The 107,769-nt window shown below is 35.1% G+C and overlaps 9 protein-coding genes, 1 long non-coding RNA gene and 2 other non-coding genes across 23 annotated transcripts; 8 read left to right on the top strand and 4 right to left on the bottom strand.

Moving 5' to 3' along the window:
* The first annotated feature begins 9,236 nt into the window (after positions 1-9,236).
* On the top strand, positions 9,237-27,352 carry Liprin-alpha (PTPRF interacting protein alpha). 4 transcript variants are annotated; one of them, XM_089853065.1, is made up of 19 exons: positions 9,237-9,359; positions 9,482-9,646; positions 10,321-10,395; positions 11,237-11,701; positions 11,779-11,895; positions 11,957-12,034; positions 12,103-12,389; positions 12,456-12,702; positions 12,999-13,201; positions 14,192-14,387; positions 15,810-15,940; positions 16,008-16,156; positions 16,252-16,432; positions 16,511-16,604; positions 16,670-16,870; positions 17,120-17,393; positions 17,476-17,651; positions 18,186-18,254; positions 21,948-27,352. In XM_089853065.1, exons 2-19 carry the CDS (start codon positions 9,536-9,538, stop codon positions 22,014-22,016), a joined length of 3,123 nt encoding a protein of 1,040 aa, XP_089709191.1. In that variant the 5' UTR covers positions 9,237-9,359; positions 9,482-9,535; the 3' UTR covers positions 22,017-27,352. The 4 variants fall into 4 exon arrangements, with proteins under 4 accessions (XP_089709191.1, XP_089709190.1, XP_089709189.1 ...); XM_089853064.1 differs by having other exon boundaries at positions 12,978-13,201; positions 16,008-16,147; XM_089853063.1 differs by having other exon boundaries at positions 12,978-13,201.
* A 111-nt stretch (positions 27,353-27,463) lies between these two features.
* Nab2 (Nuclear polyadenosine RNA-binding 2) lies at positions 27,464-31,283 on the top strand. 3 transcript variants are annotated; one of them, XM_089853075.1, is made up of 12 exons: positions 27,464-27,654; positions 27,805-27,847; positions 27,920-28,034; positions 28,105-28,523; positions 28,825-29,289; positions 29,378-29,762; positions 29,835-30,127; positions 30,191-30,341; positions 30,433-30,596; positions 30,678-30,769; positions 30,832-30,969; positions 31,068-31,283. In XM_089853075.1, the coding sequence occupies exons 1-11, from the start codon at positions 27,610-27,612 to the stop codon at positions 30,955-30,957; spliced, it is 2,298 nt and encodes a 765-aa protein (XP_089709201.1). In that variant the 5' UTR covers positions 27,464-27,609; the 3' UTR covers positions 30,958-30,969; positions 31,068-31,283. The 3 variants fall into 3 exon arrangements, with proteins under 3 accessions (XP_089709201.1, XP_089709202.1, XP_089709200.1); XM_089853076.1 differs by having other exon boundaries at positions 29,369-29,762; positions 30,230-30,341; XM_089853074.1 differs by having other exon boundaries at positions 29,369-29,762.
* A 552-nt stretch (positions 31,284-31,835) lies between these two features.
* LOC149623821 (sphingosine-1-phosphate phosphatase 2-like) lies at positions 31,836-34,112 on the bottom strand. The gene is made up of 4 exons (XM_089853077.1): positions 33,622-34,112; positions 33,346-33,559; positions 33,178-33,267; positions 31,836-32,706 (listed from the first exon to the last, which is right to left on the bottom strand). The coding sequence occupies exons 1-4, from the start codon at positions 34,110-34,112 to the stop codon at positions 32,137-32,139; spliced, it is 1,365 nt and encodes a 454-aa protein (XP_089709203.1). The 3' UTR covers positions 31,836-32,136.
* A 2,494-nt stretch (positions 34,113-36,606) lies between these two features.
* fsd (transmembrane protein fates-shifted) lies at positions 36,607-38,764 on the top strand. The gene is made up of 5 exons (XM_089853078.1): positions 36,607-36,938; positions 37,024-37,093; positions 37,168-37,251; positions 37,318-37,594; positions 37,662-38,764. The coding sequence occupies exons 2-5, from the start codon at positions 37,036-37,038 to the stop codon at positions 38,386-38,388; spliced, it is 1,146 nt and encodes a 381-aa protein (XP_089709204.1). The 5' UTR covers positions 36,607-36,938; positions 37,024-37,035; the 3' UTR covers positions 38,389-38,764.
* Positions 38,765-38,933: 169 nt separating this feature from the next.
* Positions 38,934-73,668, top strand: LOC149623818 (uncharacterized). Of its 6 annotated transcripts, none has more exons than XM_089853072.1 (10): positions 38,934-39,069; positions 69,298-69,418; positions 69,472-69,560; positions 69,621-69,717; positions 69,787-69,917; positions 70,479-70,703; positions 70,768-70,934; positions 71,315-71,411; positions 71,479-71,619; positions 71,690-73,668. In XM_089853072.1, exons 2-10 carry the CDS (start codon positions 69,308-69,310, stop codon positions 73,377-73,379), a joined length of 2,748 nt encoding a protein of 915 aa, XP_089709198.1. In that variant the 5' UTR covers positions 38,934-39,069; positions 69,298-69,307; the 3' UTR covers positions 73,380-73,668. The 6 variants fall into 6 exon arrangements, with proteins under 6 accessions (XP_089709198.1, XP_089709196.1, XP_089709193.1 ...); XM_089853070.1 differs by having other exon boundaries at positions 38,946-39,069; positions 69,253-69,418; XM_089853067.1 differs by lacking the exon at positions 38,934-39,069 and adding an exon at positions 41,001-41,029.
* On the top strand, positions 67,508-68,828 carry LOC149623819 (uncharacterized). Of its 2 annotated transcripts, XM_089853079.1 has the most exons (2): positions 67,508-67,883; positions 67,977-68,828. In XM_089853079.1, exons 1-2 carry the CDS (start codon positions 67,541-67,543, stop codon positions 68,270-68,272), a joined length of 639 nt encoding a protein of 212 aa, XP_089709205.1. In that variant the 5' UTR covers positions 67,508-67,540; the 3' UTR covers positions 68,273-68,828. The 2 variants fall into 2 exon arrangements, with proteins under 2 accessions (XP_089709205.1, XP_089709206.1); XM_089853080.1 differs by having other exon boundaries at positions 67,792-68,828.
* Positions 73,611-76,984, bottom strand: PolH (DNA polymerase eta). Its single transcript, XM_089853073.1, has 6 exons — positions 76,381-76,984; positions 76,176-76,310; positions 75,649-76,113; positions 75,456-75,575; positions 75,202-75,391; positions 73,611-75,139 (listed from the first exon to the last, which is right to left on the bottom strand). The coding sequence occupies exons 1-6, from the start codon at positions 76,515-76,517 to the stop codon at positions 73,760-73,762; spliced, it is 2,427 nt and encodes an 808-aa protein (XP_089709199.1). The 5' UTR covers positions 76,518-76,984; the 3' UTR covers positions 73,611-73,759.
* A 332-nt stretch (positions 76,985-77,316) lies between these two features.
* LOC149623816 (uncharacterized) lies at positions 77,317-79,258 on the top strand. Its single transcript, XM_089853062.1, has 6 exons — positions 77,317-77,500; positions 77,600-78,070; positions 78,172-78,602; positions 78,680-78,906; positions 78,967-79,066; positions 79,147-79,258. The coding sequence occupies exons 1-6, from the start codon at positions 77,389-77,391 to the stop codon at positions 79,207-79,209; spliced, it is 1,404 nt and encodes a 467-aa protein (XP_089709188.1). The 5' UTR covers positions 77,317-77,388; the 3' UTR covers positions 79,210-79,258.
* Positions 79,259-80,887: 1,629 nt separating this feature from the next.
* On the bottom strand, positions 80,888-103,652 carry LOC149623815 (uncharacterized). Its single transcript, XM_089853061.1, has 2 exons — positions 103,267-103,652; positions 80,888-82,081 (listed from the first exon to the last, which is right to left on the bottom strand). The coding sequence occupies exons 1-2, from the start codon at positions 103,415-103,417 to the stop codon at positions 81,813-81,815; spliced, it is 420 nt and encodes a 139-aa protein (XP_089709187.1). The 5' UTR covers positions 103,418-103,652; the 3' UTR covers positions 80,888-81,812.
* Positions 103,653-105,589: 1,937 nt separating this feature from the next.
* Positions 105,590-105,661, top strand: TRNAE-UUC (transfer RNA glutamic acid (anticodon UUC)). The gene has a single exon. It is a non-coding gene; the product is annotated as a tRNA-Glu (tRNA).
* A 999-nt stretch (positions 105,662-106,660) lies between these two features.
* On the bottom strand, positions 106,661-107,264 carry LOC149623812 (uncharacterized). Its single transcript, XR_016374784.1, has 2 exons — positions 107,131-107,264; positions 106,661-106,934 (listed from the first exon to the last, which is right to left on the bottom strand). It is a non-coding gene; the product is annotated as an uncharacterized LOC149623812 (long non-coding RNA).
* TRNAI-UAU (transfer RNA isoleucine (anticodon UAU)) lies at positions 106,792-106,883 on the top strand. The gene is given in 2 exon segments: positions 106,792-106,829; positions 106,848-106,883. It is a non-coding gene; the product is annotated as a tRNA-Ile (tRNA).
* Positions 107,265-107,769: the final 505 nt, after the last annotated feature.

Here is a 107,769-nt window from a genome sequence, read left to right as displayed (position 1 = left end):
CTTCGTTCGCCGGGGAATATGTTAAAATTAACTTGCATGAGCCGTGTAGTGATTTGGAGGTTGCGTTATAAGATACACATTGAAACTATATAAAGTGTACTACTATTTAAATTCATGAATATTTAAAGGGATTATCAGAATCAGATAAGCTGGATAAATATTTACGCTTTCCTGTCGATGGTTATACCAAGAAGTGATATCTAGTATACTAGGGAGAAGGTATAAATTCGCCACATTTCTAGCTTTTTCTCCAGACCAAACGTAGGTCCGGAGTTAATCCCAGCCTCTAAAATTACAACCACCATCTCATTGGTTCTTGAAAACTGCCGTCAGCGCGACGCGAATGACGAAAATGACGTATTTTCCGACTGAGGAGAGGCGAAATAGCCCGGCCTCCTTTTACGTCCCCCCTTGTATTTTGAAAGGGGGCCTGGAACTATGGCGTTCGAGTACTTGGGCATCTTATACCTTCTCCCTAGTAAACTAGATATCACTTCTTGGTTATACTGAATCTAAATAATTATGCATTAAAGTTATAGTATAGCAAATGGCTCAATGTTAATAATGTTTTAGTGCAACATGGTTCGTAAGATGGAAAACCTGAGAGTCTCGGGAAATATATTATTAATTAAATATAAGCGTAGTAAATAAATATTTAAATACTCGGGAATATATTTAAAATGATTTTGTAAAATTATTATTAAATTATTTAGGGTTTAACAAAATCTTTCATTGTATTAAAGTTAAGCACCAAGCCTTTGTGATATGATTAAACCTTAAACTCCATATTTAAATTAATTAAATCATTATTATGATCTCTAAAATCTACTCATTCTTATCCTTCAGCTACAAAAAAAAAACTTAAAAACCAACGTATCATTTTTTTCGGATTATTATGTTCGAACTTCCGTTACTTCCGCAGAATCCACGGTGTAATTTTGATTTTTTTGTTTCCGTTTCCGTTCATCGCGGCGACTCTACTTCCGGGTGTGGTTCAGTTGTAAGCGCAGCCTCAAGTGTTTCCCGCTAAAACGGAAAAGTGTTTCATCAACCGAAATGTAACCTTTCTCCTCATTCAATAAGACCCTTTAGTCACGTGAAATCCTACATTCATCCCTTTTTCCCGGCTTCCCCGCTACACGCCGGGAAAGGAAGAAGGCGCGTAAATTTTGGCGCGTGGACAGCGCACGCTATTCCGAGTGTATACTAAACCCGAATCTCCGTTATAACTTTGGACCATCTGTCGCCGAGACATCTAAAAGCTGAGCCTATCGGGAAGCGTCTTATATATTTGGCGCGCGATACTTTGTGTTATGCAGGCCTGGAAAGTGAAGGCAATTATATCGGGCAGAAGTACTGGCCGGGAGAATTCTACTGACCGAGAGATTTGGCGGGATAATTTGCCTTGTTGCGCCAATTACAACGAAAATCTCCTGAATGGACGGGTGCTGGGCAACACTGCCACCGTGGCGGACGTTGAAAATAACAATAACTCCTGCACACTTCGGCACATGCTGTCCAACGTGACGTTCTTGAAAAATGGTCTAGTTAAGCCTTGTTCTTGTATAGTTCATCTGGTATTGTTGCAGGTAATCTACAATCGGAATCCGAATGAAATGTCTCCATGCATACGAAGCTGTAACCTCCCTTTAACCCCCCTTTTTTTGGGGCCCCCATAGTATTCATACCGTGTTAGGCTTAGGATAGGCTCTAAGTTGGATCAGGTTTACCGTCTTGAGGCAAGAGAACTTGGTTCTATTTCAACGGAGAATCTTGGGTATCCTATACATTTTTCAAGATTTCTGTAACGGTATATTAGACCAATTTTTAGTCTCGGACAATTTTCCTTCGTATTAGTTTTTTTTCCGACTACATCTTTTATCGTTTTCTCTCAGACTTGATAGCGCTCCGGTTATTTTCAGGCCCATTAAACAAAACAAAACGTTTTTCCTAGAATATTTTGGGTGTTTTTTTTTCTGTCTCTCTCTCTCTTCTAGTATTTTTCTTACTTTCATACCTTGGGCTGTTTTCTTTCCTTCGTGCCATTGCAGTTATTAGAAAGAAAATAAAATTTTAAACGTTTCAAATTTACAAAATTTACAGTTATTACCATTGGGAATAAACATTTTTTTAAAAAAAAGTTTCAAATGCTTTGGAAAATTTCTCTGAAATTGAATGTTATGTGTTTTAAAATCGCGGTTATTATTATACGTGATCTAAAGATATCATCATAAGTTTATAAGATATGTTCCAATATAAGTTTGTCACTGGTTACTGAAAGCGTGTCATTAAGTGACGTAGGTGAAACGTATGAATAGATTTTTGTAAAGCGACGCCTGGTGAGGCGCAGTCAAAGGCTTAATACAGACTAAATAGGACTAGATGAACTGCAAAATTAACCACGTAGTGTAATCAATTCTCGCTTGTCGTTCTCGAGCTGTAAGTCTCTAGCATTACGAAGTATTGGAAGTGTCATACTTATGGAGCTTTTCTTATTATAAGCCCCAGATTCACGATCTTTATAAGGACTAAGAATTTTCCCTGTCTCTCTGATAACGACAACCCCATATTTTTTTTAAATTATCGTGTTTAAAGTTTAAAAAAATTGCAATTAACTAGGCCTAGGCCTAATTGCGTTTAAAAAAAAAAACCGTAACGGGCGCTAAAGACAGAAGTTGCTAACGAACCCCCTACAGTTTTGGACTAATCTTTAACACGCGAGCGATTGGAGCGCGCTCTATGACCTCTATGTTTAAGCAATTTGGCAAAAAAAAATCGTTCAAAAGAAGGATTTTCTTTTTGGGGTACCGTTAAAGCCGCTTAAAACTGTATTTCTTTGATTCCTAAAAAAAAACTTGAAACCGCTGACTTATTTGACAAGACCTACTGTATACCATAACCCTGTCATACTGTACGTAAGTTTAACGTCCAAAATATATTTACAGGCCGCGTCTGCCAGAGGTGGTGAAATTGTGCAGAGTTTCATTACCGCTCCATCTTACCTCTTTTCTCCCTGATATTAGCACTATAAAGTATAAACTTCCCATCCTCCAAGGTACGCTTACACGGCATTACTCATCATACTTACGAACAGTATTATAGGGTTATGACTACACCTTTATCCAAACGAATTTCTCGCAGAGTTTCGCTGTATCTTACAGTGGCTTAAGAGAATTCTTTCCCTATATAACGCTAGTAGGAAAAAAAATCCCTTTCTCGCACCTCAAGGCAAACTTATATTCGCCTTGTAAATGTTAACGTATGAATAACGTATTCGACTACTTTTTTTTTCCTCTTAAATAGCTTTCCCAGTATTCCCGGGTCGCTCGCGAATATTATACTATATAGTCCGCATCGATTCTCTATCAGTCAAAGTTTTTTGTACTGGGATTATTTCACCCCACGTATATCGAACTAGGGCCGGGAGAACATACACTGTTTGTGTTAAAATAAATGATGCCTTAGAACCCAACCACTTTACCCCACGGCTAGTAGAATATTTAGTACTAGAGCCTAAATTCCTATGGTACATACAGTGTCTTGGGCCCCGAGTTTGATATTGGTCGAGATTTTTTTCTTTTTCTTTCTTTAATATTTCTACTTTTTTTCGGTGGAAATAGGAATTTTGAAACGTACTGTTTGCTTAGAGTGGAAAAAAAAAGGTACTGTCGTAGCAACGTCTTTTAAGGTTTTTCTTTTTATTGTGGAAAGAATTTTATGAGCCTTTATATGACAGAATTGCCGGGTTTATTGTTTTAGAATTTATAGGACTACCCCAGTATCTAAACACGCAATTCGGGTAATATTTCGGTCCTTGTTTTAAAGGGGCGTTGAAGCGAATTATTTTTTTTACATCGATTTTTAGACGGGGTGAAGGAAATTTGTGGGCAAAATAAAATAATTTTTTTACTCAGTGGGAAATTGGAATTCACATGCAAAGTTGGCAATTAAATAATAAAGGGCTGTAGGAAAGGATTCTTGTTGGGAGTCCCGGTATTTAGAGTGGTATTGAATTGGAGTCCCGGATCTTTGGAATGGAATTGAATTGGAGCCCCGGATCTTTGGAATGGAATTGAATTGGAGCCCCGGATCTTTGGAATGGAATTGAATTGGATTGGAGGGAGTCCCGGATCTTTAAAATGGGATTGGAGCCCCGGATCTTTGGAATGGAATTGAATTGGATTGGAGGGAGTCCCGGATCTTTAAAATGGGATTGGAGGGAGTCCCGGATCTTTAAAATGGGATTGGAGGGAGTCCCGGATCTTCAAAATGGGTTTGAAGGTGGAGGGAGTCCCGGATCTTTAGAACGGGATTGATGGGAGTCCCGGATCTTTAAAATGGGATTGGAGGGAGTCCCGGACTCGCGGATCTCTAGAATTGAATCGAATTGGAGTCCCGGATCTTTACAATTGAATTGAAAGTAGTCCCGGATCTTTACAATTGAATTGAAAGTAGTCCCGGATCTTTACAATTGAATTGAAAGTAGTCCCGGATCTTTACAATTGAATTGAAAGTAGTCCCGGATCTTTACAATTGAATTGAAAGTAGTCCCAGATCTTTAGAATGGGATTGAAAGTAGTCCCAGATCTTTAGAATGGGATTGAAACCAGTCCCAGATCTTTAGAATGGGATTGAAACCAGTCCCAGATCTTTAGAATGGGATTGAAACCAGTCCCAGATCTTTAGAATGGGATTGAAACCAGTCCCAGATCTTTAGAATGGGATTGAAACTAGTCCCAGATCTTTAGAATGGTATTGGTGGTCCCAGATCTTTAGAATGGTATTGGTGGTCCCAGATCTTTATAATGGTCTATAGGACGAGAATAAACAATCCTGAGCTACAGAATAGGATTATAGTTAGGAGTCCCTGGTTTGTAGAATGGAATAAAAATTTAAGGAGTCCCACCTTTGCTATAATAATAAATTAAGGTAGGAGTTCCATGACTGTAAAATAAGATTATAGTTAGGAGTCATGGGAATTGAATTTAAATTATAGGAACCCCCAGAAAATTTAATGAAAATTCACGTTAAGAGTCTCAGATGTGTAGACTGGAGTTATAAAGTTATAAGAAGTCCCAGGGCAATCTCACTTTAATTCGTGCATAAACTGTCCATCCATGTTATATTGAATACTTCTATCTCCGATGCATTTGGGCGAAGCACGCTTACAGGGGAAACTCTCCTCGTGTTAATCCTACGAGCCCCTGTAGAAATGTTTAACCCGCAATACACCGATGTTCAATGAAAAGCTACCTTACACGCTAATACCTGGTATAACTTATTTCAAGCCTTTAAACAAGATAGTATAAAATAAGAAGAAGAATCATTAGGAGTTAAATTAATTACAAATTAAATATTTGTGGGTTTGAAAAAGCGATAAAACTAACATTAAAGAGTTTATTACAAATGAAAACTTTAAATTAACCAGATAGAAAAAGAAATCATTATAAATTTATGGTAGAATTACCCCCGAGGTTTGAAATGACAAACCAATAACTAGCCTAGAGAGAGAGAGAGAGAGAGAGAGAGAGAGAGAGAGAGAGAGGGAGGGAGACGGAGAGAAAATAGAGTTTACTCTTATCTGCACCTTTCAGGGGAGTAACGGAATAACGGAACAAAAATGTTATTGACTGCTGTACGTACGCAGTGTCTCCCCTTATATTCGATTTCTAATAATGTCATTACACCTTTGGTTTTTCCTTGATAAGAACTGTTCTTTTTTACTCTAGCGCATCCCTTCCCTCTCAGCTCTACTCTACTCTATTCTTTACCCTTAAGAATTTGGCGCCTTTTACGACCTCTTTATACGTTGTGTCACTAGATAAATAACCCTAAAGTTTGACCCCTGGAACGCATCATTCTGTATAACGAAAATCGAAGATTATAAATAGAGTGAACCCGTTACCATCCCGCGTGTAGTAGACCAAACTCATCCTTAAAACTTTCATACTGAATGTTTTAAATTCTAATATGAATATTCGTCTTTTCTTCTATGGCATTAATCATAAGTTTTTGTAAGATATGTTCCATAAGTATGACACTACATATTCTTCGTAATGCTAGAGACTTACTGAGAGCTGGTTCGAGAACGACAAGCGAGAATGGACTACACTCGGTTTTGTAGTCCATCTTCCTATTTAGCCCGTACTAAGCCTTTGACAGCGCGTCACCAAGGGTCGCTTTACGAGAATCTATGACGTTTCACCTACGTCACTTCATGACAGGCTCTCAGTAACCAGTGACAAACTTATGGAACATATCTTAAGAACTTATGCTTATTATTAACCATTCTAAAGCGAGTAAAACGCAATTCATGCTCACTTTAAAACAAAGAATTCTTTATTATCTCGAATTGTGGCAATGTTTATGGGAAAATGTTGTAAATTCATGTACCTTTTCTCGTTAGTAACTTGATGGAGTTGAGATATGGGAGGCTTTATATGTAAAATTTTCTCCCAGCAATAGTTTTAAATTTGAATAATTATCGGCTTAATTAGTTTTCTCTCCGTGGAGCGTTTGTGGGTGTAACTTTTATTTTAAACTATCTAACTTCTTATTGTTTTAATTTAGGAGCACGTATTGGAATAACCTTAATTAGGTTAATCCCTTGTTGGTCTTTATTTATATCAATGTATGTTTGTATTGAAAGGAATTTTTTTTATGTGACATCTACAATAGCGCGTGTTATGTCGTGTCACGTAGGTAAGCGTAAACTTTCCTAATGATTTAAGCCTAATTTACTAGTCTAGACAGCCCATAACGTGTTTCCAGCGTTTTAACACTTGCTCAGTCCATAATCGAAAAACAAAAACAAGTGTTTTTAAGCCTTGGTTAAAGGTTTTACTTCTCTGGATCCTTTGAATTCAAGCGCTTAGAAAAGAGATAATGATAAAAAATATAATTAAAATTGATTGGGACTATTTATTTTACGTAAATCAAAAATCATAGTTCTTTTTTTTCTTTCCTCCATTTTCTTGTTTACTTTTAATGTTTTAAAAATAGGCAAAGTAGAAAGGACAAGTAGGCTTAGCGTGAAATTCGATTCAATCTGTCCCCTAAATTTGTCTCGGTTCGGAGAATTGCTCGAGAGAGCTTAGTATTAACAAATTTCGATTGAAGCGAAGTAGGAGATGGGGGCGTAACTTAAAACCCCAACCCCCACTTTGTCCCTACTTTTCACTGTATGACGTCTTAAGTGGTTTTTCAGCGAGAACAAACAACTTTTTTTTTCTCTGACCTCTTATTTTTTTCTCTTCTTTTAAATGTGGAGAAAAAAAAGAGAAGGAACTGAGTCGGAAATTAAGTTGTAAATGAAACCTTCCTTCTTTTCCTTTTTCTTTTAAGTTAGGCCAAGGCTTAACCACATATTTGTTCTCCCTTCAGAAATACTGTATCTTTTATCGCATATAGGCCCATTTCTAGAGTCCCTGCTTCATTCAATCTTGTTAGAAAGACATGACAAAATAATAATTTTTTCTTTTTTATATAAACGATGTCACTTGTCAAGCAAAATTTTAATATTTTGAGCAGACTCTTTTTTAAAGAAAAAAAAACGATGGTCCGTTATAAAAACACTAAAATAGTCCTCCAGTTTTTAATATCTATGGATTGGGCCTATTTCTGTTTTTTTTCTCTACCTCCCCTAAGTGAGGCACTTTGTAACCTAGAGGCTTTTCCGATACTCTTCTCTCCTTTATCTATGTAGCCTTCGTATGAAATTAGATTTTTGGTTGCTGGTTGGGTTTTGAGATCTTCCCAGTCTTGTTCATGAGGCCTATAAGGTGCCATGGAGCTGTATCGTTAGATCAGGGTTCGTAGAAACCTGGAAATGTCAAGGAAATAAATTGTTGACCAAAAACTCTGGGAAATTTGTGGGACAGGCTTGAGTGTCTATGCTCTGAGGGTGCTACTTCAACTAAAGAACCACTCCCGAAGTTTTTTGTTTTTTTTAAAAAAAAAAGCCACTTCTGCAGTTATTAGGTGGACCAAGAAGTGATATCTAGTTTATTAGGGAGAAGGTATAAGATGCCTAAGTATTCGTGCGCCATAGTCTAAGTCCCCTTTCAAAATACAAGGGGGGGCGTAAAAGGAGGCCAGGTTATTTCGCCTCTCCTCAGTCGGAAAATAAGTAATTTTCGTCATTCTCGTCGCGCTGACGTGAGATTTAAAGAACCAATGAGATGCTGGTTGTAATTTAGAGGCGGGGATTAACTCCGGACCTACGTTTGGACTGGAGATAAATCTGGAAATGTGGCGAATTTATACCTTCTCACTAATAAACTAGATATCACTTCTTGGTGGACTTACACATGGAAATATCAATGAAATCTAGTTTCTTAAGATTTTACGAACCCTGTAGAGGCGGTATACCTAGCTTTGAGGTAAGAGATAGAAGGGTATGACGTTGCCACGCTTATACGAAACCAAATACCGAAATTACTCTATTGAACATGGAACCTTTCCCGGGACTCCGCTCTGAAGTTTTATATAGTCTTCCTGTAGATACCTTTCTCCCTTTTCTGTGGTACTAGGCCTAAAAACGTGTATCCATTTTATTTCCCGCGTTTTGGCGGGAAAAAGCCACTGGAGATCGTGGTTGGTTTCAAAGAAACAAGCGTGACTCGAATGAACACGTACCAATTTTGAGTTTTCTTTTCCACCGAAACTTCAAAAACTTTCGTGGAAGATGTAGCCTAGCATTTTATTGTTTTTCATTTCTGAAAGACGTGGATTGTTTTGAATTTATTTTCGGGAGTAAATACGATGTTTGTTCTTATAGAAAAACAGATAAACATTTCTCATTAGCTGTTAAATTTAATTTAAAATCATTAAGTAGGTTTTAGCCTTTTAGTATATTTTAACAATTTTTCACCTTTTATACTAAGAACCCATTTAAGACTTAAGAATATTGAAAGATAGAAATGAACTGTAGTGTCATAATCAAAGGTGTTTCCCCCATTGTTCCCGTTGGGGTTACCTGTAGATCCAAGTGGAAAACGCATGATCTCATGAGGTAGCTATTTATACTCAAGAAAATGATGTTCCTACTCTATTAATTTGATCAAAGAGAAATGAAATGGAATAACAAGGTCTTTTTCTATACGCTACTAGACTCTTCTTTCTTTGGGGAGGGGATTTCGCCTGTTAAATAAGATTAATTCAAATGAGTATTAATTATTTTCTCGTGAAAATTAATTACTTTCATTAATGTAATCTGGTTTTTTCTCTTCCCCCCCCCGCTCTTTCTTTATAATTAGGAATTTGCAACTCTAACGAAAGAACTCAATCAGGCTAGGGAACAGCTTCTAGAAAAAGAGGAGGAAATACAAGAACTAAAAGCCGAACGGAACAACACGAGGGTAAATATATTCATTTACTCGCTTTGATTCTTTCTCTCTTAATTTACTCGATAAATAATTGATTAATTAATTCATTAATTTGTTTTAATAATTACTTGGTTTTCTTTTTTATCGCGGCGTAGTTACTCTTGGAGCACCTTGAATGTCTGGTATCTAGACACGAACGTTCATTGAGAATGACAGTCGTTAAAAGACAAGCGCAATCTCCAGCCGGAGTTTCCTCGGAAGTTGAAGTTCTGAAAGCTCTAAAGTCTCTATTCGAACATCATAAAGCATTGGATGAAAAAGTAAGCTGTCACTCTATTTGTATTATTACTATTATTGTGGGGAAGTGTTTATAATAGCATTATAGCATCAACAAAGTTTGCTTAGAAGTGGCTTTAAAAATATATTATTAAGTAGCTAACGAAATTATTCGCACATGACCCGTGATTTAGTTGGTTAATTTTTAATAAGTTTTAATCTTTATACTAAAGGGAACTGTGTATTATTTGTAGCCAGGGATAGATTTAATTTTAGAAGTAGGAATGGAGAACAGAGTAATCTGGGCGCGCGTTAAAGTCCCGGACCCCCTTCCACGGGACGGAGGGGTATGAAAGAAGAGGCGGGTCATAGCGACAGAGGTAAAAAGGAATTACGTATTTTTCGCCGTCCCCGTCAGCAACGTCATCAAAACGTAGTTTAAGTGAGCCAATAATAAGATAATTTAAACTTTTCGTAACGTGTTGGTAGGAGGGGCTCTTTACTGGGCTATGAGTCGGACTGAAGTAAATACTAACCGTTCTCCATTCCTACTTCTAAAATTAAATCTACCCCCGTTGTAGCTTTGTATAAAACTTTACATATTTCGATGCTTCAAAAAGTATCATTGAATTCGATTAAATTGCCAATACAAACCGATTTTAACTGTAACAACTTGTTAATTGACAAATAATTACATTTTTTTCTTCGCGTTTCTTAGGTCAGAGAACGTTTAAGAGTTGCCTTAGAGAGAGTTTCGACGCTAGAGGATGAATTAATAAAAGCCAATGAGGAGGTAAGAGTCAAATTTCAACTTTCTACCTCGTTTCTTTTTTTAAAAAATTGCCTAGCTTCCAGTAGCTTTATCATGTTGAAACATATAGTTTTTTCCCCCATCATCTTCGTATGTTAGCTGGTATTAAAAATGAAGCCCCCTTATCATGGTGGCTTGTCACGCGTAGCTAAAGTCATTTATCTCGCGCGTAACTTGGAAAACGGCTCGGGAAAATTTTACTAGGCCTATAGGATGAGAGGGAAAATTCGCGCCCTTTTTTCCTGCAGCATGGAAAATTGCATTATAAATTTGTAATGTTGACCATCCATAAGTACGCGCGCCTTACCAATTTCCTCAACTTTATTCTTACTATATAAAGTCTGAGTGGCTTGGGTTTTATTCCCCCAAAATTCCCATTGAAATATCCGTTTATTCAGGGGGAATTTAAGGGCGTGCCATGTCGCTAAAGGACTACGTATATTCATTCTCCTTCCGTTATATTTCATTCAAAATTACCGTCTCTAGTAATGGTAACGTTGGAACTCAAAAATTTGGGTTTTCTGAATGAATATGAAGATTGTTTATTTTTTGTTACTCGTTTTGAAAATTGCTCTTTTTTTTTGGTTGGGGGGATATAAAATAAGCCTGTTTTGATGGAGGTTTTTCCTGAGGTGATTTTATTCGCTCTAAGCCGCTCAAAAACTATAATAATCTTTTTAACACGATTGATCTGAGAATTGGAAATAACTTTACCCAAGAGATACTGTGTGTAGATAAAAATAGGCTAATTCCAGACTTTAACGAAGTTATAAAATATGACATACGTGAATTCATTTTGAGGGTGTATGATATCGTTTAAAAGATAACGCAGTATAAGACGAAAGGCGGTAATGTAACGGACGACAAGAAAATAGTCGAGAATGGAGATCACGCGACAAGTTCGCCTTCGAAAGATTCTAGGGTGTCGAATGGGTCAGCGGAAGCGACGGCGGAAGCATCCCGGGTTGTGGAATTGCAGGACACGGTCGAGAAGCAGGCTTCCGAACTTGGCACAACTCGGGGAAAATTAACAGAGTTGACTGTTAAAGTTCGCGAATTGGAAGAGAGTTTGACGGCGGCCCAGAAAGAAGTGACGCGATTGCAAGACGAAAACACCAGGTTGGCTAGAGATCTAAAAGAGAACAATGCTCAAAAGGAAGACCAAGAAGAACGCATTTCCACTCTGGAAAAACGGTACCTCAACGCCCAAAGGGAATCAACCTCCTTGCACGATCTCAACGAAAAGTTGGAACAGGAGTTAAATAATAAAGAAGCCCAATTGAAACTCGTGAGTTCATACTCCCCATCCCTATTCGTGGTGGTATCAAAGAATAAATTCACGGGTTAATTTTGGTTAAAATTCAGAGCGAAGAGAAGGTAGCGGCGCTGCAAGAAAGGCTCGAATTGGCCGAACAGAAACTAGCTCAGTTTTCGCGGAAAGTTGATGCCTTACCCGAAGCTGAACTGCAACAGAGATTGGCTGTACGTTTTACTCGAAGACATTCGCTTTACTATTTTTTACATCATTCGCTCAATATTTTAGGCACAACACGGTTCAGTTGAGGAAAGAATAAACAGGCTAGAAGCGCAATTAGATGAGAAATCTGGTGAACTATTAAGAGTGCGTATTATTAGCTAATTTTACGCGTGATTTTACGCGTCTGTTTCATTCGATTTTGTTAATGACAGGCGCGACAAAGAGAGAAGATGAACGAAGATCACAATCAAAGGCTAGCAGCGACTGTTGATAAGCTTTTAGCGGAATCAAATGAAAGGCTGCAATTGCATCTTAAGGAGAGAATGCACGCTCTAGAAGAAAAGAATTCCTTGGCTCAGGACTTGGAGAAAACGAGGAAAATGTTGGAAGAAACGCAAGTGGAAAAGGACAAAATCTTCTCCGAACTCGGCACCATGAGAGAAGAAATGGATGGCCTTAGGCGTGATATGCAATCGTACAGAGCAGAAACACTCGCGAGGTAAAACACATTGGAATTGCTTAAATAACAACGGATTGTAAATGTTACGAAACCCTTTTGTTGTAGAGCGAGAAACACTTTCACACATTCTTCCCCACTTTCACCATCGCGTGGAAGTTTGTCTTCACCGGTGGCAGCTGGACTAACGTCTCCTAATAGGGCTCTTGGCTTGGACAATCCCGCTTCCATCGTTGCTAGCGCCGCCGCGGCTGTAAACTCCGGTTTTCCAGGCCTGGATTTCAATTCTGGTACGGGATCTGTGCACAGAAGAGCCACTCGAGCCCGACAGCAATTAGAAGAAGATCCCGGCAAGGTAAACCCGCTAAAATTATCTCGTTGTTTAAGGCGTTATATAAACTTATCATTTAAAGCTTACCAACGATATAACTCACTTAGCACGCTTTTAATCACAAAAATCGCTTGTTTTTTTCTTTTTTATTTATTTTGTCGCGTTTTGTGTCGGGGCTATGGTGGTTTTCGGTGTTTTGTACTCGTTTTACGGTGGTTGATTGGTTGGTTGGTGTTATGGTTTGTGTGTGGTAAAACCAATCAAATATGTTGGATACAACCGGAAACTTAACGAAAAAGGTGAAAACTTTGGGTGAACAGGATTGGGAAAAACTCGAACAAGCTCACGTCATCGCCAACGTTCAACAAGCTTTCGACGCCAGCGACACCGAATGCAGTCAAACGGACGATAACGAAAGCATTTTTGAAGCCATGGATATGCTTTCTCCTTCCGGACACACTGACGCGCAAACACTAGCTTTGATGCTCCAGGAACAATTGGACGCCATTAATAATGAAATACGGTAAGTGGAAGTCGTTTTTTTTTTCAACTCTGAAACAACGCGTTCTTGAGTGAAGCTGTACTATATTTGTGTAGTAGTGCGTCGTTAATTTCGGTAATTTTTGTCTCAGTGCATTGTAAGCTTTAACGCGAAGTACAACACACTGCTCAGATAGATCGTTTTTTGTTAAGGTTTAGATGGTTATTAGTATTACTGTTCACCATTTAGACAAGTGCCTTTGAAGTGTTTTTTCTTCATTATTCAATGCTTGTGACGAGATAACTAACGTTTTTCATCATTAATAAAGAACAATACTTGCAATATGTGCTTAAATCTTAGTGTTAATTGTTGCAGTTCTTCCATGGACAAAGAATGCGCGTGAAGAAATTTGTTTTCACTCTACAGGATCGGCAACTCCCTATCTCGAACGACAGCTTATTCTGTATATACTCTGTTACAACATCGGTTGTCAGCACGCGTAAAGATAGGTCTCGATGTAACCTAGCTTTGTACGTGCTGTCAAGAGACCAAAAAAACTTCAGGATCTTCAGGATTTTAATATCCGCGAGTTTTTCGTCTCTTGACAGCACGTACAAAGCTAGGTTACATCGAGACCTATCTTTACGCGTGCTGACAACCGATGTTGTAACAGAATAAGCTGTCGTTCGAGATAGGGAGTTGCCGATCCTATAGCGTGAAAACAAATTTCCTCACGCGCATCCTTCATCCATGGTTCTTCCTTTAGTTGGTAGTTTTTTTTGTGTAAGTTTTAATGGTTATTCCTGTTCACCATTTAGACAAGTGCCGTTGAAATTATTTTCTTGTACATTATTCAATTGTTTGTGGCGAGATAACTAACGTTTTTCAACATTAATAAAGAACAACACTCGCAATAGATGCTTAATGTTAATTTAATTAATGCTCGTGTTAATTGTTGTTTTACAACAAGTTCAGCTCACCACCACCTTAGAGGTGACTAACTGGTTTCGTTCAAATACTTTCCGATTGCAGACTAATACAAGAAGAGAAACAAAGCACGGAACAACGGGCGGAAGAACTCGAATCTCGAGTTGGCAGCTTAGAAACAATGGGTTTAATAACGAGAGGACGTTCGTTTGACCATACCAGTTCGCCCCCTCAAAGTGGGCGCTCGACCCCTAAGGCCCATCATAGTCCGCAAAGGGATTTCTTACAGAAATACCATACGGTGAGTCCATGATCTTCAACCTATACTACTATACTACTATTCTATAATCTTTTCTTATTATATATACGGTAACGTTAACGTGATAAGCAATGGAAGTTGTTGACTGATGATATTATTATATAATATATATATGCGCTTTAGAGAAATTAGGCCTAAAAATATTAGGGTTAATTTAATTTGGTTGTAGACTTTAGATAATTTTTAAGAGAACGTGGTGGTATTAATTTTCAGGCTCCGGCCTCCATGAGTCCGAGCCTCATGTACCTGTACTCTACTGGTAATCTACCCCAAAAGTACGATCAAGGTTATTCAGAATCTTCCCGCGTAAGTTGGAAGAGAACTATCATACACAAATTAATATCTAAGAAATATATATATAACATCAATTATTTACCAAAAGACAAAATTAATAATCTAATCATCCGCTATGATACTAATTGGGCAGTTTGTTATCATTTTTTTTTTTTTGTGTATTTGCCTTTGGTTTTTATTTATTTATTTTATTTTAATTAATCCTTGGTTAGTTAGGTGTATTTCTTTAGATTAACGCCAAATTAACAACTGTTTCCCCCCAAATACTTTGAATAACAAAAGCCATCTTCGAAAGTAATCAACGTTTTTCGCGATTAATTGCGGTTTTTTTTTTTTTTTTTTTTTTTTTAATGAATACCCGATTATAAAAAGTTATACATCGGTAACAGGTTTCCAAAAAAAATTCTATTTTTACCTTAGACAATGTGCTTTTTCGCCTTTTCGCAATTTTTGATGTGAACATTATAAAACATGTTTTTAATATAGTTATAGTAGATTTTATTATAGTTCTGAAGAAATACAGCCGTAGTTTTCATATTTGTTTTTCATTTAGTATTTTTTTATTTTATTTAATTCGGTTTAATTGTTTTCGCTATTGGTATGCTGAAACAACAAAGCTGTAAATTTTCTTAAATCAACAAACGCCGCCAAACTTTTTTTTTTGCTTTATTTTTATTGTTTTCAATATTTTTTTTATAATATTTACGCAAAAATTATAAATGCAAAATGTTTATCGCACATTTCAATATTATACATTTTTCATCTGAAAAAAGAAATCGTTTTATGCCTATATAATTTTGGATATACGTATATCTGATTGTTGGCTTTTTAAAGAAAAAACATTTCGTACATATTCCGCAATATTGTTTAATTTTAAATCGTGATTAATTTAATTAATGGCAGCTAATTGCGCTTAGATATATATATATATAACGTACGTGGCTGCTGCGCTGAACAAATAAATATATTGTTTACAGCATGGGCAAAAGAACGTCACTTGTTTTTTTTTTTTTTTTTGGATTATGAGATCGTAGAACGTCAAATTAATATTTTGGTATTTCAAATAATTTAAATGAAGGATTTTGATTTGGGATATTGGTCTGTTGATAGATGCCACCTCCAATGGAATCGAAAGACGATATTCGTTTATTAAGAAGAGAATCTAGTCCTCCGACTCCTAGGTCCCTAAGGCTCGAGAGAGTGGCTCAAGCGTTAGCCCAAAGTTCCGAAGAACTCCGAAGGTACTGAAGATTATTAAATTTTGTCGAAGCTAGTTTAATTTCAATTTTGTCCAAAACATTTTTACAGTTCGACAAATTCTTCCCAAGACTCATTGCACAAAACACCTCCGAAGAAAAAGGGTTTCAAATCTTCCTTGGGTCGTTTCTTTAGCAAAAAAGACAAAGCCAAAGTTAAAGACGCCATGGGGAAAGAGTACTCGCCTCAGGGTGAATATTGTTCGTTAAAAACCTTCTATTTTAATTAATCCTTTAGTTGATTTCTATCGTCGCTGATTGTTGTTGTTCTTTTAAATTGCCAAAAAAAAAATAAGGGGGTGGAGGCTATATGGACAGCGATATGGTGATGGTAGATCAGAATATGGGACCCAGTAGTGCTAGCGGTGGTGGGCCTAGTGGTGGAAGTGTCGGAGGTCCTCCTGGTCCTAGTAATACGGCCGGAACCCCGACGACTATGACTCAAAAGTCCGAGTACGATAGAAGAACGAAAAAGAAGTAATTCCCCATTCTTTCAAACTTTACAATCAAATAATTCTTAATTTTTAATTATTAATTGTCGCGTTCTGGGAATAGGTTTTATTTCAGGCACGAGTTGCTGGCGGAAGCAATGAAAGCCGGAACGCCTTTCGCGTTATGGAATGGACCAACAATTGTAGCGTGGCTAGAGGTACGTCAATTCATTTTCATATTCGGGCAATATGGGTAGGCGACTTCAGTGTTTCGTTCTCGTAGTTATGGGTAGGAATGCCAGCCTGGTACGTCGCGGCTTGCAGGGCGAATGTAAAAAGCGGCGCTATCATGTCCGCACTGTCGGATACGGAAATCCAAAGAGAAATTGGTATTAGCAATCCACTGCACAGGTTGAAACTGAGATTAGCTATTCAAGAAATGGTGGCTTTAACGAGTCCATCGGCTCCTAAGCCATCTCGAACTGTAAGCATAGTTAATAGCGAGGGGGTAGACGCTTTGCATCTATGTGTACACCTGAGTTCAAAAGAGTTCAGCTTTGACTGTGCATTGAGTTCAAAGCCTTCGGAACTCACAATTCAGCTTTGACAGTACATTGAGTTCAAGATATATTGTACACCTGAGTTCTCAAGTGTCTACCCCCTCGGTTAATAGTAAAGCCCGTTCTTTTTTACACTCCATTTGGCTAAAAATGGCTCTTATCATCGCGTACAGAGTTTAGCATTTGGTGAAATGAATCACGAGTGGATCGGTAATGAGTGGTTGCCTTCTCTGGGTCTCTCCCAATACCGCTCAACTTTCATGGAGTGCCTCGTTGACGCTAGAATGCTCGATCATTTGACCAAGAAAGACTTGAGAGTTCATTTGAAAATGGTTGACAGTTTCCATAGAACGAGTTTACAATACGGAATCAACTGCCTGAAGAGGCTGAACTACGATCGTCAAGCCTTAGAAGATAGGCGTAGATCAAGTGAATTTGAAATTAAAGGTAAGCAAGGTTTTATTGCAACCTTTGATTGGCAAAAGTGTAGTTTTATTCGCGTTTAACGAGGTAATTATCTATTGCGAAGATGTCCTAGTATGGTCGAATGATCGGGTTATAAAATGGCTCGATTCAATTGGTTTAAAAGAATATGCAAATAATCTTCAAGAGTCAGGAGTCCATGGTTCCCTCATTGCCTTAGATGACAGTTTTGATCATAATGCAATGGCGCTCGCCTTGCAAATACCCACCCAAAATGTTCAGGTAATCATTTTCATCCTTTCTGATCATTCTCGTAATTGTTTTTCATCGTTTCTGAAATTCTGATCATTCTGGTACCAAATGTGGATGAGAGGGAAAGTATGACAATGGCCATAGAGCCTGTGTTAAAAAACGCGGACATCAAAGTTTCGCCAATAACTATTTAGTTTACTAGTGACTGATGGACTTGCAAACTCGCGACTGAAAGTAGTTCAAACATTTATGCTCCTTGGTTTAACCATAGCCCACTCGATCACGCGCATCACGACGCAAGCTGCTCGCGCTATAGCTAAATTACCGAGATTACACAATAGCAGACGACGGTAACCGCGTAACCGCGAATTAACACAAGACCTATTTTAAGGGAGTGAACAGGCCCAGTATAGCTACGCCAATAAAACAGTCAACTACGGCGAAACTCTGATGACTCGCGACTTTTGGCCATTTTCATACTTTTCCTCTCATCCACTTTTGCTGGTACGCATAATTTTGACCAATTTTTTGCGTTTTCTTTCTTTCTTTCTTTCTTTTGATCAGGCGAGGCAAGTCTTAGAGAGTAACTTTAATGGTCTACTATTAAAAGCGACGGACCGAAAGCCTGACGAGGTAAGTGACGAATCTTTTATAGTTTTCAGTCATTATTAATGAGTTATAACAATTGTAACAAAATAGTGCTCAATTAGTTTTAGTTAGAAAACTATAGTTTCTACCACCAAGATTTCACTTAAAACGTGGTGTCATGTTGATCAAAAAAAAGATACCGTCACTTTTGATGACTTGTGAACCCACTCTTTTTCCCTCTCTCTGTCTCTCTCTCTCTCTCAACTTTTCTCTCTGCACCAAAATAGAAATATAACCTTTATGGTAATGGTACTAATAGTCTAATTCACGTAAATATTTTGTATTTTGTACGCTTTTCGTAGTCTGATAGTTTGATATGTTTCCGATAAAACCTCATCCTCGGAATGCTGCACCGTTGCTTTTTTAGAATCGCCACCATTTTTGCTGAAATGTACAAATTTATTTTTGAACCTTCAAAATTAAACTCTTATTTTATTAAGTTTAATCAGTAAAACGTAGAAGCGGCACCGGGAATATGATGGCGCGATGATACAACATAAGTTCATAATTTGTTCCATAAGTTTGTCATGAAGTGACGTAGGTCATAGATTCTCGTAAAGCGACGCCTGGTGAGGCGCTGTCAAAGGCTTAGTAATGCAGACTAAATAGGAAGATGGACTGCAAAACCGAACGTAGTCAATTCTCGCGTCGTTCTTGAACTAGCTCGAGCTGCAAGTCTCTAGCATTACGAAGTATAGAGCTATATCAGTTGAAGGGGGGAAACGTCACAGTTGGGCCTGCCAATAAACGGAGCCGGTTTTCACCCTCCCTCCGTGCGGGCCGTTGAAGAACTCAATGCTAAATTTCCCGCACAATATGGCGCCTAGGCGGGCACTAGCGAAACCCCGCCTCAAAATCTCTCCTTTCCCCCCGAATTGAAATAGCTCTATAGGTAGTGTCATACTTATGGAACATATCACTTATAAACTTATGGCACAAGTAATCACGTGGCTGCGTTGAAAATGCTTAGGTCTATTGGGGGGGGGTTGTTAAAAATTTTAGGATGTTGTAAATCACAATCAATTTTTTTTTTTTTTTTTTTATAATTTATCATGAGGGAAGGGGTTTCAAACAAATAAGGAATGCAAAGAGCAAACATTAGATTTTGAGGTTTGACTGTGGTCAGTAAAGAGAACCCCAGGGGACGTCAAACTGGAAATCTAGTTTCTTTCTATATCTGAAACTATTTTGAAGAAAGGAGCGACTTTTAGTGGGGAGGAAAGAGATAAGATAAACTCAAATAGTGATGGGTCATATCAGAAGTATATAATACTTCTCTTCGAGAGAAGTGTACCACAAAGCGGGGTAAGTGTAACGTCACTCTTCCCAACATCGGATCATTTAGAGCAAGGCTACTAAAACGAATCACATACACGATAAATAGTTCCCTCATCATTAGCATTTAAATATTTGGCACGACGTGCTTGTGCATTTTTGTCCCTCGTCAAGACGAGGTTTGTGGGATGATTGCTGGGGATTTAGTGCCAAACAACTATAGAATTCACCTTACGGTGCGATGCGCATTTGTAGTTTGATGAGCGGGAAAGCAAACTAAAAGGGTGAGCCTGGGAAGAATGACGTTACATAACTAAAGCATAAAGAGGATACAGAGTGTCATCCTTCTTCTATTATCCCCTTCTGGTCATATGTAACAATAAAAGTCCCCCTGTGTAGTTTGCACACGCCCTACCCTTTCAGGAAGGCGATTGTGAAGTGCTGATGCATATCGCCAGTGTATTTCTATGAGAACTAGCTTCCTTATTTTTTTTAACAACACAGGGGGTATCTTCAACCAACGTTTCGGTACCTTAAGACCCTACCCAAAATGTTGTGAATGCTGGGAGGACTTAGTTTCCATAGATGGGGATACTACAGAGGCTACATTATAGTATAGATATGGAGATTACGTTGCTCCCTCCCTCTCTCTCCTTCAAGCTTTTAGGGTCTGTCAAATATTTGGTTCCACATTTTCTCCACTTTTGCTAAGCCCTTCGCCCAGCGGGGATCCTTGCACCTGGGACTTTGCGTGTCTTTGATGACAAATAAGGAGGAGTGGCAAGGTCATCTTGGGGTTTTTGGGACATTATAGACCATTCCATTAATTCCAAATGAGAAGCAAACACCACAGGGACGTGGAAATCACCTTCTTGGGTTATTTTCCTCACGTCTAGAAGCACCGCCAGAGACGGTGCGAGGCGAGTCAGCGGTCCTTCCTGGCGTTGCTCTTGAGGCAAGGGAATTAACCTAAGAGTGTGGCGTTCCACTTGTGTGTTGGTTTCTCTGCAAGTAATTAATGGAATTATCTATTTTTTCTTATACTCGGTCCTCATTCATCCTCCTATAGCCCATCCCTTCCAAAACGAAGCATTCCAAGAAAGGGTTTTAAAATAAAATGTTTTCGCCCATTGTTATAATGGGTAAGCTACCATAGATTCTTGGAATTTATCGTTTTGTAGTTCTTTGTGCCTGACAAGGGTGTTTGGCTTCAAAATATTTCAGTTTATAACCACCCCTTCTATACTATTTGCACTCCTCATTTAACCTTGACAAATTTTGCGGACACTTCAAAATATTCCCATTTATAACCACCCCCTCTATACTATTTGCTACTCCTCATTCGACCTTGACGAATTTTGGGAAAAGCTAGGCCTATAATCAATCAATGTCATTCTTCGATTGCCCAAATGGCCTTAAAATTAAAATGCAATGCACAGATAAACAAAAACGTTCGAAAATGTCACTTTAAGACCAAAAAAAAAACGAACCTCTAGATTTTGAAATTTAGAATATGGTTAAAACGTTTTTTAGAAATTCAGCCCGATTTCTAAACTAAAATCATAATTGGGGGGGGGGGGGGGCATAAAATAAGTAGCCCTGCCTACATCTATGAGTATCCTAACAAGGCAGAGACGGGAAGAGAAAGATTACCTGTGTCGCTTCTATATTTTTTTCTGGTATTAATAAATCTGCCCATGATTTTTTTTTTTAATTTTATCTTATACCATTGCACTACTCCGCTTGCTTAAATTTAATCTCGCATTTAAATACAGCATTGCAAATGGCACGTAGTAATTAGTAGTAAAATGTAGAAAGAAAGAAAGAAAGAACCAGAATGTGAAACGTTTTATTTAAAAAAAAACATTTTCCAATTATTTTCTTTCCCTAAAAAAATTCCCCTATTTCCTGTTTGTATTTTTTTCTATAGGCTAGAAATCAATCCTCCTGATAGTTGGCATTATTATTCAAGTTTGTTTTTATTATTGAAAGAAACGTATAAACAAAAACATAAAAAAAAAACAATTCCCATATTGTGTCTTGAAAACCCAAAACGCGAGCTGCTATCGTATCGTGCGTTGTATCTTGCATTTTTATTTCTTTTTTGTTTTTATCCCAAAAATATGAACGAAAAATGCAACAACAAAAAAAAAACCAAAACCAAAACCTTAGCGACTTTGTTGATGTTTATTAGTCAAGTTTGTTTGATCCAAACCTCCTTTACATTATTTTTTTTTTTTTTTAAAAAAAAAATTATTATATTAGAATGTTTACGTTACGTAAAGATTTATATATATAAAAAATAGACGCTATTTTTTAAACATTTTTTAAATTAATTAATTAATTAATTAAAATTGTACCGTGCGTGTTTATAAATTTAAAAAAAAAACCAAAAACAAACAGGCACCTCCTCAGAGGCAACCTACAGGAACGGGTCACGGAAACACCGTTCCCGGAGATAGACTGGTTTAAGTTGACCTCGGCTGGCTACCGCAGTTTATAAATAATTTTACAAGAAAATAAAAAACATTTTATAATTTAAACGTAAACAAAGTGATTACGGTAATTAGCTTATGTAAACAAATTAATTGTTACGTAAAGAAGAAATATTGTCGGTAAAAAAATAAAAAATAAACCCTAGAGCGTACAGGTACGACAACAATTTCTTTCTCAAGGTTTCCTCGCATCAAAAAAAAAAAAAAAAAATTTCATCCCTTTCATAAATATATTAAATGAAACATAATTAATAATTATGTTTAATTAAGTCTTTCGAGCGCTTTAAGTCGCGAGAAAGTTGAATATGTAATGGAGTGAATGGGTACGTACATTCTTGTTTAAATGTACCCCCAAAAAAATTACCCAAAAAAATTGAGGACCAAAAATAAATAATTAACAGAAAACAAAAAAAACAAAACGTCAATTAGCAATCGTGAAAAAAAAAAATAAAATAAATAAATAAAATAAACAAAAGCAAAAAAAAAAAAGGTATACCAAAACAAACAAACTATAATATGATCTTGTGCGTGCTGTTTTGTATTCATTTTTTTATGGTGTGTGTTATATATTTGCTCATAATTCGAATAGTCGTAGCTCACCTAAATAAAAGAAAATTAATTACGGGAAAAAGATTAATTAATTAATTGAGATCACCTTTGTCGATAATGAAAGAAAAAAAAGATATATATATATATAAAAAAAAGAAACCAAAAAAGTATATATATATATAGTAGCGAATATATCACCTTACCGTATTTGTGAAATTGAAAATTGATAATTAAAACAAAAGAAAAGAAAAAACAACCTTAACGTAACGAGTTAACAACAAAATGAAGTTAGGAATTAAATATGATAACCTCACTGCCATTGAATTAGTTTAAAATAATAATAATTAATAAGTTAATAATACCGAAGAGATGAAAAGATGAAAACAAACAAACAAACAAACAAAAAAGAAAAGAATCCCCTGTGTTGTGATTTTCGATGCCAAAGATTATTTTTTAGTTTCTCGTCATCCTACTACGAATTTTTCTTCAAGTTCATAGTCATCAAAATATAATAAAATAAACAAACAAACAAATAAGAATTCAAGAAAATATAGTATTTAACAGAGATAAAACAAAAAAAAAAACAAATTAATAAGAAAAAGTACAGGTAAACAGAATGAAAATGTGAAACTTTTTATATTATACTTTTTTTTTACAAATTGATTCGTTTTTTGAATGAATGACTGGCATTAACGCATTTTTTTTTTTTTTTTTTTTGGTAACGGATTTCGATTCAGATCAGCAAAAGCTTCGAGTGAAACGAAGTACATCAAAATCGGTTCAAAAATAATTGAGTTTTAGTTTATTTTCATTTTTGAGGTAACTGAGGTCGTAAGTTATGATGTCACGAGTTATTTTTTTATGAGTCCATGACTTATCTTCATTTTTTTATGAGTCTATGACTTATCTTCATTTTTTTATGAGTCCATCATGACTTATCTTTATTTTTTTATGAGTCCATCACTTATCTTTATTTTTTATGAGTCTATGGCTTATCTTCATTTTTTTATGAGTCCATGACTTATCTTCATTTTTTTTTATGAGTCCATGACTTATCTCTCTTTTCATGTGGCTAAAATAACGTCCTAGAAATAACAGCGTTTAAACACAGTAGTGTAGTATTTTCTCATTGACGATACTCCTGACGTAGTGTATGTTATGTAGTAGAATCAAACCTTGGAAGGAGTAGAATTTTACATAGAGAAAACTGGTTTTCTACGAGAAAATTTACCCTTTCCAAGGTTGTATTCTGCCTTGAAAAGTTAAAAGGGGTTCCTAAAGTCGCTCGTGACCCCTTAATTTGCATACCCTCCCCGCTGCCCAATATGCCTTTAATTATCTGAAATTACGCCAGCGCGCTTTGGCAATAGCGCTACCACCACCACGGGGAACCAGCGACTTGTGGAACTCTTTAAATATTTGCGTGATGAGCTTATCCAACTAGGTTTTAGCAAGAAGCGATATCTAGTTTACTAGGGAGAAGGTATAAGATGCCTTAGAATTCGCGCGCCATAGTCCCAGTCCCCCTTTCAAAATACAAGGGGGGACGTAAAAGGAGGCCGGGCTATTTCGCTGCCTCTCCTCAGTCGGAAAATATGACTGTAATTTTCGTCATTCGCGTCGCGCTGACGTGAGTTTTCAAGAACCAATGAGATATCTCGCTGGTTGGAATTTAGAGGCGGCGGGGGATTAACTCCGGACCTACGTAACGTTTGGACTGGAGATAAAGCTATAAATGTGGCGAATTTATACCTTCTCCCTAGTAAACTAGATATCGCTTCTTGGTTTTAGTATTAATCCTAAATTAAATAAAAAGGAACTTGTTTCAAATGGTATGTTGGTTGAATTGATACTTGTCAAATCAACTCCTTTATTTCTTGTCCGATTTTGATGAATTTCGTTTCATTTTGAAGCTAAAATTACATTCTGTATAGTTACCTAAATGCCAATATTATTTAGGTATTAAAGGGGTTTAAAATATTGAGTCTTAATTAATTTTTTTTATAATTGAAAATAAACCAAAATATATGAGGAATATAAAATAAAATAAAATAAATATTCTGTGCCATATCTTCATGCAGCTTTTGGGGGGGGTCATTCCTGTGAAACAAAATGGGTCAAAAGGTCACTTAGAAATGAAAGAGGGGGAAAAAAAGTTAAAAGAACTTTTTGGTTTTATATTTTATACTAAAAAAACACTTTAATTAAAACAAAACTCTTTGAGAATAAGAAAATTAATACAAGGTCTCTTTTTGGATTAGTACAAAGCGTAATAATAAAAAAATAAAATGGAGCAGCGCGATTATAAAACTGTTTTTTTATCAAAATATTGCAAAGTTGTGATGAAAAGTAATGGAAGATAAAAGAAACAAAAAAAAAAACAAATTCTTACGTGTACATGAAAAAAAATTCAAATTGCCTTCTTTAAGAAAAAAAAATATAATTAGAAAAAAAATAATTAAGAAAATCGTATGTGTCGTAATTTAGTAAAATTGAAGAAAAAAATATAAACGGAAAGCTACGGAAAATGAACTGAACTGATATTGGAAAGTCGATCCAAGACTGGTGCTAGTCTTCGTAAAATTAGAGATGGGGTTCCGAAAAAATAAAAAAAAAAAACCAAAAAACGCAAAATCTTGAAGAAATCTTGACAAAAAATAAATTGGAGGAATGGAGGGAAACGCAAAAGTGTTGGGGTTTAGTATTATATGCTTCCAAAACTAAAAAAAAAAACAATTAAATAAAATTCATAAAAACTAATTAAAATTTACGTAAAAAATTAAATACAGTAAAAAAAAAAACAAAAAAACAAGGTATCGACTTTTCGACACCCCTCTCCTCTCCTCCTCCTCCTCCTCCCTTGTATAGTGAACGTAATTAATTATAATATTATTAATTATTCAGATGAGAAAAAAATTTAATCAAGATTCCTAATCGATTGATTTGATTTTATTATAATCATTTTGTTTATTTGAAATCTATTTTTTTTTTTTATTATTATTATTATTGTAAATGAAAAATAATTGATAACGCGGCTCTTGTAAGGGGATTTAAAAATACGTACAATGTACCTTAAAAGAAGCTTCGCCAAATACGTCATAGCGTATTCAATATGATAACGCACCGAAACCGAAAAAAAACTGATTTTAAACATGATTGATTATATCTTAATTTTTATTACTATTGAAATCAGAAAACAAAACACGCTTGTATAAAGTCAAAATATTTAGCTTAGTTTCTTTTCTTACTGCAAAAAAAAACAAAAAAACAACTACCTTACTATGTAAAAATATTATTTTTAATTTTGCGTCAACATTTCCATTACTATACATTTATATAATACGACAAAAAAAAAAAAAAAACGCGCGCGCTTTAAGCAAAAAAACATCATTTTTTTTAGTGATATTATTGACCTTTTTCAGGATACCTCAAAATGAATTATGATAAACAAAAATAATAATATTAATAATAAGGTTAAAAATACAATCAATTGGTGTACATTTAGAAAACAAACATACATACAGAACCCTGCGGAATTAAAAAAAAAATAATTATGAATTAAATAGTATTTATAACTAAATATATACAATTTTAATTTTGTTTTTGTAGGTAAGTAGATTTTGAGATTAGTTTTTTAGCCATCTACAGCTTGTTTTTTGTATTATTTTTTTAAATTAAATTTTTATGCCTTAATTATTTATTTGGTATAATTATTTGCTAGTTAATTAATTTAAAAAATTCGTGTATTTTTGTGCAAATTTGATTTAGTTTTTAGTTAATTACTTTATAGGCAATATGTTTTTTTTTTTGGTTTTTTTTTGTGCAAACGTAATTAAAATTTTAGCTTTTTTTAATTAGGCTTAGGTATATATTGCTCATTATAATTATTCAAAATATGATGTTATTTAGGCTTAACGCTCAACTGTTTTCATTATAATTAATTTTTAATTATAATAAAAATAAGTGTATTCGCGTGCAATACACCCCCCCCCATACATTAAAAATTAACGAATACGTGTAAATATTCAATTGTAGAAAAAAAAAGTAAACATATTATCGAAAAAAAGGAAACGCCTGCTTTAGTTGTATTTATTTTTAATAATATATTTAAACGTAGAATTGCCAAAAAAAGTAAATAAAATAAAAACATAGAGGAATAAAGAAACCCAGGGTTCTCAAATAAGTCAATTATAATTTTTGAATTACAACCAAATATATAATCAAGTAAACTTTTTTTACCATAAGAAAAAAAAAATTATTATATTATAAATAGCCATGAAAATTATTAATTATTAATTAATTAATCAATAGGATCCCTTCAAAAAAATGTGAAACTCATTATAAGCATATCATGAAAAAAAATGGCTAAAAAAAAATGTTATGCCTCGCTTTTCGTAACTTGAAAAAAAAAAAGATAAGCAAAAAATATAGACACAAAAATATACAGGTAGCGATCGAGACATTTAAAAACAAACAAAAACAACTTTGTTGTAATTGATGGTGTTGTTATATATATTCTGGTGTGTAAATTGTACGAAAAAAAATGCAGCTCTTTCTAATCACTTCCTTTACCCCTTACGTAAGACAAAAAAACCAAAACTTTTTTAGTTCAAATGTAATCAGTTTTTGTTTTTTTTTTTCTTTTGCTTTTTTAATGGAATCCTTCGTGATGTACAGGAAACCAATTCATGAATGAAGATGAATTTCACTGTTGTTTACTTGGAAGTGTGTATAGAGAATGAGAAATACAATTCCTGACCAGTTTGTTTCGATTTATTATTGATTAGTTATCGATCTTTTTCAACAGCACGTGGCTAATCATATTTTGAAAAACGCGCTTCTTTTACATCAGCCAATTAGAAAGAGACCAATGAAATCACGTGGTACACGACTTCCTCCTCTGAACATTTCCGGGCCGAAAGAAGACCTTTGCAACTTTGCATTTAATAATCTTGAAAATTTGCGTGCTAGTTAAGTTTTACGGCTTTAATTTTTGTTAACTTTGGTTATTTAAAGTCAAAATGGCGAGTGGTATCGGTGTTGACGATGTTACTAAGAAGATAAAGGTAAGAAGTCGGATTTTTATTATTTTTGCTAAGCCTTGGCAAGGTTTGTTTGCTCTGGGAGGGTGCTGAAGCTCGTAGGGTGGGCAGTGGGGTACCCGGGCCATTTTTTTTTCAAAATTGTCATAAATGTTTTTAATTTGATGAATTCAGACCGCTATTACAAATAAATTAATCGAACTAGGATCTTACGTTGGTAATTATCAAAATGACAACTTATTTTTCAATTATTAAGGCCCATTTTGAAATCCACGTATGTTTTATTTAGACGAGGATTTACCTGATTATATCATGGTTATGGTTGCAAATAAAAAATCTCAAACTCAAATGACTAATGATCTCAAGCTATTCCTCGGGTCCAATACTCAAAGTTTCACGAGTTGGTTAGTAAGCTAAGATCATGTGACAAAGGTAACATTAGTTAAAGTAAGATGTCTTCAACATTAATTCTAGGCTGCATGGCATATTGGAAACGGTACAAAGTGGTGAGCCTGAAGTGAAAAAGAAAGAGAAAAAACGTAAAGCTACTCCACCAGTGGCTAGCAAACCTAAAGAAAAGGATAAATGGGTTCCGATTGAGACTGAAAGACCAACTTCAACCACCAAAACTAAACCTAAAGTTATAGAAAAAGAAGGCAAAAGTCCAGAGAAAGAGGTTAAAACTAAGGCTAAGACTGCAGAAACTAAATCTAAAAGTCCACAAGCAAAAACTAAGCCTAAATCACTTGAAAATGAAGCCAGGCCTAAATCACCTATAAAAGAGGCTAAAACAAAGGAAATTAGACCTAAAACTCCAGAAAAGGAGGTTGTTACATCAACAGCAGATACCAGAGAAGAAAGTGATGATGTGATATCTTTTAGAACAGAAACAGGTATGAAAAAATTTAACCAAATTGGCCATATGTCTAATCAGCGCCACTAGCGGATGGTCTGAAAACTACTCCCATAGAGTCTAGGTATATTTAAGCGGGTTTGCAGAATTTCCGACAGATGGCGCGGCGTTCGAGCCACCTGGCGGAAATTCTGCAAACCCGCTTAAGTATACCTAGACTCTATGGGAGTAGTTTTCAGACCATCCGCTAGTGGCGCTGATTAGACATATGGCCAATTGGTTTTTTTAAATTTTTTTTTTTTTTAATTTAAATGTTTTCAATATTTTAAACCCTGTTTTAGATGATGTATTTACTAAAGAACTACAACAAGAGGAAGAAAAAGAACTTAGTCCCACCAAAACCATCAAGCCTAAGAAATCAATTACTGAAAGGTTAAACTTAAAATCTAGATCAAGATCACCGGAATCTTCAAACAAAAGAGTCCCTATTTCATTCCCAAAGACCTCTTCTAAAGCTGCAGCCATCAAAATAAGACCTATGCTTCAGAGAAAGGGACCCAGTTCATCCGTTAGCTCTGTTGTACGCAAACCATCGAGACACGGTGATACATCTTACGATGATGAAGAAGAAGAGGAGGAATATGATCCTACAAAACCCTCAGTTGGATCAGTAGCTAGCATTGTTAGAGTCTCGGAAAGAAAATCTAGCATCCCTCTTGAGTTACAAGCCAATAAATTGTTACTCTTTAAAGCAATTGATGACGCCAACAAATCTCTTACAAAGAAAGGCAGCGTTAGAGGATCAGGTAAAGCTTATAGTTAAGTTAGTAAATCAGGGAATACCGAGTCCCATTTTTTAACAAAGATAATCTAACCTTTCTTAAGCTCGTGTAGCTCCTTATAAACCAACACCAATTGAAACAACAACAACAATAACACCAACAGTCAAAGCCACCCCTCCTTTACAAGTCAAAGCGGTACAAACTAACGAAGAAGAGTTTCTTCAAGAGGAAGTTCATAATGAATCGGTTTCGACAGAGACAGAAATACCCGTAAAGACGGTGGTAGAAATGGTTCAAGTTGTATCCCCAATGAAGAAACAAAGTCCAGTTAAGAAGCAGATTGAAACGGTTGTAGAACAACCCGTTATTATCAACCAGGTTTTGGATGAAGTTAACGACAAAGATTTATTAGAGGAAGAAGTTCAGACTGTCATTGTCAGTCCTAAGAAAGGTGTTAAGAGGAAAATAGATGAAGACATAAGCATACCCATGGAAAGGTTTGCAATTTTTCAAAAGTTGCAATTTCAAATTGGGTTAAGAGTAAATTTATTTTGATCTTTCTTTTTTAGCGTTTTATCAGTTCCTGAACAACAGGCGTCTCATACAAGATTCGTAGTCACTTTAGATGGAGTTAATACTAACAGTCTATTCCAAAAACCCGTCATTTTCTCTGATGATATGGAGACCAACCCTTTTCCAAAAAAACGGATTTTCACACCAGTCAATGCTCCTGAAGTTCCCGATGAAGATATGTATGATAATGATTTGGAATTGATTGAAAAATTCAACCCGGATGATGATTTTATTATGGAAGATGAAGAAGATGATGATGATGAGATGATCTGCCTTGATTATGACGGTGGTAAGTTATATAGTAAGACAGTTGATGATTAGAATTGATTGTTCTCTATTGAATTGATCGTAGAAAACAATGTTTTCATACCGACTAATCTTATTGACGAAGATTCTTTTGAAGAGTCTGAATTTGTAGAAAAAAAGAATGTTCGATGCCAATATTGGCCAGCTTGTTCTAGAGGAGATAGTTGTATCTATGTTCATCCTTCAAAACCATGCCGGTATACAGATTAATTATCCTCCCCCCCCCCCTTAAAAAAAGAAAATGGATGGAAAATTTATTTTCCAAATTCTTAAAAATATTTTTTCCAGAAATTTCCCAGCATGCAGTTTTGGCTCAAAATGCATTAACATTCATCCTAACTGCAAATTTGATTCTCAGTGCACTCGTTCTGATTGCCCATTCACTCATGCCTCTAAAAGAAATGGTGCAAGCTCAGCCCCAATTGCTGCAATTCACGTGCAAAATCCAAAATGTAATCTTTGGCTGGTTGAACCATCCGCCATCTTATTTAGTAACTTTTTAATCTCAAAAATTAAATAAAATGTTGTTGCAGTTTTAATACCAACTGCAAAAGCAAGTGTCACTACAGTTTGCAAATTTTTCCCAAAGTGCCAGAATGCAACGTGTCCCTTCATTCATCCAAAAGTACTGATTAACGTTAATTTTTTTTTAACTTTGATTACATGAAAATTAATTATTGTTTACAGCTTTGTCGTTATGGATCATTTTGTAAAACTGCAAATTGTCCCTTTACCCATCCAAAAACTCCGTCAGTTTCAAAATTAAAATGGGTAGCTACAACATCGACAAAAACAGTTACGGAGAAAAGTTAAAAACAACTTTTGGTAATTACTAATTAAGTTTATTAATATTTCTTTCTCCTTTAATACTTTTATGATCTTTCTTAGTTGAATTTAAAATTGCAATTACCGTAATATTTCAGATTAAAAACAGTAGGTACTGATGGGAAATAAAATCATTAATAAAACAACACGTTTAATTGTCAACTGCGCAAGTTACTTTCAACTTGAATATATTCAATTGTAAATACTAAATAATATCATCACTTTTTGTCACTGAATGATGTGAAATGAAATAAGAAAATCATAATTTTATTAAAAATTTGTGAGAGTCCACGCACTAAGGATTTAAGAACAAACTGGCATATATTTCTTGATTGATAGACCTAAAACTTGATAGTAACTAATCAGGGTTCATACAAACCTGGAAAACAGGGAAAAATCGGGAAAATAAATAGTTGATAAAAACCTCATCCAACGATACTAAAAACTTGGGATTTCGTCAAACAGGGGCCTAGTAATTAAGCAAAATGTTTGTGAACATACCCTCCATAGGAATAGCATTACACCCAACTAAGGAGGCTCATAACTCTGGTTCTACTAGAGATACGGGGATGTCCTTTGAGTATGTTATAGTCTAATTTGCCCCCCCCCCCCTCCTTCGTTAACATTGGCTCCATAGGATACTCCATATACAGTAAAACCTGGAAATCTCAGGGAAATTTGTTTTCCAAAAGTTGTATGAACCCTGCTAGTTAAATGCTAGAGATCATTAATTTTTCCTTTTAAATTTAAAAAAAGGCCATTCTTTCAGATGAACGTTTCCTTTAATATCTAGGGGACGGGTTGAAGGGGTACTAAGTCAGATAGTGGACACTTGTTGTTATGTGAATAGTTAAAAATAATACCAGTTTAATTCACATTTTTATTTTATTTTTTTGTACAATTTTAAATGTCTTTAAACAAGTTAACCGGTCATTACAGAAAAATATTCTTTCAAGCATGTCTCGCGTGAATATTATTATTTGGTGGATTAATAATTTAAATATACTGTCTTATATAAATTTTTAGTATAAAATTTTTAAAGATATAGGTACATTTTTGATCATTCAAAGATGATGATCAAGTTTTTAAGGAGCCAAAAAAAAAAATGAACTATAACTGTACTGAAACTGAAAGTAAGTACAAGATGGTATATAAAATCTGTGAAGGTCAAACTTCAGTATGCATAGTGATCCTTTCAATGTTCAATAACCGAAATACAAAGGGACAAAGATAGGTAATTACAATACCCATACAGAAATAAGTCATAAATTTAGTTGGTAGTTCGACAACGGGTTTCTGTTTTGTTTTCGGGTCCCTGGGATCTAATTTCAGGGAAAAACACACTAAACCACTGATGAAACTTTTCACAAAAGCCCTAGTGGCAACTATGCACAAGATCCCGATTGAAGCTCTTAAAAGGGCCAAACCAATGACGTTATAATCAGGCCACATGATTTGATAAGGCGGGGGCAAACCGGGTCTGCCAATAATACCTAGGTGGTAATTAAGCCACGAACCGGTGGAAAATCCAGCACCCGTAGCCATGATAGTGGTAGTATCCCCTCTTGCTGGTGTCCATCGATCAGAATGAGGGTAAAAGTAAGCTAGAACTGCCAGTATTGTAAAAGTGAAGATGGGGGAATACGTGTAGGTTAGTTGGAAATGGTCAATGGTGTCAACCATGGGAAATGCAATTAGCAACAAAATTATGACGAGAATTAACCCGCAAAGAACATCCTAGGGAAGACATTTGAATAAAAATTAAGTAAAAAATATAATAATCTGACAAAATTAAGAATCATTCTAGTTTTTCTGATTGGTATTTGCAGAAGTGAGATGAGACTAGAAGTGAAGGGCTCTAGCATTGATAGTAGATCCTGGTACTAGTGAACAAATTTGAGGATTTTATGCCGCTTCCCACGCGCCTACGCTAGAGAGAAAAAAATTGCTCGAGTTCCAAAACATTTCTTACCCCCTTCCCCTCAACCTAAAGCCGCGGAACACGGACGCAGGTGCTGGAATCTAGTTCGGCCGTCTGCCACCGCGAGCGTCTCACGTTTTGGAGGGAAAATTCTGAAACCGCCACCAGAGGGCCAACCGTTGGTGTGCTATCAAGAATATTCACTTTCGCCAAGTGAAGAATTTGGTTACCTCGATACTTCTGGTCTCATCTCACTTCTGGTATTTGTTATTTAAAAGACTACATACAAGAACAGTATGCATCCCCAAATATAAACGACTCATACAGACTAGAACACACCATGCAATGGCTATTGATAAGCCAATTATAAATGGATACTGCAAAATCAAAATAAATGATGTTAAATTAAAACTTGATTAAACAAATGTACACTGGGATGGGTTCCAATAAAATACCTCGTATCTTTGCATAGTGAATATCAAAAGAGAGAAGGGGACAGCGACACCAATCATAGCGTGTGTTGAAGGCATTCCAAACTCTTTTGAGTATTCTGGTTCAAATTGAACTACAGGAGGTGCTGAAGGCCGAGGCCAACGTATTATATCCTTCAATGCTTGTCCAATATACATAACAAACACCCAAACATTAACAACTCTCCGACAAACAGCACTGTAAAGTATAGTTGTCAACAACTCGGAGCTTGAAACAAAAAACCTTGAAATTTACATTACCCATCAATATTCCAGAACCAAAATGGAAAAAATGAGGCGTAGAAAAGTTCGTAACCCAAGCTAGCACCGAAACTGAAGAGGTAATACCAAAACATATTGTCTATTGTATAATCCACTGGAGATAACTCGGTTTCCGAATCTGATACCAGCTCATCCCCACTTGATGAACCGATGCTGCTAGCATTACTGACATTTCTAAAGTGACGTGACCTAATTTCTGGAACTTGTAACGCCGACGTTACGTGATTTTGATCGTATTTGACAGAACCGTTACTAATGGTGCCATTAATTTCAGATTTGGGTACACACCCATTAAGTTGACCGGCACCTTTGATACTAGGCCTTGCCAGAATTTGGGTGCCTTCGTTTACAGAGTTATTTATATTAATTCTACGAATACCGAAGTAATTTTGAAATTTTGCCACGACGTATGGGCTTTTTAACTCTTCTATAATTAAATTTACCGTGGAAATATCCCATTTTCTAGTCATAATTGCCCGCCGAACATGAAACTTAGGCCTAATAAAAACCAAAAATAATTGCGAATACGATTACGAAGACGTTAGTCACGTTTTTTAAATCCCCCTGCCGTCCACACTCTCAGATCATGGATAAAGGATGCCCGTGAAAAACATTCTACGCTCAATAGAATAGGATGTGCAACTCCCTATATTAAAAAGTAGATAAGTCGATACTAGCGCCGCCTGGCTACCAGCGCTGGAAACCCTCGCGGGAAAAATAAAAAATACTGGACATGGAAAAATAAGCATAAACCCGGTTTTGCTTCTAGCAGACGACGCTAAGGAAAAAAATATCGACGGTACTACGGTAGCGCGTGTTTTTTTCTCATGTCTAGTATTTTTATTTTTCCAGCGCTGGTAGCCAGGCGGCGCTAGTATCGACCATAGTCGACTTTTCTACTTTTTAGTATAGGGAGTTGCACATCCTATTTAGCGTCGAATGTTTTTCATGCGTATCCTTCATCCCAATTGAAACCTCATTTCTTCCCTGGTCAAAAGTTGACCATAATGATCATTCTCGTAATGCTTTGCTAAAGGCTGACTAGCGTTCGAATCGGACGGCACAACTATTGGGCCGGAATCTATGAAATGATCAAACTTTTCATTTTTATTATGAAATTCGGTAGAAAAATACATTTTGTAAGTTTATATAAAAAAACCAGCAATTACACCTCCAGCTTGTTTTAATGTTTGTGCAACGTCACTACTACGTCATAGGTTTACTGCAGGGAAAACATCATTCAGGGTCAAAAATCAAGCTGTCAGCTTGGGTGTGTGAATATGGATGAATTGGCCTTTATTATTTCTGGCGTCAAAAATAACTACTCTCCCATTTTAAAAATTTGCTCGTAGAAAGGCAGGAAACTCGAACGACCCGTATATATCAGCCAGTCTGTCGCTCTCTTTGTAATAGCATAAGTTTATAACTTATCTTCGTAGATAAGTTATAAACTTATGGTAATAGAAATGGAGCAACCACAAAAAGAAAGGGACCAGCTGGTATATTCAGGGATTTACGAGAGGTTTTCTGTGGGCGCTGCCATAACCTGTCGGCGGCCTTTAGTTAGTGGCTGACATTGCCTGCTCCTAGGCAGGGGCGTTCCGAAGGGACAAGGTTTTGGGGGGGAGCCCACCAAATTTTGCCAACTTGAAACCAAAAATTTGCCAAGCGACACGTAGTAAGGTAGTATCATGTTACTCTGTTTCGTAAAACAGTTTTGGAATGAAAATCCCTGACTAAATTTATCTTACTATGTTGCCAACACTCTTTCAAAGCAAATCACTTCACTGATTTCCTTCTGTTTGTAATTAAAGACTTTATAAAAGTGTGTCTTGTAATGAACCACCGTCTATAAGTTGATATAATGAGATCAAACGCTCCTTCGTACAATGAATATTGTAAATTGACTTGAATCATTTTGACAAGAGTCGTTAAATTGTTATAGGTATAAGAATACTATTTTGTTTGAATAGAATCCCATTAAAATTATATTCGGAGCGAGCGAAGCGAGCTCCGCGATTTTTTGGCTCTGCTCAAATCTCTGATTCCGGTCACTCTGATACTGTTTTCCAGAATTTCAATTTCACTCCAAAATATTTTTCCCTGACATTTCTCTGGCCTTTTAGGTCCATTTTCAATTTCCCTGAGCTTCATTTTGCCAAGTGAGCGTCAATTTGCCAACTCGACAAAACTTTAGGGGGGGAGCCTCCCCCCTGTCCCCCCCCCCAAGGGATCGCCCCTGCTTCTAGGAAAGGCATTAACGAATGACTTCCAGCCCGGTGTTAATGAAACTCTACGCTCTTGAGCCGCGGTTATCACTTGTTCAGGATGTAGAAACAACGATGACATCGAACCGAACCGAGGAAGAAGTGAAGTTAAAGAAGTGAAGTTTACTTGGGAGGTGACGGAAGGGGTTTTGGGGTCAAGTCACCTCCGGCGGACACGGGGCAGTCGGCACCTTTATGGTAGGATCGCCGACATGTGTCGTATTCCTTCATTCTCAGTCGCCACGAAGCTTGGCTTACAGGAGTTCGCCACTCTCCCGACCTGAAAGTAACACTGTTGTTCTTCGGTTTATGGCTGCGGCATTCTGTCGTTGCGGAATTAAAGTGTGAGAAACGGCGCCTCTAGCGGTGGTTGATTTGCGTAATATTTTTTTAATAAGTTTTTGATTTTTATTATAAAATTCGGTAGAAAAAGACATTTTGTAAATTTAGATAAAATCAAGCAATTAAAGTAGTGCTTTCAATTACACAGCTAATTAGGAAATAAAAATCAATTTTTAAGTCGGTCATCAACGCCACCTTTGAGAGACGATGACACCATTTCCTATTTGTCACTCTTAAACCATGGATTTATAATAGAAGCTTACGCTTCCTGGATATTTCACTGTAGCCTTCAGTAAGTCATTTTGATTTTAAACACATTTATGTCATAAAAATTCGCGCGGATGGGGACTGGGGGGGCTGATGACGTAGAAATTGAGGCAAACTTTTTTCTCTCGGCGCGCGTGCACGCGCGCTTTTCTAAAAATTGTTTCGCGCGCGCTATTAAAAATTAAAATTCAAGCGCGTGAAAAACTTCCACCCCCCTCTGAATTTGCCTCAAATTCTACGTCACAAACGCGCCTGCCAGGCTCCTACTAGCTCGCGCCAGTTCAGACGAGGAATAAATGTTGTGCGCGTTTTAAGGCGAGTGGAATATCCAGGAAGCGTAAGCTTCTATTATAAAATATAAATCCATGCTTAAACACGTGACTTGTTTGGGCAGCGCCGCGGCTGTGAGAAATAGTTTGCGTAAGGTTTAATATTGTTATGATTTTGTTACTGAGGGCGGTAAGAAATTAAAAGATATTAATCGGATGTAATTAATGTTTTCTAGTTTTTTCATAAGATGCCAAGGAAGGGTAGAATTGATAGCAAACATATTCGCAAAGAACCTTCTCAATCAGGTTGGTGGCCAAGGCTTAGTGGTTTATATTTGTTAAAAACTTGTTAAACGAAGTTTAATTTTAATTATTTTTAGATATAACTCTCGAAGACTTTGCAAATGCTAAAAAAGGTACTCAGCGTCTCAGAAAATCAGCTGCCAATTCTATTATTCGAGAAGGTATTGCATTAAGAATGTAATTGTCATTATATAGTCTTGCATTTACCTTTACATTTTGATTTTTAGTTAAAGAGTGTACCACAACTGACTGCAACGAATGGGAAGAAACTGACTCTGAAACCGAATTAAGTGGATCTCCAAGACATGTTAAAAGCCGACGTAGACGTCGCCAAAGTTCTACAACTGTAGAAGATTGTTTCCAAGGTCAAACATACCCAGTAGACATTTGGTTTCTCTTGGGACGTTTTATCCAACCTGAAGACATTAAAGTGTTTGCGTGTATTTGTAAAACATCTTATTACGTTACTTCAACGTATAAGTTTTGGATTTCTCTTTACAAAAGGTTGGAAAGGGTAATATTTTGAATTATAGAATTATAGTGAACTTTTTATTCTTTTTTTAATTTTAAGGTATTACAGCCCAAACATCAAAATTCCAAATCATCTTCAACCAATTCAAATTGACAGACCCAACTGCATCAAAACCAATGTAGTTCGAGCTTTGTTTTACATTTACCCTCCATTTAGCAAAAGAACAAATCGTCCTGGCATGCATATAGTGTCCAACGCTACCGATATTGGTAGCAATTTGCTAAAATTAATATGCAGCTCAGTTTGGCACTGTCATATTTTAGATCAACAAAAATGGCACTTTTTCTTCAAATTTGATACGACTGTTGTCAGAAAATTGAGACGGAATTTTCAGACTTTGCCAGCTTTAGATTTTGACGATGATAGTTGGGATAATGATACTTTGGACTGGGATGCCAGTTTTCGCAGCAGCGGTATTGTGGCAAACCCTGATGAGGGTTACCGCGTATTGAGGATTAGTTGCGACCATTTTGTTGACATTCCACCTTCAGTTATGGGAGCTAGATTAGGCGAATTTAAAACTACATTGAGTAGAGACTTAAGGGGCCATCATGTTCAACTATTTTTCACTGCCAATAGTTACGAGTGCAATAAGGGTTATTCAAATAACAATTCCCAGACAATTTCTGCGAGAAACAGTCGTAACAGTTTCTCTAACGTGATAGACTTTAATCCCGCTGATAGCGTGCGAGTTTTACAATGGTGGGACCCGGAATTCCCTCGACCTAAGGAGACGGATCCCAATCTTTCCAAATCTTTATTATAAACTTATTTATTGTTACGCTTCATTCTCCTTTTTGTGTCTAAGTTTTAAGTTCACGAGCAAACTCAAGTGGAGTTTAATTATGATAATAAAACAAACAAAAAACTTAAAAGATCAGCATTAAATCATTTAAGTGTCTCGAAATAATTTGACTTAATTATTTAGCATATTTAAATATTTCAAGGAATGTCTATTAATTTAATAACTATTTCGTAAGCACTATTAAATTGACTATATAGTACAGTAATATAACTTGATTTAATATCTATTTAATTAAGTCTAATTATATCAGGCGCGATCGTTAACCATGTTAAATGAAACATAAATGTAAAGGAATATGTTTAAAACTGTGATGAGCATTAAAAGAATGTGATAAATATTTCTCTTTATTCAATTTATTATTTTAAACGTATTGGCATTATTTCAAAACATTGCAATTCCGCCAAATTTCAGCATTATTTATACTTCCATATATATAAAGAACTGATCTGAGCTGAACCGTATGGTTGAGTTTGTGACGTAACGAGTGCGGAGTTCTTCAAATTTTAGCAGAAATGTTAGATTCAAGATGTCGAAAGGAAAGTTTATGCCGTGTCTGAATGACTTAAGTTTAATTAGGAATTGACGCGAAGTTATTTGTTCGAAAACACCATTGGTGGATCGTCTATTTGTCAGCTTTCAATGGTATGTAAGAGAAATTTATTTAATTTACAAATCATGGAAGACACGAATCGCGAAAGGTAAGAGCCAAGGCTTATGGAAAACCACTGGCCTAATTAATTCATTACGGCAAAATAATCTTAAATGCACATTTATATAGGTAAAATTGTAGCTTATATAAACAAATATATATGAAAAATAAGCCGTATGATCGCCCATTATAAAAAAAAGAAAAAAAAGGCATCATATTTAACTTTAACTTATAAATGATAATCTGGTGAACTATTTGAATATGTATTGTGGGCTCAAGCCGGTGTCGTAACCAATATACAAACATTTTAGAATAATATCGGATATTTAATCGCGTTGTATACAACTGTACGCGAGTAGAAAACAATTATTTGGAAAATATGTGTAAGCAGTTTCAACAGAAAGATTTTACATAAATCTGTCAGAGAAAATCAAGCCATTTCCGGGATTGGGCAAAACTGGTAAAAGCTCCGACCCATTAAAGCTCGCAAAGTACACTATAGAATTTCTTCTTTTCCATAAAATTCCATTTTGGAAATTGGATCGTACGGGGAGGGGGAGGGAAGGACTTGGAATTATGTTTAGAGAGGACGTTTCCCACACAAAACTGAAAACTCTAATATCCATTTCAATACCCGCCTTTTAGACGTCGCTTCTCATTAACCCTGAAAAGATACTCGCCAATATGTCATTCCAATTTAATAAAACATCAAAACTTAGAGAAAGGAAAGATGGCATAAAATCCGCAAAATAGACAAAAATCGATTGCCAGAGAGGTTTGAGATAAGAGAGATTTAAATTACGAGCATTTTTTCATTTAGAACCCATTCTTCAGCGACATAAACATCGGCACTAAAGTTATGTAACTGTTTTAGCAGCGAATAATTAACAAGAAAGGCGAAAGCTTCGCTAAAATATTGAGATGGGAAGGGGAAAATGTTTAATAAGAGTAATTGGGGTTTACAAATAATTTCACCGAGGTGCAGGACATTAACCTTATGTTATTACTACATATTTTTTTCTCATTTTGTTAAAACGTTTCCGGTATTTTGATATGGTAATTGTTACACGTACATGCCCACTAGAACTACTTGAATTATTTTAGGATGAAACTTTACTTAGCCTAATGCTTATTTCACCCGCCATCCTTGACTACAATTCACTTTAGACGAAATTGGGGCTACATTTGAAGCTATCAGTTTCCCATTAGTGGTTAAGATTAGATGAAAGGATTCCACAAATCGCTGGCCACGAGTAAAATTGTTTTACCCGTTCTCTGGTGGTGCACTGCTAGCGCTACTGCCAGAGCACAGGCGGATTTTCCCAGAACTAAATGCTTTTCCTCAAACTTTCTCCCTCTATTACACTACACTTCACTTCACTTCACCCAGACCCAATAAATCTCTCTATTGGTAATTCGAAGATTTAAAATACCATTGTAAATTTTTTCTTTCTCCAATCGCTTGCATTTAAAAATTAGCGCTGTTCTTCTGTCTCTGTAAAGCTAGATTGCGAGAGGGTTATTTTTTGGGGGGTTTTTGTAGAAGAGAAGTTCGTAGGAAGAAGCGTTTCGTACGGTAACCATGACAACCATGTATGTTCTCCGACCAATAGTATCGTCCCATCCTTTTCCTAGGACGGGTAAAGGGAAGGGTTCTCTTCCTCCACAGGTTAATCGTACCGAAGAGAACTTTTACATAAGTATCTTACCTCCCCGTCTCTCTCTCTCACTTTCCGTATCTTTTGGTTACCCCGGCCAAACCACACGCGCCGCAAACATTGCCGCTTTTTCTCAAAAGTTTTAAGAAGTTTTTACAATCCCATTTCAAAAGAAATTACTTTTTCTCAGCGAGAGAGAGAGGAAAAGAAAGTTTAATTTGCAATCAGTCAACTGATTGGTTATAGTATAGTTAGATTAACTTAAAATTTAAAATTCACAAATGAAAATTACTGGGTAAGTTAAGTATAGCGTTGTGGATATTTTGATTGCCGTGATATTGTGTAAGCTTTTTTTATTTTAAATTTAGTTTCATATAATTTTGAAATACCAATGCATGATTGGTTTTATTTAATTTTTAACGCGCTTAAAATAACTCGGGGTGATTATGAGTTCTAACGAGTACATCTAAGAGATTTAAATTGCTAATTTAGCTCATTATCTTTGAGGTTTTTAAAATTCCAAGCTCCTGTTGTACAAAATTTTAAAATATCAACAATATTTTTGGGATAGTTTTATAAATATTTTCCCGTATACCCAAAGGTATCGTTACGGGGTTTCAAACATATTCCCAATCCTTGAATTTAACAGTTCAATTTCAAAAGCGTAACCTACATATCTTTTGTTTATTCCAAATCTCCTTACTCGCTCCCGACACCTTTACTTTTGTATAAATATATTCACGGGCACCCTTAGAAAGGTTAAAATTCTTCCCAGAAAGGTCAGTTTTCAACGTGAATTTCAATCCAGTCAAAATTCGGTTGAGCGCAACACCGACCTGTAAAAGATTATATTTATTATTTTCTATTTTTTTTTCTTTTTCTTTGGGTGCCACGAAGGTGTAAGTGGATTTTCCGAGTCTTTTAGAGCTCTAGTATCTATTCTGTCGTCTAGTTGTAAATATTTAAATAACTTCTAGAGGTTATGTTGGTATTATTATACCTGTATAGAAAGAGGATTATTGTAATGGCGAAAAAAAGGTCCCTTTTCTTATATTTTAAAAAAAAAGAAAAATAAAACAAAACAAAACAACCTTTTTTTTCGTAGGGAATTTTGTTGTTAGGGTTGGAAACTTGGGAGAATAATCCACTAATGGCCTCTATCCCAAAATCGTTACACATTTTCTTGGCCGTAAATTTGTTAAAATGACATTTAAGGCAAATATCATTAAAAATGCATGCTAGATTCGGATTAAGTCGGTTAAACGGTTTCAGCACGGTTATAATAATGATGCCCAAGTTAAAACATAAAACAGTTTAAAGTATTTTGATCGATTTTGAAGGTTAAAGTTTATTTCGAAAAATGTTTTCGGTAATCTTTAAGGTGCTAAGTCTAACTACAATTTTGATTTAAGAAGAGTGTGAATATACAAATATATTAAAAAATAAAATCATGGTTTAATTCTTAATTTAAAGAGAGCATTATTAATTAGTTCAATCTCATATAGGAATGAATCAAATACATTTTATTATGCGCTATGCTATTCGGTGAAATTATAAATTTAAAATCCAGGCTCCAATATATTTCAGAGTTACGTGTATCTTTCAATTTATTAAAAACCCAAAAAAAAATTAAAATCCCTTTTTTATTCTTAAGTTCACGTGAACCTGATCAACGCTATTTTCTTTACTAGATTTAACATTGAGTATGGTCTAATATTGGCCTATTTTTTTCAATCGCGTTTGAATACAACCATTGACCTTATTGACAGGTATAAAACATCGCCGAGATTAATACTCGTGTACTCGAATAACATTAGTTGCTATGCCAAACATATTTCCTTTTACACAACCGTAATATATACCTTGCATCGAATAAAAGCAATTTCATCTGGGACCAATCAGAAACAACCATGCCCATTATCTTTCAATATCACGATAATGTTTTATTTCTAATAATTATATATCGTACCGAAAAGAGTTTCCTTTTTATACTTTTAGTGCGTGATTTAAAAATGGAAAACAATGTCAGTAACACTCGGTTGTTTTACCGAAAAAAAAAGATTAAAACGAGAAATAAAATAAAAACATTTATTTCCAAGTATGAATTCATTTTATTTTCGTTATGAAAATGAGGAGATCGACTGTGCCAGGGATAGATTTAATTTTAGAAGTAGGAATGGAGAACAGTGTTATCTGGGCGCGCGTCAAAGTCCCGGACCCCCTTCCACGGGACGGAGGGGTATGAAAGAAGAGGCGGGTCATAGCGACAGAGGTAAAAAGGATTTAATTTTAGAAGTAGAATGGAGAACAGAGTAATATGGGCGCGCGTTAGAGTCCCGGACCCCCTTCCACGGGCGAGGATGCCCATTTCCGCACAATTTTCGAGAATCATAGCCCAATTCCGCACACTTTTTATGGCCCATTTCCGCACAGGTTTTACATTGAAATTTTAGTTCACCATTTTTTACCATAGCCCATTTCCGCACAGTTTGCAAATAAATTTTATTATTTTCTTGTCGAATAGGTTTTTCTTCGATTCGTTTAGGGTTAGGTTTGGTTCGATTTGGTTCGTTTAGGGTAAGGTTTGATTCGGTTCGTTTAGGGTTAGGTTCGGTTCCGTTGGGGTTAAGTTAGGTTTGGTTCGGTTCGGTTAGGGTTAGGTTAGATAAAGTTCGGTTTGGTTAGGGTTAGGTTAGATAAAGTTCAGTTCGGTTAGGGTTAGGTTAGATAAAGTTCGGTTCGGTTAGGGTTAGGTTAGATAAAGTTCGGTTCGGTTCGGTTAGGGTTAGGTTAGATAAAGTTCGGTTCGGTTAGGGTTAGGTTAGATAAGTTTCGGTTAGGTTAGGTTTTGGCTAGAATAGGTTCGGTTAGGTTAGAGGCATGCTATTAAACTTGTGATTTGACCATTGCAATATCGCTATCAATATTGATATTGTGTGTATTGATAGACGTAAGCTTTAAGCCAAGTGTGGTTTTGTTAAAAAATAGAAGTAAAAGGAACATTTTTTAATTCCGTTTGTAAAATCTGCATTAAAAATAAATCTATCGTTAAATAGCATCAATAATTTTATAAACATAAAACCTTATAATTTGGCTATTATCGGTCCAATGGACCAGCAGCATAAGTTTAAAGTTAATCAACAAGAAAGTAAAAAAAAAATTTTTGGCAAACTGTGCGGAAATAGCTATGAAAAATTGTGCGGAAACGGGCTATAGGTTTTTAAGGTGTGAAAAATAAATCTGTGCGGAAACGGGCGACCACCTCCACGGGACGGAGGGGTATGAAAGAAGAGGCGGGTATTAGCGACTGAGCCAGGGATAGATTTAATTTTAGAAGTAGGAATGGAGAACAGAGTAATCTGGGCGCGCGTCAAAGTCCCGGACCCCCTTCCACGGAACGGAGTGGTATCAAGCGACAGAGGCGGGTCATAACGACAGAGATAAAGAAGGATTACGTATTTTTCGCCGTCGCCGTCAGTAACGTCATCAAAACGTAGTTTAAGTGAGCCAATAAGATAATTTAAACTTTTCGTTACGTGTTGGAGGGAGCTAGGGTCTCTATACTGGGCTTATGAGTCGGACTGAAGTAAATACTAACCGTTCACCATTCCTACTTCTAAAATTAAATCTATCCCTGACTGTACCAAAGATCCTTAAACTAACTATAATGATTAGTTAATTTCGAGTAAATACTTCTTACTTTTAAATAATGGCGCCTATGGTTAAGAATAAATAGGATTAGATACTGTTACTTTTTTGTCTGTGCACCCGTGCTTCGAGAGCTATTCGCATTTAACGACACATCGTCAATAAGTAAATTCTAGGCGACTTTTTACTGCAAGATAGTAATGATGCCTATTGTAATAATTAATGGTAAAATCTCTAATATATTTAATGAGAAAGACTATATCAAAAAAGCATCTAAGCTATATTGCAATTTAAAAACAAACATCTTACTTGATGTTCAAAGGTTGTAAATATTTAAAATAGTCCTAATATTTACGGTGTCTGAATGTTTTAGTATTTTTCTAATTTCCAAGATGACTGAGCTCATTAGCAAAATGTTTTAGATAGCGTTTGTAAGTAAGGTCATGGCCCACTTAGATTACCGTCGAAAGAAATTTATCCAAGTTGGCCAAATTCCCCGCAAAATGTCCAAATGTATCACCAGTCAATGATCGAGTGGATTTTTACAAATATACATTTTGATTTGATTTTATATCGGACAACTTTAATAGAAACCGGAATTATTGACTTAATTCTTCGTAATCAGGCTTTGAACTTGGAACTTGTACCTTTGAGTCCCCTTGACGTTTCTTACGATTAGATCGGATCAAGCTATGACTTATGCATTAGATTCATTTGAATTCCAAATATGTTTCAGGCGAAATTGGGCTCTCGAATTTTATATATAGACTCTATTAAGATAATATCTACTTTTAAAATCGACGGCAATCTAACTTATTTAAAATAATACAGTGTAATATTGTTATTTATTTAAGTTTTTATAACTATAGTTTCCCCCGAGCTAGGCCATTATTGAGTTAATAATTCACAAAAAAAAACCCGGGAACACTGTCACGCCATAAAGTTGTTAAAGGCGGCAAAAATCTCTGAAAATTAAAGTATATACGTTTTTGAAGCTCATTAAATAAATACGGTATAATTTTATGGATTGACTTTGAAATGGTTGAAAATGGCTATTTTTTTATTCATCCCAAACACGGTACTTAGATATCCAAAAAACTTTTCAAACACGAGTAAAGTTTGAGCTTCTATTTTTAAAAAGGAATTGTTTCTGCACGAAGCTTTAAATATGTCAGTATAATCCTTCGACCATAAGTTTATAAGATATGTTACTTCCATAAGTATGACACTTCCTATACTTCGTAATGCTAGAGACTTACAGCTCGAGCTAGTTCGAAAACGACAAGCGAGAATTGACTACACTCGCTTTTGCAGTCCATCTTCCTATTTAGTCTGTACTTAACAGCGCCTCACCAGGCGTCGCTTTCATGACAAACCAGTGATAAACTTATGGAATATATGTTATGAACTTATGTCCTTACGTATAATTTATCTTTTCCTAATTCCTAATAAGAGCTATTTGACAAAAAGGGAAAGACAAATGAATTTCGAGGAAAAACGTTGTACACAAACATTTTCCGTCTGTCCCTTAGGGGATATCTAGTTTTATTAATTCCAAAGATAAATTTATCCTATTAAAACTATGGAGGCGGAAGAGAGGTAGTAAGTTCCCAGTAGGGACTTTAAGCTATTTGACTAAAATTATTGACATTCTCCCGAAGAGAATCCATCCCTTATTTGTTTTGATAAAATAATTAAATCTTGAAAAATTTAACATAACAAATGACGTGTCATTCGGTGTTGTAGTTTCCTTGTAATTAAATTAAAATTATAATTTTCAAAAGGCCCCGAAATCGTAACGGAGGCAGTGACGTGGTAGACGTTTTGTAATTTTTTTTATCTTCTACTGGTTTAATCAAACCTTACTAATCCGAGTCTCAACCTAGAGTTGTTGTAGCTAAAGTTAATTTCTTAACTTCTCTAGTAAAAGGGTATAAACCCATGCAGGAACGCGCTGCTACAGTGAGAGTACATACCATTTCTATTAAAACCACGAGCTAACACGTGTCAACCTTTGATAGCGCTACCTTGTTTTTAAATATAGAAAGTAACTAATTCGTGTCCTCGAATTAGTCTATATTTTTACTACAGTTCGTGTTGGGCTTTTCATCTACAAAAGATCTCGAGGCGCGTGATGATGAAACCCGGGAAAATTTTCCCGCGTGAATGCTTGGACCGGGGACACCCTTTTCCCGAGATAACCCTAGCTCTCTTGTCACTGTAAGAAAAGGCGGGAATTTAACTCTTTCGGATTAGTAAATGAGTCAGGGCAAGTTTCGGGGCCAATTTTATCAAATGTCATATTTTGGGATCCTTTTCATTAGTATAAATACTAAAGTTACGTATTTCCCAGGCGTCTGCTGCTATTAATACAATCTGGGATATTTGATCTTTGTATACTTATAAAAACTAATGATATATATCGAAGAGAACAGACTTTTTGACGAGGGGGGCGTTCCCCTAGATGAATGTATTCAATACATTTTCCCGGGGATGGGAATTATATTGAAATAATGTTTAGGAATTTGTGGGTTAGAAAAAACAATGTCAAGGACTTCTAAAGACAGTGCTCTTAACCATTGGGCCCGGGAGATGCCCTTACCTTTCAGGAGCCTCGCGAACATGGGGGCCATTTGACTTCTGTTTCATTTATTTGGATATGAGGCTTAGTGTACTCCATTTCCCAAAACGAGCCTGTAACGCTGTTGAGATGACACTGTTTAAAGGGAATTCTTAAGGATTTTCTCCGAACGACATTATGGGGGGCTATACTCGATAGACTTAAAAATAATGCTTTTAATTCCAAATATAAATACTTTATAAGCTTTACTGTAGGTATAAATATGCATATCTCGCCCCCCCCCTTTTGTAAAAGGAGATGAAAGAAATTTCTTAAAAATCTTCATTAATATTCATTTAATTAAGAAAATGCAGGTGCGTCTCTAGTACGTCCTTGTTTTGTCATTAATCTAGCCTGGGATTTAGTACAAACGCTTTAAAATGAAAGCCCCGAATTACTTTTTATTCCTTTGTCCAGTATAGCTCGTCTCGGGATTAACTAATCTGCATATTTAAGACTTAACATTAATTTTGAATTGGCTTCGTTTATCCCCGACACAAGTTTCTTTCATGTTAAGAGGAAATTTAATTGAACTGAATTAAATTGCCTTATTTGCTAAGGAAGTCTATTTGTAGTGTTTTATTATTATTATTATTTTTTTTTCATTTGAGAAGATGCAGTTTAAGACATTCTACTTTCACGGATATTTGCGTGTAATTTTTTAATACTTCAGTTATGTAACATGATTTTTTTGGCTCGTGCACTTTTTTGCTTGCTTTCCAGCTCATCAAACTTCAGTTGGGTATCACACCGTGCTAGGGTGAATTCTAAAACTATTTGATACTAAATCCTCAGCAATCAACCCACAAACCTTGATTGTCTTGACGTGGGACAAAAATCCACAAGCGCTAATAGAGTAATGATTTTGGGAACTATTTATCGCGTATGTGATTCTGTTTAGTAACCTTGCTCCTAATGTTAAGGGATGTTGGAAAAAATCATGTTTCAATTACCTCGCTTTGTGGTACACCTCTCTCCAAGAGAAGTATTATACATTTATTTAAAAACAAAACTTTAAATTATTTGCTTAAAAATTTAGAAGAAAAATATGACTTATTTGGCGTCCATTTTCTAAGATAGCTGAGGTTAAAAAACACTTTCTTTTTGAGCTTATATTTATAACTATCCCTTAAACAATTAAGAAGCTATCTATAACCTATAGACCTTTTTGAAAAATTACTTTTAATAGATTAATGTTGTATATTACAACCTGAAATAAAATTATAGGAAGCCATTAGGAATGTAACCAATTGTTAAAACGGAAATAATTAAGGGAAATTCTAATTCCGTTAATTTAAATGTAACTAGCTTTAAATGATGTTCGAAACGTTCTGGATGCGTAAACCTCAAATTTCGGGTGTTCCCGCTTGGTTTAGGACACGTGCGCCTTATACTGACGTTTCCGAAAGTTCCATCAACGGATTTTAGCGAGCAGAAAGCCAAGAGTTAACCTAAAGCTTGAACGACAAGTTAATTTAGACCCAACTTCCTATATCGTCCCCTTTCCTCCCTCCCCCGGCTGTTGAAATGTTACCTTACACTGCTCGTTACGAAAATTTGTATCACGGAAGATGTTTCCGTATATCCCCCCCGTTTAGAAATTTCATTAGTATAAACTCTGGTCTAGAGCCATAACTGAACAGACGATGAAGGAAACCCCTTCGCTGTTTTCTGAGCCGGCTATTATTCGGAAGTAAGAATGAATATATTGCCATTAAAGATAATGGATAAGAAAAAGGAATATTTCAATGCCCAAGCAATTTTATATCGTAACTATAGTCATTGGTTTTCATAACTATAGTCATTGGTTTTCATTACTTTTTAACCTTAATTAATTGAAGTTTTTATCTCGCCTCAAACAAATTGGCGGCATGAGTGAAAAGCAGTTAGGCCTAATTATAAAACAATATATTAGATTTTTTCTTTTTAAATTGTCCTACAAAGCCTGACGTAAGATCTTTGTCAAACTAAAACATTGCGATAATAAAAGGGGGATATACTACTCTCATTATTGGAAAATGCAATAGGGTTGACACTTTACCGTCTCTGCGCAGTCTCGTGACACAAAAAGGCAACAACTTAGGCGCCAAAAACAGTCTTGCAAGTTATCTATACTAGAGTGTATAGTCTAGTCAACTTATCTTGTTAACAGATTATAAAATCATATTTTGTCCACTGTAAAAGAAAATAGAAATTGTTGAAGTCTAAAACAACGGGAAACACTGCGGTCTATTCTATACTTCCCGCTTAATCTACTTTAATTGGACTATATAGCTAGTGAACTTCAATTTGGTTAAAATGGTAAATATGTAGAGAAGGGGCCCCCTGCAATTTTGCCAATCGTTGTTGAGTGTTTTGCGTTCGTTGTAGAATGGAGAGACATAATAACGTTTGCACGGATTGTCCAACCACTATACACAAACACACATACACACCTCCCTTGTATTAAGATTCATAAATCCGCCGTAACAAAATATAATTAGCTTTAATTGGTTAGGCCTCGAGGCTCGAGCTAAGCCTAATTTGACAAAATGATGGGAGTCCGGCCGTCCAAGTTATTCTATATTGATAATTATTCTCCTGTTTATCCGCAGCTCGCGGCATTTGAGGGATTTTCATTGCTTAGAATTATTTATATGGCAGATGGTCTACATTGTTTGTCTCGAAGTTACTTGTAGTTGTAATTGTGGGTTAGAGGTTAGGATTAACAGAGATGTAAAGGTTTTATTTTTTTTTTCTTTCCTAGTGGTTAATCCTTTTCCTTGTTAATACCTTATCGTTGGGGGATTTAGAGGATTGTGTTACCGTGGAGGGATTCTGCAGGTACTACAGAGGTTCTACCTTTTGCTCCATTTTTTTGTTAACGACTTATATGAAGCCGGCATCACATATTATTTGTCGAATCTTTCTAGTCGTGGGAATTCATACACACATATTGTTCTTGGCCTCGTTATGGTGTTACGTAGTGTGTCAATTTTTTAATCCAAATCTTACTCAAAATTTGAAGAGGAATTTAGCTATTTAATTTTACCCTGGTATTGTCTTTCAGTTTCTTAATTAAATTTAAGGGGTCATCCGTAAAATGCTCTAATTGTAACTTGAAAACAGTGTCCCTTGTGGCAAAATGGAGATAGAAGTTACATTTTCGACTCAAAATCGCCCAAAGAACATCCCCTTAATTTATGCCAGACTTATCAGAAACACCCTGTATGTTTAAATGCACTAGAGATGTCCAATACGGAGTCTTAAATACGTATACAGCTCTATTTAATATTTAAATACTGATCATCAAAGGTAGTCCGAAATTTACCCCAAATCTTTATGTAAGCCCCATGTGAATTGAGTACGTTTCGATCAAGTTAGAGATGTCTAGCCCTAAGAGGTTCTTGGCGACCCAAACTTGAGGTGAATTGAGGCGCTCTAATTTGCGCGCAGTTGGTCACATTTCTTGGTTTTCCTTTAACTGACGTAGACAGTTGTTATAATTAACATCTGTTATATTTTCATTATCAATCCCGCTGTGAATTTTAATTATTTAGTCTAGAATTGTATAGTTCGATGCCTGCAGAGAACGGCTAGAGTTTTATTAAAATTAGGCTTAGTAATTAAGTTAAGAGTTTCAAAGCCTAGCTCATTAATTAAAAACTTCCTGCATTGGACGCATTTTCATTAATATTGTATCTGATGTTTGAGTCCATGTAACCTCTAGATATCTTCAGACTCAGTTTGCTATCTCGGAAATAATGGATCAATGTTTTTCTCACCAACTCGTCATTCGAGGGGCCATTCACTCTGATTAAGCGGAATCCGTTATAAGTTTACATGAATTCAAGAAGTCTGCGAGTTATTAGCCCCTCGTGCTTCTACTCACAAGCACGCTAGTTTGCAATACTAGTTTACAAAACTTTGCCGAAGTTGACTTAAATAATTGACTCTAAAGGTTTTATCGTCTGAAAAAATAAACCTTAATTGATATGAAGTATTTACACCACTTAACTATAGTTTTGTGTACCAGTTTAAGTAAACTTCTCTTAAATTTTTTTGTATTTACATCTAAATTTAATCTGTTAATTGGGCCTATACGACGACTCTTCACTAATTAATTTAAATGGTTCCTAAAAAGGAGTCTTAAAGTCTACGCTAACTACAAAATTAATAGCTCCAATTAAGAAAATTGGAAATTTGACAAGATTTTGAGATTTCATGGAATTTTGTTGTTCAGGGGATATTTTTTTCTTTCCTTTGCAGCCATGTTTGAATTTATTACGATAAATCTGTTATTTGCATAAAACATGACATCACGAGTGGGCGTGTCTATGACGTGAGCGTACTAATTTGTTAGTTTAGGGTTTTTGTAATAACGTAGTATACGTACCAAGTGACCCTCCTCCCTAATTTGGAATTCTTCTTTTGCAAATATTTTGACCGCTGGACAACATAAGAAGATAAAACCCTCCCATTTGGTGCAATTAGGACCTTTTAGCGTACGTACTTCCGTATTATTAGCGGTCGAAACAGGGCCAAATATACGTATAGACTCTCTCTCTCTCTCTCTCTCTCTCTCTCTCTCTCTCTCTCTCTCTCTCTCTCTCTCTCTCTCTCTCTCTCTCTCTCTTTCTCTCTGCACATACAGCCGTAACATGAATTTATTCCGTCCTAAAATGAATATAGAGCTTCTGCACGTGTATTCATGTAGACACAAGCGTGAATTAATTTTTTCTAAATTTTGCTTTTGATACTCTTGGTTATATTTTATTAATTCTCTACATTAGGATCTATTGGTCGTATATCTGGGCTCTTTCACGTTGAGGTTCTCTTACGTTACCAAAATGCAAATGTACATATAATTTATTTTGTCAAAACACCGGGGGTTTTCTTTTTATACCGCGAAGGAGGAACTCGCGATATTTATATTTAAAGTATGAATAAAAATCTATATTTATTAAAAGACGTTTTGCTTGCAAACCGTGTAGTTCAGACAACTGTTAGGTCAATGTCAAAGTGAGGTTAAAATGCTTTGCAAGGAATGTTAGTGCCAATTTTAATAATGTAGCGTAATTATATAATGTTTAATCTCGTAGAATACGTCATCGCTTCTCTTTATATGTATGTTAGAGATTTTGTCATTATCTATGCTTTTTACATTTATATAACCATTTATATTTACTACAAGTATTCAGTAGAGAAGTAAGGAAGGTCAAATTCTCTTTATCAAAATTGGTTTGAATAGTTATTTTTTTGTTTTGTTTTTGAATTAAAATGTCATAGTGAATTTAACTCGTAAATAATATTTGTCAAACTCGAGAATATGCCCTTCTCTTTTATGTTGTTTTAGTTATGAAGAAAAACGTTTTGAAAAAAAAATTGGGTCGTTTAAATTGTTAATGAGCAAAGCGGTTTTAAATAAAATGCAGATGAATGATAAATTAATATTATAAATATTTAATAAATGTTTCTTTAAAACTTTTAGAAGAGTTCAGTAAAAAGCAAACTTTTAGGGGCAATGCTCTCCGTGTAATCTCTACCGGCCCCTGTAAAACTATTTGCCTGCTATACACTGGTGTATATATTTAACTATATATGTAAGTTCTAACGCCAAGCCCAAACCGCTTTACCTAGGAAGCTAAAATTTTTTAGGGATGTTACTCTTAAGTAGTAAGTACACACTAAGAAATATTTTCCCAATCCGCGGCCATTTTGAAAAATGGCGGTCAGAAGTGTATAAACCTTTATTGTGAAAAATCGATATTACGTTTCAACCACAAGCATTAAGAATATGACTAAATACTACATATTTTTATATTCCATAGAAAAATTCGGTTTCTAGTCGCTATAGAGGCTTTATAAATTCAAAACCTTGTAGAACCTAATGTACTTTCTACAAATATTTCGTTTATTTACTAATATTCCGAAAAACAAAATGCAATTTTTTTAACGGTTGGACTTTTAAATTTTCACTTCCTTTTTTTTTTTAAAAAAAAACGTAGCTAGAAAGCTCTCTAAATCTCCTTCCATATATTGCAAAGACAACGCGAAAAATTGGGGCAAAGATTCACGCGGAATCTATTTGAAAAGAGCCTCTAAAACAATTTCAAAAGTTAGGCTTACTCTAAAAGCCAAGACAGAACTTGGGAATTCAATGATATTCTCGAGAATTCCCAAGAAAATCTAGTTCGAAATGCAAGGAACAAAATGTAACTTTCTAAAAATCCCACGCGAGACTACAGAACTAAATCTTTCTATTTGTGACCTTTACCACTACCGAATGTTACACAACCCTTCATTCCTCATCTCCCTTGATAGTCTCCTCTCAAGTTATATTGACTATACACGTGTATACAGGGTGTTTGTGAAAGGTCCATCAATAATGAAAGGGCGTATTTATTGGGCCATTTTGAGTCGAAAATGTTCTATGACATTTTTCCGTCCGGGCCACTGTTTTCAAGTTATGATTGGAGTAATTTACGGATGACCCCCTTGAATTTAATTAAGAAATTGAAAGACAGCGTTAATTTAATGAAGGGGTCATCCCTAAAATATTGTAATCATAACTCGAAAACCGTGGCTCGGACGGCAAAATGTCATAGAACATTTTCGACTCACAATGGCCCAATAAATACGTTTTTTCATTATTGATGGACTTTTCACAAACACCCTGTATAGTAATTCTTAACAGATAAATTCATGGAGAGCCTAATTAATTTATTTTATTATTATATTATTAACCGAGATCCCTAGAATTTAAATCGAAAACACAGAGGCTTGTCCTGAATCTCAAGTTTCAACTCCTCGAGCAATATTATCTCTGATCTCCGTGTGTTTAATTTTGCGGTACCACGAAAGGTATACATTCGGTTAAATTTACTTTAGATGAACTAAAACGCTACAGCTTTTGGTCTAAAATGAACCTAACTCACCCCCCATTATGGTCTACTATGATTCTCTAAACAGGGGTCATACAAAATTTCCATTTTGAAAATCTCAGACCATTTTTTGGCATTTACCAGAGCCCATTCGATCACAACTAAACATTGCTGGAAGCGTGGTTTGATGGAGCAAAAGAAACCCCTGACTTATTCCTGGCCTCATTTCCAAACGCCTAATTTATCCAGATTTTGTAAGAACCCTGGTTGAGAACGGATGCGGAATTAGTAAATCAAAATAAATTTAATTAGCCAAAAATGGTGTCACATTGAAAATTTCAGAATAGTTTGATATAAGCCAGATGAAGCTTATCTGATTTGACAATAAACTTCAAAATACGCACGTGGGCTCTAACCTTATACCTACGTAATTCGGGTTAATTACGGTTTTCGAGAAACGGAGGAATCTGGGGCCCGTACCTCTGCTAATTGGGAAGATACGAGCCCGCCTATACACTGATGGTGTTCATTTTAAAGTCGCCTTGTAAATCACGTATTCACCTTCCTAGACACTTCGGGTCCAGTCTCGAAGTCTCAACAGGTTAATTTGCGAAATGTAGAAATGCACGAACGCCATGTTGAGAGGTCCAGAGATGTACGCGAGAACTTTATGAGAATCAAATGATAATGACGCAAATTCCGTAAACAAATCTGTTCACTATAGATATAATTCAACCGTGTGTCAAAATGCGTGGCAAATTACAAATGTATCCCATACTTCTATTTATTCTGTATTCACCCAAAGCAGTACGTGATTTTTACGAGAATCAGATGATATTGACGCCAATCTCGTATCCAAATCTGTTCATTTTAGACATTATTTTAATAATACAATTTTCTTTCAAAATATCAAATATCAAATATATATATTGATACCTTGATTTTTATTGTGGAATTGAAACTATAGCTTATAGTTATATTGTATTGTAAATCCCATAGAAAACAGTTATAGTTCGATTCTATTTTCGAGATCTCAGAAAAATATCCCCAAACCAACCTGTAAAAAATGATTTCCCTTGGAAACACACCTTCCAAATCTGATCTGGAGACATTTTCTTTAGCCCCCTTAGTGAAAAAAATCTATAATAAAATAATATAAACTTGGAGGAGAGAGGGATGGAGTTGCAAAATGTACCCCCATCTTTGGCAAAGAAATTCTGCCAGCATGCTCAGCGTTTCGGTAGGGTCGTGCGGTACGTAAACGTTGAGGACGCCCCCTTTGTCTTATAAAAGGAAACTAGTTCTTATACAAATACAATGGCGTTACCCGGCAGCCTTCCGAAGGGTATGGAGCGTGTACAAGGTACACTGAAAGGCTTTCATTGCCCCACATGGACCATAGTCATTACCGCTCCATATTATTTCTTTTCTCTCCTGATATAAAACGTATTTTTTTCCGATAGACGCCCCTTTTTGTTGCATTTCTTCTAATATTTTTATTCATTTTAAAAAAACGATATTCATTTATAAATCCGATAAGATACATCTCTGTTATAATAGAAACCGAAATTGCTTTATCATTATATACACCCAATGAAAAACAAATACATTTACAGCCCCACTTTTTTTTAAATCAAATTTATATTTTCCCCCAAAGTTGAATTTTGTTTTGGACGTTTTGGTCATAACGTAAACACCTTGAAAAATTCACTTTCTTTGAATTTGACATATTTCACGCAAAATATGACGTCTTGTCTTTTGTTATGCTGTGTTTTTTTTAAACGGGTGGTGAATGCGATTATTATCCAAGTACTATACAGACGTGCAATTGATTGCAAAATATAACCTATCCTATATTATGATATTTTACTTTAGGGTATGTCATTTTCCCTTTTAGAAACAACAGGAAAAAAAAAGAATCTCGCGATTTCAAATATTTACCACGTTCCTCCCCATTACCCCTAATCCAATATTTTTGGAAATTAATTTGTCGAGAGCTGTAAGGCTTATTTGATATTTAGACTTTTGGCAAACAAACTACATTTCTTTGAATAACTAAATTCTATAAGGGATTACCTAAAGGGAATTCGGAAGTTTCCTGAAAATAATTAAATAATAATTTTACTCGTAATAATTTCAGACATTTTTCTATGAACATGTTGTTATTTTTATCCTTAAGATTATAACTTTGTTTGACAAGAAACGAGATAAAAAAATATAATAATGAATTTTTGACGAGGCGATAACGTGATCTTTTTTTTTTCGTAGGTACGACCTCTTTAGATTTTTATGATTTAATATTCGAGACACTCAAGTTTTATTTAATCGGATATGAAAGGTCACATATTTTACTAACAAAAACCAGAACCCACTTAAAGGCCGACTTCCAGCGAAAAGGGTTCTAGCGAACTGAAAACCGAGCATCGAGACTAACAATGGAGCGACCTGCCGATTTTCGAATCCCCGCTGGGGTAAAAGATGGAAGCTAACTGAAAGCCATGCAATGTGGTTCAAGCGAACTGTAGATACACAATAGAGAATTTATTTGAGGGGAAAGCAAAAATCCGAGAGGAAATAAATTTAAAATGATTTCTATTGTTCATCTTCAGTTCGCTAGAACCACATTGCACGGTTTTCAGTTAGCGAGAACCCTTCCAACTTTTGACCCAGCGGGGATTCGAAAATCGGCACGGTTGCTTCATTGTTAGTCTCGATGCTCGGTTTTCAGCTCCCTAGAACCCTTTTCGCTGGAAGTCGGCCTTTAAGATTTGAGAACATACATACTTATTAGGAAAGTCTTCCCAGTTTCAAGTCCTTTAAAACAACGGGGTAACGCCGGGTAGATTAGCTATAGTGCTTTGTAAATCCAATATATGATTTAAAAATTATATTAAGAACATTTTTCGTGAAATAGTTGTAACTAAATAATAAATGATCTTTTCAACAATTTTATTTTCGTATCTGTAAAAAAAATATTACGTTTATACTTTAAAATATTACATAACGGTTAGATTCATTCCGTTAATGCACAGTTACTTTAATTAAAATAATGTTTGTACTAAATTGTATTGATCTTTCTTACAAGATTATATATAACCATTAAGGCTATGTTATATAAAGGCGTTAAGATAATTGCCAAGGCCTTATACGGTGGATTTTATTATTGTAATGCTAATTATTAATCAATATACTTAAACTAAACCAAATTGAACCTTAAAGCGTTTGAAGTCGGTATCAATAGAGTATTTCCCGAATTGTCTTTTAACAGTTCATCAATCTTAATGTTAGGTCTTTATATCTATACATCTTAAATGAAAGTGCACTAATAGAATATTTGACTTAGTGCCTCAATGCTAAATATTGTTAACGTCGCATTGATTTTAGCATAAAGTTCAAACTGCGTTCTGTGCTGTTTACGCGAAAAACATAATTAAAATTAATACATTTTATCAAGAATGTATCATAAGTACCATAATTACCCCTGATAAGTAAAACACGCCCGTTGGACTAATGTAACCAGCATGTTCATCTGCGTCCTATACAAGTTAGGTATATGCGACGCCGTGCGGCCTTTTTTGTCCCAACCTTTTTAGCCAATGGGAGACGTTTCTAAGGCTGCCTCTAGCTTCCCAGAAGTCTGACTTAGAATCTCGGAAAATGGATAGAATTCTTAGATTCTCAGTCAGAATTCTGAATAAGTAAACATTAAGGTTTCGTCTGCTACACTAATGGGCACAGGCCACAGAAGCGTAAGCTACAAATGTTGTAAGTGTTAATGGTTATTGTTATTTAACCTACATAAATTGATGAATTAGTACCGTTATCCATCATTGTTTAATATATGTGGCAACAAAAATAGTGTTTTAAGTTACAACCCTAAACCATGCCTACACTCGCGCGCTTGAAGGCCGCCATTACACCAACACTAGTCCGTGGCCTACAAGATATCTGTAGGGGAGGTCTGAACATGAGCCTCCGCGGACTATTTACAGTTTCAAATGACTACAAGAGGCCGCCTGCTTCGTTTTTTGGGTGAAAATGCCGGTTACATTAGTCCAACGGCCGTGTTTTACTTATCAGGGGTAATTATGGTACTTATGAATGTATAGACGACTATCGTGGCTCAGACACGCGATGAGTGAAGCTTAGTATTTTTCCCCTCGCTTTCTCCCTTAAAATTAATGTGACAGCCAATCAGTAGCTTGAATTAGATTATGACGTATTGCCCTTAGTACAGGTATTCCTAAGTACATCTGCACATTCTCGAGTTTATTTACAAAGTTATAGAGTTAGCGTCATTTTAAAAATTCATTCATAAAAAAACGGGGAAAAATTTAAATGTTTATTCAAGGAAATTGTATTCAGGCTAAAATATCAGGGAAGATTAAAACTGACTTTTAAAAATTTATTCTGTACAAAATCTATATATGCAGTTACGCGGATTTGTCAAAATTATAGTTAGGAAATGAATTTGTTTTTCAAATATTGGAATAATTAATATTCGTGATACGATTGACTAAACTCGAGTTTTAGACTTGCCTTTTAGCTCTAGGGTATTTTAGGGTCCATTATTTAGATATCTTATATATATTCAGTTGATTTTAGGTTGGCAATGGCCCTGGAATCCAATCAAACGTTTAAAATGTAAAACTCAATCATCTATTACAAACTGAATAGATGAATAATTTCCATATCTTGGAAAATCCTCTTAATACGTGATATCGAGAACTTTAAGGGGGAAAAGGGTTATAGGCGTCTATACGAGACAAACTATCGTGAGAATTTTAACCGGGAAAGCGGCTGCTGCAAACCTTTTCATTTATAAATTGCTATAGTTCAAAATCGGAAAAGTAATTTTGCGATATAGCGGATATCATATTTCAAATTAGTCTTAACATTTGCATTATTCAATATATAATCTCATTTTAAAATCTACCACTGGAATATATTAGAAAATGTTTTACTTTTGATTACCTGTATTATACTAATTTCCGTAGGCCTTATTATAGAGAGTTTAAGAAACTAACCGATAAAACATAAACAAAACATTAGATCTTCTATAATTTGTCTCAACACCTACAAACAGATACATACGAGCATAAGTTTATAACATATGTTCCATAAGTATATCACTTCCTATACTTTGTAATGTAAGAGATTTACTGAGAGCTAGTTCCAGAACGACAAGCGAGAATTGACTACACTCAGTTTTTACAGTTCATCTTGCTATTTAGTCTGTACTAAGCCTTTGATTGCAGTTCATCTTTCTGTTTAGTCTATACTAAGCCTTTGAAAGTGCCTCATGTACCAGGCGTCGTTTTACCTCGAATCCATGACCTACGTCACTTCATGACAAGCTCCAGTTTGTAACCAGCGACAAACTTATGATGCAACATATCTTATGAACATATAACAAGAGTCCTTGCGAACAACGAAATTAAAGCGCGGAACTTCTAGGCGTAGACGTTTTTCGGTTAAACTTGAAACCCCCCAGACGATATTGAATTTAATTCCTAAAACGTAAACACAACCTTAAAATTTGTATAAAATTGCCTCTACCGGCTCCTCTAATTAGACTTGGAAACTTTAGAAAAGCTAGCGCTGAAAATTTGAAAGACGCATCTCCGTCGTTACGCTTCCTACGCTTTTAAAAACTTGTTTTGCCTGATATCAAAATTATGCCAAGTAGATAAGGCACGAATCAAACTGTCTAACAACTCAACCTCCAGAGGTGGTGGCACTGGTAGGCTACCCTAGATTTAACCAGACCCAATAGAAACCAAGCTAAATATCTAGAAAGATTATTTTTATTTTTGTTTTATAAATTTCATTTCGATTATGCTTTTGTAAGAAATCCAGATATTTCCCACCTTTTTCTTTCGGATACCTTATTCTTCTTTCACCAACTTCTTGACTCTTGCATAATAGAGAATGAATATTTACATTTACGAGGAGTGGAAGCCTCCGTTCTTGGTTTTGTTTTTTTATGTCGATGGTTTATAATACATGTAACAAAGGTAACACGCAGCGAGGATAGGGAGTGCGGGTTTCTGTCAGGCTCCATCTAGAGTTACAACTTGGCAATTCTATTATTACATCTAATTGCCGGTGCTGCGGCTGCCTCCATCAGCGTGTTTCATTGTTTATAATATAAGAACCCATATATTACCTGAGAACGTTGAAAGGTAGAATTGCACTGCACCAGCACCGTGATCTCTGACTATCCCCTGTTTCCTTCCCCCTCTCTCTCACTCCATGAGCTTTAACTTCAGTACACTGTGTTGTGTGAGCCAACCAAGTTCAATTCAATTCAAACTGAATTGCAAGTCACTTTCTCCGCAACGGCCAGGCAACACTGGGTCGAAAACTGTGTATTAGCAAGCTTATAACGACCCCAATACTAAAATTATTAGCTCATGGAAACCCTTAAACAATGATGACACGTTCTTTAGTCTCATATGGGTTTTTGGTAATATATAAATAAGTCTATTGGATGCTTTCCATGAATTAGACCTAAATAAATAACCCAGAGCGCAATAAGAGAAAATTTCTACTTCTCGTGCACAACAAAGTTAGGCAGGCGCTTTATAACTTTGACTTTCGTCCGAAAAGGTCCTTTCGAGTAAATTATACTAAAATTCGCAATCAACACTGAAATAAATGATATTCCTCAGTTGACTTTTTAAACTCGGTAGATTTTCTCGGTTACAGCGTGTGAAAAGCGTATATCCCCTTTTGGTCTTCTATTGCAATTAATTATTCACGCGCGCTTTCCTTTTCCCGCCTTTTCTCTCTCTCGCGTTTCAGCGCGCGCCAAGCATTTTATTCAAATCGAAAGCTACAGTATAAGCTGCTACACAGAAGTCGTCGTTTTCGTTTCTTCGTATGAGCTTCGTTATATCTTTTTTACTTTCCTAGAAAGGAAAGGAGGATTCTGTTTTTGGCGCGAGAAACTCTATAGTGTCAAAAGCCCATCTGTAATAGGTCAAATATCAGGGTTGTTACGGTACGTGGAAATCCGAGAAAACCTGGAATAAAGTCACGGAATTTAAAAATTATCTAAGAGAATTTTGTATTAGTTCGGTAGTTTTAATTTAATACGTAATATATTTAAAAGTAAATGGATCTTGCTTCCATTTTTAAACACGACATTTTGAGAAAATGAGTTTCACGGAATTGTAAACTGAAAAGTGTGTGTAAACCCTGGTCACTGAATTTGAAGATGACGGGGAAATTCCATTTTTGTTTATGTTATTAGAGTTAATACTTACAAAGGTATAATGGGGGAGTTTTTTGGCCTAAATCCCCCCCCTTCATTCTTCATTGACTGTTATAAACTGAACAGAATTTGTAGGTTCGTTTTAAATTACTTTAAACTTAACGTATCTTCTTACGTACTGTTAATGCACCACCAACACCTTTTATACAACATCTATTTTTGTAGTTTCAAATAATATTTTCTTATATGACGTCGTTATTATTATTTTATATTCTATAAATTTTAAAGGTACTTTCCTGCTTTAAATTCGTATACTTGTCTCGAGCTTTTCTTTTCTTTTAAATTAATATTATATTATTCTTTTCTTTAGAAGGAGTAGAAACCTTAATATTTATATTTTAATGCATATACTCTGTATTTTCTTGAAGGGTTTTTTCTTTAATAAGGAATTTAGAACTTTAAATAAAATAGTTAAATAGTACTATAACCTTAAGTACAGTCTGACAGACACCAATTCGTAGTAGGAGTTGCGAAACCAATTTTGGAACTTTTAATTGATGTTCTCTTATTGTTAAATATAGCTACGTTACCTGGCGTTACCCGGGTGTTTTAAGGGTGTGAGAACCGGCAAGGGAAACACTAAATATTCCTTGGGCCCACCCTTAATCTACATGATATCGTTTTTTTAAAAAAATAATTTTTTTACGACTTTTAATTTCAATAAAACCATGCTTAATTAGGGGTTATCCATAAAGCTAAAATGTTAGTATAGGACGTTTTTAATAGGCTTAATGACTTGGGGGTCGCCTGCATCCCAAACCCTTGAGAAGAACACCAATCAAACTTCTACCAAAACTACCAAAAGTCCCACATGCGTTACTGATATCAAGAATATCCGCAATAAACTTTTTAACTTTTGAAAAAGTTTTAATTAAAATTAAATATGATTACTTTTTAATTTCGGATAAGCAATAGCACCACCATCGTCTTATAGCTTTGCCTCTAATCCAATTTAGGCCTGACTTCTTAATTAGTGACGATTAATCGGTGGTGTTAATCTCAGCCATTAATTCTTATTAAATTTAATTCAATTTACTAAATAAGGCGATAAATAAGTTTAAACTAACTTTCAAAGTAGGTTTAAGATTTCCTGGGGTAGATTATTCGGCTAGAATTTAATTTCAGTTTTAAGATATTATAGGGACTTGGCAATTCAGGCTTAACTCCGCCCCCAGCGCCATTATGGTATGTTTTTTAACAGAATGAAAGCTATATAAGCCCCTCCTCCTGGTATGTTTTTTAGCACTAATGGAAGGTAGCCTGACGTTGCATGACGTAGTACTGCCAAGTCCCTATTAGAAATAATTACTTTTATTATTAATTAGCTAGATATAAAGATGATAAGTTAGAGCTTAGTTACGTTTTCGCGAATGTAGGCCAACTAAGCCTACCTACATATTTGATGTCTTAATATTTTTCATTGCAAGAACACGATGATTCCCATTAAATATTGCCAAGAAGTGATATCTAGTTTATTAGGGAGAAGGTATAAATTCGCCACATTTCCAGCTTTATCTCCAGTCCAAATGTAGGTCCGGATTTAATTCCCGCCTCTAATTTACAACCAGCATCTCATTGGTTCTTGAAAACTCACGTCACGTCGCGAATGACGAAAATTACGTATTTTCCGACTGAGGAGAGGCGAAATAGTCCGGTCTCCTTTTACGTCCCCCCTTGTATTTTGAAAGGGGGACTGGGACTATGGCGCGCGAATACTTAGGCATCTTATACCTTCTCCCTAGTAAACTAGATATCACTTCTTGATATTGCAGTATTTTTATACTGCAATTTTGATTTCATCTTTGTTCATAATTTAATTCTACCCTCAAAAATTCAATCATCTAACTCAAATACTAATTAATAATTAAAAACCATAATGAAAATTCGGAGGAAATTGATCAAGTTTGGGGGCCACCGCTTCGGGTTCTTCAAAATCGGGGTCCATAGAGTATAGAAATAGGAAGAGTTGAAATTAATTAATAACACAAACTTGGATGGTAGGATGTCACTACTAAGAAATTGACTGTTATGTTTTATTAAGATCATAACCCTAAAAAAGCAACAGTGTATGTTCGTAAAAATAAAACTTTATCCCCATAGTGGAACTTTTATGTTAGGTATAACCATATTACCTTATATAATACCCAATAAAAACCACTCTTATTCGGAAGCTGCCTGGGGAAGTTAGGCAGGACCCCTCCCCCCCGGTGTGTGTGACATTTTATTTTTATTAACTCAGGAATATACGGTTAAATAATAACTTTATGTCCTATAAAGAATTTATTAATTTTTAACGCGAATTTCGCGACTTGGGTCATTGTAAATGTCCCTCTTATAATAAACCAAGAACCAATGTTAGATATGAGGTTTAGCTTATGTTAAAACAAGAACCCATTTACAGTTAGAGAACGTATGAGCTCATTCGTTTTGTACTGGTTTTGTTATATCACGCTTTTCAATATGACATTGATTGCTGCGTGATTTTGAATCGGTGGGGGTGGTGGGAGAAACAAGGGACCATCACGCTCTCGGGTTTTATATTAGTCCTTGTTTAAAGCTATTTATTTTTATGAAGAAAACACAAATATAAATATTCATGGAGGACTTTGAAACACTCTACACACAAATGACTTTTTCCGAAGAATTCGTGTAAGAATAATTTTTTCCCTGCTATATTATTCTTGTCGCCTTAATTCTATAAAGATATCGTTTCAATATTCATGTTAAAATTTAATAGATTACCGATGCTACCCACAGAAAAATTGTGAAAAATTCACCTATTATTATGCAGTCAGTATATTAACATTCGTTGCTATGTAATTTTTGTCAATTCTCCGAGACCTTTTCCTTGATCCCATTATCTTGCTGGGGTCGGTTTTTTTTATCCCTTCGCGATTAATTATTCAGGCATTCTCGGTGTCACGTTGATATCCTAGCGTATCCGAGGAGTCAATTAATATCTCTCTTGGCAGTCCAACGTTGATGACAAGACATTCTGCAGAATCTGCATCCGCTACAGAAGAACGGATATTTTACGGGGATCGTATGGAAACAATTTCCTTTTGACCTCCTTGATAGATATCGGCTCTGTCCTTTTATTTCTTTTATTCCTTTGTCCCCCCCGCCCCTTGGCATTCCTTGCATATTTATTCGTCGTTTTCTTACGTATTTGGTCAAGAACCAATATAAGATCCGATAACGTTCAAAGATAGGATTGGGACCCGTATCTCTTGGTTATCCTCACCATTGTCTCACATCACATCACCACCATATTGGCGGTGCAAACTTTATACGGTTCTTGATTGGGTTGATATCTTGGGTACGGGACTGCCAGCGACTGTATTTCCGCGTCCTGGACTTCTGGACGCGGGTTTTTAACGTTTTGTTTATACGGGGAATGTTTTTTTGGCGTATGGTAATCTAACAGTAACCAAAAATAGATCTATAAAGATTAAGCGATAAGAAAAATAAAATGTCCCATGAATACATTTGCAAGGCAAGAACCTTTGTTAGATCTGAGGTAGACTACTTCGATGTAACTAAGAGGGAAAGACAAGGGGGGGGGTAAAACGTTTCAGCGCCTGCGCTGTACGCTTGGAGGATCGTAAGAGTGAGAATCTGCAGAGACGACGAGGGATCAACCCCCTGAGGGCTGCTTACCCCCTTATTTACATAGGAAGGGTCTATTGAGCTGTTTTTCCACGCCCACTATTTCAAAGTTAATCGCGTCATCTTCGCACTGGTGAGAGAGACTCGTTGAAGGCGGCTTATTTCCACGTTCTCAAGTCTTATATGGGTTCTTATTGCAATTAAGCCAATATAATGTCAGGGTTTATTTTATGAAATTGCGGCATTCGATTTGCAATCGTATCTTTGAACTAAATTATTAATTGACTTTCCTATTCTGTTTAATTTGATTCTCATTTCATATTCTAAATTCGATCTCGTTATCTCTCGTCTCGTTTAAATATTGGTTTTACTCCACCACTTGGTAAATTTTGGGTAATTAAATTAATATGCCCGTATAGCAAAACAGATCTCTAATGCCAATCCGATTTCTGCCAGGCAAATTGAAAGGATAACCTTATCCATGGGCTAACGTATAATCCACGATACATTTTACCCCGTTAAATTGAAATCCATCAAATTAGGTTTAGCGTCATTAACCAATGGACGCGTTACAAATGGTTTAATTAAGACATTGTACTTTCTACCTGTACTAGCGGCGAAGAGACCGGGCGTTTCTTACTTTTCCGGCCACCATTTTAAAAATGGCGGCGTTTACAATCCTGAAATTGGAAAAGCCCATCTATAGGATAAAGCAAACTAGTATGCTAAATATTAATGAAAGAAATTCCCCAAGGAAGGTTATTTTCACATTTCTGACCGCCATTTTTCAAGATGGCTGAAGACTTGAAAAACATCTTTCTTTACGTCTATTTATTACTTTTAACAGTAATGTCCGCGTAAAGTTTCAGCACAGTATCTTGAACGGTTTGGTCTGGGTGTTCGTTATAAATTAAATTAGTTGCTAAGACTATTTTGTCCCATTTCACTCTCCCTTTGAATAGAAAATATATAGACAATTTGGAAAATGTAAAAGATAAAATTGTCAGTTTCTTTCTTTTTACTTTATTCTGTTTCCTCGGCGTGGCAGTGGCTACTTCTCCGATAATATTTGTAAGATTGCTTCTAAAAAATGAGTTAGGGGTTAAAAGGTAACAGAAATAATCTGCTCTAGTTCACGTACAAAATAGGCCACCTGTTGTGGTTTCTCCACTAACCTCGTCAATGGAAAGAGATAAGAAAGTATATACTGTATAGGAAACGGGAGCCGACGGAGGTAAAACTTTTCTCGAAAACTTGAGCTTACCAAAATTTCAGCCGCTAGACTTTATTGATCCTTGTTTTTTTTTTTTTTTTAAATATAAAAGATGAAGGGAGTAAATACTTCCGAAAACTACTTAACTAGTATTAAAGGGGACTCATCAGGATGTTTACTATTATGGCCGCCATTCTTAAAAATGGCGGCACTTTTAAACCCAAAATCATAAGATGTTTCTCAATGTATGGAAGTTATTCATCATGGAAGATTTTTACATTTATGGCCGCTATTTTACAAAATGGCTGCGGAATGAAAAAATGAAAAAGAAAATCTTTCTTAGCGAATAAATTTCCTGCAAAATTTCAGCTTGCACGTTAATTTTTGGACTTTATCTTTTACCAAGAAGGGATATCTAGTTTACTAGGGAGAAACTATAAGATGCCTAAGTACTCGCGTGCCATAGTCCCAGTAACCCCTTTCAAAATACAATGGGGGACGTAAAAGGAGGCCCCGGGCTATTTCGCCTCTCCTCAGTCTGAAAATTCGTAGTTTTCGTCATTCACGTCGCGCTGACGTGAGTTTTCAAGATGCCGGTTGTAATTTAGAGGCGGGGATTAACTCCGGACCTACGTTTGGACTGGAGATAAAGCTAGAAATGTTGCGAACTTATAACTTCACCCCAGTAAACTAGATATCACTCCTTGCTTTTACTTATATAGATGTAGAAATTTGAAATAATAATAATAATAAAAATCCCTAATGACTAATTAGACTCCATTAGCGGGTAATTAGTCCAACTTTAGAGCTCCGCTAATTGTCACGAGAGAAAGTCTTAACTCGTATATTTAATTATTAAACGCGAAAGACGCAATTGTAAACTTAAGTTGGCTTTTTCTTAGAAAATAACGACATTTAAAATTCCCCATAGAACCCAAGAACTTAAAACGTTTATCTCTTAAGCTATAACGAAACTCCAGAATTAATTACGAAGTATTCGTTCGTTTGCCGGAAAGAATTTACTTGGGAATTATTCAAATTAAACGTTTTTATCATATTGAAATCACTTTAGATTTCTTCAAACTTACGAAGCGAAGTCGACTGTTATATTTGGCTTGTGTCGGTGATGAAAAAAATAAAAATAAAAATAAATTTAAATATTTACAAATCTTTATTCATGAGGGTCGCGGTTTGGTTTTTCCCTCTTGGGATTCGTCTCTAGAATATTCGAGTTAGGATTCGACTTAAGCCTAAAGAGTATGTTCGACGTGGAATATGTAATAGAGTGAAAGGTAGGATATAAGTTTAGGACGAAACATATTTCATAGTTTTAGTTTAATACGTTGGGTCTGAAAGTATAAAGTTTCTTCTTATCTAGTTTGGTTACGTATAAGAAATAGGAACTTTTATCGCTTTTGATTTCTCGATGGTCTTGGCGGGAAACCGCGTAAAAGATACTGGATCTTATAAGGATGGAATAGAATTATTGTTTGCTCAGTAACTTTTTCGTCTTTATTCAGAATGCCTCGATACTTCGCGTCCCATCACCTGCGAAAGTTTTGTTTGAACAATTAATGCGAGAATATATTATCTTTTACGTGTGGACCACCAAAATTAATATACCTAAGCCTAGTTATATTTTGCGGTTTTATTTATTTTCTTATCAAGTTTGCTTTGATCGTACGTCTTTGTCGTCAGTTTTCAGTTTTTTTGATTGCCAATTAAGTTATTTTTATTGGTTTGGTACACGGATCGCTGTGTGTATTTGTAATTGCGTATACTTAAGGGAAAGGGGTTTGAATTTAAATGGCGGGTTTTTTTCCAGAATGGTTCGTGTCTTGACTCTCTTATCACTGACCATTCTGACATTCCTAACAAAATGCCAAGCCGGTCCCGTGAGATCTAGCGAAGAATCTGGTACGAAAGAAACGCGTTTTCCCTCGCAAAATCATCATCCTGAAATTGTATTTGATCGTGTGGATCAAATTTACCAATCGCCATCCATTCCAGCTATGGAAGGTGAAAGGAGTCAAGTAAACGAGCAATTACTAGGAGGGGATCCGAGTTCAAATGATGTGGCGGCGTATTTTCCCGTCAAAAGGACGAGACGCGCGACGCTACCCGTTCCTCTGATGAGTATAAGAATGGCCCCCATTGAATTGTACGGACTACCGGAAGGTGGAAATGCCCCTTTCGAAGAACGTGAAAGGAGGAAGTTTCCCGAAGTTGATTCCAGAGGATTTGACGAGGATATTTTCGACGAAGGATTCGGGGAGTTTCACCCCATGAAACGTTGGCCCCATTGAACTGTAAATAACCCAAGATTATTGACAATTTTAAACAATTTAGGGGCGGTTTTATCTTCCCCCTAATTCTACTAAAACTTATACATTCTCTAAATTTATCGCAATATGGCGCGACCGAGGAGATAGGCCTAAATGTTTTCAGCTCTGTTTTTTGAGAACTGTATTTTCGCCTGTTATTTCTTTTTATCTCATTCTTCAGGATAAGATATTGTGGTAAATTTAAGATATTCTTCGTCTTTGTACAAAATATGTTAAGTTCCATTCTTCCCCAACCAAAAAAACGAGAGAAAAAACCAAAGTATAACAAATCTTGTCTCTTAACCATTTGAAATGAAAGATACCACTTAAAAACCCCTGTGATATTATTGTATATTCGTTTTATTTTTATATTTATTTATTTATTTACAAATTTACAAAGTAAATAGGTGTATTGTTTATTTGTTTACTAAACGACTTTAACAGTTGTTTAGGTAATTATGTTCCACGGGGTGCGATTCAAAAGGGGATGAAATATTATATAAATGTATAAAAAAATAATATATTAACATGTTTAAATGTACCAGAGAACTGCGTTTGAAAAGTGCAAATAAAATATTTAACGAAGATTAATTTTAAGGAATAACAAACAACTGGCATTCTTGAAGCGGCTGTGAATCTGAAATTTCAATTTCGCGCGCATTTTATTGTAGGTGGCGCTGGGCCATAGCGGCTTTCTAACGACTCGAATATCTCAGCCAATGAGAAGTGAGATCGATGTTGATAAAAATTACAATTTATTTTTGAATGTTGGAAAGCGGAGTGGACGCCGATTAACGATGTTTTAAACTATAACCTTAATTTAGTAGTTATTTAAACCTTTTTCAGTCGGTTTTTTTACGAAGGTGAGCTTCTAACTGATTCAAATCTTTACGCTTACATTAGGAAGTTACCTTTAAAATTTATTTTTTTATTTTTTAATTAAACATTGGCGTTTCTTGCAGGGTTTACCGATCTTTATATGTTTGAACAATTAAATTCTTAATTAGAATAAACACAATGAGTGAAAATATTTCCGAAGACCTAGAAGATTGGATAATTAATAGCCTGATTAAATTAGGTGTTACGATTCCGAAATTAAAAAAACTAAAAGCTCAAGTTTATAAACAGGTAAACTCTTCAAATTTCTTGACGTAATTAGAAAATTTACAAAATAATTTTAGAATCACAAAGTACCACCCGGGAAAGTCTTTGGGGTTATGCTTTCTCAGCAAATCCACAATGAACAGAGTGAGAATGATACAATCCCTAAGTAAGTCTAGAATCTAGCCACCTTTACCCTTTTACACACCCGTTAAACTCAATCTTATAGATTTCTTCTTGAGGCTACGAATTTTCTTATACCCCACTTAGACCACAAATGCCTCTTCCGCAAACGAGGCCAAGACTCTCGTATTAAAAAGTTAAGAGTAAGTTAAATCTTGGTTCTATAAGTCAAAGTTAAGGCTGGTGTAAATTACCTAACCCTATTTCATTAGGAACGAATTGAAGCTGGGGGAACTCTTGATGAGACAGTGTTTGTAGACGATGTAGCTACATTAATCAAAGCTTGGCTGCGAGAGTTGCCTGTTCCAGTTATACCAAATGAATTTCACGATTTTATCCTCAGGTATTTGTATATTTGTCAGTGGTGTGCGAGTCCCGTTTTTTCGGTTTCGAGCCGAGTCCGAGTATCGAAACTAATTTCTTATCGAGTATCGAGCCGAGTCTCAAAAATCCTTTCGAGTATCGAGTATTTAGATAGGTCAAATTTTGGTTCCTTCGAGTAATTATCGAGTCTCAAATATTGACTTGTCGAGTAGCAATTTTGTAAATTTCTTAAAAATAACGAAGATTTTCAATTATCTAATATCTAACTAGTTCAAAAAGATTGTAAGTGATCAATTAAACATTGAACGGCTGATTTTCAAAATAAATGATCATGAACTCATCGTCTGCTATAGTTATAAGCCTCGTATTTGAGTATTTGTCGAGGCATTTAAGATGTTAAAAAGCTACTCGAATCTGTCTCGAGTATCTCAATGTGTTGTTATCGAGTATCGAGTCGCGTACTCGGCTCGATACTCGAACCGAGTACTCGAACCGAGTACTCGAACTTAACGAGTACTCGCACACCCCTGATATTTGTTTGAAATTAAAGGAAGTATTTAACTTGTTTCTATTAATTTAGTTGCCATAAACTCGCAATTGAAACGAAAACGAGTGTTCCTTTACTTCAGGCTTGTTCCCTTTTACCCAAACCTCATTTAAACACCTTAAAGTACTTGTTAAACTTCTTGGCGCGTGTTGCTTGGAATAGTGTGGCAAACTGTATGGATAGTCAAAGTTTGTCTATAGTATTTGGACCCAATTTGATTAGGGGAGATTGTAGACTGGTTAAAAATGAAAAAGCGAGGTAGTTTAGTATTTAATTTTAATTTTTTAAGATTTAGGCCTAGTTTAATGCGGGAACTTTACAGCGCTCAACTTTTAAAAGAGAAAGAAGGTGGTGAACGTAACTTACTTCAATGGATGATTGAACACGCGGACGAAATTTCCAAACTTCCAGAATCCTTGCAACTTTTAGCTTCTTTGGGTACGGAGGATGAAGTTTTAACGAGAAAGAAACGACGAAAGAGTATGTCAGGTAACACTCACGATAATGGCTTAGTACATTCATGGTCATGTTTCTCCGCTCAAGATTCTTTTAATTAAAATTAATTTGCATTGCATGAAACTTAGCGTCATATTTTTATTAATTTGCATGAAACTTAGCGTCATTAAAATTAATTTGCATGAAACTTAGCGTCATTAAAATTAATTTGCATGAAACTTAGCGTCATATTTTTATTAATTAATTTGCATGATGATCAATTTGACAATTTCTTTTAAACTTAGCGTCAAATTTTATTATTTTACCAGTCAATCAAATTGCGTGTAATATTATAAATATAGCTCTTTTTAACTTATCAAATAAAAACTAGCCATCTCAATTGGTTTTCTTTTATTCTTCCTTGTTAATTTAAGGTTTTACCGAACTTATGGGATGCAAAATTAAGAAAATGGTTACCAATCAAGACAAAACACCCGCTCTAAGTAACAGTTCCAAAAGAAAGAGTGTTAGGTTAGATTTTTACACTAATGTTTGATCAGTTTGAATTTGAACGTAAACTAACAATTATCGTTGATAGAAAATCGCAAAGAGGTAAAGGTAAGTTTTTCGTACACGATGCCGACCAGAAAAAATTGGAATCCTCCGCGAATAAAACTAAGAATAGTGGTGAAAAACGTGAAGACAATCATGAGTCGTCAAAAGAAACAACTCCAAAGAGGTATTCCTGGAAAAGTTAGCTTTCCTTCATTTACTCTCAAACTAATCTAAAATTTACTCGAATAATTTAGCTCTTGTTGCTCACCAATAGCGTTAACAACAATTACTACCTCGTCTAAACCTAAAGAAAAAAGCAACCTTAAAGTTAATACTCGCGTGGTTTCCTCGCAAAACCCGCTGCAGTCATTGAGAAAACTTGAAAAAGTAGTGGAAGCCACTTCAAACCGCACCGAGTCTTTCAAACGAAGCCAAGAACAAATCATTCGTGTTAATTCCCCAGTCACAAGATCACAGTCGCAACACTTGGAGTCTTTCAAGAACCATCGTTTGACCATTGAAGTCGGGACTCCCGCGTCCATGAAGCGTAGATCAAGGAGTGCTATCACGTTTCATCCAGCTGTGATGGATAATTCGGATTTGAAAGCCGTCGATCGACCTTGCTTAACTCCAGTCACAAGATCACAATCCCAATCTATGTTGAAACGAAAATCAAGTACAAATTTAAGAACATCCGTGAAACGAAGATCGCAAAGCGCAGTAACAATCATTCCTGTTGGAAATAATTTGGAAGTTGATAAATTCGACGTTGGCGTTACTCCAATCACGAACAAAATGGAAAAAATGAATATCAATTCTTCAATACGACGTTCGGGAAGCGTCTATCGCTCTTCCAAAGTTACAAAGAGCTCCACGTTGAGACGAGGAAGACCTAACTCTATCAAAACCGGGTTAAGCGCCACGAGAAAGCCTAAAGTTCGATCGAACTCCTCCGTTTCTTATAAAAATGGATCTCTTAGGAGGGTAAAGGTCGCGAGACGTTCCAGAAGTTCAACCAACTTTGAAGTTACTGGTGCTGAAAGTGACTCTTCAAATTCATTGGAAAATTCGGGAGTTCCACTGGATTTAAGGCTTAATAAAGACGGAGATGAAATAGATTTGGGCGTTTTTCCAGAGGAAAACGACGCGGTAAAAACACCAAAGCAGAGTGAAGAACGCGTAATCAAGAAAAAGCTCTACTTTTCACCAAGTTTTGAAGGAAAGTCAACTGAATATGACAGCATTGGAAATGAATTATACCGCTCCCTCGGATTCTCCCCCCCTTTAGATGGAATTCATCAAAACACTGAAAAATCTTTCCCTTTAACTCTCGAAACATTGGAAGATCATAGCCCATCGTCCGAGGAATTGAAAGACAAACTTGAAAACAATGAAAATGACGTCATCAACGTTACTCCCGCTTTGTTCAAAGCCCCGACTGAATCACCCATACCGTTAAGCGGCCCTCGAACGAGATCCACTACTAACAAAACTTCCATCCAAAGTTCAACTCCAGCCAATTTAAACCGAATTCAATGGCAAGACGCGGCCCAGTTTGCTTTCTCGAAAAGTCAAGACTCGGAGGATGATATTCAGGGCTCAAAGAGAGATTCCATCATCAAATTACGAGAAATGAACGCTGGGAAAGTTCTGGCTTCGATTCATCTTTATAATGCCATTGAAAAAGTCCATTCAGTCAAACCATCACCCGGACCTAAATTAGCGACTTTTGAACGTAACTCCGTAGCTTCCAAGTCTGTCAGGGATCGAAAAGAGCTTTTTAAAGACGCTCAAGGGTTTCTAGTACCCAGAGATTTGCCTTCGTCTATTAAGAGACCTAACATTCCGAGCGGTAGACTGTTATCGCGAACACCCGACTCACCATTGCCTCGAAATTGGCATAAAAAGAAAAATGCCAGCGCGGACTTGCTGTATGTGAATTAAAAACGCAGTGTTATTGCTTTTGCTGAAACAAATATAACAGTAATCACTGTTTTAGCCTAACTTACTTATCTTTATGTATTTTTTTACTATTTTTCACCTTTATATTATATTATATTTCAATAACTGAACTTTTTTTAATTTTCTATACAAAACTTTTAAAAGAATGTTGCAAACATTCAACGGCAATCAAATGGTTCTGGCTTTTAAAATATTTTTTTGAAATTCTTCCAATTTTTTTTATAAAGCACAAATTAAATTTTTTATTTAGAAATAAAAATTTTAATCAGCATTTGTATATTATGATTTAAAACAAAAAATATATTCATCGTTTCTAAAAAGACCAATTAACGACTTAACAAATTGAAATAAATAATAAGTTTTCATTTTAGATAAAAATCTAAAGTTCTATTTTCAGTTTTGGACTTTTTGGGATCCCTTTTCTTTGATTTAAGATTTGGTTTTCTTTTATTGGAGTTTTTTGTAAGTGTTATTGTTGTTCTTTTATCGTTTTGAGTAGCGGAATTACCAGACCTCATTTCTTTTTGCAGTTTTTGAGCAAAATGAAAATCTAAATGATCTTCAACTTCTATCAGCGGAATCCTTTTGTCGCAATCATCACAGGCATAAAATTCGTCATTTTCAACCCCAAAATTTGGTAGTTCATTTGATGCAGTTGACGTTGTTGCGACTGGGTTATCAGTTTCACTTTCATTTATTTTTAAGAAAGACATTTCTTCCATTTTTCTAGCAAAAAATCCCTTACTAGACTCTGAAGAACGAGAACTAGTGTCATCGTTAAATTGCGCAATCTTAGTTTTGGTTACTTCATCAGAATCATTAGAAAGATCTAGATCTCCCTTTGAAGAGTTCTTCAACTCTTCTATTTTCCTGGCGAAAAAACTCTTTATCGGAGATGGTTTAGGTTTGTTTACAGTTTCATCGTTTTTCTTTGCAAAGAAACCTTTCAATGGTGAAGTTTCAAACTTAACCTCGTCGCCATGATCTTTTTCTTCAACATTCCCTTCAGATTTCTTTCCGAAAAAACTTTTTAATGACGAAGTTTCAAACTTAACATCGTCGCCATGATCTTTTTCATTAACATTCCCTTCAGATTTCTTTCCGAAAAAACTTTTTAATGGTGAAGTTTCAAACTTAACCTCGTCGCCATGATCTTTTTCTTCAACATTTCCTTCAGATTTCTTTCCGAAAAAACTTTTTAATGACGAAGTTTCAAACTTAACATCGTCGCCATAATCTTTTTCATTAACATTCCCTTCAGATTTCTTAGCGAAAAAACCCTTAAATCTTGAAGTTTCCAATTTAACATCATCGTGATTATCTTTTTCTTTTGTGCTAAAAAAACTTATCAATGAAGAGTTATCTTTCTTCAAATTCTCCTCAATTTCAATTGTCCCTGCACTATTACTACTATTGTTAATTTCAAGTTCTAAATTAGGTTTAGGAGGATTAGATTTTGAACTTGACGCTGCGGTAGACGCGCTAAAGTATGATTGTATATTGCTTGTAGATCCAAGAAGGGTGTCTTGAAACTTTCCAGCGGATAAAGATAAGTTTGTTAAGGGAGGAATCCATGTACCTCCGTTTGAACCACACGAAAATTTGTCCAATACTTTCATAGCGTCTGAAATAATTCTTTCAGTGTCATAGTTGAAGAGCTGCATTGATTTTGACATGGAACTGAATCTTTTGTCCCCCAATCTACTAATTGAAATTGTAAGAAGTTGGGCTGTTCTATGATTCTAAAAGAACACAAAACTTGTAATAAATAATTAATTTTTAATTACACCGAACTTATTCTTACAGTTTCGCGATCTTTATTCAATCTTTCCACCAATTCCTGGGTCAACAATGTCAACCATTTTGATACATTCTCTCTCGACCCCAAGGCAGTTTTTCCAGGGAAGTTTTTGCCACAACCAATAGACTTTGAGAGTTGCCGAGCTGTTACTGGATCATTTTCAATTCCACGAGCCAAATTATAAAGGTAAGATCTATCAAAAAAGTTAAGGTATAATTTTTAAACTGCCCTAAGTTATTTAAACAACTTAAACTGACCCATTTTTATCTCCAAAATGTTTATGCAATTCATTTTCACTAAATGTAGCTAATTCACTCATCATTTGAATTCCTAATTTCTCTTTAATTTCTGCACCAAATTTTCCACCTAAACTTCGCCTATTTTATAAAAGATCTATTAATATGATCCCTATTATTAGTTTTAAAGTTTTTTAATAAGAAGCTTAAATACACTTTATGTATGGGAATTGTCTCGTATAAATGAGCTATGAAGTCAAAAGGCAATATTGTTTGTCCATTTGGTTTATGAAGCCCAGCAATTAATTTTGCTAACACCTTATTATGGGCTATTCCAGCTGAGCATCTATATCCAGTGTTTTTGTAGACAGTTTCTCTAATTTCCTCCGCTAAAATTCCAGCAACGGCTAATCTTTTATCATTGTGGTTGAAAACACACGATGTTTCAAGCCATCTTTTAACTCCCGCTGCTCTGGGATCTTCAGTTTTCTCTTCTGCACTTTCAAAACCAATTACAAATGTATTGGCCAACATTTTCGGGGTTATTTCTTCAGTTTTGGCCATTCGTTGCGTCACAATGTCAGTAACATCCAGATAAGCTTCATCAATGCTGGCCCTCTCAACTATCTCACTAAATGAGCATAGTTCTTTCATGACTTGGGCTCCAGCATCCCGATATCTGAAAGACGATTGTTAGTTTAATGTTGTTTTGACAGCATGTTAACTCAATTTCGATCTTACTTGTCCAAATTAGCTTTGCCACGTTCTTCCCGAACTCTAAATAGATGAAGATCTGGACATTTGGTCTTGGCTTCATCACCACGCATGCTTCTAGTGACTCCACACGCACGTGCTTCATAATTCACAGCTATTATGCTAGTTATTTTAATTTTAAAATCAACTTAATTTTTCTTGATTTGCATAAAAATAACTTAATTACGCATACCCTCCGCCTTTCCACGCATTATATTGAGCGACAACGCAGGGCTTTCCCATAAACTCTGGTGCGAGTTTTTGTTCAACTTGAACGTAAAAACAGTCCATATCCACAAGTATCACGATTCTTTCCGATGAGTTATTCATTTATGAATAGTTATAAATTTATTTAAAATAATATAAAAGATAAAGACCGGTTGATAAACTAATGGAAGCGTTATGTGACAAAACGGGGTTATGCAACGCTTGTTTATGTAAATTCATGTAAACAAACTTTCCCGCCAATAGCAGTGCTTTTCAGTGCTTCAAGCATAGAAATCGGGTTCTCTCTATACGTAAATTATACATTACCAATGCAGCAATGCTTGGCTCTGAACGCCGTTAACAATCCTCCCTGGTTAGATCAAAGAGAGTATAGGGGAGGAGTGGAAAGAGGGGAAAATCTTGTCACGCTTTTCTACCGCGCATCTTCAATGCGCAGTACCGAGGCATTTCCGTTTGAGACATTAAACGGTATCGTAGGTGGCGCGACTGAGCCGGAAACTCCCTCGTACCGCTAGTATAATTTAGGCGAGACATAACTATTTACGCTTGTGGAGCGGGGGAGCTTCCACTCCTCCAGTCCTCCCTTAAGGCCGGTTCAGACGTCACTATTTTTCTCGCTACGCTCGCTGTGCTGAGCTCATCAGATTTTCTGGTTTCACCAGCCTTTAGAAAATTCACTGTTCACACGGACAAAATTTCCTCACCGAGGTCAACAGTGAGAAAATTTTGTCCGTGTGAACAGTGAATTTTCTAAAGGCTGGTGTAGCCAGAAAATCTGATGAGCTCAGCACAGCGAGCGTAGCGAGAAAAAGAGTGTCGTCTGAACGGGCCTTTATATTCTCTTTGGTTAGATCACCGCCTCATAGGAGGCGGTGGTTAGATTAACGGTTACGACTTACGACCAAAGGGCAAAGGCCCGTCTTCCATGTTTCGATAATTTTTCTTAAATAAGTAAATTAATTCCCAGTATTTAATGGCGCAAGGTAGACGAGTTGAACCCGAAGGTTTGTCTCGGTTTAGTGAAGATGTTGGAGTTCAAACTACAAATGTAGAATTCTCAGGAAGCGAAAATTCATCTAATAATAGTAAGCCTTGGCTGTTTGTTTACATTTTTTGAATAATTTAATTTTCAAATATTAAGAAAGTTGCGAAATTTAAAATGTGTCACGTTCAATTTTTTTAAGGTAATCACAGCGATGAAGCTCAAAACAACTTGTACACACCAACAATTGAATCGCGTGAGGAATTCATTCAAAACTCAAACTATCATCGTCAAAATGTCTCTATGGAAGATCTTTATAGATCCGTGTCCAGAGCTTCGTTAAACAACAATAACTATCAGTTTACTCCAGAGAGCGTAACGACTCCGGTTATACAAAACACTGGCAACCCGTCTCATGATGTTCCAGTATGCCTCCATGAAGGAATGCAAGGTGGAAGCCCTGTACTAATAACCTTGCCTTTTCAAACGATGGATAATCTACAAACTTTTGTACCTTGTTCTACTTGCCACCAACCAAATGCCACATCCCCAAGCATTCGCGCTAGTAATACAGTTGCCTTTTGCGTGTCGGAAGTGAATATCAGAACTTCTCAGTTAACATTAGTGCCTTGTTATTTGTGTTGGAAGCCTGCCTACCAATCAGTTAAAGCTGGTAAATTAAGTTTTACTTTATTGTAACCATTATGCACTCTTTAAGGTCTATTTTTTAGCCTATTTTGTTTAGTTTATCGCTCTTTAACATTATTTCAACAGTGCCAAATAAAATAACTGTACCACTATTCCCAACTTTATCAACAAACAATGATGATGGAACCAGCGAAGAGTCAATTCGTTTTGTTCCTTGCGGAGTTTGTTTGCAAAATGATCATGAAATTTTAGCCCAACATCCTACAAATGAAACTGAACTTCTACAAGAACCTCAACTTGAAGAGAATGAATATCTCCTTAATCCTCAAGTTGATCAAGGTTTAACGGAATCTAGAACTTACTTCAAGCCTCTAAGAGTTGGAGGACCTGCGGAGACTGTTCGAGAGTTTATGACTCAAACTTCACCTAATTTGGGAATGGAAGATCAAGTTTGCGAGGATCAAGAAGACGGAGAGGATTTAGCAGTTGCTTGGTTCATTCCCTTTAATTCTTTAAAGAAAAATTACAATGAATCGGAAGAAACAATAAGCTTGCAGGTATACTTGTTCATTCATTTATCTACTTATTTGTTTTAATTTTTACTTTTAAACGTACGTTAACTTCATTATCTCAGAGAGCTTTTCTCAAAAATTGTACATCTTTGATCAAAAATTCAAAGCAACGTCAAAGAGAACTTCCTAAATTACCTCAAATTAGATTAAGAAGAAATAATTCTTCAAATGTGTCCAAAACTCGTTCAACAGAGGCAGTCAAGATTGAATTGCCATCAAAATTTACGCACAATGTTGGAACTTGTCCCCCTTCATTTACACACAAAGAGATGAGACAACAAACGGAGAAGTTAGAAGTCGTATTTATTTTATTAGTATTTACATTTAAGTATCCTTTTAACTCTCGTAGAATTTATCGAAGATTGCCAGAATCTTACGAACCTCAAAGACAAAAACTAAGAGAACAGCTCAATCAAACGCACAGATTGATGGCTTATTTATTTCAAAAGGTATGGATTTTATTTAATTATGATATGTAAATTATTAAGTTATGTAAGTTTTAATTAATTGATTTGAATGTTTATGACAGAAATTACAACGTGCAACATTAAAGGGTAAAGTTAGTTGGCAAATTACAGAGTCTTGTTTATGAAAATGATTAAATTTATTTGTTAATAAATAAAAATTGTAAAAATAAAAGATTCAAATTGTTTTATTTTTTTCCAAACTCGAGAATTTTAGTAGTAGATGGCACTAGATGGCGCTATAGAGATGATGGTACTAATATCGTTAGGCCTTGGTTTATTTTGGTTGTCAAATTTGAAAATTACAGCGGTTTATGTTGAATTTGTTATTTCTGAGGCTTATTTTCTCATCCTTTCATTTAATTCTGGCAAAACTTTGACATTAAAAACAGTTTTTAATTAATTAAATTTTTACTTATTAATTTGCCTGTTTCCTTCTTTTTTTGAGTAGTAGATGGCACTATAGAGATGATGGCGCTAATATCGTTAGGCCTTGGTTTATTTTGGTTGTCAAATTTGAAAATTACAGCGGTCTATGTTGAATTTGTTATTTCTGAGGCTTATTTTCTCATCCTTTCATTTAATTCTGGCAAAACTTTGACATTAAAAACAGTTTTTAATTAATTAAATTTTTACTTATTAATTTGCCTGTTTCCTTCTTTTTTTGAGTAGTAGATGGCACTATAGAGATGATGGCGCTAATATCGTTCGGCCTTGGTTTATTTTGGTTGTCAAATTCGAAAATTACAGCGGTTTATGTTGAATTTGTTATTTCTGAGGCTTATTTTTTCATCCTTTTATTTAATTCTACAAAAAAATTTTGACATTAAAAACAGTTTTTAATTAATTAAATTTTTACTTATTAATTTGCCTGTTTCCTTCTTTTTTTGAGAAAGTTTATTTCTAACGCCATTTAGTGAAGGTTCTGTCCTGTGATTGGTCAAAAGTCAGATTTCACGCTTCCTACGTCCCCCCCCCCCCCGTCGAAGCCGTAGTAATGTCAAAGGTCGCGTTATTGAAAATTAGGCTAATTTCAAGAATTTCAAGTGGAAACTGCGTTGGACAACTCTCCGACTAAAATTTTAAGTAAGGTTTTAATAATCGTAAATAAAGTCGATATATTAGTGAAAAACGATGCAAGAGGACTGATATTAATGGAAAATACTGTTTCGTGTAAGTAAATCACACTTTTAAGTTATTAATTAAAGATAAAATTAATATCCCCCTTTTCGGTGGGCGGCATTTCTAAGCCTTGGCTTCATCCAAAATTCATACCTTTAGATAAAATAGTTTTTCAAACAAAAATTAGCCGTCACTTATGACAAATAACATAAAAATATGAATAATAATTTAGAAATCAAGTTAGCAAATCAGTTTTTGTTTATAATTAAACCTGTAATTAGCCGGATGGTAATGGATTTATACAATTGGTAAGTATAAGAGCAGCTGGAATGTTTCAGGCAATCCCAAGAAATATGCAAACAACATTAGCACTGATTAGTAATAAGTAGGTATACATAATAGTTCAAATTGCACATCATATCGATGAAACCAACGGTAGTATAGAGTGCTGTCAGTTGTGACGTCAGATCCAAGGTTAAACGTCACGAGTCTGCCTTTAGCAATGGGCGGCCATGACAGTTACCGTTTTTTCTTCATGGGAAAACAGCATGGGTGACGTCACACCGGCGCTTCTGACAGCACTCTATTAGAAAATGACTTAGATAAAGAAGTTCAGTACTTACCTTCATGAAAGTAACAGCTTTGACTATAGTAGTAATTAAACTTAATGAACTTACAACTATGGCATTTTTAAAAATAAAAAAGGTTTATTACTCAAATATTATGATATGTACAACGTTTTTGTTCCAAAAATTTCAACCATAACAGGTTTTAATTTCAAATTGTTAATGCAAATGGGGTTTTTTTTTTATACCTTGAGAAAAAGTACATGGCTGGGCGATGGCATTCGTCTCCTCACTTAATTTTTGTGTCATCTTCATATTTTAAAAGTAAAACAATAATATATACACGACATTTATTACAAGAGTGTAAAAAAATAGCTCGTCATAAAGGGATAAAAATTAAATAATGGTAAACTGTCTGTCAAGTTAGTGAGCCTTGAGTTGGAATCTAACACAAAAAAATTTAAACATCCAAAGATAGTAATTAATCAAATATGCCCTCAATTTAAAAAACAAATTGGGATTATTATTTTTATTAGATCAGATCTTTATAGTGAACGAAAGAATTAAAGAATTTTTAAAACATCTATCAGTATCAGCTTGTTGTAGAAATATTAATCAAGCTTTTACATTCTAAAATTATAATTTTAATAGAGTGCTGTCAGTTGTGACGTCAGATCCAAGGTTAAACGTCACGAGTCTGCCTTTAGCAATGGGCGGCCATGACAGTTACCGTTTTTTCTTTTTTATGGGAAAACAGCATGGGTGACGTCACACCGGCGCTTCTGACAGCACTCTATATAGCCAATTATTAGAAAATTAATCAGACCCCTCATATTTTATCTCAGTCAAATTATTTATATTTAATTATTCATTGAAAAATAATTTACTATTTTATTTAAATTTAATTAAATACTCCAGTATAAAACTAAGTCTTCTTTTTTTTTTTTTTTTTTTTTTTAATTGGGGAAGGAAAGGTCTTATCAAATTATGGTAGATTGAAATTGTATACTTTATATTCCCTAAATAAACTAATTCAAAATGAATTAATTCATCGTCCATTGTTCGGATTTCCTTAGAGATGACCGGTGATCGTCTACAAGATCAATTGGTCCAATTACATCCACGAAAACGTCATCCGGTCCACCACGAAGTTCGCAAGAAATTGCCGGAGTGAAGATCACTCTTCGTCGTTTCTCCAAAATTTCGTCCATGGCCAGTTTACGGTCCAACGTTGCTAAGTTGTTCATGTACTCTGTTGTATCAAGTCGATCACGGGAAAATAACCTCGCTCTAGTGGCTAAGGATCGTGGATCTGCAATTATAGAAAAGTAAACCATGGTTAGGCAAGTACATTTTTGCGTTTAGGTGTTGGGATTTTTATTCATGTTTGCATGAATTTAACTAATAATTTTGGAAAGGATGGAAATGTGTTTTTGAAAGAAAATTTAAAGGGAGGGTGAAGTAGAAAATCAAGTGATTTTTTATCGATTTTTCTACATATTATAAGACCAGTCTGCATAGTGAAACATCCAGGAAATACTTCCGAATGATTTTAAAATTCAAATTAGGTTCAGATTTTAAGGATAATTTGAAACAAGGACTGCCGACCAATCGCGTAATGCCTTGCCTTTTTGTTAACAAAATTCTCGTGGTACGCTCCATGTCTCGCGTCACGATTATCACGTCGCGCGCGAATTTTATCAAATCTCGTGATAAATTTCATTCAACACGGAACGTGCCACGAGAATTTTGTTAACAAAAAGGCAGGACGTTACGCGATTGGTCGGAGGACCTTCTTTAAAATTATCCTTCAAATCTGAACCTAATTTGAATTTTAAAATCATTCGGAAACTGTATTTCCTGGATGTTTGACTATGCAGACTGGTCTTATAATTAGTAGAAAAATCGATAAAAAATCACTTGATTTTCTACTTCACCCTCCCTTTAATAGGTTCCGTTACAAGCTTAGAAAGAAGGATAAATTGAGAACAAGGTTTTTGAAAGTAGAGTCAAATCGGTATCGGATATTTTTCTCTTCCTCAAGGTTTTTAAAGTACTGTACATCTCAGATCCGTAAGTACGCGCGAACTAGCGATCTAGGGCTTCCCCGCGTGTCTACGAGCTAAGATCTTGTAAAAATTAAGGACAAATATCGCATCCTGACCTTATTTCATAAGTTATTTATCGCTACATTTGTTTGCTACTTATAAAGGTTGTATTTAAGGTATTTTAAAGGTGACAGCCCATAGGCCAGCTGTCACGGACCAGCTGGCTTCCTATACCCCCTCAATCCCTGCCCCCCCCCCAAGATATATTTTCCATTATGAGGTATATACTAGTCACTAAGAATAAGAATAAGAATAATCTCTGATACATCTTGGGTAAGGGCCAGATGCTTAGTTCAGGCGGTTCCCTTGTAAAAATATTTTTTGGTTGTCCCTGGCCAGCCATAGGGTGTATTTTTTTGGACTCTCTTGCTATACACGTTAACACACCTGCTTCCTGCGATTGCAAAGTTGGCACGAGACGTCTGCAACACGTCTCCTTAATGCTTTGCTTTATATTTAAAGTTCTAGAAAACTTAATTTTAAACATCTCTACTGAGACCTATACTTTTGAAACTAGCTATCGAATTTGAATTTTCGCGGTGTCTTGAGAGGTTTTTGACCACTATGATATTGAAGTGTGGTAGTGACGTTTTAGGGTTTGGGCTAGCTCGTAAATCTGTTCTAATTAGCAAGTTATTCGTGATTTAATAGTACATTTGATTTATTTTTCGCGGACTTGAAGACAACCACGTGGGTTGTATTTTACATTTCCCGCGATGTTTTTAAATGGGGGTGGTTTGTGCGTGACAGCGTTTTATTTACTTAGTAGCCCCCCCCCCTCTGAAATGTGGGGAATATTTAAAAAAAATATTTCAAACGGTAGAAACCCTTATAATCATAGATTAGAAGCTTTTAAGTCGAAGTTTAAGAGTATATTTGATAAATAACTCTATTTAAATTGACTTTAGAATACGAAATCAAGTTAAGAGTCGCGATATTCCCATGAATATTTTAAAATAGCAATTTCACATGATTTTAAAGGACATGACGACATCTACAAGTATTTTTTCTGAATTGTAGATAAAAGTTTCCGACTCTCGACATGCCTTAGCCCTTAGCTTATCCAGTTTTCAATATATTTTAAAAAATGCAAATAATTTTAATAAAGGCTAATTTAATGGACTTCTGATAAAATTTATAAGAACTTGATCTCCACTACAGCACTAATACTACTTGTACTCGGTTACCTTTAGGGGATTTCTCTTCAACTCATCTTTTTACGTATAAATGCAATTTTTTTTTCACTATACCATATATTTAAATTCAAATAGCATAACGATTACACTTGAAATAATTAACATAAAGAATTAAAGTTGCCACCAAAAAAAAAAAAAATTCCATATTTCCCCCACCAATGTCTCTCGAAACTCGGAGATACAAAAAAACCCTGAAGGCAATTCTCTATACTCATTAAAAACGCATTGAATAAAGCCATTAAAATTCTAGTTTTGTTTTAGAACCCGCAGAAGGGAGCGAAAGAATTGTCTAATGAAGGAATGGTTTTAAGTTGTTTTAGTTTTTTTTCTACTGAAACCAGTTCAGTTTCCGTTCTGACGTCATTTAGACTGATGAGAAAAATGTTCGTGGAAAATACCCCCTCTTTCTAAACTGTCTGCCCTTAGTTTAATCTCTCTTTAAAAAATATTACAATTAAGAAAGAAAAAAGTGGAACTTGGGGGGTTTTTTGTTTTTTTATTTAAGTAGGAAAATAACCGGTTTTACCCCGATTTTTAATATATTTTTTCTCTTATAGTTTTAATGTTTTATCGATTAAATTAAATACCACGTGATTGAACTATGATAACGCTACGTTTGTTGAATTTAAAGTGTTTTAGAGCTAAGTTATAAAAGTATAAAAAAAAATTTAAAAGAATTTTGTTAGACACGATTTTAAGGAAAAGTTTAAGATTACGAAATTCTATTGGGATTAATTATTTTTTTTGGGAGGGGGGGGGGGTATTATAATTATTTTTTGACATTCCAAAAGATGGATTTAAAACTTAGTTATTTTGGGAGGTTTTTGTATCGTAAACAATTATTATATTAAGGGGAAACATTTGAAGTTTCAAATTATTTTTCAAAGTCAAAACTTAATTACAATTTAATTCGGCATAACGGTGATTAAACCGGGATAATTCTGATCATAAATTGTTGTATAAAGCCGCTTCTGGGGGTTTTTTTTTATATACAATAATATCTTTAAAGGACAAGAACCTTTGGAATGGTTGATGTATAAAATTGGTGTCGTACTAAATCGAATTACTTAACACATAAATTTCCAATTAGTTTCTTTACGCTTGATTTCGGGTAAAAATGGCTTGCATTTGCCGAATTGAACAGTCCAAAGAATACGGGCTTATATCAATTTGTTAATTTTTTTTTCCAAAAAATTTAGCCTCTTAAACTGAGAAGTATTTTTTTTTCTTTGGTTCACTGGGTTTTCTTTTGGGGCTTGAAGAATCGCAGACTCTATTTGGATTCCGACGCTAAATTGTTATATTCTATTTCTTTTATTTATTTGTTTATTATTTATAGTGTTTAGAGAAAGGGGTGGGTTATGATATGAAGTGTGAAGGTTTTCATTTCAAATTTAGTGGGACAAAAAAAATCACTTGTGAAATTAATGATTGAAATTTTAATTTTGATTACTCGAGAGTCTCCTCGTGAATTTTGGGCCATTTCCCTTACGTGATTTCATGTGATTCAATTGATTGTTATTCTATCCCTCCCTCAGATTGCCACGAAATTTCCTCAGATTTCGTGAGCTTATAGTCCGTGAAATTCGCCTCAAATTTCACGTGATCCCCAATTTCGCGAGATTTCCCTTAAAATTTTCACATTGATTTCATGGGATTTCGCCCTTAAATGCGAGTTTGAAAATTCACCACGTGATTAACGTATAATTTCACGAGATTTCTTGATTAGTTTTTTAATATTGTTTAATTATTCTGCACATCTAATTTCACTTGTGATTTCCTGCGAAATTTAAATATCAGTCTAGAAGAAGGGTACTAAAGGTAGCTAGCCAAGAAAACATCTGGAATAAACTATTATTTATTATCTCTAGTGTTTAGAGTAATAGGTGTGTTATAAAGTGTTAAGGTTTTAATTTCAAATTTAGTGGGACAAAAATATAATCACTTGTGAAATTAAATAATGATTGAAGTTTTCGCTGTTATTACTTGTGAGTCTCCTCGTGAATTTTGGGCCATTTCCCTTATGTGTTTTCATGTGATTAAATTGATTGTTATTATATCCCTCCCTCAGATTGCCACGAAATTTCCTCCGATTTCGTGAGCTTATATTCCGTGAAATTCCCCTCAAATTTCACGTGATCCCCTATTTCGCGAGATTCCCTTTAAATTTTCACATTGATTTCACGGGATTTCGCCCTTTAATGCGAGTTTGAAAATTCACCACGTGATTAACGTATAATTTCACGAGATTCCTGATTATTTTTTTTATTGGTGTTTAATTATTCTGCACATCTAATTTCACTTGTGATTTCCTGCGAAATTTAAATATCAGTCTAGAAGGGTAGCTAGCCAAAAAGATCTGGAATAAACTATTTATTATTTCTAGTGTTTAGAGCAAGAGGTGGGTTATAAAGTGCTAAGGTTTTAATCTCAAATTTAGTGGGACAAAAATAATATCACTTGTGAAATTAATAATGATTGAAGTTTTAATTTTGATTACTCGAGTCTCCTCGTGTATTTTGGGCCATTTCCCTTATATGATTTCATGTGATTCAATATTGAATTGATTGTTACGTTATCCCTCCTCTGATTCCACGAAAGTTCCTCGGCTTTAAAAAAATACACATTCCGTGAAATTCGCCTCAAATTTCACGTGCTCCCCAATTTCGCGAGATTTCCCTTAAAATTTTCACATTGATTTCATGGGATTTCGCCCTTAAATGCGAGGTTGAAAATTCACCGCGTGATTAACGCAAAATTTCACGAGTTTTCGATCTTGATTTTTTTTTTTATATATTGGTGTTTATTTATTCTGCACATCTAATTTCACTTGTGATTTTCTACGCAATTTTAATATCAGTCTAGAACAAGATGGCCCAAGGGCTGGGCCTTAATAGTAATTTTACACGGCTCACGTGACCCCCCGTATAGTTGACAACTAAAAACATTTCTGAAACACAATCGTGTATCCCTTTAATTTCTAATAACGTCACATTTCAAATAATATTAATGAAACTAAATTGTGCACCCCACTAAAGTATAATTTTTAAAAACCATACGAATCAAATAATGTATTTAAACAAAATCCTGGATCCCCTAAACCAGAAATCACTATGACCGTAAGGCGTCCCCTCTATTTTACGAAACCTAACCTAACCATCCAGCATAATCTCTGATGTATCACGCGCACAAAGTGCAGTAGTGCACGAAAATTATCATCTTGTTTCCCTTCACTCAAAAAAGCCCGCGAGATTTAAACTACCTTTCTTTCCTCTCTCTCCGAGCGGGATGCCCCCTCTCCCTCTTCCCCCTCTCACTAATACACGGCTCACGTGACCCCCCGTATAGTTGATTTCCAATAAATCGTACAACTAAAAACATTTCTGAAACACAATCGTGTATCCCTTTAATTTCTAATAACGTCACATTTCAAATAATATTAATGAAACTAAATTGTGCACCCCACTAAAGTATAATTTTTAAAAACCATACGAATCAAATAATGTATTTAAACAAAATCCTGCATCCCCTAAACCAGAAATCACTATGACCGTAAAGCGTCCCCTCTATTTTACGAAACCTAACCTAACCATCCAGCATAATCTCTGATGTATCACGCGCACAAAGTGCAGTAGTGCACGAAAATTATCATCTTGTTTCCCGCGAGATTTAAACTACCTTTCTTTCCTCTCTCTCCGAGCGGGATGCCCCCTCTCCCTCTTCCCCCTCTCACTAATATACCAGGCAGGCAGTTCTCTCTCTACGCGGAGCTTCGTATCGCCACCGCGTACGCTAGCGATCTCTCTCTCTCATCGTAAGCGTACGTTTCGCGGACGCGACCGGTTTCCCTCTCTCTCTCATCGTAAGCGTTCGTTTCGCGGACGCGTCCGGGACAGGGACAGGGACAGGGACAGGGGTTTTGGTGCCGTTTCTTAAATTTTACCGTAATTAAAATTACGTGTAAAATTAAAAAGGGTACTAGGGTAGCTAGCCAAAAGACATCTGGAATAAATTATAATTCGCTATATTATTTAAAATTACTTAAATTAACTGTCCCAGTCTCCTAGATATAAGATACAAAACAAAATTTGAAATTATATATTACATATATATTCCGTGTGGTTAGAAAAATCACGGTTTTCCCAATTTTAATTTGAAAAAAAAAAAAAAAGAATTGAAAGAAAATTCGGTTAAGATTTAAGAAGAACCAAAAATAAAAAGAAATACATTAAGCTTATTTCCTTATTGACCCCCACGCTTCTGGAATGCTCTACGTCTTTTAAACCCGAGCCAGCCAACCTCATCATAATACGGAACCAAAATTATACATCTACCGTGATCCAAAGGGGAAATAGTTCAAAATAATTCATATTAAATTGATTCCACTATTTAAACCTAGACCAAGGCATTTCTTACGGCTTAGAAAAAGCGTTGAATCTTAATTTCACATCAGTCTAGACATACTCTGAAACAATTTCAAAAAAGAGTAGTGACAGATCAATGCCTTTTGACAGTATAAAATATAATGTAATATTTCAATAGGATGTCAACGCTACTTTAAGAAAGTTCTTTTGTTTTTAAATTTAAATCTTTTTTAGATGCAAAGCGGAACAAGCTGTCTAGGAAATTTATAATTTTGGGAAATGAAGTTAATTTTATTTTTTGTTATTTGTCCATTGTTTCATCAAGTGTATAGACGGACCTGTAATAGTTGACTTGGCCCAAATTCTTGACACGTTTTTTTTAAGTTACGTGTGGTTCGAGATAAGGTTTTAATTCCGTGTGTTGAACAAATGGGGGTCTTCTAATAGGGCACAGGATTTTTTTTTCATTTTTATTATTTAGGTGGTCCTTAATCGTTGTTATAAAGACCCAAATCTGTGGTATAGATAATCTAATTAACCCTTAGTTGCCTTTATTGCGCAATAGATAATAGCAGCGCTAAATCTGGTGCTCGTTACTTGCAAGCTGTGGTGAAGTGGGCGTATGTTTCTGGAACATTTTTTTCAATCGGTTTATTCTCCCTTTAAAATTTGGTTTCGTGAGCGTAATATTTTTTTTTTTTTTACATTTTTCTGAGCTTTTTGAAATTTGGAAGGTATTAATTAGCTCGAGTACCAATTTATTGTTAATTGTAATTTAGAGAATAATTAGTAATTGTAGTTATAATAATTGCAAATTTTAGATTTGATTCTAGAAAATTTGAAGAGATTTAAAATTAACTAAATTTTGATCAATTGACTTCTGAAATGGGTCTTGGTGTTGTGTCTCGTTGATTGGAATTAAAATTTAATTTTGATTAATTTTATACTAATTTACAGTTTGCCTCGCCCCTCACGAGTCAAATTTGAATCGGTTTATAATAGTCAAATATTTCAAAATTATTTATTAAGTCTCGAGATGCCCAAAAGATCCAATATTCAGTTAAGTTTTTCAACTATAAAAAATAATATTCAAATTTCGAATAATCTCTGATTTTAAAGTTTCTACATTAATTTATTATCTTAATTACAATTAACATTTTTCTAAGCGTTTGTTAAGGATGAATCAAAGTTAGAAAATAATCAATAAAATGTTAGATTAATTCCCGAGGGTATCGAAAAGTAACGTCTCCACTAAACTTTGAAACTAAATTCCAAATTAACTGCTCGTAACTGTTACTTTTGGTTAGTAGAACATTTTGGGAAAACTGTCTTTTTATTGACATTAAGGTTTAGTGGCGCTACACATGACTGATTTCGGGGAAAATTATTGGCCCGTGCAGTAATAAAGTAAATCGCCTCACTTTCTGTATGCTTGGTGGTGGTGGTTGTATAAAATTCGAAAGTGGGTTTTCAAACCATGAGCATTTGATTAAAAATCAAAAAGTGAGATTATTGCGTATTTTAGCGGTTTAGAACTGAAGAACGGGTCTCTTTTGAAGCGTGCGTTATTACCCAATTTTCTCAGCCGTGATACTTGGTGTATTTACTTTAATATTCTGTGTTTTCCCACACACACACAAAAAAAAAACTTCTGTGCGAAATACATTAATACAACCTACGAGGACATGTTTACTGCTTTTTGATATGACGTCACACGGTTCCATTGTTTTGACAAAATTTATAATTTCCTAACTAATCTTAAGTGGAAACCCCCGGAATTAATTCACTGTGACTTTTAAAATATTTCCAAATTTTGAAGGGATAATCACTAAGGTAAATCGTGAACGTAGGAGTTCGGATTTTTACAAAGATATCGTGAATTAAACTAGATTTTATTTATTACAAGAGATTCATTCAAGTTTGTTGAAAGTGAAAACCTCAAATTTCACGAGATTACGTTGATTTTGGTTAACATTTCACGAGATTTCCTCGGGTTTCGTGAGACTGAAACGGCATATTACCCTAAAATTCTCGAGATACCCTTCGCAAGATTTCAAAGCCACTGTTTTCTTAGAAATCGCCCTAATTAATTTATATTTTTATTTCATTAAAGGAATCGCTGTATTTATTTTGAAAAAAGGGTTTCAGTTTAGTTGTTTACCCCCCAGGAAATTAAAAACAATTTACATAATTCCAAGTTCCTTAATAATAACTTCGCTCCCTTCCACTAATTTAAATATCAACGAGTTTCATCATTAGAATTCGTGAATGAAGATTTAAATATTAATTTGACACAGTTATCTAGATTATTTAATTAAAATATGCATTGCATAACCCATCCCGGAATTAATAAATTATAGAAGAAAAAAAACACTACTAAATATTTACATTCATGTATAGAATTTAAAACATTTTTTTTATTATTTGCCATTTTGATAAACGCAAAGTAATGGCTGGTGATATTTTCCGTGGCATCCTTATAAAAAATTGGTCCTATAGTGAAAATATTTGGGTCAATAGTTAGTTTCCTTGTATGGTATATATATTTTTTTTTTATACATTTAAAATTATAGTCTTGGATAGTTCAAAATTCATTTTCACTTTTTATAAATTTTGAATTTTAGTTCTATATTTTTTCCCATCCCCGAAAGCTTAAAGATACTATAAATATATCATAATATTATTTATTTAAGTACGTTTTGTCTCAAATTGATTGCTTGGAAAAGGAAATAATTTACCCGTTAGGTTTATTATCCCTTTAAAAATAAGGTATTTTGTTATTCGAATGATAATTTCACTTTTTCGTACAAAACTTTCGGTTTTTCTAACTTTCAAATCAATTTTTTTATTATTTTTATATGTTTTTTTTAGGCAATTGTTATTTCATAAAAGGAAGTAAGGGGGGAACATACAATCTATTATTTTCTACTAAAGAAGCGGGTAAAAAAGGCGGGTTTTTTTAATACCGGAAATGGTTCTGTAACCGGAAATATCGTCATAATAGAACGTCTGAGTCCTTTCATTTTTAATATGTTTTTTTTTTTGTTTTTCTTATATCCGAGCCGACATTTTTCTTCTTTATTAGAGAGAGAAAATGGCGGATGTTATCTATTAGGGATGGGGCCTAATTTTATTTAGAAATATTTCTAAGACCGCTAAGAAATGTTTCCACTTTTGACTCATGACCTTCCGGGGACTTATTTAGTTTGAAAGTTAATTAGAGTGCCTTTTCAGGAATTTTTGGGTGTTTTTTTATATGATAGTTTTAGATGATAAGGAAACTTATTATGTTTTTAGGGGAGAAAGTTTTTCTTCTATTTTTCACATTTTAATTAAAATTTTAGTTTTATAGTCTAATTCTACAGGGCCGGTAGGCCCTTGTAGATATGATTTTGTATGGAACTTGATCATCATGCGTAGCAGGGATAGATTTAATTTTAGAAGTAGGAATGGAGAACAGACTAAGTAATATGGGCGCGCGTCAAAGTCCCGGACCCCCTTCCACGGGACGGGGGGGGTGTGAAAGAAGAGGGGGGGGTCATTGCGACAGAGGTAAAAAGGAATTACGTAGTTTAAGTGAGCCTATAAGATAATTTAAACTTTTCGTTACGTGTTGGAGGGAGGGGCTCTATACTGGGCTATGAGTTGGACTGAAGTAAATACTAATCTTCTCTATTCCTACTTCTAAAATTAAATCTATCCCTGGTAGTAGACACGTGCTTTAAGCGAGTCTTTTTCGTACGAGCAAACTTTTTGACTCAACTAGATGAGTAAGAAAATAATAGATCACCGATAAATGTTTATCATCAACTCAAGTTTTGGATGATTCAGTTCTTCCCATTTCCGTTCGCACGATCCAACTAGTTTACTCAACTAGAGTTGACTAAATATAGTTGAGTCAAAAAGTAGTCACTAAATTTGATTTAGAACTGATACAAATATTTGAAATTGATTACGTAGTTTAAGTACACGTGATATAATTTCACTAATTAATTATAATTAACCCAAAATTATATTACGAACTCTAGTCTGGCAGGAAATTAACGCAAATTCTTAATAATAATAATTTTAATTAATAATAGGCTATTTTTACTTTTTTAGTTTTGGAACTAATTAGGTTTCCTAATTCAGATTAACAACAAACAACTTTCTTATCAAAATTCGACTAATTAATATACCCATAATTAAATTTCGTACTCCAGTCTGGCAGGGAAATAATGCAAATTTCTAATTATATCTCTAAACAAAACAACAGTCTAAGGGGTTGAAATGCTAACCGTCCACGGAAATTTTATATCTAATATATTCACCCAACCAGAGTACCCTCTTCCAGACTTATTGGACCCTTGATTCTTGTTCTGTATTTCCCTCTCTCTCGTGGCTTCCCGAGTTTAATCGAAGTCTTAATTTAGTGCGCGAAATCCCCCCTGACAAACGACAAGTTAGAAAAATGCCACCTCATATTTGTCGCCATGTAGACTGTAGCTCAGACGTCGCCACTCAAAACTAAAAGGCAAGACCAAATCCTAGTCTATGCTGCTGCTGCTTCATCTAAGAGGGTGCTGCGCGGCGTTCAGTACATCGTATCGGTCAAACCGGTCGATTCGGTTCGTGGTGTAACTCACTAATGAAATTCCGTGTAGCGATTTTCAAAAATTTTGTCTCATTTTATTATGAATTTTGCGGGTGATTCCATCTGTTATGTCGATTTAGAGTGTTTTTTATTTTAATTAGTTCCCTAATTATGTCATTAATTACCCCATAATTTCACGAGATTTCCTGCGATTTCGTGAGATTCACATTCCGTGAAATTCTCCTCAAATTTCACGTGTTTCCCTATCCTACCCAACAGATTTCTCTAACTGGAATCACCCCAAAACATAATTTGAATTAATCTCCTAATTATTAAATATAATCGGTTTTTAAAATTTTAACTCATTTTCTTATGAATTTTGCGTTGCGATTCCAGCTGTTACGATTTCGAGTGTTTTTTATTTTAATTACTTCCCTAATTATGTCATTAATTACCCCATAATTTCACGAGATTTCCTGCGATTTCGTGAGATTTACATTCCGTGAAATTCTCCTCAAATTTCACGTGTTTCCACCTCCCCGCAACATAATTTGCACTTAATTATTTCGCTGGAATGGCACCCCAAAACCAAATTTCCTAATTTTTTTAAATATAATCTTTGTAAATAATATTTCATGATACACTGAATTTCGCTTTAGTGATTTCCCCCTCTATCCGGTTACTAAGCGCTTAGAGAAACTGAACGCAATCTGAGAAATAGAAGCCTTTCAAATATAAGCCCCCCTCCCTATCTTTACATATAAATTATTGACATTTTTGATGTCGCCGTGTTATAAAATGACTTTTGTAGTTTCCTGAAGCCCTATTGGAGGAGTATTGGATGTCAGTGTCAAAAGTATTATCCCTTAGAATATTTCTTCAATAAATCATTAGATTTGATAAGAACCTTATTATGTCTGAGACGGAATTTGTTCAAAAATTGACAGTAAACTTTGTGTTGGGGCTTTTGTGTACCGGTTTTAGGGATTTTTATGTTTTAAATATTTAAATATTAACAGACATGGGCGAGACCCATATTAATAACTGGTTCATATATTTTCATTATTTTTTTTTTTTAAAGAAATTTTAGAAGGTTAAATATATTGGATTATAAAAGTTATTCCCCTTTAACGGGTTCCTTTTTATTGAAAACTAGATTGATTAGTCCTTGAATTTTTCATCGTAACTCGCTTTCTGCCGAAAATTCAAGTTTTTTAACATTGTTTCCGATACCGGTAAAGGTCGATTTCGACATTTAAATCTCGCTAACTCCACCCTTTAACTATAATAAAGTTATCTTACGCAATTTTAAAGGGAGTTACCCCTTTATCCGTTCGTGTAATTCGTAATTGTTAAGTGAAGGGTTTTAAAAATGTTAAAAGTGAAACGCACTCAAAAGTTCTAATAATTGAAGGTTTTTTTAAAAGAAATGCACAAACCAAAAGTTAAATAATTTACTTTAATAATTGAAGGTTTTTGATTGAATAATGTTTGAAAACATCTTTAAGAACGTGCTAGTTTATCTTTCTAATCGACAATGTAGAAATAAGTTTAACAATTTAACATATTGAGCTTATTTCTAATCGATATTCGATAAATATAAAATGCCTCATCTATCGCTGATTAATCACAAAAATTTAACTCCAAACAGTTCTAAGAAAATCCTTTATCGAATTATTGCATAAATTCCTGGGGCGATTCACTTACGAAAAATCTCGTTTGGGATAATTTTATTTGCTGTTCTGATAAATTTCCTGCGACTGTTATTGATTTCGTGCTTTTATTTATTTCCCACGTTATGTTTCAGTCCCCATTATTCACGAGATCGTGAGATTCAATCAGATCCCGTGAAATAATCCAATAATTTCACGAGATAATATGGAATTTTTTTATTAAAAAAAAACTTTCCATTCAAAGAAATTAAACGATATGAACTTCATTATATAATTTATCTAATCGCGCAAAATGTACTCTGGATTTAATTATAGCGATTTACCCCCACGTTATCAGAATTATGACGAGCGTTTCGCCCTCCCTATCTTTTATAAATGTTTGAAAGCGCAATATTGATAAATGTCTCATAGACTATTTGTGAAAAAGTTGAGGTATCCAATTTTCCGTCGAGTTAGCAAGCGGGCTTAGCCAACAGAGTCTCTTCTCTTTTCTTAACTTGGGGAAAGGAACCTTAATTCGCACGCTTCGATCACGAGTTTTCAAGAGACGGCCGATACGAAGAAAAGCGACTTAACAGCTAGCGTGAGCTATTGAAAGGGGTTAGTTTAGGAACGATAAAAAGTCTCCTTTAATTAAAAACGACCAAGACGAGAGAGAGAGAGAAAGCGTCGTCAAAAGATTCCCCCAAAAGACATTGATTGAGAGTGTTAGATGGGGGAGATAAAAGTGGTCTCCAAGTCCTTGCTTGCTTGGTTACTTGGTATAGCTGTGTTCAGTTAATTTTCGAGTTTTCAAAGTGCTAATCTACAAAAGAACAGTTTCGGTCTTAGAAGTATCTGTGACAAAGAAGTCGTTGAATTTTCTTTCTTATAAGCTTGATAACGTAACGTTTTATGATGTATATGGACGTGAAAAATGAAGATCACGCTATATTAAGTGTAACTGTCAGAAATACAGATATTATACCGTTAGGAATGTTTTGCCCTTTTTTCTGGGGCCCCATTTTTTTTAAAGATAGCGGCATTATCAATTTTCAAATCAAATTAATGTCGCTTTAAGCGTGTGCAGATGTTATTCGGTTTTTTTACATTTCTGGTTGATATTTTCTCAGATAGCATCTATACTAGTTAAGAGTAACATACCAGTCATATTTTAATTTCCTTGGAAAAGCGGTTAAGGCAAGTTTTTGATACTCAAAATTTTTATTTGAAAATCTCAAATAGATAAAAAAATTGGAATTCTAGAAAATTTGGAATTATTTCAATAGATCAAGTATAGGATAAAATTTTCGTTGTCTCAGTATAAATATGGACCATTTATGACTTTTAATGCCCTGTTATTATTCTGGAGTGGTAAATGCTTCGATAGCTTTCTCAAAAGACCAGGCAGATGTTCTGCAAAATGTTTTTCATTTAGGTCCTCCCTATATGCCTTAACCATTTTGGGTTTTCTAACTAGAGTACGAAAACCTCGTATCTTTCAAAACTGTATATCACCAGTCTTTGGCTCCCTAGTACTACTTAAACTAGGCTATAATTAGATTCGGACCCCTTCTTGGATACGGAGCTACGTATGTTGTCCATCCACAAATTTTTATCCCCATATAAACCAGAGGGTAAAATTGTTATGGGAAAACGACTCTACCCCCCACGTTTTTTTCTCGCCTCCTCCGAGGGGAACCATGCAGGGGACTGTTTCTTTTTAGCAACACTCGAAAAGTGCTAAAAACTAAACTGCCATAGGGTGTAAACTATTCACGTCCTGGAAAAGCTATAGAAGAATCTGGAAAGCTACCCTCCCTCCCTTAGCTATCTTTGTGTTAATTCTCTCTTCTTGCCACCCAGTGTACTCTGGGATAGCTTTGAGCCGGGTTTTAGACATCCCTTCGCGGGCTTCTACCTCGCCTGACATACTTTGACCTTTGTGGAATTCCCTCTCATGACCCCTCTGTTCCACTATAAAATTGGATATTGTCCCGATATTCCAAGGTCCGCGTCATGTCAAGTTAACACTATTGAAAGGTCTTAGGTTCCATTGCCGTTGGGGAATTTATAAGTATTTATTGGTTAAGGTTACGATGTCTGCTTATTTTTTGTCAGATGGAATTTTTTCGGGTCCCGGACTGGGGATGTCCTTTGTGTGTGTTAGATATTTTCAGTCTTTCAACTTATTTGTTAACGTTTTAGGACATGTCGTATGAAATTTCATGTGGGAAAAGTTTTTAGGGGATTATTGGATGATGGAATTCCGAGGGGTTAAACACTTTTTTTATGGAAATCACGGTGTACTTGATATCGAATATTTACAATTCATATTACACGAGATTTCGTGAACTAAAAAGTTCAGTTCAGGTGATTTCTTAAATGATTTGTCGTGGTTTGACATTGTCTTAATTTTGACTCGCGTTATAAAATTTTTTAATGCCCTCAGTATTTCACGAGATTCGCCTCAAATTTCGTGAGATTATAATTTGAAAACTTATTCCGTGAAATTCGCCTCAAATTTCACGAGATTCCTGTTGTAGATTTATCTAGAATTTTAATTTTACAATCACGTACTGATTTGATGGGATTCACCTGAATTAAAAGTAAATTTCTAATATGCCAGTTTACCATTTAAATACTTATTTACTCGTACACCGTTTGAATTTCATAAGTGATTGTTGTAAAATATCTTTACATAATTTTAGCATAAAAGGTTAGGAATTATGACCTATGAACCGTTAAAAACTATTTAAAAATTGTTATCTCAAGTGTTTTTCAATAATTTAACAACTTTCACTGGTGTCCTGAAAAGCCCAAAAATGGAGCTCAGGTGCGGGTTAGTCTTGTGGGTTATGCTTTATTTTTAAAATATCTAAAAACCCGGCCATGTCTAAGCGTGATGTATTAGTCACCACGTTAGGAAAATTTTGGAATAATTCTGAAAAAACACCTTGGAAAAGCGGGATAATCCAATTCTCGATGGGTTTTTTTTTAACTTAACCTTTGTTAAAAGATTGAGAGACCCAAGTAAGAAGGTCATTCAAAATAAATGGAGGAATTTGGTGAACCAAGTGGTCTCCTCCCAATTAAAATTACCACAAGAATCTGGATTAGTAAAATAATAGTCCTAATTATTGCTGATATTGTAGAATTATTATCCAATCTATTATAATTAACGAACTGCCCTAAAATCCCAAATTAAAATAATTCATATATTAGTATTTTGAATAAGCCATTCTAATCTAAATACATTTTCAATAATACGCTACCAACCAATACGTGCCACTAAAAATTGCATCGGCACGATTTTAGCCTTGCGTTACCCTTAATTAAATATTTTTGGCAAACGTAAGCGCCTAATTCCTTCTAGAATTGCGTACATTCAAAATACAAAGCTTGCCAAACCACTCAAGCTCTAGAGTAACAATGGGTTTGGAAAATTCGAGCCAAATCAACCGATATTCAATTAAAATCGAGAAACAGTATACAATTTTTAACAATAGCAGACCGGTCATGAGAGGGGGTTCTCTGTCAAAAATTATGATCGCCTTGTAACCTCCTAGAGAAGAGAAGCACAATAGAAATATTTTTAAGAATTGTGAAGTTGAAATCTACGTCACGTATTAAGAATAGAGGGGGGGAGTGGAATCAACAACCATACCCGAGTTTAATTATAAAGTTTTAATTTTAATTTTTTTTTCTTGCTTGAAAATTACTAGGACTAGGCCTTTCACCCCTATTCTGTTATTTCTGGGACGAGTTGAATTATAAATTATATATTTTTAAAAATAAGTTTTACGCTTAAAGCGATAAATAACAAAGCGTCTGATTGTTTTCACGCGTTACAAATTTCTTCCAAGAAAAACATTTCAGAATTTATTTTCACTGTCCTTATTTATTTTTAATTACTAAACAACGCCTTTATTCGCGTTGTGATCTAGCTTAAACGCGGCAGTGTTTTGTTTATTGAGTTAGAAATAATAGTGGGGAACTAGGAACGTATATTACGACTTATCCTTACTCCCTGCCTTTTTATTAATTAACTCTAATTCTTTGGATAGAATTTTGTTTTGAAAATCAAGTTCGTAGCTTGAGAAATTTGTAAAACTAGATAAGTTTTCACTATAGTTACGAACCGATTTAAACTGAACTGAATTGCTCTGCTAGCATTTTTCAATCACGAACTGAATGATGTGGTAACGCTGTTAAATGACAAAAAAACCACCCTTTTGACTTGATACTATATACTAATGACATAATAAGGTTAATTTCGATTGCAGTCTGGGAATGCGTCCCATTTCTCAATGAAAACTGGGTATATAGTAAGAAATTGCGTTCATTTCAAGACTGAAACTGAAGTGAGGTATATCCTTTTTCAGGTTGAAAGGGCACTGTTTATGAAGGCGGGGTTGGTGTTATTTAATTTCGGTTTTTGAAAAGAATAAACGGTACATTAAGCACTCTTTCTTATAATGGTACCATCTTAAGGTGAGAGAGAAATAATCTGCAATGGCCGTTGGCGCTTTCTTTGTAAAATTTCTTTGAGTTCTAAGCTGTTTGTTCCGGTAGCAACGTAGTACGGCCCCTATAGGTATCTCATCTAATTTAATGGATTATTTATTCAAAGGGATTGTGAAATAATATATATCTATAGTCTACCTTCCCGCTCTCCTTCTATATTAGCAAGAAGCGATATATAGTTTACTAGGGAGAAGGTATATAAATTCGCCCCATTTCTAGCCTTATCTCCAGTCCAAACGTAGGTCCGGTGTTAATCCCCGCCTCTAAATTACAACCAACATCTCATTGGTTCTTGAAAACTCGCGTCAGCGCGACGCGAATGAAGGAAAATTACGTATTTTCTGACTGAGGAGAGGCGAAATAGTCCGGTCTCCTTGTATTTTGAAAGGGGGACTGGGACTATGGCGCGCGAATACTTAGGCATCTTATACCTTCTCCCTAATAAACTAGATATCACTTCTTGATATTAGTGTTAGAATATCTCGCGTTTCATATTCTCTTTTAGCTAAAACTACTCCAGGCGTTTTAAATATTTTTTGTGTCTAGATGTTTTTGGGGACGGTTAATAAGTAACCTAATCTTTTGAAGAAATTTTCTCGTATCTTTTTTTTTCCCTTGCGATCTTAACTTCTTTCAGAGGGGGATTTTTAGTTGAACTGGTTTTCTATCCTATCCAGAATACACTTTCGGTTTTTATTTCACCTGACAAGATATTTCGTTGAATCTAGGTGGCCTCGTGATTTAAATTTTTTTTTAAGTTAAACTTTTTTTTGAAAAAGTGTTTTCAAAACGTTATCGTGAATTTAACCGAAAAGATGTTTGGGTTTTTAGTGTTTGTTTTTGGGGAGGTTTCTATTTAGTTTTTGAAATGGATGATGACAGGGCTAAGCTATGAAAATGGGGTTAAGAATATTATAAGGGAAGGCTTAAGTGCTTATCCATACTGGCTCGGAATTATATATGGATGGGTTAAATTATAGTTTATGCTAATTTATTTTAAGTTGGGATTAAGACGGTTTAAAAGTTATGAAAATATTATTTTTTTTATTTATTTCTGTATTTATTTGTAGGTAATATTTTGTTATCACACGTATAGTTATCGTACAATCATTCGAACTAGGGTTAATTTTTTAAAAATAGTAAAATAATTCTGACACTCTGCATGCGCTATCAAAGGGATTACGCGTAATCTTTATAAGCAACTACACCCTTGGCAGTGCTAAAATGATTACAATAATAACCCGTAATATAACGTTCCACTAAAACTTAGAAGCGACACTAGGAATAATTCTGACACTCTGCATGCGCTATTAAAGAGATTACGCGTAATCTTTATAAGCATCTACACCCTTGGCAGTGCTAAAATGATTACAATAATAACCCGTAATATAACGTTCCACTAAAACTTAGAAGCGACACTAGGAATAATTCTGACACTGCATGCGCTATTAAAGAGATTACGCGTAATCTTTATAAGCATCTACACCCTTGGCAGTGCTAAAATGATTACAATAATAACCCGTAATATAACGTTCCACTAAAACTTAGAAGCGACACTAGGAATAATACCGTAGTGCAACGATAACACTCGCAGATGTGATAAAAAGCTTTATCATTATTGATGGTACCATCATTCCCCGAAAGTTCCATTCTTACGCGGTAGAGGCGGGAGAGAGGAATTCCTAGTGTCGCTTCTAATTTTGTTTCCTGGTGTACATGTAATCCGAGAGTGATTATCCCCTCTGTTAGTCTCAATTTAAAAAAAAATATTATATAGTCAAAAAAAAAATATTCCATAAGATCTAATACCGCTATTAGTTACATAACCCAAAAAAGAAAATTCCACGCATATATTTAACTAAATTTGGAATTCAGAGAGCTTGTTAGTTGTTGGTCCCTTCATCACAGGCAAAAAATATCCCTAAAAGCAAGCGTACGCTAACATATTCTAAATATTTACATAATTAATGTTGATAATTTCAAATTCAGTCACCCGTAGAGCCCCACATATTTAATGTTTTTTTTTATTTTCCTCTTTATAAATTTAACTTCTAAGCCAGAGGTAAACGAACAAAAACAAAAAGTTACAGTTACATCGTAATTACACGCGCGTCACCTTTGGTTTTTTCCCACGTTTTTAATCACGTGCACAAAACAACAATAGTTTAAACAAACAAACAAAGGTAAGTTTGAAAATATCAAAAATCGTAGCACGAAATCGCTATCAAATCTGAATTGAAGTTATAGACTAGGATAGGACAATGTAATCTTAATCTTACACGTACAATCACGCTTAATTTAAATACTTGTCTGACATGTATTATTAACAAAAGGGATATATATTTTGTCTTAAATGAGTCGTATCAACTTGGGAATTCAACAATAGGAAGGAACCACCGTGATCTTAGTACCGAATACATTTAAGTTTTCGCAATAGGGGTTTTTTTTATATTAATGTTTTATTTATTAAAGGTAGGTTAAAATGTATACGATGTTAAGCCTAATTAGGATTTAATTCACTCTGAGATTTCTTTACAAGAATCAATCAGATTTCTTTGCGATTTTTGTTAATCAAAGTTTTGAAAGATGTTTCGTTCATCTAACCTAGTACTAGGGTAAGGGCAGGCTTTTCTCATTTACTATATTAAGGTCTACAGGGAATTAACTCGGGATGCCATTAGTCTCTGTCATTTAATTGAAAGAAGACGTGCGCTTATTTTTTCTCCTTTCCTAAAAATATGTTTTATCACATTCTAAATTTAACGATTTTTTTTTAAAAAGAGGACCCCCTTCTTTAGCTAGATTCGAATCTAAATAGTACATCAATTTTGTTTCCTTATGAAATAATACCTTTTTTTCTTTTCGAATCCTAGATATTTTTAATGACAAATATAGAAGACGGTATACCACCACCATCCCAGTTTTTATTAAATACATATACGAAATTTTATTTATAGAAAAATATAGAAACGTGTATATTTATAGCGTTAGGTTTTTAGGCTAAATCAATGGCAAATATTTTTCTCTTCTTTAAAACATTGGAATTTTAGAGATAACCATTTCTTTTCTTTCTTTGTTCTTGATTTTTTTTAAGTACGATTGATAAAGATAGGGATTTTCTTTTTTTTTTTTCTATTTCTCTAGAATTTTACTGGTAGTTTTCGTTAAAAATTAGGCTCTATTTTCAATGACTTTATGTTAGGTAATACATAAGCGTTAAATAAGCCGGCGTTAAAGATCACGTGGTGCAACAAATGTTTAAAAATTATCCTTGAAACCATCGAAAAACAACGCTTGGTTTGCTTACTTCGATTATAAAATATTAGTTTCGAAATATCTATCTCAAACTACTACTACTACTACTACTACTACTACTACTACTACTACATTAAATGGAAAATTATTGTGAAGTAATTAACCCTTCTAGCCTATCCGCTTTAGATTTTTTTTTCCTTATTCTTTATAGTTTTAAAAATATCCGTTTAAAAGGAAAATTGTAATTAAAATTAATCCATCATAGACTTAAGGCTTAATATTTTCCAAAAATATAGTTTTAAGAGGGAAAAGAGAGGGGGGGAGTGTTATCAGAAGTGTATAATGAATTATCTGCTAGGAATGCCATAAATTATTTTCTCAAATATATGCAAACTAAATTATCAATAAAGTAAAATAATTTCGAAGTATTTACTCTCAAAAGGTCAGTCCCCCCCCTCTTAGCCAATTCCCCTGACCCCCTAGCCTTCCACTAAGTAAAGTTGTCCGCGGACGCCATTTTGAGGGAAAGGGGGGGGGGAGCCACGTACCGCCATTTCGTAGAATGTTTGGAGCATTAGAGCCTAGTCTAAACGTCAGTGGGCGGCCATGACGCTTAACTTTTTTTTTATTTGTAATAAAATTTCAACATAATGTAGCTTTCGAGGGCATTCTACACTTAGTAACCCCGTTAATTAGTCGTGTAAGATAATTTTAATCACTTCGAAGTTAATTAGAAACAATTCGTCGCGCGTGAAGTAGCGTTAAACACTTCCCTCCGATTATTATACACTTCTGATTCCAAAAGAAATAAGAAAAACTTACCAATTTTCCTCGCTGCCCTGTTCCTCTGGAATTTAATAGCGGCCACTACGACAATTACAACTACCATAACGGCAGCTACTGACGAGAAAGCCGCAATTCCTGACCAGGTCATTGAAGAATGGTCATGATGACCCCTTGAATCCGCACCCATCGCCTTTTTTTATTATTTAAAAGTAGTAGCCGATTATAAATTAAAAACTTTGCCAAAATAAAATCCTGTAGGGTATCCGGGTAAAGGCGAACGAAAAATTAAATCGACAACATTTAAAAACTAATTATAAATGTTTAAAACCGATTTAAAAGAGAAAAAATATATATAAAACGACGGAACGTCTGACTAAGACGCTCTTTCTACAAGGGACAAAACGGCACTGAATGGTTTGTGAAATGTTTCTCGCTCTCTCACTCACGTCTCAGTACTCTGTACTCGGAAAGAAACTTTCCGCGCATGACCGTGACGTCAAACTTTGCTGGAAGTTAACTTTAGTTAGGCTTTTTCTGTTCTATACCAAGTTTGCAAGGACTAATTTCATCCTTATGACGGTTATCGTTGTGTATTATTTTTCCTCACCTTTAGCTCTGCTCTTTTTTATAATTTTTTCAGGAGTGTACAGTGTTTTTGGGAAGGAAATTCAAGCGTCTGTCATTCCGACGTCACATTATATGACGCAGTTTTACGGGTTTTTAAGCTTAATTTTGGGAATTAATTAGATGTTTTTGATTGGTGAATTTTTGAATGTAGTGTCAAAGGTTTAATGTATATATCTGAGGTAAATTTTGAGGGTTCCTCGGCTTGTTCAATGCTAAAGTGAGGAGGGTAGGGGTATGGTTGCTTTTGAATATGCTGATTACGTTTTAATATTCATCAAAATTTTGATTTTTAATCGCTAATACTTGTGTAAGAAAAGTCAAATTTTTAAAAACTCAAATGGGAGGGCTAACCAGTAGATTTTGAACGGGTTTTCCCCTCAATTTTGCTAAATTTCACGAGTTTCCTCGACATTTACTGACATTGTGTAACATTACCCGTAAAATTACCCTCAAATTTCACGATATTCCTCTTGCATATTAAATTCGCTAGCTTACCCCCTAAAATAAATATTTTTTTTAGTTTATTTAGTTCCGCAAAATTAATTCTACCATATATTACGCGATTTCATTACCAAAATTTAAAAGAAAAAATAATTTCCTAAGGTTTTATATTTAATATAAAACTACGTTTTAGCAATTCAAACTTCAAAAGGTGAGAGAATCCCATAGAAATCTCTCCATAAACAAATTATTTTGTTGACTTTGAAATATCCTTTGTTATTATTGTATGTTAATTTAATATAGGCAGAATATTTATAGGCTATACAGTATTATTTTGTATTTTTGAAAAGTAAGGGAAGTTTCTACGCGTGACTCGAATATCACGCTTTTCTTTAAGCTCGGAAAAAATAAGGAAAGCCGGCCAAAAATACAAATACTTCTTGACCTTTATAACAATCAACGCTAAATGGGATTCATATGTTAGAAGGATTCAAGTAGCGTCCACTTTGACAGCGTTAGGGCCTCAGCGACAAAACTGTCATCCTCTTAAGACCCGTCCGCTTAGAAAGTAAAGAAGCCCCAAAATAACCTTATGACGTTTTTACCCCCCCCCCCCTAAAAGGATTCTTAATTTTAATCCATATATTTTTAGCTGACACTATAATACACGTGATAATAGCCCCCTCCCCCTTCTTTTAAAACTGTTTACGCCGATAAATTAGTAATAGTTAACGGGAAATTACTCAAAACATGAGTACGTACAAATTTTTGCTGTTACATTATCAACCGACAAAAGAATAAGGATTGCTAACCATATTGACAATATTTTTAACAAGGAACTAATTAGATTATGAACAACTACCCCGTTTTGAAGTTTTACTCTTATTTTTAATGCTACGCCTTTTATTTTAAAAACTTAATACTCTTATTATTGTTTAAAACCTTTTTCACACTCGGTTACGGCGAGTTACGCCCGAGGTTACACCCAACCAACCAGCCTCAGACCAACTCGGCCATGAAATTCTCTGAATGTTTTAAGCCTTTTCTGCTAAATAAAAAAAAATAATTAACCATTCTGGTTATAATATTACTCGAAAGAAAAAGAAACAACTGCCTATTGGCCTTAAAATTAAAACTGGTGAACGAGTCCGTTTCAATTATGAGCCAGTTTCAAAGTACGTGTAGTTAGTCGCTACTTAACGCGTTTACCACCACGTGTTTGAAATTTCGCGCCATAATCTATTTTTTCCCGCGTTTTCTCCGGGAATTTTCATACGAGAGTTTCAGCATATCCGATGTGGTCTAGTGGCTAGGATATCTGGCTTTCACCCAGAAGGCCCGGGTTCGATTCCCGGCATCGGAGCATGGTTTCTTTTTGCTCGTTAATTTAAAATATTGGGTGTTTGTTTATCATATCATTAGTTTAAACGCGTAATTAGCTATAATCGGACGAAGATACTCTGGAACGTTTCAGATAATCTATGATTTAGTCAATAGTAAATAATGATTAGATATTACATCACACACGTTTTATGAGTTTAGGTTGATTTATTATAATTACAACTTAATCTACAGTTAATATTAGCAAAGATAATGCAACGTCTCAACTCCTAAAACTAATTCATATACAGTATAAATTTTTATTAAAAAGTCTGACCTAATATCTAATGAGAAACTAATGAAAGTTGGGTTGTTTCATTAATTTAAAAGGGGTAGTGTATGGCATTATGCTATTGACCCAATTTTATTATTATTTTTTCACTTGGCCCATATGATATGGTGATAACAATGGAATTGGAATGTTCGTAATATTTTTGTTTTATTAAACAGGGGTGTTGTTGCAAAATAAATTAATGACATTTAAAGTGGATTAGTAACAATAGGCGGTGACGATGAATTTGGGTAGAAAAAATTAGTTTTGATAACTTAAAGTTAATCTGTTTTGAAACTTCGATATTTTATTGGCGTTTGTAATTTTTTTACCCAAGTTTTATCTTAAAGAATTGAACACAGAATAACTCATTTTAGCTTTCATTCAAATATTCCGCGTTTATACGCGACTACTTGTTTTTAAACAATTTTGTCGCTACGCTTCTGCCATCTAGTTTACGTTTAAGACCTTTTCTTACTGTTATTTGTTTTAAGTATTTTAGATATAACCATATAATTTGTGTATTTTAACTTAATGCTAGGCGATTTGCGTTAGAACCAAGGTTAAACCTTTATTATCCTCCTGATCCATTTACCTTTTGCTCATAATATAAGAAGTTTAGGGCTAAATCCTAATGGTTAAATTGTGGCACGCAATTAGGTTTATCATTTTTAATGCGTTTCTAATGATATAAAAAGGCCCACTAACGCAAACGTTTGTTTATTGTTTATTCGGACTTGTAAACAGATACATGTAACAACAAATGACGTAATTATATATTAGAAAACCGCGAAAATACTCGTACGTTAGTTTGTTGAACTCCGAAGCGCCTTCATGACAGTTCCCCAGTGGCGCAATTGGTTAGCGCACGGTACTTATAAGACAGTATCTGTGAGTGATGCCGGGGTTGTGAGTTCGAGCCTCACCTGGGGAAGTAATTTTTTACGTAACCTACTTTTCAGCTGATCCCCCGGGTTTCAAAAATCTAAAAATAAAGCCGTGAATTTTTAAGAATGGAGATTTACTTATAAAGTGTAGAATAAGAAAACAGTTTGTTTTTGAGGGGTTAGGGTTCAATTGCGCTAAGCTAAGGGAACCGTCTTAATGTTAAGCCTTGGTTAGTTTATCAGATAATCTGGTGAATTAGTGGAAAAGCTTTTAATAAACATATGTGGTCTTACGTATGGTTGCAGTGTGGCGACGTGGGTTTTAGTTAAGATTGATGCTTTTAGCTAGCTAGGATACCTGATCGATATGGGTTAAAAGTTGCCAGAATTTGTTGATAGAAGGCGCTAAGATTGCTATCTCTGAGGGATTATCTCTGTATTGTGCTGGAGCCTAGCGGAAGGAATTTGTAGTTTGAAATATACGTTTAACCATAGTTTTAAACTTTAGAAAGATTTAAATTTAAGTGAAATAGGAATAATGGATGTGTGTTATTTTGTATAATTTGTGTATGTACAATTTGAATAATTTTAATTTCTGTGTATAATCTCGCGAGTTGTTTTGCAACTTTTTTATGCGCATTAAACTTCAATTTCAATTATTATATTTTAAGAGGGCGGTCACACAGGTGCCTTACTGGCTCAGTGACCACTCGCCACTTGCTAAATAAATAAATAAATGTTAGTTGATGTTACTTATGGGGAAAGAATTTCAAGCCGAAGTTTCCAAACAAGCGAGACGGTGGGATAAAAGACCTCCAACAAGATGGTCTAGACCCAAATTTAAGCCACATCGTTCCTATACTATTGCTCCTATTAGACCTTCAATTCGAAGGTCTAAACCTTAATTCAAGCCATTTATTTCTAGTGGAAATA

This window comes from Phalangium opilio, unplaced genomic scaffold, assembly GCF_054372755.1.
Source record: "Phalangium opilio isolate 3A_F unplaced genomic scaffold, DU_Popi_V2 ptg000113l_1, whole genome shotgun sequence".
In the NCBI taxonomy this organism is placed as follows: Eukaryota; Metazoa; Arthropoda; class Arachnida; order Opiliones; family Phalangiidae; genus Phalangium; species Phalangium opilio.
The sequence above is the reverse complement of the archived record's forward strand: the minus strand, read 5'-3'. Positions and strand labels throughout refer to the sequence as shown.

Excerpts from the sequence above, each read along its gene's own strand:
- LOC149623819 (XM_089853079.1), top strand. The coding sequence starts at position 67,541 with ATGCGAGAATATATTATCTTTTACGTGTGGACCACCAAAATTAATATA. Across the intron at positions 67,884-67,976 it reads GAGATCTAGCGAAGAATCTG|CTATGGAAGGTGAAAGGAGT; the intron begins GTACGAAAGAAA and ends CATCCATTCCAG.
- LOC149623821 (XM_089853077.1), bottom strand. The coding sequence starts at position 34,112 with ATGACTAGAAAATGGGATATTTCCACGGTAAATTTAATTATAGAAGAG. Across the intron at positions 33,560-33,621 it reads TGGTTCTGGAATATTGATGG|TGCTGTTTGTCGGAGAGTTG; the intron begins GTAATGTAAATT and ends TATACTTTACAG. Across the intron at positions 32,707-33,177 it reads TGGGGATGCATACTGTTCTT|GATGTTCTTTGCGGGTTAAT; the intron begins GTATGTAGTCTT and ends TGTCTTCCCTAG.
- LOC149623815 (XM_089853061.1), bottom strand. The coding sequence starts at position 103,417 with ATGGGTGCGGATTCAAGGGGTCATCATGACCATTCTTCAATGACCTGG. Across the intron at positions 82,082-103,266 it reads CAGGGCAGCGAGGAAAATTG|ATCCACGATCCTTAGCCACT; the intron begins GTAAGTTTTTCT and ends CTATAATTGCAG.
- Liprin-alpha (XM_089853063.1), top strand. The coding sequence starts at position 9,536 with ATGACAGTCGTTAAAAGACAAGCGCAATCTCCAGCCGGAGTTTCCTCG. Across the intron at positions 10,396-11,236 it reads TAATAAAAGCCAATGAGGAG|ATAACGCAGTATAAGACGAA; the intron begins GTAAGAGTCAAA and ends ATCGTTTAAAAG. Across the intron at positions 16,871-17,119 it reads CTCCTAAGCCATCTCGAACT|AGTTTAGCATTTGGTGAAAT; the intron begins GTAAGCATAGTT and ends CATCGCGTACAG.
- LOC149623818 (XM_089853067.1), top strand. Across the intron at positions 69,718-69,786 it reads CTCGTATTAAAAAGTTAAGA|GAACGAATTGAAGCTGGGGG; the intron begins GTAAGTTAAATC and ends CTATTTCATTAG. Across the intron at positions 71,412-71,478 it reads TCCAAAAGAAAGAGTGTTAG|AAAATCGCAAAGAGGTAAAG; the intron begins GTTAGATTTTTA and ends TATCGTTGATAG.
- LOC149623816 (XM_089853062.1), top strand. The coding sequence starts at position 77,389 with ATGGCGCAAGGTAGACGAGTTGAACCCGAAGGTTTGTCTCGGTTTAGT. Across the intron at positions 77,501-77,599 it reads CGAAAATTCATCTAATAATA|GTAATCACAGCGATGAAGCT; the intron begins GTAAGCCTTGGC and ends AATTTTTTTAAG. Across the intron at positions 79,067-79,146 it reads TGGCTTATTTATTTCAAAAG|AAATTACAACGTGCAACATT; the intron begins GTATGGATTTTA and ends TGTTTATGACAG.
- Nab2 (XM_089853074.1), top strand. The coding sequence starts at position 27,610 with ATGGCGAGTGGTATCGGTGTTGACGATGTTACTAAGAAGATAAAG. Across the intron at positions 27,655-27,804 it reads ATGTTACTAAGAAGATAAAG|ACCGCTATTACAAATAAATT; the intron begins GTAAGAAGTCGG and ends TGATGAATTCAG. Across the intron at positions 29,290-29,368 it reads AGGCAGCGTTAGAGGATCAG|CTCGTGTAGCTCCTTATAAA; the intron begins GTAAAGCTTATA and ends ACCTTTCTTAAG.
- fsd (XM_089853078.1), top strand. The coding sequence starts at position 37,036 with ATGCCAAGGAAGGGTAGAATTGATAGCAAACATATTCGCAAAGAACCT. Across the intron at positions 37,094-37,167 it reads CAAAGAACCTTCTCAATCAG|ATATAACTCTCGAAGACTTT; the intron begins GTTGGTGGCCAA and ends AATTATTTTTAG. Across the intron at positions 37,252-37,317 it reads CAATTCTATTATTCGAGAAG|TTAAAGAGTGTACCACAACT; the intron begins GTATTGCATTAA and ends TTTGATTTTTAG.
- PolH (XM_089853073.1), bottom strand. The coding sequence starts at position 76,517 with ATGAATAACTCATCGGAAAGAATCGTGATACTTGTGGATATGGACTGT. Across the intron at positions 76,114-76,175 it reads GGCAAAGCTAATTTGGACAA|ATATCGGGATGCTGGAGCCC; the intron begins GTAAGATCGAAA and ends ATCGTCTTTCAG. Across the intron at positions 75,140-75,201 it reads TGAATAAAGATCGCGAAACT|AATCATAGAACAGCCCAACT; the intron begins GTAAGAATAAGT and ends GTGTTCTTTTAG.